Consider the following 144,179-nt stretch of genomic DNA (forward strand, 5'->3'; position numbering starts at 1 on the left):
ACGCGCCGTCCAGCCATTCGCCGCCGGAAACTGCAGCCCTTGGCCCCGCCCCCCGCAGTGGGTGGAGCGTTAGCTCGTAACGGCTTCCCACTGAGACCCGTGCCCTGGCTTTAACTTTGAGGCTTCCTGGGGTCCGCAGGCTTGAGTGGGTCTGAAGCAGAGGGTCCGCCTCAGGGACGTTAGCCTCTTAAGCAAGCGTCAAGTGATGGCTCCATTTTAGTTCTCACGCATCCCAGAAGAAACAAAGCCCACCCGAGAGGGGAATTTATTTGTCTAAAGTCAGTAGCGCATGCAAAACTTGAAAATTGATCAGAATCCGCGATGGGCACACCAGCCTCAGAACTGTAATTTCCCAGAGTTGCAAGGCGATTGCTCGCTCCTGTGAAACAGAATAGGGAAAAGCCAAAGGAGCTCAAGATAAGGAAAGCAAGTCCAATGTGTCCAGATTACCTGCTTGTAATAAGTACATTTAATCTTAAAGTTCAGGATTCACCGCCTTGAGTTACCGACTTAGACGAAAGATATCAGTGTCAGCAAATTGACTTCTTGGTCTTGGTGTATGTTCACAAAGACTGGGTTCCATCCCCTGTACCTCACTACCAGGCAAGCCTGCTACCAATTGAACAACAATCCCAGTCCTCAAACCTGTTTATCATGCTCTCTTCAGTCCGATCAGCTATCTCATTGCTGAGGGAAGATGACCCCAAACCCAAGAAATAGGTGCAGAGGCACTCTTGCAAACCACACATCTAGTACAGCAGTATTGTAATCTGGGCCTCGAACACGAGCTTTAGCAAAATTACATAGGGCTACATGTCCTGAGTTCTAGGATTAGACTTGAATTACCAGAATCACAATATTAAGTTTGTGGTAGCTTCTGGACTTCTGTGTAAATGGCTGGCTTAACATCGATGACTTTGTCTGAATGTAGTTTTATCATTCAGTTCTATAACACCAGATGTTATAGAATGATGGGAGACAAAGGGCTTTTTCCACAGGCTGGATGAATAGTTATGGGTCTCTACCACTAAATCTTTGCAAATCTAAATCTCAATAGCTTTTCTAAATCCTGCTTGCTCCTTGCTACAGCCAGTTCTGCAGTGATATCCTATGCCCCCACAATAGAATATGCTAAGCATAAAAAAACAGTTGATAGGGTTGAAGAGTGCCACAGACGTGGGGATAATGGGAACATGCTATCTTATGGTTGAAGGTCACACAAATGAAGTAAAATTTTACCTCCTTAGGATCCTATTTTTTGGCATGTTTTTTCCTCATGCCAAACCTCACAGCAAACCCAAAAAGGACTAGATTCTATACTCAAGTGACTGCTTCCCAAATGGTCATCTGTGACAGCAAATGTGGCCTTTCTAAGTCCTAACGGCCTGAACCAATTCTCTGATCTAGCCAGGCGGAGGAGAGTGGAGACGTAGGCAGGAGTAACTTGCCCAAGGAGTGGAGGACTTAACTAGGAAGCGTGGGAACAGGGACTATCATTTTAATTTAAAACTCAAAAAAGATTTATGTCTGCTTGTGAGATTTAGAACCAAGAGGAATTAAAAGAACACTTATTTTTCTCATTGCTGGGAGAAAACAACTGGAGAAGGGACTTTAGCATTTTATTTTGGGTCATAGCTGGAGGCTACAGTCTATCAGGGCAGGCTTACCTAACGAGGCAGCTGGTCACATATCATCTACTAGAAACAGATGAATGACGGTACTCACCCAGCCTTTCTTCATTTACTCTGGCAGTTAGGGTGGGTCTTCCCACTTGAATTAACCAGATAAAGACGCTCCCTCACACGCTCCCTCACAGACTGCCCAGACATTTTCCTCTTAGGTGATTCTAGATCCTGTCCAGTTGACTATCAGTATAAACCACCATCATGAGCACTGATTCTAAATTCAATCACCAGTTCATGGGATCAAGTGATCTCCCTGCTCCTTCCTCCCTAGTACCTACAACTATAGGCACGGACCGTGGCACCTAGTTTCAAATACAGCAATCAGAATGTCTTTATTTCCCAAATATGTTTTTTGTTTTAATTTAGTTTAGCTAGAGCTTCACCATCTGGTCCTAGCTGACCTGGAACATGCCACATAGAAGCAACCTGACTTCCAACTCCCAGAGCTGGGCTTGCTTCTACCCCCCACTAGGGCTAAGACTGAAGAAAGACATGTGCCACAATACCCAGTTTTATGTTTTGTTTACATTATTTTGTGTGTAGAAGTTCTCACAATGTGTGTCCTCGGGATCAAACTCACTGTCACGCTCAGTGGTAGAAGTCTTTACCTGGGGTTGGGGATTTAGCTCAGTGGTAGAGAGCTTGCCTAGGAAGCGCAAGGCCCTGGGTTCGGTCCCCAGCTCCGAAAAAAAAAAAAAAAAAACAAAAACAAAAAAACCAAAAAAGAAGTCTTTACCAGTGGAGTCCTCTTGCTGACCCTATTTTCCAAATAAGTTAAAAAGAGTTATTAATAATACCCTGAAACGTTAGATATTGTATTATTTTTCTGCTATTCTCTTATCAAAGGTTCTATTTTTAAAATTCCCTGTCTTCAATCTTAGATTATTAAATTCTGAGTTTTAAAATATAAAAATTAAGATGTAAAATGAAGGCACTATTTCTAAACTTGCCTTTCTGGTTATTTCCAAAATAGTTCATTTCTTCAGATCATAGAAAGTGGAAGGCAAAGAGCTATCGAGAGCCATCTAGCACTTTTGAAGGCGAATGTGAAACTTTTACAGCAAAACATGAAGCATTTTGATATGGGGGAAAAAGGGGAAGGCATTTATAAATTGGTGGAGACAGTGAGGACAGACATTGCATGTTGAGGATGCTGAGGAAAACAGAATGAGAGGGTAGAGGCCGTATGACCGTAACCACTTTTCCTTTAAAAACCATTGTTAGCCAAGCCGGGACACTAAGCAGGAAAACTGGATTAGCAAACACAACATCACTAAGTACAGCAACGAGGTCCAGCAGTACTCACACTGATTGGAAGATGAATGAGTGCTGCTGCTGGTTTTGGCTTTTCCAGACAGGTCTCAAGTTGCCCAGGCTGACCTTGAACTCACTATGAAGCTGAAGTTTACCCTAAAATCCCTACCTGTGCCTTTGCCTTCTCTGCTGGAATTAAACCTGTGTGCCACCATGCCCGGCTCCACTGTGTGTTTAGTAAATAGTTGAGTGTTTTTATATACGGGGGTATGGGAGGCACTGTGGCAGCAAGAAGAGGCTATCGGATCCCTTGGGAAATCACTGTAGTTCTCTGCAAGGGCAGTACACGTTTCTGATCATTGAGCTTTCTCCCCAGCACTGCTTTTACTTGTGTTTTGAATTGGGCTGTAGAAACGAGGGTCAACATGAGCTACCCAGGAGAGGGCACCATCACCCAGTACTGTGAAGGGAAAACAGATACGATGGTAAGGCTTCAGGAGAAGCCACAGGACAGGCTGGCATCTGTCCATGGCACCCCCATTCTTCTTGTTTATATCATCCTTATCCCTGGAAGGCAACACCCACTTTCCTGTTTCCTGGAGCTTCAGACAGGTTCTCAAAAAAACAAACACCACGAAAAAACAAAAAAAAAAAAAAACAGCACTGGGCTCATAGTTTGCTTAAAAAGCACACTGGTAATAGGTTTGTGGTCTAAGAACATACATAGGTACTTTAATGGCATACCGACATGGGAATGTATTACTGAGCTGGTGGGATGTCAATTACTATCAAATTGGAATTAAAAAATACAAGAGGTGGTGCTGGAGAGATGGCTTGGCTGTTAAGGATGTATGTTGTTGCAGAGGACAACAATTTGATTCCCAGCACTCACGTTTGTACTCAACAGTCTTTAGCTCCCTCCAGTCCCGGATCTAATGGCCTCTCCTGACCTCTGAGGACACCAGGCGTGCACATGCTACACAAAGTATGGGCAAAACACTCTAACGTTTTAAATCTACAAAAAATGTTTACAAATGCGTGTATACGTGTGCTGTGGAGGTCTGTGTGCACCCGCTGTAGTGTGTCCATGAAAATAGGACAACTCGGTAGAGAACCCAGTGACACAGTCTTAAAATCATTGAGAAGGTCCTAAGTTTACAATCACCAAACATATAAGTAACAAAATTACTAATATGTAATAAAACTCCATTGATTTTTCTTTAAAAATTACCTTTATTATTTATACAGAGAGGTCAGAGGACAATAGTAAGTTCTTTCCTTCTATTCAAGTCATCAGGCTTAGAGAGGCCTTGCTTAACCCACTGACTATTATATAAAAAAAAATCTGTTACTATAAAAGAAAGAAGACAGTAAGAAATGAGACATTTGACTGTTTAGTGGTGTGTTTGTGTGACCAGAGGCCAGTATCTGGAGTTGGTTCACTCCCATGTAGGTCCCAGGGATTGAGCTCAGGTCACCAGGCTTGTCAGTCAGTGCCCAGTGCCGTTAGCCACTGAGCCATTTCACTGGTCCCTTATTTTTGATACTATAAACTACCTAATGTCAAAAAATCACAAAACCTTTTCAACATCTGGCCTCCACTTAGCCATCCTACCACCCAAAAGCCAATGTCAACGAACATCAACACTTAAAAAAAAAAAGTCCTGGAATCGGGTGACTCGAATGGCCTCTGTCTTGTGAAATCCCGTCTTGGCGACAGACGATGCATTTGACAATTTTTCAAATGAATTTTCTCAATGTACTATGCAATGACGGCTCAGTAGGTGTGAGTCCGTGGGTGGTAATTACGTGATATTTTTCAAGTTTCTCTCACCTACCATCACAGGGCACCATTCAGGTACATTGGCGATGGAAAAAGGAAATTGTTTGAACATATTTATTACTTGGTACAGATCTATTTAGTGTGTTTTAATGGCATTAAAAGAGCCATTTCTTTTTACAGTGACATTGTCATGGGCACCAAGAAAAACAGTTGAGGTATAACTGGAGTACCAGCGCCAAAGCTTGGCAGTTTGATGAATTTCCTTCCTTCCCGTTGAGACAGGACCTCATGTAGCCCAGGCTGACCTCATGTAACCCAGGCTGGCCTCGACCTTGGCATAGCAAAGGATGACCTTGAACTTCTAGGCCTCCTGTCTCCCACTTCCAGAGGGGGAAGACCTCAAGGCAGGTGTTGCCCACCCATTCATGCAGTGCTGGGAACTGAACCCAGGACCTCGTATGCTAGGCAAGCACTCATCCATTTGAGCTACGTCCCACCTCCCCCGAATTTCTTTCCATTTTTCAGTTTCGTCAATTCACTTGGCTGTAGTCCAGCAAGACAAACTGATTAAAAATATCATCTTTCCCCCACCCCACCCCCTGGGACCTTATATCTGCTACACTCTCTGCCATAGATCAACAGACTTGATATCAGTAAAGGATTTTGTTGCTATTAAATATGCTGCTATCCTTTTACAACAGAATCCGAGTTTGGTTTTTAAAAAAAAAAATGTTTTCTGAGGCAATAGCCATTTAAAAAAACATTCATTTCCACGGTGTTTTCCCTCCGGCATAATCCCTAACACACACCCAATTTGGCAGCACATATTTTTCTTGTATAATGGCTTTAAAAACTAGAATCGTTGAAAATGTGACAAGTTCTCTACAAATTAAACAGAATGTCTTACTACTACAGAGCAAAAAAAAAAACACTCAGACATCTGCCAACTTTTCACTTGAGGGAGTTTTTTCCTTTCTGGATGTGAGATTATTAGTAAATATGGCTGAAGAAATGGGCAGAGTAGGAGACTCAGCATGGCAGAGGCCAGCTGCTTGCCTAGGGGGCCACGACAGGGATATATGTGACTGCACGGCCATCAGGGACGACTTGCTTCTCAGTTACCACATCTTCATATTCATCTGAGATGTGGTGGCTGAGGGACTGGGGCCACAGGCTCAGGCCCCTGTTCCTCCTCCTACAACTTGATTTGACTGAACAGGATGAGCTGGCCATTGTATTCTCTGGCTTCCCAAAGGCCACATACATACCTGCCTAGACCTTAATTCGGGGGACAGCATCAAATCAGAAGCATGAATAGTCACCAGAAAATTGTAGTGAGATTTATTTATTTTTTTTTTTGTGCCTGGTCCTTTTTTTTTTTTTTTTTTTTTTTCCTTTTTCTTTTTTTCGGAGCTGGGGACCGAACCCAGGGCCTTGCGCTTCCTAGGTAAGCGCTCTACCACTGAGCTAAATCCCCAACCCCCTGGTCCTTTTTTTTTTTAAAGGATCTCCAGTTTCGAGTCAGCTGGCCCTTTAAGAATGCTTAACTGTTAGAACTGCTTGACCCTATGGCCTTTGGCATTGGGTTGCCTCTTGGATTTCTGGGAACCAGATAGGTTATTAAAAGGCCAGCAGAGGCTGAAAAAGTGAATTGGGTTAGCAGAGAGAAGGGAGTTGGTGCAGAAGTTGAGCTGGGAGAAGCTGAGGTGAACAGACAGGCTAGAACAATACTTAGGGCTTAGAGCTTCTGGTGTTGGGAAACTGGGAGACAGAACTATTTAATAAGCAGACAGTTGGGGAACTAAGAGAGGAAGGGTTGGGAGGAAATGTTTGAAGGGGCTGGCCTGGAGTTGAGAACCGGTTACTGAAAATAGCTAGCCATTTTTCAGAAAATTGTCTCAAATACTTCTAAAAGCGACACATACAAGCAACGGGCTCCATACATTTCCAAGATGGCAGCTGTTAGTAGTCACTGCGCACAAGGTCCCGTGCTGTAGAGAGCTTGGATGCAAGGAGGAACCTCAGGTGTACCGACACGGGAGTTTCTTTTTTTTTTTTTTTGGGTTCTTTTTTCCGGAGCTGGGGACCGAACCCAGGGCCTTAGCAAGCGCTCTACCACTGAGCTAAATACTCAACCCCTTGTTTTTTTTTTTTTTTTAAAGATTTATTTATTATATGTGAATACACTGTAGCTGTCTTCAGACACACCAGAAGAGGGCATCGGATCCCATTACAGATGGTTGTGAGCCACCATGTGGTTGCTGGGATTTGAACTCAGGACCTTTAGGATAGCAGTCAGTGCTCTTAACCACTGAGCCATCTCTCCAGCCCTCATGTTTTGTATTGGAAACTATAAGTTTCTAGTAAAAGGCACTAGGACTTGCTTCTAAAATGGTAAAAAGGGGAAGGAGTAATTAGAATACAATATGGTGAGGTTAATAACAGCATATACGCTTGGCTTCCAAGGACTCTCACAAATCCAAGTTTTAGGAGTCAGTTAAAATTTTAATCCTGACATGGTGGCTTATGTCTATAATCCTAGCATACCAGAAACAGGGGATTGCTGTGGAGTTCCAGGCCAGCCCGAACTACAGTGTAAAATAATACCACATCTCAAAACGTTTTACGTTAGACATTTATAGCTGGAGTTAGTCGCAACAAGGAATTCGATGCAAGTTTTTGGCTCTTCTGAACGCTTTCCCCAGTCTGAAGAAAATTCTGTCTTTTAAATCCATCCAACATGGCTGAATTAGTAGACACCAGGCTCTGCGTCCTAAAGACAAGGAAAAGGATGGAATTACTGCCTTCAGAAGGGTCTGGAATGCCCCTGAGGACACTGTTCTCATTTGCTATACTAGCACTAAGGCCTTAACAGACCTAAAGCAACCTTTCAGAGACTTAGTCTGTGTTTACAGGAGCTCGCACTAGCCACAATCAACTACCTCCCTAACAGAATCAGTTATCCGCATCTTTTTTTTTATTATTGATTTATTTTATGAGTCCACTGTCACTGTCTTCAGACACCAGAAGAGGGCATCAGATCTCTTTACAGATGGTTGTGAGCCACCAGGTAGTTGTTGGGAATTGAACTCAGGACCTCTGGAAGAGCAGTCAGTGCTCTTAACCACTGAGCCATCTCTCCAGTCCCCCGTATTTATATCTTCTATAACTTGTGTTTTGAAGTCACCGGAAAGGAAAATCAATTCTTTTTATATTGATAATATCCTTGTCCTGGGAACTCTGAGTTACGTCCTCACCTAAGCACATCTGTCTTGCTAGCATGTACCCCACCAGTAAGCTCCACCCTCACCTACACCAGTAATTTGATGTTGGGTTTTGGGTCTGGCGTTTGTTTTTGTGATACTAGGGATTGAACTCTGTCTCATGCATACCAGGCAAGTCCGCTGCCCTCGAGAACCTTACCCACCTCCCTAGCTCACCCCTCACTCTGAATGCACACCTTTGACAGCCGAGAAGAATGCAGAATCGAGCGTTCTTCCGGTCAGCCCGTCTGCATTCATTTTGTCTGAAGTTCTCTTTGAATGAGGTACCAACTATGTCCTGCTCATCTGGTCCTGATACGAACGAACCATCAGAACCACAAGATAGAGTTGATGTTCAAATGCTATTTCCCTTTTCTTATCTGCCTCGAGAGAGAACCATATTACAATTAAAAAAAAAAAAAACAACTTGGGACTGAAGAAATAGCTCTCTTCTCTTTCAAGGGGGACCCATGTCAGGCAGCTCACAGATACCTGTAACTTCCTCTCCAAGTGTATCTGAGGCCTCTGGTCTCTGATAGCCCCTGCTCTCATGTGTGTGTGTGCGCGCGCACACACACACAATATACATAATTTAAAATGTTTAAATATATATCCATCTTAAACAAGAGGTTAGGCCAACTAGAGAGCTAAGCGTTTACAAGCATGTGCTATGCACTAAGACCTGAGTTTGATATCCAGAACCCACATAAAAAAGCCTAAGGCTCTCAAAAGACTGTACACGGCAGATGCCTAGGGTAAGATGGGAGGTTGCGACAGAATTGGTCAGAAGCTTGGGACTGAGAGAAGGGGCAGAAACAAGGGGACCATACCTCACGGTGGAAGGAAAGAATGTGACTCCCCACAAGTAGTTTTCTTATTTCCACATGAACATGGGACACGCATGTATGGACGAACATGCACACGGGGCAAAGTAATTAAAAGAAATAACTTCTATATGGCATCGGATAGAGCAGTAGTCCTCAACTGTCCTAATGCTGTGACCCTCTGATACAGTTCCTCACGATGTGTTGAGCCCCCAGCCATAAAATAATTTTTGCTGCTACTTCATAACTGTAATATTGCTACTGTTATGAATTATAATGTAAATGTGTGTTTTTCCGGCGGTCTTAGACAACCCCTGTGAAAGGCATTTGACAGTCCTGCCCCCAAGGGGGGGGTCTCGACCCACAGATTGAGAACCAATGAGATAGATGGATCAGCTTGTTAAGAGCACTGGCTCCAGCTGGGTGATGCTGATGGAGGCAGATCTCCAAGTTTGAAGGCAGTGTGGTCTCCAGTGAGTTCCAGGGCTGCCCAGAAAAACCTTGTCTTGAAAAAACCAAAAACCAAAAAAAGCACTGGCTCCCCTTGCAGAGGACCTGATTTTGGTTCTAGCACCCACAGGACAGCTCACAACCATTTATAATTTAAGGGGATCTGATGGCCTCTTGTGGCTTCTTCGGGCACCAGGCACACATTGTGGCACACAGACATATATACAATGAAGCATCCACATGTATAATTTTCCCCTTAATTAAAAAAAAAAAAGAGGAAACCATAACAAGAAAAACTCTTTAAAAATTAAAAATAGCCAGGTGTGGTGGCTCACACCTTAATCCCAGCACACTGGAGGCAAAGTTTGAGGCCAGCCTGGTCTACAGAGTGAATCCCAGGACAGACTGAGCTGCATAGTTGATTCTCAGTCAATCAACCAATCAATCAATCAATCAATCAATCAATCAGCAAGCAAGCAAATAAAAATGAAAAGTTTCGAGATAGCCAGGTGCTGCTCTGGCTCAAGCTAGAAATCTCAACGCTGAGGTAGTTACTGAGGGGGGCGGGGTCGTTACTGAGGGGGCGTGGTCATTACCGAGGGGCGTGGTCGTTACTGAGGGGTGTGGTGCTCGAGTGGCAGAACAAAAAAACAAAAACCTGGTGAAAACAACTTAGGGGAGAAAGTACTGTGTCAGAGGTCAAGGGCACAGACCTTCAAGTGGAGGTCATCCCCTGGTGACAGTCGAGAAGATCATGCTCAGCTTACTCTTTTTTTATGGTGCTGCCCACACAGTTGGGATGGGCTTTCCTATCTCAATTCACCTCATCTGGCTAATGTCTCCTAGGTGATAATGTCTCCTAGGTGATAATGTCTCCTAGGTGATAACCATCACACTCTGAGCTACACAGAAGAATCTGGAGTTTAAGGCAGCTTAGATACAAAGAAGTCTCAAAAATTGAAACAGCGCCTCATCCCACCTCGTCCCTCCCCCCTAAAAAAGATCTTGGAAGAGTAAAGCAAGAAAGTCACAAGTTGGAGACTAGCGTGGTCTACATAGTAAGACCTTGTCTCAAAATCGAAAGGCAGGGAGGGTCTGGAGAGCTGCCTCAGCAGCTCAGAGCTCGTGTTGCTCCGGTATGGGGTGCGGGTTCCGTCCCAAGCAATCTCACTGGGTGGCTCTATCGCCTGCAACATCAGCTCCAGGGGATCTGCACATGGATGTACCTAGGTCGTGCACACAGAAGCAAAAAAAAAAAAAAAAAATCTGACAAAACAAAGAACCAAACTCCAACATTGTTGTGATAATAGCTGCAGGATAAACCGTGATAAATTGGGCGGAAAAGGACACAGGGGCTGCGAATGACTCCTTAGAACATTTATGTCCCTGGGTGGGCCTTTTGTCTGCACACTTTTTGCACTCCAAAGGAGGGCATGAGATCCTGTGGCGATGCAGTAATAGACAATTGTAAGCTGTAATTATAATATATAATACATAATTATAATATAGTAATTGTAATTATAGATAATTGTAGGTGGTGGGAATTGAACCTGGGGCCTCTGAAGAGCAGCCAGTACTCTTACCTACTAAGCCATCTCTCTAGCCCAGTATTCTTGTTAAAAACCTTGTGTTTATGCTGAGGGGTGGTGCCACATGCCTCTCAGTTAAAAGGAGGCAGAGGCAGGCAGATCTCTGAGTTCAAGGCCAGCCTGGTGTACAGAGCAAGTTCCAAGACAGCCAGGGCTACACAGAGAAGCCCTGTCTCAAAAATAAATAATAAAAATACATCTTAAGAAAACAAAAGACAATAGTAGAATCATTAGTTTTAAAAATCCTTTGTGGGGATAGGAAGATTGCTCAGTGGGTAGGCACTTGTTACCAAGCTTGATAACCTGAGGTTCTAGGCCCAGGAACTACAAAGTAGAAGGAGAGAAGCAACTCCTTCAAGTTGACCTGTAACCCCCACATTTTTTGTAGCACACACAGTTATTTACAATGTTTTAATATTTAGTTTTTGTGCAGTGGGGGGGGGGGGAGTGTTGAACCCAGGCTGGCTTTGAACATGCTATGTAGCCAAGGGCAATCTTGAACTCCTATTTCCCATTCTCAAGTGCAGGAATTAGATTGATGCTACCAGGTCCCATCTATGCGGGAATCAAGCCCAGGGGCTTTTCGAATGCTAGGCAAGTGCTCTACCAGCTGGGCTACAACCCTGAATACTAAATAGCTTAAGTCCATATTACATTTATCATATGAGCAATGTTATTTAAGCAAGCTGAGTGAGGGAGAAGCAGTCACGTTCTTTTCTTAACATATAATGATCCAGCGACTGACGAGAAACCCTACATTTCTTAAGTTCTGAAAGTGGGTTGGGGATTTAGCTCAGCGGTAGAGTGCTTGCCTAGGAAGCGCAAGGCCCTGGGTTCGGTCCCCAGGTCCGAAAAAAAAAAAAAAAAAAAAGAACCAAAGTTCTGAAAGTGCCTTGTTCTTAATATCTCTTTTCTAGTTTTAAAAATAACTCCTGGGCTGGAGAGATGGCTCAGTGGTTAAGAGCACTGACTGCTCTTCCAGAGGTCCTGAGTTCAATTCCCAGCAACCACATGGTGACTCTCAACCATCTGTAACGGGGTCTGATGCCCTCTTCTGGTGTGTCTGAAGACAGCTGCAGTGTACTCATATGAATAAAAATAAATCTTTAAAAAAGTAATTCCCAGGAAAAATTTGGTTTCAATTAAAAAGGAACTCTATAGAGTTAGTTTTCTTTATGATGATGTAACCCCTGTGGGTCAACCAGCCTCCTGGTCCGGCTCCACTCTAGGCTAGCTGGGCAACACTAAGTTGATAAGAGGAGGAGGAGGAATAGAAGAAGAGGAAGAAGAGGCAGAGGAGGACACTGGGAGACAGAGACAGGCAGTTCTTTAAGAGTTCAAGGCCAGCCTGGTCTACAAAGTGAGTTCCAGGACAGCCAGGGCTACATAGAGAGACCCTGTCCCAAAAAAGAAAACAAAACAAAACAAAACAAAAAGTTGGGTAGTTTGAGAACAAGAGGAATTGTGGGAAGGAGGGTGGGCATAATCAAAACACACTATGTGGGGCTGGAGAGATGCTTCAAGAGCACTGGGTGCTCCTGCAGGGAACCTGAGTTCAGCTCTCAGCCCCTCCAGAGTGGCTTACAACCAAAACTTCATTTCTACAGGGTCTGATGCACTTGTTCAGTCCTCAGTGGGCCACAAGCGCGCATGCGACACAAGCACAAATATACACCCAGGCACAACATCATACACACACAAATAAACCTTAAGATATATATTGTCTGAAATTCTCAAAGAAAATATTTTTTAAAAGTGACCTCCGTCCTACCACATGTTACCCCATTGTAATTTGATAAGATTTGCTCTCCCAACGCCATTGGAATTGTTACACTTTTATTTCTGGATTCCCTCACTGGGGCGGCTCCACACCAACTCCTGATGAGTCGCTGACACATCACGCCCTCTGCACCCTTACCTGGGGGAATCAATCCCACTGTCTCCCGCCATGCTGGAATTCTCCGTGCCTTCCAGGTGAGCCAACGCTGGCACGTGTGAGGTCTTGACAAGCTGTAACTTGTCTGTGAAATGCTTTTTCATTTCCTGACTTGGAAGGCTCTGTCTCCAGACAGCTGGATTCTCCCCCCTATCACCAGGAGAATCTTGCAGGATCTCAACCGGGAGACTGGCCTCCCTTACAATAGAACGCTCAAGTAAACTTTGGCCAGCAGCTGCTGGGGTCTGGACATGGGCAACAACGGGCTCTCCTTCGTAGTTGAAACCCGGAGGAATCTCTGAATTTAGGCCAGGGTTGTCAGCGAGATCAGGGTTTGGGCTTTCCCTGGCATTTGAAAACGACCCTGTGGCCTTGTACCAGTGATTCCTTTCAATCCCTAGAGGCTCAAGCCTATGGGTTTTGCTATTACAGTCAGTCAGAGATCTTCCAGTCATGGTTGGTCTTCCCAAATGATTCCACGAGTTTCCAGCGGCAAAGGAGTACTGGGTGTATCCAGGCAGTGTGTGACAGAAATCATCTGTCTCAGAGAAGTCATCCTCTAAACACAGAGAACTGCAGCCCCCATCATCCCCAGCCCCGGGGTCACTCTGACTCAAGGCCACCTCGTCCTGCTCACTGTCAGAAAGCCCCTCCTCTTCCATATTCACAATCTCCGCCTCTGGGATTTGAAACGCCTTCCTACTTAGTTTTTCTGAGTCGCCATCTTGTCTTTCATGAGTCCTCAAACGGTTTGCACCAACTGGGCAATCTAAGAGGCCGAGGTTTTGGAACTGGTGTACTGTCTTATCCACTGTCTTATCCTCTGCATACACAGAGGAGTCTGGGTCTAAAGAGCTACGTTGTGCAGGCAGGACCTGCTTCTTTTCCTTGGTCCCTAAGAACATGTCACAGTCGGACCAACTTTTCCTCAAGACTTCAGGGAGGACCTTGTTTTCCTCGTGATACACAGCAGCTCGCAGCGTACTTTCCCTGAAGGAACAGCACCGAGAGTGGCTTGTCAAAACTCTATGTGGAGGATAATTTCCTGGGCCACCTCTGAAATCGTCGCTGACTGGATGGATAGGAGCCTTCGCCACATGCGTGGTTTCTGCTTCCAGTTTATCACGGCAATGTTCCAGACATGGAGGTTGGGCTTCACCATCAAAGACTCTGGAAGGACCAGAAAAGCCTGCCCTCCGGAAAGGCTTTTCCTCTGGCCCGATGCAACTAGGTTTGTGGGTCTTCTGAACGATGTACCCTTTGGATGCGGGGTGCCCTCGGAGATGCATGCCCTGAAACGGATTGTTGATCTGCTTTTTATAAATCAAGTGGGAACCTAGCACAGCTGGATTCCTACCATGCAAGTGATGAACTCGTTCACTGGGGCTCTTTGTGCTCGCAGCAGGCTGGGCTGCAGGGACCTTGGGGTTCTTTTCCTTTTCCTGTTCAGGGCTTCCAGGCTCAAGCTCACGTGTCTGGCTCCATGCTTTCTGTCTACCCTTATGAGAACAGCTCCGCTTGTGGGGCTTGGCTGCCTGGCCCTGCCTTCTCCGAGTTGCCTCTTTCGAGGAATACTTATGCCTGCTTGGCAGTACATCCGTTGACGTGCCCTGGCTGTTATGTTTTTTCTGTTCTTCATATTTTTGCATTAGGGCGGTGTGCCTGGTTAAGTTGTCAACAGTCAGTACAGGGTTAATCCTTTTGATTATTGCATGTTCCACGTCTCGGGGGATGTTGTTGGAACTGTCCTCGTCTCGGACAGGCCACTCTTCGGGTGGGAACTGTGCAGAGAAACTGTGATACCCCGCCTTGGGCTTCTCTTTTCTAGATAAGCTGCGCCACAAGAAACCGAAACCAAATCTTTTGCCTTTGTCCTTGGTGTATGATGATGGTTTGGGGCTCACACAGATGTGGGTGTCTTCAGATGCTGAAACTACCTGATTCTTAGTCAAGACTGTGGGCTTGTCAAGACCGTTCTGTCTTTTTCTAGAGACTTCTGCAGTAGTCATTAGGTCCTTAGAGCCATGCTTGCTTGTATCAGGGTAACACTGGCATGATGGGCAGTGGGAAACAGGAACCTCGTTCTCCTGGGTGGGCTCTGCACAGCTATCCACGCTCACCAGATAGGTCCCTGACGTGGACCCTGAGCACCCTTCATCTGACAGGAGGGCTCTCTTATTTCCTTGCATGGTTGTATTTGTGATGAAGTACGTGTTTGGGGTAACTATGAAGTAGCCTTCTCCAGTGTGGTAAATCTTCCTCTGTTGAATTAGAGTCCCCAGTGTGCTGTAGAGAATGTCTGGGGAGGGAACAGCAATACCTAAAAATAAATAAATAAATAAATAAATAAATAAATAAATAAAAGTGAAATCAGAAATTCAGAATGAGTGCTATTTGATTAATAAACTTGGGGCTGATTGAATACAATACACACAATTAAAATGCTGATCAGACGGCCCATCAGGTAATGGTGCAGACAGGTCATGTATACAGGCCTGACAGCCTGAGTCCGAAGCTCAAGCTTACAAAGTGTCAGGATTCCCAAGAGTGGTCCTCTGACCTCTGCATGTGAGCTGTGACACACACACACACACACACACACACACACACACACACACACACACACACATTTTTAGAAAGAGTTGAGTTGCTGGGGAGGAGGACACAGGAGAATCGTTGAAATTTCAAGGCCACCTTGCACTAATCTTGAGAATTGGGCCAGCCTGAGCTACAGTGAGACCCTATAAGCAAAACCAAACAACCCGGGGCTGGAGAGATGGCTTAGTGGTTAAGAACACTGACTGCTCTTCCAGAGGTTCTGAGTTCAAATCCCAGCAACCACATGGTGGCTCACAACCATCTGTAATGGGATCTGATCCCTCTTCTGGTGTGTCTGAAGACAGCTACAGTGTTTATATATAATAAATAAATCTTTAAAAAAAACCCAAACAACCCCAGGAGAAATGTGTAATTAAACTACAGAATACTATGTATGAGTTGGTTCCCATAAAGACACACCCTAGGTGAATGGCTAAGCAGAGAAAACAGAAGCTTGACTATCACTGGATAGAAATCAACTTAAAATTTGAAGACACAGCAGGAAAGTGACGCCCAGTAGGTGTGGAGCCCTGGGTTCCACCTCCAACACTGAAACCAAAAAACAAAACAAAAACTTACACGTGGAGGAAGCATTCTTGATGAACAAACATGGAGATAGAAGCCTACAAGAGTCATATAACACGAGGAAGAAACCCTTACGTCATAAAGGGTGAAGTAAACTCCACTCACAGATGAGGTTTGTGAGAGCAGGACTAAGAGCTTCAAACACCAGTGGTTCCATTACTGGGACACCATCATGGAGAAGTGGGAGGTGGGAGAGGGAGACAAATTTCCCTTTTCCATCATCCCTCACTATGGAATCTGATTATAGCATAGGATTTACATATGAAAAGAGCAGCAGACCTTTAGGAAATGTTGGTGCTGAGCCTGCTGAGATGACTCGTCATCCTGCTGAGCCCGAGGACCCGAGTTCAAAAAAGATCCACTTGGAGAGAGGCTGACTCTTCAGTAAATTGTCCTCTGACCTCACAGGTGCACTGCCATGGCATACATGAGTCATCACACACACACACACACACACACACACACACACACACGTGCACACACACACACACACGTGCACACCACACACCATGTAGCTTTTAAAGTGTCGAACTTATTAATTTTTTTCCCCTGTATGGCCAGGCTTTTGTACATGCTAGGCTTCAGTCACAACTATGTTCCCAACCCCATTTTTACTTTTCGAGGCAGGGACAAGCTGCCAAAGCTGGCCTTGTAGCTTAAGACTGCATGCCTGTGCCACTGAGCCGGGTAACTCATGGTACTATGACAAAAGACTCTACAGGGAGAGAAAAAAAGACACCATACTCTTTATATGTTTAAGATTGTTTATACATAGAAACCGACCATATTCGAACGAATACAAATAAAAATGGTGGAAACTGGTTACCTGGATAATGTTTCATCAAGTGCTCCAAGAGAGCCTCCTGTGTCACAGCCACCTGACCTGCGTTCATATCGGCTATAACACAGCAGAGAACTTCAGCCAAGGGCACAAAGCGACGCTGGGCTATGAGACTCATTTGCACTGGGAAGACATCGCCTGCATTGGAGGTCAAAAGGAGAGTAGGCGATAAATTATAGCATGAACCATTCAGGATTAGTGAACTGAGAACAGCTTAAAAGACTGACAGGGCTGGAGAGATGGCTCAGCGGTTAAGAGCACTGACTGCTCTTCCTGAGTTCAATTCCCAGTAACCACATGATGGCTCACAACCATCTGTAATGGGATCTGATGCCCTCTTCTGGTGTGTCTGAGGACAGCTACAGTGTACATTATATGTATAATAAATCTAAAAGAAGACTGACAGGACCTGCTCAGACTCTGTTAACCTAGCATGCTAGGTTGAAACTAGCAGAAGACAAAGGTTGACGTCTGTCCTAGTCTTCTCATGTGTCATCGGAGCTCAGACATTGCTATCCCGCAGTTCACATTTAAAAGCAGACTTCCATATCAACTGGGAAGCCCTGGTTCAGAGTACAGCATCATTTGCAGCACAGGTGCAGATCAACTAGGCTTGCCCTAGGAAACGAGTTATTGATTGATATGGAGTTTAGTGCACCGAAGAGACCAATAGATGATAAAACTTGGGTGGGGGCAGAACTCAGTGTGTAAAGGGCTTGCCTAGCAACAAGAAGACCCCAGCAAGGCATAAGGAGCATGGTGGCACGCACACACCTGTAATCCTAGCACTTGAGACAGACAGTGGAGAATCAGGAGTTCAAGGTCACCCTTGACTACATAGTGAGGCCGAGGCCAGCCAGGGCAACTTGAGACTCAAAACTGAAAAGTAGACAATACAGTTCAGTGGGAGGGCACTGGCCTAGCATGTTCATCTCCTTGCGTGAGGCCTCAGGTTCAACTCAGGGTACCTCGTACACACACTAATAAACTAATCTACTACTGCCCTACAATCTCAGAAATCAGGAATGGAGGCAGAAGGATCCTAAGTTCTTGGTCATCTTCTGCTACATAGTAAGCTTGAGACCAGTGTTGGCTACATTAAGGAACCTTTTCTAAAGTAAACGAAAACAGCAAAGAAATCTACCACTAGAAGTACCGTCCTCGTTAAAATCTATATGTGATTTTACATGGCTTTCCGTGAGAGATGCTCTGGAGAACATTTGGAATTGCTTTACTTCCCTCTAAGGAGCCCCTTTCCACTGTGTGTGTGTGTCTAACCCTTTGACACTACAAGACAAAGTTGTCATCTCCAAGTTTCTCATGCTGAGGATCCCCCAACAAGTGAGTTATGACAATCACTAAACCTCGTGTTTCCAGTGTGTTTCCAACGATGTGGGGGTGGGTTCCGCCCCAGGCTGCTGGCAGCCCACCGGACCAGGCACATTCCCTCACAGCCATTGCTGCAGGTGCATAAATCAAGTTTTGTGTTCAGGAAAGCGAGGTGAACTCTAGCCCTGGGATCTTTGTGAGGAGTGCCAGGAGGGCTTACGTTGTCCGTCCTGCCGTGCTCTTGGCTTCTGGGATATAAAGTGAACTTCCTGTGTAGAAGGTCCCATGTGCTGATCCAATCAGATGTCACAATCCCAGAAAAACTCCTACTGTGCCGGAAGTAAAGAGTACCTTTAAGGACCGGCTTGTTCCACACTTTTAATCCCAGACCTTGTCAAAGCATTGGGCTAAAGAGAAACCACAGGAGGGTTGTGCGGGTGGTGGGAACAGTGTCTGAAGACGTAGTGGATTCACAGGGACACACTGTGAGACCTTGATGCCTCTTTGTTGGTCAAAGCCTTGTCACAATGATACAACATGTGATGGCACTGCTGACAGCCATGCTTGTCACTGCTAGGTGTCCTGTGTGAGACAGATCTGTACGGACAGACATACTGCTGGCCTACCTTCCTCCTTCAACTTCCTTGGAGCCTCAGCCTATGATGTTTGTGTCTGTCAGCCTGGATTCACAGGCAGGAGCCTAGCATGACTGTCCTCTGAGAGGCTCCACTCAGCGGCTGACCGGAAGTCTTGTGGAAGAGTTGGGGGGAAGGGAGGATTGAGGAACCAAAAGGGATAGGACTCCTATCCATCAGAGTCAACTAACCTGGACCCTGGCAGGCTCCAGAGTCTGAACTACCAACCGCAGAGCGTACACGGGCTGTACCTGGGCTCCACACACGTGGCAGATGTGCAGCTTGGTCTTTATGTGGGACCCCCAACAACTGGAGCAGGGGCTGTCCCTGACTCTATTGCCTGTCTTGTTTCCTAATTGGGCCGCCTTGTCTGGTCTGTGGGAGAGGATGTGCCTAGTCCTGCAGTGAGTGACGTGAGGTGCCAGGATAGGGTGATTCCTTGGGAGGGACCTCCTGCTTCTCAGAGCTGAAGGGGTGGGGGAGTGGCCTATGAGGGGGTACTGGGATGAGAGGGGGGACTTCGATCTGGATCTAAAATGAATAAATAAATGGGAAAAGATTAAGAAAAATGGTTAGGGGGTTGGGGATTTAGCTCAGCGGTAGAGCGCTTGCCTAGCGAGCACAAGGCCCTGGGTTCGGTCCCCAGCTCCGAAAAAGAACCAAAAAAAAAAAAAAAAGAAAGAAAAATGGTTAGATTAAGAAAAACCATCAAGATAGAACAGAATAGACAGCAGGATCCATGTCTGATATATTTTCTACAACCACTCAGTTAAGAGATAGACAGACAGACAAACTAGAAAGGATTTTTAAAGACAGGGCCTCAGCTATGTTTCACTGGCTAGCCTGGAACCCACTATGTGCACCAGATTGGCCTAGACTTCAGAGAATCACCTGCCTCACCTCTGAAGTGCTAGGATTAATGGTGTACGTCACCACTACCAAACCACTGGTTGATTTATTTACTCTCTTTTGATTTTTAAGTCAGAATGAAAAAAAAAGAACATGTTTCAAAAGAAACTTGAAAGTCCGTTTTGAGGGGAAATGAAGAGAGACCATCGTAAGCAAAGTAGATGTACCCCACACCCCACACCCCACACGTACATAGATGGATGTCAACCAGCAAGCGGCAGGAGCCCGCTCTTCACTCGCCAAGGCTGACAGCATCCAGTAAGGCAGATCCTTGGAGCTGGCAACCTTCAAATGCTGACTGGACAGCAGGCAGTGGTGGGACACGCCCTTAATCCCAGCACTCAGGAAGCAAAGGAAAGTTCAAGGGCAGCCTGGTCTACAGAGTGAGTTCCAGGACAGCTAGGGCTACACAGAGAAACCCTGCCTCAAAAAACAAACGACAAAAAATGTTGACTAGCTCTTATTACTTGCGGCAGGCGTGGGGTGGTAGGGTGTCAAACGACCGTTCCACGGGTTGAATATCAGATATTTACATTACGATTCATACCAGTAGCAAAATTACAGTTATGAATTATTAATGGAAATAATTTTACGGTTGGGGGGGGGTCACCACAGCATGAGGCACTGTATTGAAGAGTTGCAGCACTAGGAAGGTTGAGAATCCCTGCTTTACATGAAGGCAATCAGTCCTTGCCTCCTCAGATTGGGCGAGGGCAGAGGCTGAGAAAGTGTGACTTGCTCTTGGAGTTAAGTGACAAGGGCTTAACAATCCAACTCAAGGGGCTGGGGTAGCAGCAAGTGTTACTCTTGTGAAAGACCAGGTTTGGTTCCCAGCACTCATATGGTAGCTCACAAGCACCTGTGTCAACCCCAGTTCCAGGGGATCCAAGACCTTCTGACTCCATGGGCACCAGGCACGCATGTGGTGCACATATACATACATGCAGACAAAACATTCATACGCTTGAAGTCTCCAAAAACTAAAAACAATGTAGTGCAGGGTAAGAACTCATCATGGAGGAAAAACTGAGGTTTCTTATATGAGGATGTAAAGTCCTGTCCCCATCTACCTCGGGGCAAGCCATCAAGAAAAATCGTCACAGGAGAATCAATGAAGTCCTCGTCAAAAATAATGGTTAAAATCCTAGAATTAGATGACTCAGTGCTCAAGAGTACCGGCTGGATGTACATTGAGAGGTCCCGACTCCCGGAGCCATGGAGAGCCTTGCAAACGTATAGCTCAGCTCCAGGGAGGAGGCTCCCTCTTCTAGCCTTTGTAGGTGGGAGTCACGTATGAGGTGCAGGCACAACACTTCATGTACATAAAACTAAAATTAAAAACCCCAAATTCATATGAAAGCATGAAACTGGCAAGTAGCCAAAGCGGCCCTAAGGAACAAGCAACATAGAGCCAGGTTTGGAAACACCTGGGCTCCTTGTAATCTACCTGGGAGGCTGAGGCAGGAGGATCACGAATTTGAGTCTAGCCTAGGCCCCAAAACAACGACTTCCAGGTCAGTCTTGGTGCCATACACACACACCACACACACACCACACACACACCACACACACACCACACACACACCACACACACACCACACACACACCACACACACACCACACACACACCACACACACACCACACACACACCACACACACACCACACACACACCACACACACACCACACACACACCACACACACACACATACCACACACACATACCACACACACACACACACACATACTTTTAAAGATTTGTTTATGAGTACACTGTTGCTGTCTTCAGACACACCAGAAGAGGGCATCGGATCCCATTACAGATGGTTGTGAGCCACCATGTGGTTGCTGGGAATTGAACTCAGGACCTCTGGAAGAGCAGTCAGTGCTCTTAGCCACTGAGCCATCTCTCCAACCCTTGGTGCTATACCTTAAAAACAAGACAAAACAGGGTTGGGGATTTAGCTCAGCGGTAGAGCGCTTGCCTAGCAAGCGCAAGGCCCTGGGTTCAGTCCCAAGCTCCGGAAAAAAAAGAAAAAAAACAAAACAAAACAAAACATCCCTGGTGAAAGTAGATAGGAAAGAAAAAGGGTGAGGGTGGAAGGAGGAGGGCGAGGTGTTTGAGGTGGGAGGAGGGTAGGTAGGGATGAGGAGAGAGATGGGGATGAGGAAGAGACATGGGGATGTCAACCAAAACTGAAAATTCCACAAAGAAATCTAATACATGAGCTAATTTACTAGCGCTCTACCACTGAGCTAAATCCCCAACCCCACATGAGCTAATTTAAACAGAACTTTGGCATGCTGGAGAGCTGGGTCTTCAGTTAATACTTGCTTCTCTCCCAGAGGACCCAGGTTCAGTTCCCAGCACCCACGAGGCGGCTCCCAACTTTCTATAACTCTAGCTCCAAGTCATCCAACACCCCCTTTTAGCCTCCTGGGCATCTGTACATAATCCACACACAAAACACACAACTACGCAACTTAAACTGAAAAATATAACTCAAGGGCCTAGAAAGATGGCTTAGCAGTTTAGAGCACTGGCTACCCCCCCAGAGGACCCAGGTTCAATCCCCAGCAGCCACGTGGCGGCTCACAAGCACCAGTTATTCCAGCCTCCAGAGGTTCTGACAGTCTTCTGGCATGTATGTGTTGTGCATTACATGCAAGCAAAAATTCATACATATGAAATAAGTAAACCTTTAAAAAAATGTTCTAATTAACTCAAAATGAACCAAAGACTTTAAAAGAAACCCCCCTCCTCCCAAAAAACAACAAAACAAAACAAAACAAAACAAAACAAAACAAAACAAAACAAAACAAAAACCTGCTAATGGGGTTGGGGATTTAGCTTAGTGGTAGAGCGCTTGCCTAGCAAGCGCAAGGCCCTGAGTTCGGTCCCCAGCTCCGAAAAAAAGAAAAGAAAAAAAAAAGAAAGAAAAGAAAACCCAAACTATTCCCCCGCCTCTGGAGTGCTGGGACTACACAAATGAACCACCAAGGCCCAACCTGTCGTGGTTTAATCTGGGGCATTTCAACTTGATTTTTAAGGCTCACAAGAGACTGTTAGCAAAAAATTCAAAACAGAAATAGTTCTCAAGAATTTTGAGAGCATTCATACGTACGTATGAATTTACGTACAAACTTTTCTGTGTCATACATGTAAGAACTTGTCATGCCATTAAACTCTATGGCACACTAATTCTAACATTTCATGTTTAAAACGCAAACCTTGGGGCTGGAGAGATGGCTCAGCGGTTAAGAGCACCGACTGCTCTTCCAGAGGTCCCAAGTTCAAATCCCAGCAACCACATGGTGGCTCACAACCATCTGTAATGGGATCTCATGCCCTCTTCTGGTGTGTCTGAAGACAGCTACAGTGTACTCATATGAATAAATTCTAAAAAACCCCTAAAACACAAGCCTCCCTCAAGAGCGCTTGGACCCGTACACAGGTGTGCTTGTGGATAACAGTGCCAGGCAAGCCGCCAAGAATCCATGCATTATTGACCTTCAGGTGGTTTTAGCGGAGCCACTGGACCTTGGCTAATTATGGGATTCAGGAAATCTGAGACCAACTCTCTGAGGCCTGGTACCGAATCCCACGGTGGGAAAGTCATCTTCCAAGTGCAGACAAAAGAGCCTACAGAAGCACTTGGGCTTTAATAAAAGAGGATGCTAGCCCAGAGTAATCCAAGAAATCCCCTGATTTCAAGCTGCCCTTTTATCTGCCAACTTTTTTTTTTTTTTAATCTTAAAATTAATCCTGGCCTGGTTTTAAAAGGAAAGAAAGCCAAAGCGGCCTTTTTGTGAGAACATGCTCCTCGCTGGTCGGAGATAACGGATTATGCACAAAACCCAGTGGCTCTAAATGATTAGGTCTGCTGTGTTACAGCTTCAAATAGGTTGGGGGGAGGAGGGGAAATCAATCAGAATGGAAGTAAGATCAAGAAATATTTCAGAACCACAGAGCCAAGTCCCCTTTCTGTCTCCCTTTCAGCTGAGTGAGAAAGAAGAGAGAGAACACACTTTACATCTACATCTACAGACCAAATAACACCAGGATTCAGAGCGGGCTACAGATCTAAGGCAGCTGGGCATCTGCCATGAAAGAGAAATTACTTTTTTTTTTCTTTTCTTTTTTTCGGAGCTGGGGACCGAACCCAGGGCCTTGTGCTTCCTAGGCAAGCGCTCTACCACTGAGCTAAATCCCCAACCCCAAAAGAGAAATTTCTTAAGCACAGTAGATACGGGATATGGCAGTGCTCTGCCCTAGTGGTTTTAGAACAACTGGAGGTTGGGGGTGTACCTTGCCTGGCATGCAGGAAGTCCTCAGTTGGGGTCCCAGCACTACCAAGAACAGGCTAAGATGATCCATATCTATAATGTCAGCATCAGGGGTTCAAGGTCATCCTCTGCTACACTGCAAATTCGAGGAAAGCTTGGCATACAAGAAATCAAGTCTCAAAACGAGAGGACCTGAGGCCAGAATGTGAACCATTAGGCAAGCGCTCTAACTGGAAAGAAAGCGGGTCAGCATTGAATCAGGGAGGGTCAAGTTCATGATGACAGACAACAGAATTTGTGGTGCTTTCCAGCCATGGCAGTAAGTGTGTGACTGCAGCCTTTCTGGAGCCTTCAGAGTTGACAGCACGCACCCATGTTCTTTTGCTATAACCTTCCATGTCCCATGTCCCAGTGGCAGTAGAAGATATTTTAAGATGTATGGGCTGAATAGTCTGCAATAGATCACAGAACGAATTAGCTTCTGGTATTCATGAGGGCTTGTCTGCAAAGCTCAAGTTTGACTAGAGAATCCGTTTAACTTCTGTTTTGAACAACCGGTTTTCAGAATCTGACTGGTTCAGTTCACTGAGCCTTCTTTACCAGCACCTCTATCTGGGAGCACCCAGGAGGACTGAGCTCAACGGATCTGCTCCATGACAGACCTGCCCGTGGACACCTCCTTGACTGTTTCTAGCCCACACTTAGTCCATCTCATAAAGTAAAATATGTCAATGGTCCTGTATGAATTGGCTCACCATCAAACTCAAGAGTCAAATCTGCTCCTGCAGGATCGATTTCCTTCATAGCCAGCTCTGACATGGTGCCTTGGAATTGCAAGCAAATCACTTATGTAGTGTACCCATGAAAGAAAGGATAGCCAGGCAGTGGTGGTGCACGCCTTTAATCCCAGTACTGGGAAGTTTGAGGCCAGCCCTGAGGGGAGGGGGCAGACGGGGGTTTCATACATCCCAGGCTGGTTTCAGTCTTGATATGTGGCCGAGGATGACCCTGAATTTCTGATCCTTCTGCCTCTGTCTCCCAAATGCTAGGATCACAGGTGAGCACCACCACGCCCAAGAGTTCATACATGAACATACATGCTAAGTAATCGTTCTCCCAACTGAACAGCATCCTCAGCCTCACTCATCTGCTTCCCCTTAAGCAAGTGTTCTCTGGCCATAGATTTGACCAGAGTGACTCCAACATGGCAGTCCTGCTCATGCTGCTGGAGGATTTCTGCACTGGTTGACTGTAGGCAGACGTTGATACTTTGAGGTGGTTCTTTTCCCCACCCCTAGTCTCACCCCTATCCCTAGATAGGAGAGAGGGGAGGGAGGGGAGAGACAGAGATCCTTGAACTTGTGACTACTAACTGCAACCAGCACCCCTAAAACAACCCGTCTGGCAGAGCCCTAGCATGTATACACCCTCTGGGAAATTCCCAGAATTCCAAGCATCACACACATACAGAAACTATCTGCAGCTGGCAGAATTTCCCATGCCTCTCTCTACTGAAGCACGAGGCAAATCATAGTCAACTCCTGCAACGCTGCCCCACAGCCCCAACACTCAGGATTAAAATAAAAACATACTCTTGTAATTTTTCAGTGTTTTCTAAAGAAACCAGAATTCCAGAATTATCAAAAACTGTCGATACAGCCTGGGCAGCAGCTGCCCACGGGTCCATGCCCAATCCTTGGCCCCATGATGTACCAGTGTGGCAGCTGACTAGGGGATAAGCTACAGCAGGACTCACCAGCCTGGGGTGCGCCAAACAGAGTGTGGGACATGGGTCACCAGTGTCCAGTTGAGTGACAGATGGCAGATGCCTTAGGCCAATGACAGATACTCCACAGTTTGGTTGTCACAGAGGTAGATACAGAGGAAAGACAGGCAGCCTTACACAGGACTGTCTCCTGAGCTCCTAGCTTCATCCCCTGTGACCACCCTCTTATTTTTCACAGGTCTCACCTCCCCACTTTCCTCATGCCATTCTCATTTCTGACAGACACACAGAGAGGTCTCTGCTGGCAGGGAAAGAGCTAGTGGCTCAAACAAGCTGGCTCTCAGAAGTAGCCATGCTCACCGCCTTACCATCAAGGCTGGTGCCAGCTGGTCCTTAACAAGCCTGGTATAAGAGCTGAAGCAACCAAGGAAGTAGAGGTCAAGGTCAGACTGAATTACATAGTCAGGCCTGTATCTAAAAACAATACAAAACCGAAACCCTCAAGGGTTCAGGCAATAATTTAGAGGCAGAGCATTTCCAGAACATTCACAAGACCCTGGGTTGTATCCCAAAGACCTTGAGTGCATGCCAGAGAGCCCACAAATAGGGGTTTTAAGAATAAATTTAACACCAGGCAGTGGAGGCACACACCTTTAATCCCAGCACTAGGGAAGCAGAAGCAGGTGGATCTCTGTGAGTTCGAGACCAGCCTGGTCTACCAAGTGAGTTCCAGGACAACCAAAGCAACACAGAGGAAGAACCCTGTCCAGGGGTCGGGAGCCCATCATCACACGTTCTAGAGAATTCTGAGTCTCTGAATCTCAAAGCCATACTCAAAGGGTTGGTTAGCCTAGATTCTTGTTTTGAACTTGAGAAAAGGTCTTACATAGGCCGTACTGCCCTCAAACTTGCTACATAGCCAAGGCTGGCCTAGAACTCTGATCTTGCTGTCTCTCCATCTCTCAAGTCCTAGGATTCTAAGTATGTGCTGCCATGCACAGCTCCCAGCCTGGTCTCTTACCTAAACAGGTGCTGGGTACATTTGGGCTTGGGGCAGATTCCCTTGAATTATAAAGCTGATGACTAAGGTCCCTTATATCACCAAGTGTGGTCCAAACTGAGCTGTTCCCGCAAGTTCAAAGGCCCCTGCAGGTCTCTTCCTCATGGTGGATCCTCCTCAAGCTTCTACTCACTGATTTGATTTCAGTTTGCTTTTGCTACTATAGTCAGACACATTTCTCTTGTTTCTGAGAAGTTTTATAGACCATGCTTGTCTCTGCAACACAGAGAACCCTCCCAAGTGGAGAGTCCATGGGTCCATGGCATTTGTCCTCTGCCATGTAAGGGTTTGATATTGATAGGTTCCAGGGAATTATTGGATGTAGGTGTGGTGGGTCACTCTCCCCAGCACCTCTGGTACAGACAACTAATAGCTAAGGGGGGGGGGGAGAGAGAGAGAGAGAGAGAGAGAGAGAGAGAGAGAGAGAGAGAGAAGCTATGCTCTCTATGGGCTGTAGAGATGGCTCGGCAGTGTTTGCTGTTCTTCCAGAGGACCCAGGTTCAATTTCCAGCACCCACAGCAGCTCATGGCTGTCTGTCACTCAACTTCCAGAAGATCTGATGCCCTCTTCTGGCTCCTGGGGTCACCAGGCATGCAAGCGATACACAGACATACATATAGGCAAAACATACATATACATCTACAATTTTAAAACAAGTTCAAGAATAAAGCTCTTTAAATTATAAATTGGCCTGGTTCCCACATTTCCTCCACACCCCCAACCCCGGCACAAAAGTGTGTGCAACCTTCTTGGCTTTCTAGGCGAACCTGGGACAGATTTGAGGTGACACTTTTCCCCCAAGAGATCTTGGAGGCCACACAGGGTCAGCTCTCATTGTTATGCGTCATAACAATCAATATAAACTATTACCGGGGCTGGTAAGATGGCTCAGCAGGTAAAGGTGCCTGCCACCAAGCCTGAAAACCTGAGTTTGATCCCTCAGAGCCACATAGTAGAAAGGAAGAACCGACTTGTCGTCTGACCTTTCATACATGTGTGGCTCATTCACACTCATGCACACTCGCAATAAAGGCACCTTTAAAAACACAATGCTGTCTCAAAACCTACCACTGTATATCACTGTGAGAGACAATCTAGTGCCAAATTGTTATCTGAATAATATTTCTATATATCTTTTTATTAAATGCTGTTTTTTTCTATCTTCCTAGCTCTCACATTTAAAATGAGCCCCACTGGCGAACAGAGTGTCACACATTCCCACCAGGGTTTCAGGGTTCTCATGGGGGTCTGCTGTGTGGCCCCAAGTCACCACCACAGCTTCTCTCTGGTCTGTTCCCTTCCCCTGTCTGTATGTGAGGCTTGGATAGATAAGCACTTTTCAAACTCTGTAGAACATTCACTACATGACTGTAAGAAAAAGGTCCTTGGGGCTGGAGAGAGTTAGCGCAACAATTAAGAGCTTTGGTTGTTCTCCCAGAAGACCTGGAAGACCTGGGTTTTTTTGATCCTTGGCAAAGAAGTACAGAGAACTAGTTTGGTTCCCAGCATACACATGGTAGCTCACAACCATTTGCAACTAAAGTTTCAAGGGATCTGCTGCCCTCTTCTGGCAACTGAATGCACTGCATGTATGCGGTGCAGAGATACCCAACAGGCAAAAGGCCCATATGCATAAAATAAACACGAAGGTCAAGGGGCTGGAGAGATGGCTCAGTGGTTAAGAGCACTGGCTGCTCGTCCAGAGGACTGGGGTTCACTTCCTAGCACCTCCATGCCTGCTCACAACTGTAACTCCAGTTCCAGGGGATCTGACATCCTTACACCAATACACATAAAATAAATACAAATTTTAAAAAGGTTAATTTCTTTTTTTGAGACAAGGTCTCTATGTAGCCTTGGATGTCTTGGAACTCACTATGTAGACTAAGCTGGCTCAGAGTTCCTCTTGGGATTAAAAGTGTGTACTACCAAGCCCACCAGGCTAAACAACACTAACAACAAAAAAGAAAACCACCAAAAACAAAAACAAAAAAGTAAGAAAAAAAAAAGGTTTTAAAGAAAAAGGGCTCTGGTTCAGAAAGATGGCTCACTGGATAAAGGCATTTGATGCTCAAATATATCCAATGAGTTGAGAGCAAGCCCCGGAAGTTCTGCATATATCCAATGAGTTGAGAGCAAGCCCTGGAAGTTCTGCATATATCCAATGAGTTGAGAGCAAGCCCTGGAAGTTCTGCATATATCCAATGAGTTGAGAGCAAGCCCCAGAAGTTCTGCATAAAGCTGGAAGTGGAGAAGAGGCTCCACAGAGTTGTTCTCTGACCTCCACGCATACAGCAGGGCACGCACCCCTCCCTCCCAATAGTATTAAGAAAAGGAAAATAGCGCCCCATGGCCAAATGTCTGAAAAGGTGCTTCTCTCGAAGTCTCAATGACAAGGTTAAAGGGCATCTGTAAAGAATAGTTTAGCACAACAGCCCCCGGCCATAATTAGGAGCTGTGGTACTGTGTCAGTGGGAGGGTTCGATGTGCCTTCCTTTTGTAAAGAAATGACCAGCTGCAAGCCCCTCCATTACACTGCATTCTGTTTATGATCCTCTGCCAAAGCCTGGACCTTTCTCCTCTATTCTTTCCTACAAAGGACAGTCTTTGTGCGCTGTCCTTTAAGTCTAGTTAAATGCTATTCACTAGTTTGAATACTCCTGGAAACCAGGAGCTGGGAACACTTTCTTCTTGTACATATTTGTGATACAGGGAGGAGCCGCTGCAGTGCCACGCCCGGGCGCCCAGACCGCTCCTTACCCAGCAGATATTTATTGAGTCTCTTATTATATGCCAGTTGTCTGGGAACTACAGCAAATGGGACACAGTACTTGCCCTCAAGGGGAGGAGCAGTGGGTGGAAGCAATTCTAACCCAATGTGAAGACTACAGCACTCCACTGAATGCTCTTCTTGGGACATTTGGAGATGCTCGAGCAGGACTATCATGAATGGGAAAAAAAAGGAAAGGATCAGACGCATCTCTGTGGGGTCTTGGGTCCCAAAGGCAGCATGGGGAAGCAGGCACAGTCCTGGAATGGTTGAGCAGCCATGGGCTTACATCCTTCATTTCATTTATGGGGTGTCTAGTGATTAGTGGCTGCCTCAACTGTTCAAAGAAGGGGCAGAGTGTGCTTGAAGGCACGCCCCAGGGCCAGCACTTGGAATAAGACTTCCTAGAATCTTTATCTTTTCCTCCCAGACCAAAGCCATCATACCTGATGAGCCCAGGTCTCCCCACATCACCAGCACCTTGAGATTTTTTTTTTTCCTATAGCACGTTCCTTCGGTACATAAATGAGGTTTCTTGATCAGTCCTGACTTTTTCCCGGTTCCCATAGCCTTTTGACTAGACACCAATCCTGACAGGTGGTCCTCTCACTTGAAAGGACTGACCTCAGGGCTGGGCAAACTACTTTTGAGAGATAAGTTTCTGAAGTCCAGTCTATTATTCGATTGGTCCATTGGAGACCTACTGTGGCTCTACTATGTGGAGGCAGGAAACATTGATACTCCTATCTTTAGCTTCTCGTAAGACTGGCACACAGGCGACATGACCTCCACCAAGACTTACATCCTTCTTTCTTCCTGCTTGGATTTTTGTTTTGTTTTCAGACAGGGTCTCATGTTGTAGCCTAGGATGGTCTGAACCCCTGATCTTTCTGCCTCTGCCTCCTGAGTGCTGTGATTACAGGTGTGTGCTACCACACCTCCCTGCTTGGATCTTAGATCGATGCAGCCATTGTATGACCAGGAGAAAATAAATTGGAGGTCGAACAACCACCCGGGTATTCAAGAAGGTAAAGCAGAGAGCGGACGAGAACACCCAGGTTTGGGCCAGCCATGCTGAGCCATGCCTGGGTCAGCCTTCTCTAAGCCTCTTGTTACAGGAGGCAAATCTATCCTTTCTTTGTACAAGTCTTTTGTTTTTTTTTAAGTCTCTTTTAAAATACCATCAACACTTCTTTAACCCAAATCTCCCCACATGAGTTGCCTCTTCATGGTTTCTGCTGTAAGCTCTGTGTCCCGAGGACTTGACTCCAACCTCTGGGCTTGACATCACAAGATACTTCATTAACCCCTTCACTGCTGCCACACAAGAATGCCACACAGCTGGCCATCTTCAGAAGAGGTCCTATGCTATTTATGTACAAGTTGAGCTACAAATGTTAAGAGAAGCAGAAAAAGCTACACCTTCAACTCACACTGAAAGTTGTTAAGTATTGGTGAATAGTCTATCTTAAAACTTACAGGAGACCCACTTCTGGAAGGAAATTTCCTTACTGAATGTGGAAATCATGGGAAATGGGCCTCTAGAATTATAGACCTGAGAGACGATGTATTACCCCGGGAAACATGCAAAGAGATCTAACTCCACCTGTATGTTAGGAGAGAGGTGATCCCTGATGTTTATCAAAGGAAGTTGCCTTGGTCCTGAATGAGCTGGATTCTCACTCCTTAAGTCTCCGTGATGAGTTTGCCCAGAAGTAGGCGAAGTGACCAGGAAGGAGGCAATCTGCTGCAAGGAGGCCTGGGCTCTGTGGTGATGGGAGCTGGGGAGGCTGCACTTTGACTCGTGAGATAAGCACAACACTGCCTCTCCCACCACACTGCACACACAAGGTCCACCAAAGCCTTGCACAGAGCACCGTGCCTGCTCTAAGTGGTTACCCAGGACAATAAAGAATCGGGGGGGGGGGGGCGCGGGGGCTGTCCCTGCTCACAGGTGCCATGTCCCTTCTCCCTTCTGTGGGGCAGCTCCATCTGCTGGCCACCTCCTTTTTGCTCTCACACCATGGTGGCTGAATCTGGAAAGCACCACTGGGTTTTGTAGCAATGGTCATACACCCACTGTCCAGACTGTCCGCCCGACTCCAGCTGCTTTCAAGCTGGTTACAGACCCTTCTGGCCTCAGGGTTTTAAAAGATCGAAGCCAAGCCAGGCATGGTGGTACAGCATTTGGGTGGCAGAGGCAGGCAGATCTCTGTAAGTTCGAGGCCAGCCTGGTCAACACAGAACAGCCAGGGCTGTACAGAGAAACCCTGCCTTGGAAAAAAAACTCAGTAAGTAAATAAGGCCGCTCTGGGGGAACAATTCCCATGAACGTAATCTCACTGAGAAGTATTTCTAGATTGTTAAAACTTCAAAGAACGGAGGCTGGAGGTAGCTCAGTGGCTAAAAGCACCGGCTGCTCCTGCAGAGGACCCAGGTTTGGCTCCTAGCACATGTCTGCTCACAACTATCTGTCAGTCAGTTCCAAGGGATCTGATACTCATTTTTTGCCCTCAGCTAGCACTATGCACATGTGGTACACAGACATACATGCAGGCAAAACAGCCATACACATACAATACTAATTTTTGATTTAATATTTTTTTATTAAATTATATGAGTCAGTGTTGTGCCTTCAGCACAGCAGGCAGAGTTTAAGGGCGACCAACTTCTGGGGATGTCATGTCTAAAACAGCCTGGAGGTTCTGGCCGGGCAGATGACTATCTCCGTGAGTCCATCAGAATTTTGTCCTGACGTTCCTTTCTTCTACAGCTACTATGTCTCCCTATGCCCTTGTCAGAGAGTGACTCCTGATTAGACCTGTAATCTTTAAAAGTGCTATCCATCCATCTTCCTCTTCCTCAAAATTAGTTACTGTAAGCTTGGCAAATGGCCCTCTACAAGACTGAGTGGATAAGGGAGGGGAAGTCTGATCCGTGATGCCCCGCGTGCTGGGAGGTAGTAGCCTTAACCTCCAACCCCAGGCAGCATGGCTGTTTTCAATAATCCATCCGTGCTGAAGGGTCTGCATGACTGCAGGATCACCTCAGCGTACACGGCAAGTAGACAAAGCTGACCGATGGTCCCACGGCATATCTAACCCTCTACCGCCAGGAGTAGGGCTGGAATCTGGGTGTCCAGGCTGTGGAAAGCTAGACGCTGTGCTGTGTGGTGGACCCCCTCCATGAGGGGGGCGAGAGAGAGTCGGCAGAGTCTGAGGTTGCATTTAGCACGCTGAACCTCCGAGCAAACTGCTGAGGGTTTTGCTAAGGGCTGCTAGGATGACTCCGGGGTGCCATCTTGGTTAGGACTTTTGTGTCCACCTAAAAAGTGAGCAGTTTTTCAAGACCGCAGGTTCCCTGGGACTCAGGCTAAGAGTGTTCTGTGTTCCACTTTCATGAAAGCAGACACGCCGAGAACACCCACCTGCCTGGAACCTGTCGCCCTGGGAGGAAAGTTACACTATACTCGTTCACTCAGCCACCTCAACACACTTCAGCCTGTTCCCTCAAGATCATCGCTTCAAAAGCATCAAGTTGGATGAGCAACGTTGGTAAGGAACATGGTCAGTGGCTCTGATGGCGGCTCCTAAGAGCTGACCTACTAAGCCCCCTAAATGACTACACCTCCACTCGTAGGCACCCACAGCTTCCTCAGAGTGTGTGTCTATGTCCCGGCAGAACCGCTAAGGTCCATCAGCAGCTTTCACAACCTTTCTTGGCCTTGCTCAGACATGGTTCCCTAACCAGAATAAATTCTCTTTCTGCCTTTCTTGCTGAGTCCTGGTCCAGAGGAGGGGTTGGACATCTTTAAAAGTCCCCTTACCACACCAGTTCTCTGCGTCCCCTCTTGTCCTGTCGTGGCACCCACATGTACTTATTAAACTCTTCCCCAGGACTCCACACACAGACAGATCCTCTCTTTACACATGTCTGGGGCCCTCCACGTCTTCCTCAGGCCTCAGCCTGCCACCCCAGCTCAGGCACACAGTGCTGTCTGAGGGGACCCACGCCAGAGCTCTGAGTCAAGCTAGACGCAGTCATGACTCTTGCTTTGGTTCTGCTTTCCACTCGGCCCTGATGGCACATTTGATCTTTGAAGAGTTGCCCTTTCCAGAATGTTCCAGAAAGCGTAGGATGCTCTCAGCTTTTTACAACATCTAGTGAGAATTTCTGGTGAGATTTCTGAACTCAAAAACGTGTTCACATGTCAAGGAAAAGTGAGTCTCAGGACTTTTAGGGTCACCAAAGCAGATGTGGCTCCTGGAGAGATACGTTTATATTCCAAAAGGTTAGAGAGGAGAAGGCAGGGCTTTTCCATCCTGTCTCCAAAAAGCAAAGGTTTTCTCTCCTCTACCCCTTTCCCTCCTGTTAGAACTCAAAGCAGTGGCCTCTTTCTCCTACATACGATCAGAGAAAATCCACTTTTCTCCATCCCTCGATGTAGGCCTGACTCCCCAAACTGGAGAGTTTTCTATCTGGGTTTTATCCAGTTGCCCCATGAGTAGTAAGCCCTAGGGCAAGAGGGCCTACTCAAGCATGATTACTTACATACTATTTTATCTCAGGACATAAACCATAAGAAACCTGCCTCTGACCCTGAATACCTCGTATGCATTCAGATCCAAATGAATAAAGGTGGGGTAAGCCTGTGCAATGGGGTAGGGGGGGGAGGAGGAGGGGGAGGAAGAGGAGGAGAAGGAGGGAGAGGAAGAGGAGGAGGAGGAAGAGGAGGAGGAGGAGGAGGAGGTCTTGTTTTGCCCAGTGGTTTATGGGAAAGGAGACAAAGCCCTATGGTAGCTTAGGGAGACCTGGGCAATACTCATCAAACTGGTTCGGTCCTGTGGAAGGTCCGGAAATGCTGCTGACCAGGCCTCTGTACCTCTTAACACGGCTCTCTCCTTCCAGAGGGAGGCAAAGGGGTGCAGAGGCCCTTCAAGGCCAGCTCCAGGTGGGACGAGAGTGCTCAGACGAGAGTACTGCCCTCCCTCACAGTCCAGAGAGAACTCAGGTTAACCAGTAGCCCCAGCTAGCGTCGGGACAAGATGGATGCCCAGCACCTCAGACAAGGTCTCTGGCTTACTCGCTGCCTTGAGCAGCTCCTTGCTCCTCTCGGCTCCTTCATTTTCTTTCTGTGTTGTCTGATTGTCACCCCCAACTGGCTCCCGTGTCGAGAGAACCTTCTAGTCGTTCTCAAAGGGAAAACAGGTGTGTGGAGGCTCTGTTGATGCACAGAGGGGACACGAAGTCACAGGGCAAACGAAGAAGCTGAGGGCTATGTAGAGAAGCCTCCATGAGCACCAGAATGGGGTGGGGTGGGTTTTGAAGAGCCGCTGAGATGGCTGGGCATGAGGGCCATGTCTGCATTTCTTAGCAGGGAGGAAAGTCCCCCCTCAGCTGTGATTGATCCCTCTAAATGCTGAACTTAACTGCTGGGGGGGGTGTGTGTGCAAAACTTCACAATGGCAAAGTGAAGTTCACTCCCCACCCCCACCCCCGGGACAATGTCTCAACCATGCTAGCCTAGAATCCACACTCTTGGCTTGGGGGCGCTGCAATTAGAGGGGCGCACCACCACACCCCTCTGGAAGAACAGTTCTTTACAAGTGTTTTGTAGTCTTCTCGATGTCCCCGTTTCTCCGTTGTGACAATGCATGGTGTCTTGCTAGTTCTTGTCATAACTGCCAGAGGGCAGCTTCTGATGCAGAAAAGGCAAGAGGACAATTTCAGAGGCTGCAAGACTCTATGAGGCGCCCTTGCTTTTGCTGATCTGGGATGGCATGGGCGCTTCCTAAGGCTGGGGCTTAAAACTGCTGGTTTCTTACCCGTAGATGGGGCCTGGGATCTCTAGATTCCAGAACATATTTGGTTTAGAGTTTATTTCTGGCCCCGGAAATGCAATATGGAAGAGCACGAAAACGAGGGGGTGGGGGACCTCCCAGGTCTGGGAGGGAATACTACTGACCTTTCTGAAGAGCCATCTTTAGGTTTGCTAATGAGCTCAGCTCCAGTGTCCATGCTAGGGGAGACTCAATTACTGTGACTGACAGGTGAATGGAGCGCCTAGAGGCCCCATTTTCAAAGCTTTGCCTGAGACAGGGCTGTCCCCTCTGTTGCAAGGAGAAATCTTGGAGAGGGGGCTCGGAGCTCTGTGCGTGTGTGTGTGTGTGCGTGCGTGCGTGTGTGTGTTAGGTTTACAAGGTTTCATTCAACTGCTGGTCCGAGCATATGGGTGCCTGTGTGGGTTTTAGCCCTGCAAAGTTAAAATAGGCAAAGGTTTCCATTCAGTGAGTGGGACTTAGACTTAGTTGGGAGAAAGGTGAGGGGCTGCGGGCGGTGCGAGCTGTGGCGGTGGGAGCTGCGGGCCGTGGGAGCTGCGGGCGGTGGGAGCTAGTTACACTGGGAACCTGTCCGGGTGGCACACAGCTGCCCACTGAAAGAGCGGTCGTTACATAAGGCCTGAGGATGGGGCCTGCTGGGGATTTTAGTGGAAGCTGCCAGGCAAGGAAGGCAGAATGGGCAAGAGTGTGGCTTCTCTATCCTTTGGGTAGATTAAGATGGGACTAGGGTCTCCTCTGGGAGAGATGCCATGGCTCTTGACTCTCTGGGTTTGGACTCTAAGTTGTGTGGTTTGGTAATTTATGCCTTTTTTGGTTCTGGCATAGGTCACGACAGTCAGGTGCCATTATGACTCTGAGCACTTGCCTTCTCCCTCAGTAGGTGCCCCCCAGGAAGGTATTTATTGTCATCAGTGTCCCTATCACTGGATCATGGATGGGGATTGATGACTGTGGGTGGCCAGAGGGAACAAAACACTTCAAAGAGTAGTTTGAAACTCAGAATTCTGCCTTGATGTTTCAGAGTGTGAAGTAGTGTTCTCTCTCGGAGAAAACGTTACCTGTGAGAACTCTTTGATCCACAAAATCATGCAAATGAAGAGGCTCAAGTCCTTGTGTTCTTTTATTAGCACTAAGGAAACAGCCTATATTAGTGGGGCTATGCATGTCCGGGTATCTGAGAGCTGCTACTCTACAGAGCAACGGGGTCATTTGGACACAACAGGGGTGGGGTTGGTAGATGTTTCCAAAGGCATCTGTATCACCGGGCCATGTCAGTGGCCCGAAAAAGTGACATTCTGCTGCACATTTTAAAAACACAGAGACTGGGACAGGAGAGATAGGTCTGCTGTTAAGGGCACTGGCTGCTCTTCTAGCGGACCTGGGTTGAAGTCCCAGCACCCATGTAGTTCTCAACTGTGTTTAAATCCAGGGGCTCCAACCCTCTTTTGTGGCCTCTGTGGACACCAGGAATGCAAGTGTTGTGTGTAAACATACATGAAGGCAAAAATACTCATACATATAGAAAAAAATTTTAACTGAAAATACGAAGTATGGGCTAAAGAGCTCACTGACTGCACTGGGGGAGCGGTGGCCCACGCTAGGGAGACTGAGGCAGGTGATCTCAGTGAGTTCGAGACCAGCCTGGTCTACAGAGTGAGTTCCAGGACAGCCAGGACTACACAGGGACATCCTGTCTTGAAAAACAAACGAAAGAAAGAGAGAGAGAGAGAGAGAGAGGAGGAGGAGGGAGGGAGAGAAGGACGGGGGAAGGGAGGGAGGGAAGAAGGAAGGAAGGAAGGAAGGAAGGAAGGAAGGAAGGAAGATAAAAAGCACTGGCTGTCCTTCTAGGGGACCTGGGTTCAATTCCCAGAATCCACATAGTGGCTCCCTGGAGTTTATAACTCCAATCCCAGAGGACTCTGCACCCTCACACAACATACATGCAGGCAAAACATCAATGCACATAAAATTTAAAAATAAAAACCACAAGAGTAATGCTGATCTCAAGGCTTTGAAAACCTTTAACCCGAGCGCTTACCTAGGAAGCGCAAGGCCCTGGGTTCGGTCCCCAGCTCCAAAAAAAAAGAACCAAAAAAAAAAAAAAAAAGAATGAAAACCTTTAACCCCAGCACTTGGGAGGCAGAGGCAAGCAGATCTCAGTGAGTTCGAGGCCAGCCAGGTCTACATAGTGAGTTCCAGAATAGTCAAGCCTATAGTAACCCTGTCTCAAAAAAAAAACAAAATTAAAAACTACTAAAAAGAAAAAAAACACCAAACAAACAAAAAATAAAAACAAAGAAAAAACAACCCCCACCACCACCATAAAGCTTTGAAGGTAGGTTCTCCGGCAAGGGCCCTTCTTTCCCTAGGCAGAAGCGAAGACAAAGGAAAAGTAAGGGATTGTGGGAAAGGAGAGCCCTTCAGCTTGGGTCTTTTTGCTGATAGTAGAGAGTACGTCGAAATATATTGGGATGAGCAATATATCTCTCATAACTCCTGCCATGCCGAAAAGATGATCTCCACAGGAAAGCCAGAAGAGGGTTCACAGGACAAGAGGGCAACCCAGAAGAGATGGGGATGCAAAAACTTCAGGTATGGGGATAGGCTGCTCATAAAATGAATACAAATAAAAAAATCAAAATGTTGTGAAAATGTTCTGAAAACCAGCAGCTCACAAGCAACCCTTCTAGGGTCCGGAGAGTGTCATGGGAAACGACAAGGCTGTAATGATGTCACACGCTGACCTGGAGCCAGTGTAAAGAGCCAGGCTTGACAGAAGGGGAAACTGTGGGTTTCTCTCGGTGGGGAGGGGTCACTGGGCTGTCTTCAGAGTCTGCTCCTAGAGCCCCTTCCCAGCGGAGCATACAGGACCAGGCCTCTGTAGCACACTGCCCTTCTTCCCTACACAGAAGCAAAGACAAAGGAAAATCAAGGGACTGTGGGAAAGGAAAGCCCTTCAGCTTGGATCTTTTGTCTGCTCCAGTAGAGAGTCAAATAGCTCCCATATGGCTACTACCCATAGAGATCGTTTCCGAAGAGATGACTCAGCAGGGCCCACGACTGCTTGGAGCTAGAACCCATGTGACCCCTTGAGTTGAACTGGTATCAGCGGTCTAGCCCTCTCTCATTCCTAAACCACCTGGCAGCATCACCACCTGGCAGCATCACTTCCAAAAGGAAATTCCTTAGAGAAAGAAATAGCTAGACATAGTGTAATGTTGGTCCTTGGGAGGTTGAGGCAGGGGAACTGCCATGAGTCGTACTTTGGGAAGACTTTCAACTATAGTAGAGATTTGTGGCTTAGTATTTCTTAGGTTTGTTGTGGCTTGAGATAGGGTCTCATGTAGCTAGCCCAGGCTGCCCTTGAATTCAGTATGTAGTCAAGGATGACCTTGAACTCCCCCATCCTCCTGCCTTTACCTCCCTTGTGCTGGGATTACAGATGGGCACCACCTCACCTGGTTTATGAACTCAGAGCTTCATTCATGCTAAGCAAGTGTTCTTCCAAACAAGCCACACCCGGGACAACTCATAGGCGTTTTTTAAAACTTTGCTTAATCTGATTCTAAATTACATCGTTTGAATAAGGCATCGTCAAAGGCCTCAAATCCTGTATTTAGTTCCAACCATACACTTGAATCTCACTTCTATCTCTGCTTCATAAACCCAACTTTGCTTCATAGTCACTAATCCTAAAATCCTTTTTGAGGCAAAGTCAAGTTGAGGCAGCAGGATTACTGGGAGTAAGGGATGCTCCTCCAAGTGGCTGACCTGCCTCTGTGGGCAGACATTCTGGCCCCTGCCCCTAGTCCTGCTACAGACGCCCTCACTATTGAAACGTCCTGGTTAGATCACATGCTCTGGCCCAAGGGAACTAAAAGACATCCGGGATACCTCAACAGTAATCAGAAACACGGAAGCATTTATGAAAACTCCAAAACTTTAGCAGCTTGGGGGCTTGGGGTGTGCTCTGTGGGCAGCTTCATGCGGTGAAGAACATTCTGCTTAGAATGGTTAAAAACAAACTGTTCTTATTGCTGCCATTCCTCATTGCTGCCATTCACGACTGCTGAGCCTAGAAGGCATTGAGGTTGGCTTCAACTCACGAGCCGATTATGTGGAAGAATTTGCTGCATATTTTTCCTTTGTGAAGCCCCAGCAGAATCTGTTGACGTTATTAACACACCATCTCACTATGAAGAGTATGTCTTGAACTAGGTTAACCCAGTAGCTGGGGGAGCCACAGGCTTTAGTCTTGAGGCAGGCTCTAAGTACCCTTAGCTGCACTGGGGCTCATTGTGCAGCCCAGGCTACCCTGGACTGCAAGAGATCCCCCTGCCTCTGCCTCTTGTGTGCCGAGATTAAAGGCAGGCAGCAACACATTGTTCGCATAGTAACTAACAGGGTTCCTATTGCTGCAACAAAGCACTGTGATCAAAAAGCAGGCTGGGGAGGAAAGGGTTTATTTGGCTTGTACTTCTGCGTTGCACTCTGTCACTGAAGAGCTAGAGCAGGGACAAGACGGGATCCTGGAGGCAGGAGCTGAAGTGCAGACCATGGAGGGTGCTGCTTGCTGGCTTGCTCCCCATGGCTTGCTCAGCCTGCTCATAGTACTCAGGACCACCAGCCCAGGGATGGCACCACCACCAAGAGCTGCCCATCCCCCAATCAATCACTAATTAAGAAAATGCCTTAATTTTCAAAGTATAATCACTGGATCCTATGTTCCTCTTTAGCATGTCAGGTTGACATAGAAATGTCCGAAACAGTTCTTCTACAGGTTTTTTTCTTTTAAGATTTATATTTTATTTTGTATGAGTACACTGTCGCTGTCTTCAGACACACCAGAAGAGGGCATCGGATCCCATTACAGATGGTTGTGAGCCACCTTGCGGTGACTGGGAATTGAACTCAGGACCTCTGGAAGGGCAGTCAGTGCTCTTAACCACTAAGCCATCTCCAGCCCTACTGCAAGGCTTTAAAGGTAGATCTAGGTTGGGGATTTGGCTCAGCGGTAGAGCGCTTGCCTAGCGAGCGCAAGGCCCTGGGTTCGGTCCCCAGCTCCGAAAAAAAAAAAAAAAAAAAAAAAAAAAAAAAAAAAAAAAAAAAAAAAAAGGTAGATCTATATAGCAAATGAGATTTGCTCAAATGACCAGAATTGGAAGTCTTGGAGAGTGAAGCTGATATAACAGTAGAATTAAAATTAACATCATCCTGCCTCTGGAGTTTCACAGGCACTAGCTGGGTGGGTGCCATTTAAGACAAACCCACAATGGATTAGGTCCTAATATCTGCTGATCAGATTGGAACAAAGCAGCCCATGTGGGAGAGACCTCTGTAAATTCAAAGCTAGTCTAGTCAATAATAGGGAATTCAGGGCTACATCGTGAGACCCTGGTTCAAAAAAGAAAGAAGTCCACAGAGTGATCTAAACAGCAGTCAACCGTGGAGAACCCAAGGGACACGATTGTGTGCCACAGACAAAAAGTTTTGTGTTTCTGCAAGGTTAGACCACTCTGAATACATCATGTCAGAAACCCGAGTTCCTAGAGCCTTGGAAAACTCAGGCGTGTAGAGGGAGAACGCCATTTGACTCTGAACCGTAAAGGCGAGCGTTTACGTTGCCAGGAAAAAGGAGGCTCAGGCCCATCTATAAGTCAAAAAGCTGGAGGCACCAGTGCTGGTCTGACCTCTGGAGAGGTGTGTTTACATCCCAAAACGGGTAGAGAAGCAATCCAGAGCCTTCTCCTCTAGTCCCCCGCCCAGCCCTGTTGGGAAGAAAAGAAGCAGTTGCCAGTGTCCCGTGTGTAAGCTGAGGACACTTTAGTGGAGCTGCCTCCAGCCGTCCACTATTATCCATTCCTCACAGCGTCACCCTGGGGCATGTGTACAGTAACTAACGTGGTTCTCCTTTCAGAGAGTCAGTACCAGAATGCTAGCACAGAAAATCTGGTGGAAACCCCATAAAACACACACAACCGTTAAGTACATCGGTGTAAGCTGGGGCGTTGGGAGGTTCAGCAGGTGACTTGGCAGGAGCAGGCGCTGGCCACCAAGCCTGCTGACCTGAGTGAATGCCCAGAACCCACATGGTGGAAATGAAAGATCCTCAGATAGAGGAGACTCTCGCTCCAGTCCTGAGGACACCCACCACCCCACAAACACACGGGACTCAGTCTTGATGTACAAACAAGAGGTTTACTCGGGATACCAGTGCACTGGGGCTCGACACGGTCCTCACGCAGGAGGGAGGTGAAGAGCCCGGATCAGCAGGAACATACAGTCTATATAGTCACCACAAGGTCACACAGCCTCATTAGCTCAGCCATTCCAGTACCAAGGACGTCTGACTAGGCAGATGTTTCTCGTCCTGGAGTTCCTGGGACAAGGCCGCAATCACATCCGCGCAGCCATTCCAGTACCAAGGACATCTGACTTGACAAATGTTTTCCCGTCCTGGGGTTCCCAGGACAAGGCCACAGCGATATCATCTGTTCTTGTGCCCGGGTAGCTTCCTGGAGAGTGGGTGGGACTGTGCTTTCTGTACTTTCTGGTCTAACATTAGGGGCTAAGCAGAGGCCAACTTAAAAGTTTTCATTTTTAAGAAATGGCTGCACTAACGTCAAGCGGGGATCTTTCAGAAAGAACCGACTACCGCAAATTGTCTGCTGACTTCACATGTTCAAACGCCTTGCTGGCACACTCTCCTCGCTCCAAAGTAAACAGAGTAATATCTGGAAATTGTTCCGTAGGTACAGGCCGAAACGAAAGCCTGCTGGAAGAAGCTTGCGAGCCCGGTGGCAGTAGAGCACCTTTAACCCCAGCACTCGGGAGGCAGGGGCAGAGGCAGGGGCAAGGCAGCCTGGGCTACAGACTGAGCTCCAGGTCAGTCAAGGCTACAGAGAAACTCTTGTCTCTGTCTTGAAAAAACAAAACAAAACAAAACCTAAACCTTGGTAAGAAGCGTATGTTGCACACACTCTGCTCCAGCTCTGCCTGACGAGGCTTCCTCTGGCCAACCCTACGTACAGATTTGTCTCTTTGCTGTAACTGAGACCAAAAGTGCTTAACACAAAGGGAGGGGTTCATTCCAGGTCAGAGTTTCTCAGCCATTGGCTGGGGACACAGCTGCTGGAAATCCAAATTTGCATACACCAGAGGATTCTGCACCTCTTCCACCAAACTCCTCCACACTCAGACTTCCCACACTCTCTCTCCTCCAGGGTGTAGCCTAGCCTGTACCCCTGACATCTTCAAGCCTTTGCCACAACCTACCAGCTTTAGCCTGGGCACTTCAGTGAGTTCTCCAGCGCAGCCTGGCCTCCTCCCTACCTATCCACCATAGTACAGAACACCTACAACATCATATCCAAACTTCCCCCTCATACAGACCCATCTTGCTCTGTCCACTACAAACTAAAAACGAATAAAAGAAGTCCACAGGCCAGATAGATCTCTTTGTAGGAACACCAACAATATGAAAGATCAAGCCAGTATATCTCTCCCGAAGCTACCAGTCCTGTAGAAATGTTTGCCGATCAGAATTACCTAGTTGAACTCCGGAATACAGAAATTAGAAAAACAAGCATGAATCTCTTCAAAGAATTCAAGAAATGTAAAGAAGACGGGAGAAGCAGCTCAATGAATTCAAGGGGAAAGCCCTTACAAAGTGAGGAGTGACACCCAAGACTGGACGGGAGCAACAAGGATACGCCAGAACCTGAAAATGTCACTCAGAACAGAGACAGACTCTGAAGAGGACTTGAGCTGAAATGAAGACGGAATTGAAAAACCCAATAGCCCAACTGGAAGACACAGAAGAAAGCCTTACAAGTAGTGGATCAAGCAGAAAGCACAATATGGGGTCTCAAAGATAAAGTAGATGATCTAGACGAAAAAAGCAAGTGACGTGAAAAACAAAAAAACCCTAAAACTAAAAAGCAAAGGGGAAAGGAATACCCCAGAAATGTAAGGCAATGAGAAAAGCAAACTTTCAGATTATAGTGATAGATGAGGGAGAAGAATGTAAGGCAATGGCAGAGACCAGATCATCAACAAGATCAGAGAAGAGGGCTGGCCACATCCCTAAGAAAAAGACACATCCATATAGATGCAAGAAGCACACGAAAGCTGAGGGTGGTGTGCACACCTTTGATGCCAGCAGTCATGAGGCAGAGACCTGGATCTCTGTGAATCTGAGGCTAGCCTAGTCTACATAGTGAGTTTGAGGACAGCTGGTGTTAATGTAAAAAGACCCTGTCTCATAAAACAAAACAAAACAAAAAGTACATAGTACATCAAGCAGACAGGACCAGAAAAGAAAATTCCCTTGGCATATCACAGTAAAACACCAAGAGTACATTAAAGAGAGAGGGGAGAGAAGGATGTAAAGAGGAAGGGAAGGAGGAAGGGAAGAAGGGAGGGAGGAAGGGAGACAGAGAGAAAGAGAGAGAGAGGGGAAAACCCATCAGAGTAACAGTGGATTTCTCAATGGAAACTTTGAAAGCCAGAAGACCATGGAGCAATGCATTCCACTACCTAAAAGACTACAACAACCAGCATATAATATACCCAGCAAAACTATCTGCCATGACTGAAGGAGAAAGGAAACATATCCACAACATAGCCTTTAAAAACATATATCCATGAATAGAATCCAAGAACACGTCAATAATCCACCATGATTATCCCAGAGATGCAGGGATGTTTCAACATTAAAAACAAAAAATCTGTCTAGTCCACCTCCATCATATAAACAAACTGAAAGGAAAAAAAAAACACATGATCATCTCATTAGATGCTGAAAAGTCCTTTGACAAAATTCCAACATGATAAAAGTCTTGGAGCAATCTGGGATTCAAGGGACACACCTAAACATAATAATAAAGACAATTTACAGCAAGCTGACAGCCAACATCAAAATAAATGGCAAGAAACTCAAAGCAATGCCACTAAAAACCAGGGACAAGGCTGCCCGTGCTCTCCAGAACTATTCAATGAGTGCTTGATGTTCTATCTAAAGTAATAAGGAAACTAAAGGAGATACAAATTTGAAAGGAAGAAGTCAGAATTATTGCCCTTTGTGGATGATATAGTATCATAGCATGATGTATAAAGCTGTACCAGGGACGTCCCACGGCTGCTGAACACCTTCAGCCAGAGGCTGGATACAAAACTGACCCAGTCAGTGGTCCTCCTTTATACAAACGAAATGGGCAGAGAAAGAACTCAGGGTCACAACAGCCTTCATGATAACCCCAAATAACATAAAATATCTGGAGTTAACTCTAACCAAGCAAGCGAAGGACATATGATAAAAGAGACCTGTATGGTAAAAAGCCTTGGAAGAAGGAAATTGAAGAAGGTATCAGAAGATGGAAAGCTCTCCTAGGCTCGTGAATCGGCAGGGTTAACATAGTGAAAATGGCCATCTTACCAAAAGCAATCTACAGATTCAGTGCAATCCCCATCAAAATTCCAACTCAATTATTCACAGAGAAAGAAAGAGCAATTCTCAACTTTACATAGCAAAAAAAAAGAAAGAAAGAAAGAAAGAAAGAAAAGAAAAAGAAAAAAGCCAGGATAGCTAAAACAATCTTGTACAGTAAAAGAACTTCCAGAGATGCCATCCTCCCTGTTCTCAAGCTGTACTACAGACCAATAGCAATTAAAAAAAAAAAAACACATAAAAGCAGACATGTTGGTTAACTGAATTGAATGGATGGGAGACCCAGAAGTAAAGTCACACAACTATGGATTCCTGACTTTATTTTGGACCTGAACGCAGTAGTTTGGTCTGAAGAAACAAATGCAAAAAGCCATTAATTATTAAAATACCGAACACCACTGACAACACAATAACAGCAAAACTCAGGGGCACAGGGACCACAACATACACATTTCAATAGTAACTTTACATATCAACCACCTCAGGCCTCGAATGGAAAGACTCAAGCACCTGGGTCAAGAAACAGAATCCATCTGCCAGGCACCTACGAGAAACACCAGTTTTAAAAATAGGCACTCCGTGGCAGGGAATAGAAAGGCAAAGATTAAAACAGACACAGAAGGAACACCCATTCAGAGCCTGCCCCACATGTGGCCCATACATATACAGCCATCCAATTAGACAAGATGGATGAAGCAAAGAAGTGCAGGCCGACAGGAGCCGGATGTAGATCGCTCCTGAGAGACACAGCCAGAATACAGCAAATACAGAGGCGAATGCCAGCAGCAAACCACTGAACTGAGAATAGGACCCCCGTTGAAGGAATCAGAGAAAGAACTGGAAGAGCTTGAAGGGGCTCGAGACCCCATATGAACAACAATGCCAAGCAACCAGAGCTTCCAGGGACTAAGCCACTACCTAAAGACTATACATGGGCTGACCCTGGACTCTGACCTCATAGGTAGCAATGAATAGCCTAGTAAGAGCACCAGTGGAAGGGGAAGCCCTTGGTCCTGCTAAGACTGAACCCCCAGTGAACTAGACTGGTGGGGGGAGGGCGGCAATGGCAATGGGGGGAGGATGGGGAGGGGAACACCCATAAAGAAGGGGAGGGGAGGGATTAGGGGGATGTTTGCCCGGAAACCGGGAAAGGGAATAACACTCAAAATGTATATAAGAAATACTCAAGGGGTTGGGGATTTAGCTCAGTGGTAGAGCGCTTGCCTAGCAAGCGGAAGGCCCTGGGTTCGGTCCCCAGCTCCGAAAAAAAGAAAAAAGAAAAAAAAAAAAAAAAAGAAATACTCAAGTTAATAAAAAAAAAAAAGGAAAAAAAAAAAGATAGGCACTAGTTTAGAGAGAGGGACAGACTAAAGGCCTCCAGTCAGATGGGACCAGGAAGTATCGGACCAAATGAACCTCAGATGAAACTAATCAGAGGTGATAAAGAGAGACAATTCGGTCTAAGCGAGGGAAATGTACATCTAGAAGACATTGCTGACGTAAACATATATGCACCAAACTCTGGGGCGCCCAATTTCATATAAAAAGATTTCTACTGGAATTAAAGACACAGAATAACATCAATCCATTAATAGTAGGTGATTTCAATACCCCAATAGACAGTTCATGTGAGCAAAACAATTGGCAGAAAAACATCCGAATTAATTGACCGCATACATCAAATGGACCTAGCGGACAACTGATATCTATGGAATATTCTATGCATTCAGCAGAAGCTTTTCTAAGAGAGACCACTTATGAAGCACCTAACAAATCCTTACAGACTCAAAGAGACTGAAAACACTCTTTGTATCCTAAGTACAGTGCAATAAAACTTAAAATTGACAGAAAAACAAAACCTCTACCAAATATGAAGACCCAAACAGATGAAATGATTCATGGTAAATAATGAATGGCTCAGAGAAAAAATTGGGGCAGAAAGACACTTCCTAGCGCCAAATGAAAGAAAAACAACCCAGCATTGAGGGATGCACTTGGCGCAGTCCTGAGGGGCACATACAGCTCTGAGTGCCTTCCCTAGAAAACCAGAAAAGATGGGCATGGTGGTGCTCGCCTTTAAACTCTTGGGTGGCACAGGCAGATCTCTATGAATGTGCGGCCAGCCTGCTCCACAGAGAGTTCCAGGACAGCCAAAACTGTTACACAGGGAAACGTGTCTGGAAAAAACAAAAGAAATAAAAACAAAAGCAAACAAAAAAATCAGAAAGCACAAATTAATGCCTTAATAAAGATGCAAATAAAAAAAAGTTGAAAAAAATACAAGAACAAACCAAATCCAAACCCAGTTGAAGGCAAAGAATCAACTACTTTATGAGACTGACAGACCCTTGGTTCAAGTGACCAAAAGAAAGAGAAGACAGAGACGAAGAGACATGAACAGAGACGCAGCAAGGCAGGCACCACAGAAATTCAGAATACTGTGCAGGAACATTAAAAACCCGTACTCCATAAAGCCAGGAAATGAAAAAGAAATGGCTTTTTTTTTTTTTCCAGAGCTGGGGACCGAACCCAGGGCCTTGTGCTTCCTAGGCAAGTGCTCTACCACTGAGCTAAATCCCCAACCCCCAGAAATGACTTTTCTAGGTTCAGCCAAACTGCCAAAACCACACCAAGAAGTCAATAAAGCTTAACAGACCCATGCAAACAAGGAGACTGAAACAGTAATAAAGCCTTCCGGCTTCAAAAAAAAGTCCAGGACCTGATGGCTTCACAGCAGAATTCTACCAGACTTACAAAGAAGGTTGACAGCCAGTCCTTAAAGTCGTCAGAGAAGGAGCACTCCCCAGGGGAGGAGCACTCTGGACCTCTATGAAGCCAGTATCACTCCAATATCCAAACTGTGTAAAAGACCGACTAAAGGAAACTACAGACCTACAGCCCCAATGAAGATGCTCAAAATTGCTTAGTAAAATACTTGCAAAGAGAGTACACACATCAAGATCACACAGCAGGATCAATCTGGCTTTATCCCTGAAATACAGGGATGGTTCATCATATCCAAGGCAAAAAATAAAGTAATAAACCACATTAAAGGACTTACCAATAAAATCATGTTATCATCTCATTGGATGCAGAAAAAGCCTTAGACAAAAACTAGCATGCCTTCTGATAAAAAAATGTTAGAATGTAGGGCTATAGGGAACTTAACCCAGCATATATACATGCGGAACCACAGCCAACAGCATCAGCCTGCAAGGGGAATGTCCATGCTCCCCACTCCTTTGCAATATTGTGCCGGAAGCACTAGTTGGAACAAGGCAAGAGAAGGAAATAAGTCGACCTGTCCTTATTTGTATGATGGTATACAGAAGAGAGCCCAAAAGTTCTACCAGAAAACCCAGAAATGTGGCAGATACAGAATCAACCTGTGCAAGTCAATAGCCTTTCTCTCCCATACACCAACCAGAAACATCCTGCTCCTGGAACACTCCCTCCCATTCAGTATAACCTCAGAGAGAACATAACTAAGAAGGAGTCTACAGTGGAGGGGAAGGACCTGGTCCCTGAAAACTTAGTCTCCTCATAGAGATAAAGACACCAGAAAACAACAGACACCCATGCTCCTGGATTAGTAGATGTGATATGAAGGTGACCATAAGCTATTTACAGATTGAATGCAATCCCAATCAAAATCCACATCTCATTCTTTACAGGAAAAAAAAAACTATGCTAAAACTTCATATGAACTACAATAGACCTCGTGGTTAGCCAAGCCAATCCTAAGCAAAGACAGACAAAGGTTTACAATTCCAGATCACGATATATTAGAGAGCCATAAAAACAACATGGTTTGGGCACAAAAATAGACGTGTGGACCAATAGAACAAAACTGAAGACCTAGACACAAGCACATACAACTTAGCTGACGAATATTTGACAGAGATGCGAAAAACATGTTCTGGCAAAAAGAAAGCATCTTCAACAAACGGTGCTGGAAAAACCGGATGTCCACATGCAGAAGGGTGGAATGAGGCTCACATCCACGGCCTTGTGCAGAAACGACGTCCAAATGGATCGAAGACCTAAGCAGGAAACTCCAAAGCTGTCAGAAGAAAACATCAGTGGTAGCCTGCATGATGCGGCTGTAGGAGAGGACTTCCTACGTAAGACTCTGCCTACCCAATCACAGGCCAACACCGGACAAGCAGAACGCTCGAAACTAAACAGCTTCTGCACGGCCACAAAAGCAACCAACTGCGTGAAGAGGAAGCTGAGAGAGTGGAGGAGTTTGCCAGTTGTACTTCTGACAGAGGGTTAGTATCCAGAATACATAAAGAACTCTAAAAGAGGCAAAAAAAAAAAAAAAAATGACCCATTACAAAGATGAGCCTGGGACCCAAATAGAGTTCTCAAAAGAGAAGGAGACAACAACAAAGAAGGATCTTTAAAAACATTTCATTATCCCTAGCAATTAGGGAGATAGAAATGAAAGCAACTTTGAAGTTCCATTTTACCCGTCAGAAAGGCAAAGATCAATGGAACCACCGATAAGAGCGCTAGAAGGGATGTGGGGAAAAAAGAACGCTCGTTCACCGTTAATGGATTCCACGCAGCCACTACGTACATCAACATAATCCTCAAAGAGCTAAGAATAAATCTATGATATGACCCAGCTAGACCTCTCCCTGGCACATGCCCAAAGGACCCTACACGCCCACGGCTGTGTGAACATGGTCAGTGATGCTCTAGTCACAGCAGCCAGGGAATGGAACAACCGAAGTGTCCTAGGACTGAAGAGTGGATCACGGAAATGTGGCGTGTATGTACACTGGAGAATACTGTTCAGAGGTAAAGAAAAAGTCAACCATGAACTCTGCAGGTAAATGGATGGGACTAGAAAAGATCATATTGGGGCTGGAGAGATGGCTCCATTGTTAAGAGCACTGGCTGCTCTTCCGGAGGACCCGGGTTCAATTCCCCGTACTCACAAGACAGTTTACAACTGTAAGTCTAGTTTCAGGGAATCGGACACACTCACACATACATACACATGGGCAAGACAATAGTGCACATAAAACAAAAGTAAATTATTAAAAAATTACAATCTCAAAAAATTACAAAAGAAAAAAAATACGATGACAGGAATGTAGAACCCAGGCTTGAGAAGTTTTGTAGCCTCCTCTATCCTGTTGAAATACTATGACCGTATCTTAACAGAGCAATTACAGGCTTTGGGGGCCCTGAAAATCTGTCGTCTTCTTCAAAAAACAAAATGGCAGTTTTGACACTGTGTACCTCATTTTCCTCAAACACAGATTTGGATGATCCTGTCTCCCACCAATTTCTCTTCCCGGGTTTTTCTATACAGTGGCAGGTAGGAAATTCTCCCCGTCTGGCTATAACCCTGGCAATGCTGGCCAGGAAATGACGTAGGTGCTCTCAGCTGCCACCAGGAGATCATGATCATGGAGAGAGCTACTCAAGAAAGAGTCCATCTCATAGACGAGATGGGCACAGCCAGCAGCTGCCAGCCCGCATACCCTGACGTGTCCTCTTCCTTGCTCATGGCTTCAGCCATGAGGCACATCTCACCGCTGGCAGGAGAGCTCATAACCTTTGCTGTTGGTGCGTGTTCCTTTTGTCTGGGGTATATATGTCTTTAGCTTTGCTTGGCCTTTGTCTTTAGGTTTTAGGTTTTTGGGGTTGTGTTTTATTTTTTCTAAGATGGGTTTTTCTGTGTAACTCTGGTTGTCCCGGAACTCATTGTAGACCAGGTTGCCCTTGAACTCACAGATCTGACGGCCTTTGCCTCCTGTGTGCTGGGCTTAAAGGATTGAGCCACCATGGGCAGCTGGGTTTTGGTTGGTTTGAGAGCTGATGGCCTCCTAAAGCCTGGGAAATAAGTACCTATCTCTGTGTTTGGACATCAGCAGCCCTTGGGACTGCCCTTGAGCTGTGCTGCTCCAGCTGGTGCAGGGTGGCTCAGGTCCTCTGTCTGGAAGCTGGGATAGCTGTCCAGGTTGGTATAGCTTTACTGTGGAATAAAGACTCAAGAGGGCTGAAGAAACCAAGAAAGAAGCTTACTTGTCTGAAGAATATTTGCTGGCCTGGCTTAACTGTTATCAGTCTCTTAGGATTTTTTTTCTGCGTGGTTCAGTGTTGATATCAACCCAGAGTTCTGGACCACATTCTAGCTAACTGGGTACACACAAAGCTAAGCTCCAGGCTAAGAAAGAGGTGTTAGATCACTAGTGACTATCGGAGGGGGATTAAAACTAGCATACAGCACCTCCCAACACAGCTTCTGCACGTTAGATCTTGCTGACCACCACAGTCCTTTTTATTGTTTCATAACGGATTTTTATTTTTTTATATGTATGAGTGTTTTACCTGCATGAATGTCTAGGTACCAGTGTGTGTCTGGTACCCAGGGAAGTCAGAACGGGGCATCTGATCCTCTTAGAACTGGAGTTACAGGAGGTGGTGAGCCACCATGTGGGCTTTGGGAATTGACAGTGCTCTTAACCACTAAGCCATCTCTCTAGCCCAAAAAGTATAGCTAAGAAGTGAGCTTTTCACGAACTACCTGCAGATTGAACATAATCCCAATAGGAATGTGAGAGGATATTTTCAGAAATGGCTGATTTGATTCTAAAGTTAAAATGACAAAGTAAGAAACTCGTGAAGGAAGAAAAACAAAGACCTAGAGGTGGGGGGTGGGGGCTCAGCAGTTTCGAGCACTGGCTACTCTTCCAGAGGACCTGAGTTCAGTTCCCAGCACATGGCTCCCAGCCATCTGTAATGGGATGTGCTGCCCTCTGCTGGCAGGCAGGCATACATGCAGGTGGAGCTCTCACATCCATAGTAGTACAGCGTGGGTGAGAAGGAAAAGAACGGGACCAGAGCTTTAGCTCTGGTCAACCGGTACAAAGCAAAGCGAAGGTCGTTGTTCAAGGGGAACAGTGTATGCGCATGTGCACGTGTGTGCTGGGGATTGAACCCAGGGCCTCTCACCAATGTTAAGCAAATGATCTACCACTGAGCTATACAGCCAAAACCAAGAAATAATATTTTTCATTTTTAATGTTTACATGTATAAATTTTTTGCTTGAGTGAATGTCTGGGCACCAAATACACGCTTTGTGCCCGCAGGGAACATATGGCTGTGAGTCGCCGTTTGGATTGTAGGACCTGAGTCCTCTAGAAGTTGGTACAGTTACCTGCCAAGTCATCTCTCCAGCCTTAGGAAATGATTCTTGGGCTGCAGAGATGGCTCAGCAGTTAAGAGTGCTGACTGCGGGGTTGGGGATTTAGCTCAGTGGAGAGCGCTTGCCTAGCAAGTGCAAGGCCCTGGGCTCCGTCCCCAGCTCCGAAAAAAAAGAAAAAAAAAAAAAAAAAAGAGCACTGACTGCTCTTCCAGGGGTCCTGAGTTCAATTCCCAGCAACCACATGGTGGCTCACAACCATCTGTAATGGGATCCGATGCCCTCTTCTGGTGTGTCTGAAGACAGTGACTGTGTACTTGTCATATACATAAAATAAATAGACCTTTTTTTAAAAAAAAAAAGGAAATGATTATTGAACAAGTAGACATATTCAGAGGAGAAAAAGAACTCCATGACCTGGAATCATACAAAATTGGACATAAAACACTGGATTAGAGATCTAAACAGTAAAGTCCCAGGTGAGGTGGCTTCTATAGTCCCAGCACATAGGAGGCTGAGAGAGAATCTTAAGTCTGTGGCCAGACTAAGCTACAGAGCAAGACGCGTCTTCCCTGTCCTCCCACTTCCCACCCTCCGAGGCAGTCTCGTTATGTAGCCCTGGCTGTCCTTGAACTCATTATGGAGACCAGGCTGGTCTTGAACTCATGTAGAATGTAGATGAGTCTGTCTCTGCCTCCTAAGTACTGGGCTCTAAGGAGTGTGGTGCAATGCCTGCCAAGACTCTGATTCACTGCATAAAACAGAGTGTAAAGAATTGTAAAACCCAGGGCAAAGGCTGATGTGCAGCTTCGTGCCTAGGGCATCTGCCTGCAGTGGGCAGAGTCCTGCGTCATCTACACAAAATGCCCAAGTCTTAGGTCTCAGGTGAGGCCAGCGTCTCTCTCCTCTACCTTATGTTCTCTCTTGGGGGAAGATGGGATCTCATGGAGACCTGGCTGCTCTTGAACTCTGATGTATTTGAGGAGGGCCTTGAACTTCTAATCCTCTGGTGTCCACCATGTCAGGGATTACAGGCGTGTGCCAGCCACCACAGCTGGTTTATGTGGTGCTGGGATGGAATCTAAGGCTGAGAGAACGCTAGGCAAGCTACATGCCTGGCTTCTTGTTCTTGCTTTTCTGTTTTTTCTTTATGGGTAACCCAGGCTGCCCTTAAACACTCTGTGTAGCCAAGGATGGTCTTGAACTCTTTTTTAAAAATATGCATTTTATGTATATGAGTACACTGTAGCTGTCCTCAGACACACCAGAAGAGAGCAACAGATCCCATTACAGATGGTTGTGAGCCACCATGTGGTTGCTGGGATTTGAACTCAGGACCTCTGGAAGAGCAGTCAGTGCTCTTAACCACTGAGCCATCTCTCCAGCCCGCGGTCAGAGTTCTTAATAATTGAGCCATCTCTCCAGCCTGGTCTTAACCTCGTGATCCTCCTGCCTCTACTTCTATTATGCTAGGATTACAGGGGTGCATTGCCCACGCCTAGCTGCTTATTATCCTGTCCCTGTTCCCCAGGGGCAGGGACAGCCATACTGAAGGTGGATCTTTCCTCTCTGGGACTATCCTCAGACATGCCCAGAAGTGACACCAGAGACTAACCATGACATAAATACCAGTAAACACGGCGACAAGGCTCAGAAACACCATCTTAAGCAAGGGAAGTGAACACAGAGGCTGTAGAGTGGACTCGCTAGTGACATTCTGAAAAAGGGAGGACTAAGGACGGGGCTGGGGTGGTGATGACTGGTTGTGAAGGGTGACGAGAAAATACGGTTTGACAAACAGGTTCTGCACTTTAATTATAGCGGTAGTTACTCATCTCGTTTATTCAAAACTCAGAACTGGGGTCTGGCAGGGTGGCTCAGCGGTCACAGCACTAGTTCTTGCTGAGGATCAGAGTAGGCGCTCAGCTCCCACAATGGACGGCTTTACAACTCTTAGTAATTCTAGTCCCACTGCTGATGTCCTCTCAGGCACCAGGCACACACATTGTACACATGCCTACACGAAGGCAAAAACACTCACACACATTAAAAAATATCCTAAAAGGAAAACAACAGTGTAGCTCAGAACTGGGCTGAGATGGCTCAGTGGGTAGCTACGGTGCTAGCCATCAAGGCTTAGTTCCCTCTCCAGGAAACCACTGGTGGACAGAGAGAGCCAACTCCCCTGAGATGGCCACCGACCTCCACACCGTGCTCGGCACATTCCTGCTCTCAGGCACACAAAATAAATGTAATTTTAAAAATTGAAAAGAAAACTGAGAGCTGTAAATCCAAACGTGCAAGTAAATTATACTTCGCTAAATTTCTAAAAGAGAAGCCCAAATATTTCACATTAAAAACATGATTTATGGGGCTGGAGAGATGGCTCAGTGGTTAAGAGCACTGGTTGCTCTTCCCAGAGGTCCTGAGTTCAACTCCCAGCAACCACATGGTGGCTCACAACCATCTGTGATGGGATCTGGTGCCCTCTTCTGGCCTGCAGGCATACATGCAGGCAGGATGCTATATACATAATAAAAAAAAAACATAATTTATGAGATCAAAAATAAAGTTTATTAGAATTCCAATGAAGTTTTTGCCTTTTGTTTTTGTTTTTTTTTTCATTTTTATGTTGGTTTCTCAAGACAGGGTTTCTCTGTGTAGCCCTGGCTGTCCTGGAACTCACTCTGTAGACCGAGTGCTGGGATTAAAGGCGTTGCTCCACCACTGCCCCAGTATATTTTGCTTTTTCGTTTTTTAAATACAGTCTGTAAACTTGTGTAATGAGCTTGGTAAAAATGCCTTTTAGACATTAAATACAGCTTAGTTAAGAACCTCCCTCCACCCGAGGCTGCACCTGATAACCACAACCAGTGACGTCACTCACTCAGGATAACCACAGTTCTAGAGGCCCAGGACGCCCACCGCACAGTACACAAGCAGAGACCAAGAGCAATGTCTAATCTGCACATCTGGAGAGAGACCATCTTGATCTGCCTGTGGCGGGAGAGTCTCCCCTAGGATCCTGACACCTGAATCAGAGACCTCTGTTAGAGGCCGGACCCGACCTTCAGCTAGGATACATCACCCGGTCAGCAGCCTTGAGGAGATCGCTTAGGACCTTAGTTAGGAGCTTAGGGCATGGACATCCTGTGATGACCCCAGCAGAATAAGACAACTCCTTACACCCACCATGTGCATCGACCTTCTTGCAGCCGTTGGCACAGTCAGCAGGATCTCAGCTGACCCTTAGAAAGGTGGAACCAGGGGACTGGGGATTTAGCTCAGTGGTAGAGCGCTTACCTAGGAAGCGCAAGGCCCTGGGTTCGGTCCCCAGCTCCGAAAAAAAGAACCAAAAAAAAAAAAAAAAAAAAAAAAAAAAAAAAAAAAGGTGGAACCAGGCTGCAGAGATGGCTCAGTGGTTAAGAGCAGTGACTGCACTTCCAGAGGTCCTGAGTTCAAATCCCAGCAACCACATGGTGGCTCACAGCCATCTGTAATGGGATCCGATGCTCTCTTCTGCTGTGTCTGAAGACAGATACGGTATACTCCTATATAATAAATCTTAAAAAAAAAAAAAGGTGAAACTTGGCTGGAGGGATAGCAGTTTAGAGCACTGACTGCTCTTCCAGAGGTACTGAACTTAATACCCACAACCACATGGCGGCTCACAACCATCTATGATGAGATCTTGTGCCTCTTCTGGTGTGACTGAAGACAGTTACAGTGTACTTACAATAAATCTTTATAAAATTAAAAAAAAAACTGGGTAATGGGAACAGAGTTCACAGTTACACCAGGGCTGCGTACCAAGAGAATAGCAAGAAGGGCAAACCTTAAATCCAAAAGCTGATAAATGCCTACTTTACCACCTATCTAATCTGGTAGGTACCTCAGAAAATGAAATCAGATTCCTCTCTCATTTGGCAAACAAATTGACAAAATGCAGAAGCTTAGGGATTGAGAAAATGTACGTAGAAGACAAGAACCATCCCAAGGGTAGATGGGACAGAACATGTCACTTGGTTCAACAAAAGTTCCATAAGCTCAAGAAGGAACCTAAGGTTGATATTCTACTGTCCACCCCAGTGGTCACTGAGTCATTGCTAAAGAGGGCAGACCCCTCAGAGATCCCTGCGTCCTCATGCTAAATAATACAAGACATTTGCTCTGACAGAATGAGAATTAAACAGCTAGCTGGCCACTTGACAAAGATGGACAAAGAACCCATTCAGACAGGACTTAGAGGTAGCTGATTAGGGTCCAGTCAGATGTCTCGATGACACAAGATCTACCAGTAACTGCCAATAAGGTTAAGGCTACTCATTACTTTAAGCAATCGTGATCACGTGACCACACAAGTAGAATCCAGACCATTTACAAGGACAGAGACGCAGCAAATAAGACAAGATTTTGCACAGAGAGGAGGTAAGGACGCATCCTATGTAGTCTGCTTAGGGGAGGGGCGCTGACACAGCAAGGGGGCGGGGCTGACACAGCAGTGTTAACCTCAGAAGAGTCAGAGAGATCCTAGAAAACCCCCACGTATTTGAAGGTTTGGAACAAATTTTCGATAAGTTTTGCCAGCGGAGAAACTTAATTGGATTGGGTAACAGCTTTTTGCAGGCAGGCTTTCCCCACACTTGATCAATTCGAGGTAGAAGGACGGTTGAAAAACATGAGGGAAGGGGTTGGGGATTTAGCTCAGTGGTAGAGCGCTTGCCTAGCAAGCGCAAGGCCCTGGGTTCAGTCCCCAGCTCCGAAAAAAAAAGAAAGAAAAAAAGAAAAACATGAGGGAAGCAATTGAACCAGCTAGGGAGGTGGGTATAACTTAATTTACCATAACAGCCCAACAGCACAGGCATGGTCCCTGCTCCCAGCACAAGGAAAATTCTACTTAAGGGCACCCCTCCGCATTTGAGAATGACAATGTCCTCAACTCTAGCCAACTGCCAAACTGTTGGGGAAGCTATCAACTTCTTCAGGCAGAGAAGACAGTATCCCTTCAGTTCAATGTAGAGAATCAAACCCACATCAGGGGCTTTTAGGAAAATTCACCTAAAAGGTAGCCTTTTTCAGGCAAAGGTGGGGCAAGACTGCTACCCAGACCCAACCCTCCATTCAGAAAATCAGAGATAGACAACCATTTGAAAGGTGAGGTCAGATGTCAAAAGGCCCCAAGGAGGAGAATTCAGAAGCAGATTTCTAGGTAGAACAAAGAATGTATGGAATTGAAATCCCAGCACTGAGGAAGGACCCCAGTGCCTTCATACAGAACCCAGCCAAGATCAGGGGAGGAGGCTGATAGGGTTAGGGAGTGAGGTGACAATTTGCAACCTCTGTCCACTGCAACCAACCCCCCAAAATTATGTAATCATTAATCTAGAGAGCAGGAAAACCACTTAAAGCAGGCATAGAAAGTATATCATTATTAGTCTGTAAGTTGTCTCTAAATATTCCCATATTTACACCTGCACCTAACTATGCGCTGTGGATGGATGTCATGCCCTAATTACTCCCTCAGTGACATACAGTAAAAAACTTACATATCGTCCAAGTGCAAATCCTCCCATAGAACTCCCCAAAACTAAGGGATCACTTACTAAGCAATACCCTATCGAGGGCTGTGATAAAACTGTGACACTGTAAATTATTGAAGATATTACCGAACCCACACAATCCTTCAATAGTCTTGTAAGACAATGAAGAGTCAATGGAGATTCTCAGTAGCCTATAGGAACATTAATCAGCTTTCTCCACAAATGTCATGAGATGAAGAAGATATATTCCTAGGATTAAGAATTATAACCCCAGGGGCTGGGGATTTAGCTCAGTGGTAGAGCGCTTACCTAGGAAGCGCAAAGCCCTGGGTTCAGTCCCCAGCTCAAAAAAAAAAAAATTATAACCCCAAATTCTTTGGCACTGTAGTCTATCAGACATCGTCTTTAGCACACCATGCCCTGTGGACAATCGGTCTGGCAGAAGACTCAGATGTGACAGACATACGAAGGACCCAAGGTCCTAGATGGCATCCTGCACAAGATTTTAAATGTCCCCCACCCCAGGGACAAAGTCAGATGCAACGCCTAATTGGTATGCTTGCATACTGGAGGAATCACGTGCCGTATTTACAGATTATGAAACCCCTCTATAAGGTTACCGGGATGGAGCTGATTTCCAATAGTGACAAGAACAAAGAGAAGCTTCTGAGACAGCCTGTAAGGTCACCTCTGAGCATGTGACCCTGACCAGTATTGAACCAGATGATACCTTAATTAGGGATATATTTATTGGTGGATATGGCAGCTGGGGACTCTTCATAAGGCAAAAGGACCACAAACATTTGTGGAGAATAAATATTGTCACTTTGAGGAACAAATCTGGATATTTTATGAGACATGCAGAACACTATACCTCAGGGCCAACCACCCTGTAGTTATAAGGACACTACTTCCAGCGATGAACTGGATCCGCTCCAAGGCGGAGCCCCTCACAGGCTTAGCCGCAGAAGGAAAGGTATTACTGTGGAAATAGTACCTATCTGAATTCCTTCCCAAACTGAGGAAATAGTTCAGTTGCCTATAATCCCCACCCCTAAATCCCTCCCCCTCCCCCAACAGAGGCATCTGGTGGACTGTGGGGACCAAGCGAATGGTACATTTGGCTAATTAATGCACGGTTTACTGATGACCCATTAGCCACTGATGGCACCAAAACTAGATGGAAAGTTTCAGCCTATAGTCCGGGGGATGGAATGGCTGTCACCAAGGAAGGAACCACCAAATCAGCATGACAGCTAAGGAAGAAAAAGATATTGACTACTCACAGGGGTCTATGTGTCTGCACCCTTTTAGATGCTTGGATTAGCTAGCAAAAGCCAGAGACCAGAATGGCTGGCCACAATACACACGCTCTGATACTGGAGAGCCAGATGGGGCTACCCAATAATTACTGAGTCAAATGAAGTATTACAGTTTACAGGATCTAAAGTCCAGAGGTGGTCCCAGGCTAGAACCCAACTGTAGCTGGTATGGTGCTTTGAATATGCTTAGCCCACAGGGAGTGGTAGTATTAAGTGTGGCCTTGTCAGAGGAAGTGTGTCACTGTGAGGGTGGGCTTTAAAGGTCTCCTCCTATGCTCAGGCTCTACCCACTGTGGAAGAGAGCTACCTCCTATCTGCCTGAGGATTCTAGGCTCTCCTGGTTGCCTTTGAATCAAGATGTAGAAGTCTCAGCTCCGGGGTTGGGGGTTTAGCTCAGTGGTAGAGCGCTTGCCTAGCAAGCGCAAGGCCCTGGGTTCGGTCCCCAGCTCCGGAAAAAGAAAAAAAGTCTCAGCTCCTTCTCCAGCACCATGCCTGCCTGGATGCGGCCATGCTTCCTGCTATGATGATGATGGACCAAATCTCTGAGACTGTAAGCCAGCCCCAATGAAATGTTTGCCTTTATACGAGTTGCCTTGGCTATGGTGTCTGCTCACAGCAGTAAGACGCCGAGACACTGGTAAACTGGAAGATGGAGTGCACTGTTTAAGATTAAGCTCTTACAACTCAAAGAGAAGCCTCTCGAAAAGGGTTATTGAAATCTCATGCTATGAATTTAATACCAGACCATGACTGAATAGAGCTTCTCCCTTAGAAGAAGCTATTAAGTCAGACTTAGAGCTAGATCAACCACGAGACGTTTCCAGACCACGCAGAAGAAGGCCCCCTAAATGTGTTTACAGGAACGATAATACTCAGGACTTAAAGGAGAAAGAAGTCACGGCACCCAGAATACAATCTGGACCACAGACAAGAAGGAAAATCCAAACCTTAGGAAAATCAGATGATTCACAGGAAGCGTAATGTGTCTAGGGCCTAGCCCCATACATTGGATTTCCACTTTCATAAGGTTAGTAATAATAGTCCTAGGATTAATTTACTCAGTACTGGTGCTAACCAGGCAGGCAGAGAGGAAAATAGCCCATGACAAGGCAGAACCATAACAAATTACACCCTATGCCTCATAGAAATTTAACAAGCCAATAGAAAGGACAAGATGGAACCATACCACAGTATCCATCTGCGGGGCCGGGGCCCCCAGAGCACGGTTCCTGGGACTCCTCCTGCTGAATTCTGTAAGTTTAACATGGCCCAGCGAGTCAAGCTCCAGCTCTCTGACAGCACCATTGTTTGATTCACCATCACCAACACCACCGAGCTTGTCACAGTCAGAGACACCACCTTCATCAACAACCACATCCACAGCAGCAGAGCATCATCACCTTCATCGACAACTGTATCCATAGCAACAGAGCATCATCACCTTCATAACTGTATCCATAGCAACAGAGCATCACCACCATCATAACTGTATCCACAGCAGCAGAGCATCACCACCTTCATAACTGTATCCATAGCAACAGAGCATCACCACCATCATAACTGTATCCACAGTAGCAGAGCATCACCACCATCATAACTGTATCCACAGCAGCAGAGCATCACCACCATCATAACTGTATCCACAGCAGCAGAGCATCACCACCTTCATCATAACTGTATCCATAGCAACAGAGCATCACCACCTTCATCATAACTGTATCCACAGTAGCAGAGCATCATCACCTTCATCATAACTGTATCCATAGCAACAGAGCATCACCACCTTCATCATAACTGTATCCATAGCAACAGAGCATCACCACCTTCATCATAACTGTATCCACAGTAGCAGAGCATCACCACCATCATAACTGTATCCACAGCAGCAGAGCATCACCACCTTCATCATAACTGTATCCATAGCAACAGAGCATCACCACCTTCATCATAACTGTATCCACAGTAGCAGAGCATCACCACCATCATAACTGTATCCACAGCAGCAGAGCATCACCACCTTCATCATAACTGTATCCATAGCAACAGAGCATCACCACCTTCATCATAACTGTATCCACAGCAGCAGAGCATCATCACCTTCATCATAACTGTATCCATAGCAACAGAGCATCACCACCTTCATCATAACTGTATCCATAGCAACAGAGCATCACCACCCTCATAACTGTATCCATAGCAACAGTACCAACAAGTGAAACAACCATTGCTCCAACAGCTACAACAACCAATAAACCAAGGATAAAGTATGATATTGGCGACTTACCCTACAACACCTTGAATGGAATCCTGGGACCATGAATGAACACTTCATCCTCACATGTGCTAGGAACACATCTATGTTCAGCAAGCTCTCTGTGAAGCTATTGGGAACATTGTTTGGTGCAGCTGTTGGGACAATGGAGAGAGGTTGGTGCCTATTTTGCACCAATTTTAAGAGCTTTGGTCACCAATGGCCAAGCAGAAACTGAAAACACCAATTTAAAGAAAAGAAACCCTCAGAAATGCCATTTAACACAGATTTGGAGAAATACAGCAGCATCTGCCATCAACTTCCACTGGAGAGAAGTTATCACCTAAATTATTCTTCCGCCCTACAACGAAGATGTGAGATGCTAGCCCTGGAAGACTCTACCGCTGAGTGTGAGAGAGCAGCAAACACAGGCATTCTCGGCATTCTGTGCCCCATTCATGCAGCAGATGAACCATCTGCCATGTCAGATCATGTGTGGCCACCTGTGCAATGAAGCTCCTGGGATCGCAGATGACAATGTATCCGATTACCCGGGTCCAGACCAGAACGAGGAGCCAGGTTACCTGACTGTGGCGACATCGACCACAACCACAGCCACAGCCACCCGTGTGAAGCCATGATCCAGACACACTGATGGGAGAACACCACCATGCAAGCATTTTCTCTCTCAGAATAAGAGAGATCTCACCACCATACGGAATCAAATACCTAAATTCATCTTTTTGGACTATACCTACAACTGAACAGGCCAAATGTAACCGTTGTGTAGAGCCGAATTTCCCAAGCTACCCTACTAGGGTAACACGGACATAAGAAATAACCTGATATGGAAAGCAGAAAATGACTAATTTCCACCTACGTACTGGCTGGACTCTGCAGCCCTGGGGACACAACGTTACGGATTTCCGTTGATCTTGACTGACCGGCTGCCACACACCTTCACATCTTAGGATACAGAAGCCCCCCACCTGAGGAGAGCCCATGCAGATGCATAGACACTCTGCATGGCAGACACACGTGGCATTCCACAGATCTCAGATTATACCAAAGCACGGGCAGCCATATTTTATACAAACACGACCATATATATAGATATAGATATCGATGATATAGATAGATAGATATAGAGATAGAGATATAGAGATAGAGATAGATAGATAGATATAGATATAGATGATATAGATAGATATAGATAGATATAGATAGAGAGATAGAGAGATACAGATAGATATAGATAGATATAGATGTAGATATAGATGTAGATGTAGATATAGATGTAGATAGATATAGATATAGATATAGATATAGATATAGATATAGATATAGGTATAGATATAGATATAGATAGATATAGATATAGATATAGATATATAATATAGATGTAGATATAGATATAGATAAGATAGATATACATATAGATATAAATATAGATATAGATATAGATGTAGATATAGATATGACCATTGCGATGCTTGTTGCACGAGGCCTCAACCACCATAACACAGTCAACACAATCACCCAGTCCACACGGGACTCACAAGAGCAAAGCCATTCACATTGCCTGGCATCCATGTCCATCAATGGCTCCAATTTCACCACGATGCAATTTCACCCTATGTACTTCACCAGCATGTGAGGTTTAACATCACCAACAAGCCAAGTCCAAATGGCGGAAGAGACAAGGGCCACCCTAACTGACCTACCAGCCTCTGTCATACCCCACCCTCAGAAGATTTACAACTTGACAACTACATTGTCTTTAAGGAAAATTATGAAACCAAATGGACAATGGACTCCACTCTAATTATCTTATTTAATTATTTATTATGTATATAGTGTTCTGTACTGCATGTATGCCTGCAGGCCAGAAGAGGGCACCAGATTTCACTATAGGTGGCTGTGAGCCACCATGTGGTTGCTGGGAATTGAACTCAGGACCTCTGGAAGAGTAGCCAGTGCTCTTAACCGCTGAGCCATCTTTCCTCCTGGAGCCCATTGTCATCAAAACAGCAGCAGCAGCAGCAGCAGCAGCAGCAGCAGCAGCAGCAGCAGCAGCAAGAACAACGGCATCTGCTTGCCTAGTGAGGGGAATCTTTGGAGCTGTGGTAACATGCACACATCCACAACAGTGAAATGACAGACTTCCCAATTCCTCTGGATAGAGGCGCCAGGAACATCACACACTTGTTTCCTCCCAGAACATGGGACATTGTTTCCCATCTGTTGACATTCCAGCCTGGACTTACACCAGCTACCAAACTGATTCCATCAGCCCCAGAGTGGGCATGATACCATTTGCAACCAGGGGCAGCCCTAGATCCTATGACTCCTTTGTGCCAAGGTACCACAGAAACAAAGCCGAGCACAGAAACCTCTATTGCTGGGAAGCAGCATGTGTGGATCTCTCCAAACTGGAGCCTTGGAAACATACACCCAGGACTTCCCTACTATTTCTACTACATGATTCTTCCACTACAACAGCTCATGGGATGGGCATTGGAGACTACTCCACCCATCACATGCAGGAATCGTGCATGAGGGACTCCAATTGGATGGGGCATATGTCTGCCCCATATCGTGGAAATCCTGTGGCATCACAGGAGGCAGCCTGCCACCATGCATCACTGACAGAAGAGGATGGGACAAGGGACATCACATTCTTCACAGTCCACTACAAAGCAGCATTTGTCAACCCCTCTACCTCTCCACCACTGGTTACCACAGCATCCATGATGGTGCCTGACCTTACTACCTGCAAGCCTTACAATTACACTGAGGATCCGACAGCCTCACTCACCTTCGACCTCCGATCACAGCTCCCACCTCAAGAGCTCTGCCTGAGCCTGAATTTAGGAGGACATCAGTCTTCTCTAACATCTCAGGAAATAGATTTGCTGCAAGAAAACCTTTGTAACTGTGGTTGCGGGAGCTATGCTGGGCTGCTCTTGGAGCTGGCATAGCCTCTTCAGTTCCTCGGGACATCAGTGCAGATCTAGCAGACATCAGAAATCTTCCTGAACAACAAACTGGTTATTAGACACCTTGTCTGATGGACTAGCTACTACCCACAAACTGATTACAGGCCTTCGTTTGGGACTAAAGTTATTAGGGCAATCATTGGGAGACACTAACAAGCAGCTGAGAATTTGAAGAGACTAGTCATAGCCAGCCCTCAGAATTATCTGCTACAACTTAGTTAGAGAAAAAGACAAAGAGGAGAATGTGTCCAACCAAGACTCGCTGTTCAAAGAAGAGCGACAAGCCTGCCTTGGCTCTTTCTACCGGATTTGGAACGGAAACAGAGGTCTACAGGCCTCTACTGGACCCAAGGCAAACCTCTTGGTGTGCGTGGATTCTGTAAAATACATTTATTCTTAGTTTATACAGACACCAGCTTCACACACACACACACACACACACACACACACACACACACACACACACACACACACACACCCTGTTGCCACCTAGGGTGGATTGGTTACACTCCATGATTCTTTCCTGTGGACCAGTTGGTCTACTACCCAAAGGAACACGCCACCTCATGTGTGGTCAACACCCTTGTGGCACCCACCCTCTGAGCTCCAAAGAGAAGAACTGACCCCTTGAGCCTTTGCAAACCAAACCCACAGACCCTGGCAATGGAGTCTTTCCTGAATGCTGCTCCATGAAGGATTTCAACCCACAGTTGAATCTATGACATCACCACTTTTTTGTTCTCCACTTTTTATTCTGCAGACCCTGGCTGTGTGGCTATACACAATGCGACCAGAGTGACGGCTCATTTCTCAGGATGGGTCAACATGTCTGAGATCTCCACACTGAACAGAGACGCAGTTTTGATGCAGGTATATTAATTAGATCCATCATTTGGTTTTTCATAACATTAGAATATGCAAAACTGGGAAACGACATTGAAAGCTAACAGCGAAGGTTACTGGACTCTTGGTCACTCTTTTCATTAATAAAAGAAGAAGCCCCGCACCAGATGCTCTACTGGGACTGGCTTGGCTCTGAAGCCTACAGCTGCGACCTGGCTATGCCCTCTCTACTCTTACAGTTTTGCTCAAGAGGATTGCGTTACCTTTTAATGTCTTTTAATTTGGTGAACACCAAACCTGGTGAAAATAAAAACTTGGGAAAATATTTATATACCATAGCAATCATGTGATCTGTAATCTACATGGTTTTGACCACTTTGCTTAATAATTGTATATTTAAAAAAATAATAATTGGGCTGGAGAGATGGCTCAGTGGTTAAGAGCACTGACTGCTCTTCCTAGAGGTCCTGAGTTCAAATCCCAGCAACCACATGGTGGCTCACAACCATCTGTAATGGGATCTGAAGCCCTCTTCTGGTGTGTCTGAAGACAGCTACAGCATACTTATATAGAATAAATAAATACATCTTTAAAAAATAATTGTATAATTTTAGTGCCTAGGATGTATTTTCCTGAATTTATTTGTCCATTTTCGATTGGAATACTGACTGTATTAACGCTGGGGTAACTCTGACCTGGCTAGCCTGACATTTTGTACTGTTACTAGTATTATTGGGAAATTTCCTTATATGTTGTTTCTGCTATTACTAGGATGCTTTCTCACGCCCAAGTTAATTATGTGTCCTTTTATATTCTGTGCCCTTGGACACCAATGACAACAGGAGTCAGAATTGCTTTGTAGTTAGCCACAATAAGCTTGGACTAGAACTGACCACCCAGCAGCACTTCCTGCACCTCTGTGTACGCTTTTATGGTATTGGCCTTTATAAGCTGCCTCTGGGAATGAACCCCAACGTAAGAGAGACACCTACATCTATTTGGAATAAGACCTCCTTTTTTTTTTTTTTTTTTTTTTTTTGGAGCTGGGGACCGAACCCAGGGCCTTGCACTTGCTAGGCAAGTGCTCTACCACTGAGCTAAGCCCCCAACCCCAAGACTTCCATTTTTAAGTGGGTGTTTAAGTTCCCAAGACCTCCCTGGGAATTGACATCCTATTTGGCAGAAAGGACATGAACACGGACATGAATGTTAGACATGGCAAGTCCCCTGCCACAATTGAGTACCTCAACCAATGGGAGCAGGATATGTGTACAACAAAGACGTGTTCCTAAAGGAGTCTCCTATCCTCACTCCTGATTGGTAGAGTAACTTGGCACAGATGTTCGTAGATCTCAGGTTTAAAAAACCCCGTAAGACCTGAAGTCATAGTCATGGTTCAGCTCCTGAGTCTGAACTGTGGTCCTGATAGACCAGTCCTGGGGCGTGTGTGTGCTCAAGAAACTCTCCCTGTCTGACTGAGATCGGTGTTTGTGTGGTTTGTGAGGCGGTTTCTGCATCCCAACAGTCGTTTGTCTTCTCTTCCTGTTACGGCCCAGATTTGCAAGGCACTGTGAAACTGTTAACAATTCTTTTTTTTTATTTAAAGAAGTATTTATTCACTTTAATGTGTATGAGTCCACTGTCGCTGTCTTCAGACACACCAGAAGAGGGCATCGGATCCCATTACAGATGGTTGTGAGCCACCATGTGGTTGCTGGGAATTGAACTCAGGACCTCTGGAAGAGCAGTCACTGCTCTTAACTGCTGAGCCATCTCTCCATGCCTCCCTCCCCCATTAATAATTCTTATCTGTGGTCCTCACTGGCACTGTGTATGCTTCAAGGACAATGGAATGGAATGAGCTTAGTAAAAATGCCTTTTAGACATTAAATACAGCTTAGTCAAGAACATCATTCCACCCGAGGCTGCACCTGATAACCAGAACCAGTGACGTCACTCAGGATAACCACAGTTCTAGAGGCCCAGGACGCCCACCGCACAGCACACAGAGAAAGAGCAATGTCTAATCTGCACATCTGGAGAGAGACCATCTTGATCTGCCTGTTGCGGAGAGTCTCCCCTAGGATCCTGATGCTTGAATCAGAGACCTCTGTTAGAGGCCGGACCCGACCTTCAGCTAGGATACATCACCAGGTCAGCAGCCTTGAGATCGCTTAGGACCTTAGTTAGGAGCTTAGGGCTTGAACATCATGTGATGACCCTCAGCAGAATAAAATACCACGCATGTGTGTGTATCTACCTTCTCGCTCGAGACACCATGGATCTCATGGGACTGGCTGTATAAACTGAGTTGACCTCAAAGTCTCAGAGATCTGCCTGCTTCTGCCTCTCCAGTGGTTGAAGGAGTGCACCACCACGCCCAGCCCTCTCCTGAGGCTTAATGAACTGCTAAGGGCTGTGAGCCATGGAAGGGTGACTTTGACAACACAAAGGACCCTACACCATGTACGGACCAACATCTGTAGTCCCAGGTCCTGGGAGGCAGAGGCAAGAAGAACAGTGAGGGTCAGCTTCAACCACAGTTCACAGTGAGTATGAGTCAGCCTCAAGAGACACAGAAAAAAGTTCACTTTTTGCGTATTTTCTCCCTGAAATGAAAACCTTTTCAAAAAAGATTAGCAGGGCTTGAGCATTGGCCCAGTGGTTAATAGCACTGGATGCACGCCCTTCCCGAGGGACCTAATGCCTTCTTCTGGCCTCTGCAGACGCAGGCCCACAGGTGGAGGTGCACAGACATAGAAGCAGGCAAAGCATCCACGCGCATAAAATAATCTTTTTTTAAGGCTGTCCTCAAATGAGCTGAGCACTGCAATGCTCTCTGGCAAGCAGCTTCCTTCTCCCTCTCTGAGAATGCTGGCTGTTTTAGTCAGCACGATGGAGAACACTGAGTCTCACGTCCTCCGATAACACGGAATTTTGCTGGACACCATCAGCTACCAGATGCTGCATTCAGTTCCTGTAGTCTGACGACCAGAAGGAGCAGGTGACACCCTACTGAGAGGCCTGCAGGTGCCCCTAAGCCCAAAGCAGTACACCGGGTAAAAGAACTCAGAGCTGGTTTTGTCATTATTGCCCCAGGGGGAAAAAGGCTCCAAAGCCCGTGTGACTCCAACAGTCTCCCAGGGAGGGAAAGGTCCTGACCCCTGAGGAGGGCTGAGGAAGAGGCAAGAGACCCAAGCATTCACCAGGTCAGAAAAATAACCAAGCTGGAGATGACATCCATGCGGAAAGAGGACAAGCTACCACAGTGGCTGTCACCCATCAGTCGCTCGGCCACAGCTGGACATTTCTCACCAAGAGGGTACATGCTGATTTTCTTATTTGTTTATTTACTTATTTATGTATGTATTTATGTATTTATTTATTTTGGTTTTCTGAAAGAGTCTCTCGTGTAGCCCAGGCCTTGAACTCCCTGTGTGTGACTTACACGACTTCAGCAACTTCTCTGACGAGGCCTCACTTTGCAGCCCTAACTGCATCAGAGACCCTCCTGTCTCCACCTCCTGACCTCCCTGGTGCTGGGCTTAGGAGACCAAGCCACCACAGGCAGTTTACACAGTAAGGAGGATCAGACCCAGGGCGCCTGCGTGCTACACAAACACTTCACCTCCTAAGCTACACCGTCCACCCCAGGAACATTTTGTTGTTGCTGTTCTGTGGTTTTTTTTTTTTTATCTTTATTTATTATATACATTGTAGCTATCTTCAGACACACCAGAAAAGGGCATCAGATCTCAGTACAGATGGTTGTAAGCCACCATGTGGTTGCTGGGATTTGAACTCAGGACCTCAGGAAGAGCAGTCGGTGCTCTTAACCACTGAGCCATCTCTCCAGCCCTGGTTTTTTTTTTTTTTTTTTTTTTTTTTTTTTTTTTTTTTTTTTTTTTTTTGAGACAAGGTCTTACCTAGCCCAGACTGGCTTCCACCTCCTTATGTGGCTGAGTGTGGGTCTTGAATTCCTGATCCTTCTGCCTCTGCCTCTTGTGTGCTAAAATTAGTTTACTGTGTTGTTTATTTTTGAACAGGGTCTTACAATTCACTGTACAGCCCAGGGTGGTCTTGATGCGGCAACCCTGCCTCTGTCTCCCCAGTGAGAGTATAAACAGACACCCTGACACCCAGCTCATCTTCATCGACTTGAAAGTCCTTTGAGTTTCTAACTCAGGGCCTCCTACACGGCAGGTAAGTGTCATGAGGCTACAACCCCCGGCTCAACTGAGAGGCTGTGTTCGGAGCTCCTGGGACACGTCATTCACTCACACTCGCCTTCCTTCATGTGTAGGAACAGGCTGACTTGGCCTCTTCTGAAGCACGTAAGTTAAAACACCAGAACCCAGGAGTCCTCCATTCCTACAGTCACAGCTAATCAGGAGGCTGAGGCAGGAGGATTACAAACTCAAGGCCTGCCTAGGCAGCTGAGCCGACCACTGAGACAGCTCCTTGGTAAATGTGCTGGCAGCTTGGCCTGAAGACCTGACTTCAGTCCCCAGGACCTACAGGGTAGGGAGACGGAACAGACTCCTTCCAGTTATCCTCCGGCCTCCACATGCTCACTAGAGCACACACCACCCACACCCACATCCTTTACACCTGGGGAATTTATTCCGAAGTATGTGTGCTGTATACAGACACGCAGGTGTATACAGACGTGCGTGTATGTGTATGGGAGTGTCAAGGTCAGTAGTCAACACTGGGTGACTTCCTCAATCACCATTCAGTCAGTCAGTTTTGTTTGTTTTGTTTTGTATTTTGAGACAGGGTTTTTCTGTGTAGCACTGGCTGTTCTGGAACTCACTCTGTAGACCAGGCTGGCCTTGAACTCAGAGATCCACCTGCCTCTGCCTCCTGTCTGCTGGGATTTAAGGTGTGCACCACCCCACCTGGCCCAGGTTATTTATTTATTGATACTCCCTTCTGGCTGACCAACAAACTCCAGGGACCTGCCTACCTCCGCCTACCCTCAGCCTTGGGATCACAGGCCCACCCCAACACACCTGGCTTCTCAATGGGGATGACAGGGATCCACACTCAGGTCCCCGTGTTTGTGCAACAAGTACTTTACTCACTGAGCCATGTCCTCAGCTTCAGGACGGTTGTATTTAAAAATAGCCATGGGGTGCTGTCACATGCTTTGGGTCCCAGAATTTAGGAGGCAAAAGCAGGAGGATTTATGTCGGCCCGCCAGGTCTACTTAGCAAGTTCCTGGACAGCCAAGACTACATAGAGAGATCCTGTCTCAAAAAATACATATATGCATGCATATATACACACACATACATACATGCATGGGTTGGAGTTGGATTCCCAGCATAGCTTACAATCATCCTAACTCAGTTCAGGGGACCTGTTGCTGTCTTTTGACATCCATAGACACCACCAATACACATGGTACACATACATTCATATGGGGCGAGGAACCCATACACATGAATTAATAGGAAAAAAAAAAAAAAAGAATAGCCATTCAGGACATCTTCACTCAATGTGAGAAGATGCTGGGGGCCGAGATGGTTCTGTCAAGTGCTTGTGAGGGCGGATTCCTGGAACTTGGCGGCACCGGGTGTCGGGAGAGGATCCTGGGGTTCACTGGTAGCCAGGTTAGCAGTTGGTAAGCTCCGGGTTCAATGAGAGGTCACAGAGAGGGGAGGGAGGAGAGAGTGCAAAGCTCCCAAGCCCTGCTTAGGGTGAGAGCAAATCCAGAAGAGGGCTACCCCACCATTTGCCAGCCTTTCCTACCTGTCGCCTTTTGTTTGGAGCTGTGGGAACAAAAGGCCATGCCCCTACCCCCCACCGCATACACACGTGGTGGCTCAGCTAGGAAAGCAGACCAGCTGTCTCCAATTGCTACTAAAAACAAACAACCTCGGCCCCCAACAAAACACTTGAAGCCCCGGGCTCTGAAGGAGCGGCCACCTGCTGTCCTCTGGCTGAAGTTTCAGCGCCCCTTTCTCAGGAAAATACTCTGCCGCCTCCCCCTGACCTTCCCTCCAGTGAGAAAAATGATCTCCAAGCAAAGAGGGGCAGAAACAGCACAGGCCTCTGAAGAAACACAGCCTCTGCACCCCTCCCCCCAATTCAGCTGTGCCCTGGGACCCAAGTCCCGCCTTACAACAGGCTCACGGTGCTGTCTGTCTTCTCGTTTGTCTTGTTTGCCCATTTAATTATTACTGTGTTGGGGTGCCAAAGGGCATGTGCGGAGGTCAGAGGCACACTCCCCAATCCTGTTCTCCTCCTCCACCTTTACATGGGTTTCAGGGATTAAACTCAAGTCCCCAGGTTTACCCAGCAAATGTCATGTCCCGAAGAGCAATCTCAGTGGCACTTGGTTTTTGAGACAAAGTCCTACACAGCTGGCTATGAATTGTCACTAGGTAGCTGAGGACAACTGTCACCATACCAGTTCTTTCCCTCAGGGTTTGAGAGACCCTGAAAGCTCCAGTAGCCTAAAAGGGGCCCTGGGAGCACAGCTGGGTTGATGAAGATGGCCTTCCACACTTCGTGTGTGCACATGACTTTTATGTAAGAATTACAAGCCTTCCCAAAGAACCAAGTCAACAGCAGAGACCAAACCGGCCTCCACATTCCTTTTTAGTATTTTTACTCTAAGAAGAGAGCCGAGACCTGTGCCTGTCCCCGGCAGCTCTTCCTTTGGGTCCCCAAGAGCCTGTTTTGGCTTCTGGAAGCCCATTGCTGCCAGAGGTGGAAGAACAGACTGAGACCAGCTCTTTTGACAGAAAGCGCCTTCTCCCACCAGCACTGCCTTCTGAGGTCTAAGGCAGCGCAGGGGCTGACGACTGTGGACTATTCTGTTCCTGTGACTCTGACATCATCAAGCTAGATGGTAATTACCATCTTAATCAAAACAAAAGCACCCCTAACCACCCCATGGGCATCTGCCCCTAGCTCACACAGCTCTTCCCCAGGCTGACACTGTGACTAACTGGGCATGGCATGAAGCTCCATAAAGAAGGCCTAAGAGGCAGATGAAGAAAGACCTGTTCAAGGCAGCCTGGTCTACACAGCCGACCCGAGGCCAGCCTGTGCTGCATCAGACCCCATCTCAAATAAATAAGTAAATAAATAAATAAATAAATATCTCGATGATTAAGGGCACCAGCTACTCTTAGGACTTTTAGTCCTCGTACCAACATGGTGGCTCACTACCAGCTCCAGTTCTGGGGCATCTGACCCCTCTTATGGCCTCCGTGAGTATCCTCATGCACAAGGACGCATATGCATACCCTCAGGTTCACATGCACACACACAAAGTAATACACCTTTAAAATAGAAACAAAACCCACTAAGGAAACATCCCCATTCCAGAGGAATCCTGCCTAAGCGCAGAAGGAAGATGCGCACAGAGACAAAATGAAGAACGTGATCAGATAGGGCTATCCTTCTTCCAGTTCTTCCTGGCCATCCGTCCTTCATCAAAGATAGGAACAGAAGCAGGCCACTCCTCCTGAGTCTTTGGGTCATTTCCGAAGGTGCCCACATCACGGTAAAGAGAGCCAGTGAGACAGCTCAGTGGATACAGGTGCCACCCCCAAGCTTGGCAACCCGTTCAGTCCCCCAGACCCACCCCAAGAAAGGAGACACGGGACCCCTCCAAACTGTCCCCTGGATTCTCATACACATGTCGTAGGACATGTGTGCCCCTCCCCCACCAAGTAAACATAGATTTCTTTTCTTTAAATGAAACCTTTAGGTTATGTTTCAAATTTTAAAATAAACCCGTTACACTTTTCTCTTGTTAATAAAACCCAAGTTCAATCCCTGAGCTCCGCATGGTGGCAGAAGGGAACTAATTCCCAAAAGTTGTCAGTTAACCTTCACATATGTACGAAGGCACGCACACAAACATAAATAAAGGGAAAACTTGGGGCAAGCCTTTTTGTGTCAGCCGGCGCTGCTCAGGTGTAGCGTAATTAAATGGACTGAAAGCCAGCTAACCTTTCTACAACCAGCATTCCCCACAGCCACCCGGGGCCCAGCCGCCTGCATGAAGCCTCTCTAATTTCATCCCCGCCCCCATCTAGACCCCTCCCAACACACACGCTGCATCCAATCCCCTCTCTGTGGCACACAGTGCACTCACCCTTTGGAAGAAGGCAGGGTACAGAAGAAAGTAACCACGAATTCAAACCAGAGAAGCCCGGGACACACCGAAAGCCTTTCCCAAACCCAGCCTGTCTGCAGAAGACACTGACTTTCTGTGCTTGGCACCCTGTTCCAGAACCAGAAAACCATTCTTTTGACATTCCTACATGGAAAAGGAGAGGAGGTCCTGTCTATGTAGTTTTGCAGCCTTCTCTCTTCTTAAGCAAAGAAATGTGGGGCTGGGCTAGGAGGTCGGATGGCATGAAGGTTAGAAGCGCTCCCAGGTTCTGGCCAGAGGAGGTCACCATTCCTGGACACCACACACAGCATCAGGTGTCTCCAGTCCCCCTGTCCCCTTACCCCAGGGAGTAAAACGAATGTTTATTTGCTGCTGCTTCGCTGGGGATGGGAGGAGGAGGGGGAGGAGAGGGGAAGAGGAGGAAGAGGAAGAGGAGGAGGAAGAGGAGGAGGGAGAGGAGGAGGGGAGGAGGAAGAAGAAGGAGAGGAGGAGGAGGGGAGGAGGAAGAGGAAGGAGAGGAGGAGGAGAAAGGAGAGGAGGAAGCGGAGGAGGGGAGGAGGAGGAGGGAGGAGAGGAGGAGGAGAAAGGAGAGGAGGAGGAAGAGGAGGAGGGGAGGAGGAGGAAGGAGAGGAGGAGGAGAAAGGAGAGGAGGAGGAGGGCCACTAGTTGACTAAGGTGGAGAGGTTTCTTGGTAGGAGTCACAACTCAGGGCTTGAAAACAACTGGCTACTTGTCACCACCATACCATCAAATGGCCCCACAGCCCCCCACAGACAGAATGAGGGCAGAACCGGCTGTCACTGGGAGTTGACACAGTTGCCAGAGGTTAGTGGGCTGTGTCAGTGACCACCCACCGGGGCAGCGATTCGGTTTCTCAACCGAGAAACAAATGGGTTGGTCGGAAAACACTGGGGAGGTGGAAGTTTATTTGGTGAATGATGTGGTAACCTGTCCACAGCACCATCTGTTTCTTTTCCCCACAGTTAAGGATGATCCCTAAACTTCTGAAAGTTGAGTGACTTAAGACCACGCCGCCATCATCGCCACCCAAGACAAGCTGGACGTGAACACCAGGTACAGGAAACGGAAGGGGAGAGGGGAAAGGGAGAGAAGAGAGGAGAGAGGTTGAAGGAAAGAAAAAAGAAAGGGGAAGGGAAGGAAAAAGGAGAGGAAAGGAAAGGAAAAGAAGAAAAAGTGAAAGGAAGCTAAGAAGGAAAAAGGAGAGGAAAGGGAAGGGAAAGAAAGGAGAAAGGAAAGGAAAGAAGGGAAAGAGAAAGGCAGCTAGGAAGGAAGGAAGGAAGGAAGGAAGGAAGGAAGGAAGGAAGGAAGGAAGGAAGGAGCAATAGGATCCCTTCTCCGCCGAGCCTCACTTTTCCTAAAGTGTCCCCTCCCCTAACACCAGGAACCCGCGCTCCCGGGACCTGTCCCTGTGACCCGCGCCACTGGCGGCATCCACCCCGCACTCACCCACCGCGGTGATGCGGAAACCTCGGGGCGGCCTCAGAGCTCGGCGACGCCACGCATCCCGCAGCACCTGCACGCAGGGCTGGGGCGCGCGCACCAGCAGCACCCCGCGCCGCAGCCAGCCGAGAAAGGCCAGCCGCGAGGCGGCGCGCGCCAGCCGTGCGTTCCAGAAGCAGCGCGCGTTGGCGCGGCGGAAGGCGCGGAAGAGCGCGCGGCCGCCCGGCTCCCCGGCCGCCTGCCCGGCCTCCCGCGGGCTCAGCACCAGCGCCAGCGAGCCCGGCGCCAGCTGCACCGGCCGTGCCATACCGCCCGCCCGAGGGACTCGCGCTTAGTGTGCCCAACTCTGCTGTCCCGGGAGCCCGGTGCAGGGGTGGGGCGGGGCCAGGGCGGGGCTTCCCAGAGCGTCCCTGTCACTCCGGGTTACCCCAGCAACCAGAAAAGCCGGTGGCATCGCCCAAGGGTAAGACCCGGAGGACCCAGGTCGCCCTTGGGAGGTGACCCAGGTTTGAACCTCTGCTCCGTCCCTGACATATCAGGCCAGTTCTCTGGCGTCTCTGGTCTTGGACCTGGCCAGACTCCTCATCTCGCAGCAGAGGACTCTGAGGACCTTCTCAGCCTTGGTTTTCTGAAGTTCTAGGGCCCCTCCCCTAGTGTATCCCATTCTTTTGAGAATTTTGAGGAAAGCAGGGTTAGCGAGCAAGAGGCGGTAGCTAAACCTTGGGACCCCACCCTGATAAGGATCTGGGTTCTGACTCTGCATTCGATCACGCCCCAGGAGCCCCAAAGGAAAGACTGAGATCTGCCCCTGCAGACTGTAGCCGGCGGCGGTGGCGGCGTCTCAGAGCGATAAGAACAAACACGCTGGGCCTAAACAAACTTAAACAGGAATTAAGTCCCTGGGTCTCTGAGGATAAAGATCTATTGAAATAGGCAACATTGGAAAAGGACAGGATAGGCGTTGGATTTTCTATGAACTCGGTACTATGAAGAGGAACTTTGGCAAGAACGAGGCTCATTTCAGACTTCCCATTCCCTCATCAATCATCCACAATATCCATATAATAATCGGGGGTGGGCACAGAGAGAGACAGAGGCTCCCTATGTCCCCAAGGCTGGCCTCAAACTCATGATCCACTTGTTTATTTTTAACTACACTGACGTTATAATTACCATGCGATAACCCATACCTCTGTCCATAGTGAGCACACCATCAAGCACAACTGCTATTAATAATAGCCCAATCTCACAAGTCTGTTAACTACTGCAGATACCTCTAGTTCTAAAATGCCAGATGTTCTAAGACCTGATCTTTTTTCTTTTTAAAAAGAACTTGGGGCTGGGGATTTAGCTCAGTGGTAGAGCGCTTACCTAGGAAGCACAAGGCCCTGGGTTCGGTCCCCAGCTCCGAAAAAAAAAAAAGAAAAAAGAAAAAAAAAATAAAAAGAACTAACGGGTGCTCACTTCGGCAGCACATATACTAAAATTGGAACGATACAGAGAAGATTAGCATGGCCCTTGCGCAAGGATGACACGCAAATTCGTGAAGCGTTCCATATTTTTGAACCGGATGTAGATCTCTCCTGAGAGACATAGCAAGAATACAGCAAATACATAGGCGAATGCCAGCAGCAAACCACTGAACTGAGAACAGGACCCCCGTTGAAGACATCAGAGAAAGGACTGGAAGAGCTTGAAGGGGCTCGAGACCCCATATGTACAACAATGCCAACCAACCAGAGCTTCTAGGGACTAAGCCACTACCCAAAGGCTATACATGGACTGACCCTGGACTCTGACCTCATAGGTAGCAATGAATATCCTAGTAAGAGCACCAGTGGAAAGGGAAGCCCTGGGTCCTGCCAAGACTGAACCCCAAGTGAACGTAATTGTTGGGGTAAGGGCGGTAATGGGGGGAGGATGGGAAGGGGAACACCCATATAGAGGGGGAGGGGGAGGGGCTAGGGGGATGTTTGCCCGGAAACCGGGAAAGGGAATAACATTCGAAATGTAAATAAGAAATATTCAAGTTAATAATAATAATAAAAAAAAACGAACTAACATGGTTTCACATTGGAAAACTACCACACTTGACTCCAGGGTGTGCATAAAAGGAATGTCTGTGAGTCAAGGGAATTGTGTGGGACCCACCTCCAACATGGCTCCAAGTATGCCAGCATAAAAAAAGGGGGGAAATCTTGCCCCAAGCATCTTAATACAATTGTATCTATAACATGCATGTGTACCTGCCTGCCTGTGAATGCTCTCTCTTGAGTGCAGAGGTGTGTGTGTGTGTGTGTGTGTGTGTGTGTGTGTGTGCGTGATGGTACGGATCTAAGAGCTTCCAGGGAGTCTCCTGTCTCCACCTCCTGTCTCACCATAGGACCACTGGGATTACAGACTATTACAGATTATATACATACTATATACATGTATATACATAGTATGTATATACAATGTATATACATTGGCTTTCCGAGATTTAAACTCAGGCTCTCTTGCTTTTACCAGCTGAGCCACCTCCCCAGCCCGGCCCTCCTCCTATATTTACAACTTTATTTTTTTTTTCCCAAATGACAAAAACTACAGTCAGTTAGATTAAGAAGTATTCCCACCTTCACTCAGGCAAACGGAAGTTTTAGCTCCAGACCAATGGTCAGGCAATGAGCTACTTTGTCTGGTGCTGCTGCCCCTGACACCCTCTAGGCCACAGCCCTGGACCTTGCCACCTTCTCTTTCGTGTTGGGAGAAGATTCATAAGGCATGTTCCCAAGTTCTGGCTTCTCTATTGCCAAGGTCACTGCCATTTCTTACATGCTGTGGAGGGAGTGAAAAAGGCTTTTGATTTGTAGAAGAGGAGGAGGAGGAGAGGGAGGAGGAGGAGCAGGAGGGAGACTTTCTTAGTCACATGGGGGTACGACATGGAATCAAACAATTACCGAGTCAGGCTTCTGACTTAAGATAAATGACTTAATCTTCAGTTCAAATGCACACGTGAAGTTGATATAAGTGTTTCCCATCTGAATTCTGGGGTGGGTGGGTAGATCCTGCAGAGAGGAGAGGTGCTAGCTCAGCCTGAGCTGTCGAACACAGAGAGAACAATTTCTCCTTTGACCGGATCAAAGCATTCACCTGTTGGACCAAAGACCTGTTCCTGCATATCTGGCTTCCACCCTGTCCCGAGTGCTGAGCTTAAAGGCCATCATGAACAGCCCTAGAATCCTCTGGGTTTGAAATCTCCACACTCCAGCATCGCCTGTGGTATCCTCCTTCCCTGTAATCAGGATGATGACCAATTCTATTCCAGTTTGTTTTGTGCTTAGAACCATGTTATTTTTCTTATTCTGTGACGTCACTTTATCTGTGAAATGAACCCTCTGATAGGAGTATTCAGTCATCTCACAGATAAACGAAGCCTCGGATTAGGCAGATTGTCTATGAGGACAGAGATCATAGATGGTGGTGGAGTTCCCAGCATCTGACATACACCCGAGCTCATGCAGCCTACACACAGACAAGCATGCATACACATAATTAAAATAATAAAAACAAACCTAAAAGAGATAAGTGGGGATCCAGCACAAATGGTAGGGTGCCTGCCTCCTGTTCACAAACCCAGAGTTCAATCTCCAGCACCGTATTAACAGGTATAGGTGGGCACACCTGGAGTCTTTGCATGCAGGGGGTAGAAGCAGGAAGGTCAGGGGGTCAGAAGTCAAAGTTCATCCTCGGTTGCATTGTAAGTTTGAAGGCAGCCTGAGAAACATGAGAAGTTGTCTCAAAAAGGCAACCAAAGCAAAGCCAAACAAAACTATTCAACTGGTTAACCGACGACGAAGAACCTGAAAGATTTATACATTCTATGGGGAAACTAAGACTCAGGGTTGGAACTTCTCTAGGGCCGTTCCACAAACAGCAGTATTCTAGAGAAAGGAGCCTCTTTGCGTCTCTTCCGCCTGCCAGACACGTGACTTTGTTTGCTTGCCAGTCTCGTGAGACCACGTGACTCTGTGTCGCTCTGGCTGCCCTGGAACTCACTCTGGAAACCAGGCCTCAAACTCTGAGATCTGCCTGCCTCTGCCTCCCAGGAGCTGGGATTAAAGGCGTGCACCGCGGCCATAGCAGCCTCAGCCAGGTGAGACTCCGTCTTTTTTCTCCAACAAAAAATGGTCACTGAAGACTTGAGTTTGGCAGAGATGGGAGGATCACCCCTGGCATCGGTACCACACGGCAGCAGGTACCCAGGAAAAAGCACCAGACTTTTTCTCCCCACTTCCTAGGCACCGTGTAAGCCCCAATCTCTACGCAGAGAGTCTTGACCAACAGAGAGTGACCCTATCCCTGAACTAAACAAGACTCCATTTCTAAAGTATGACAGGTCAAGTTCAGGGTTGGATTGTGCCTGACTCAGAAAACTCAACCGAAGAGAAATATTTATATGTGCTGCACAATGATTACTGCGAGTGGACTTGGTTTTCAATGCTCACGTCTGCCTCGGTTGAAAGAGGACACTCGGTGTTCTTCACACTGTGACCCCATCATCCTTCCCCTCCTAAAAGCCACCAAAGACACTGGGCTCTGGCCACTCAGCATCTCCCAGTTCCGAGGACAAATACTCCCATCTGCCTAGGTTCTTCTGCCTAGAAAACCTCCCCACTTCTGGTTATTTTTTTTAATGTGTATTATGTGTGCCTGCATCCAGGCATGTATGTGCACCATGTGCATTCCGGTGCCTGAGGAGCCCCAAAGAGGACACTGGATCCCCGACACCGGAGTTACAACCGTTGTGAACTGTGTACATTGGAAACTGAACCTGGTTCCTCTGTGAGAGCAGCAAGCGCTGACCACTGTGCAGTCCTCCAGCTCTCTTTCCACTCTGCTGCCAGCATCCGGGAAGGTTTCATCTACTCTCAAGCACATTGTTTTTTTGTTTTTTTGTTGTTTCTTTTTCTTTTTCTTTTTTTTCAGAGCTGGGGACCGAACCCAGGGCCTTGCATTTGCTAGGCAAGCACTCTACCACTGAGCTAAATCCCCAACCCTCTCAAGCACATTGTTAACCCTTTCATAACACTCATGTGCTGAAGGATATAAGCTACAGCTACCCGTGATCAGCAGCTCCCAGTTCATCCCCGAATCTGGAACCAGGAGCCGCTGCCCAGAGCTCCATGGCCTCTCAGAAGTTAAACTGAAAGAAGAGGTTTCAGACTCTGGCTGACCTGAAAGCTAAGACTGATTGTGTGTTTTACTTAATTTTTCATTATGAGTCTATGCACGTGAATGTTTGCTTGCCCACACATATGTAAGTGCACGTATACATGTGTGCCTGGTGGTGAGTCCAGAAGAGGAGAGCTTGATGGGACTGGAGTTATAGGCAACTGTGACTCATCCATCGTGAAAGCTGAGAACTGAACCCAGTCTCTCTGGGTGAGCAGCAACCACTAAACTGTCGAGCCCTTCAGTATCCTGTCCTTTTTTCTTTTTACATTTTCGAAAGACAAGAACAGAGGCTCTTGACATGAGGAATTGTATTATATTCAGAGTTTCGGTCTGTAAATACAATTTTATTGGCAAAGAGTCACATTAATTTATCTTCACGCTCCCCAGGGTTGCTTTTGTAGGCTGAAGTGAACAAATGCAACAGACTGCAAGTCTCAGATGTTTCCTCTCTACAGTAAAGGTTTGCAGGACCCTAGTCTAAGGCCCTGTCAATGTTCGAGCTCCTGCTCAATACATTGGACACTGCGGGAAGAGAGACCTGGTAGCTACCAAGTGTCTCCCAGCCAGCAGGTTAGCTCTGATTGCCCATTCAATCCTGTGCGGGCAGCAGGAAGACACATTAGTGCCATTTTCAATGTGAAGGGCGTTTCCTTACTGTAGGCTAAGACAAGCATCTCACCTCACACCAATTTGAGGTCACAAGGGTTACCTGGGTTAGATTCAAATCAGAATTTAAACGTTTTTTATAATGCACATTGGTATTTGGACTGCATGTACATCTGTGTGAGGGTGTCAGATCCCCTGGAACAAGAGTTACAGCAACAAGTATCAGAGAGCCTCCCTCGTTTGCCAGGCACAGATTAGCGAATAGGGATAAACATCCAGTTACACTAGAAAATGTAACATCCTTCTGAGGTTTACTCTGAGTCCCCACATTTGCTTACAGCATGACATAACCATCAGCCTCCCTGGGACTCAAAAGCGCCAGTTACTGAGAATTCTCTACACGCACCTTAGTCAGGGCTCTACTTCCAAGGGACAGTGAATCCTCAAACAATGATTCTCATAAAGTTTTCTCTTGCTAGAGGTGGGAGATGGCATTTGTAATTTCATGTTAGAGTAATTGAAAATGTACAGAAAGTAATTTTACACGCAAATTAGACAGGGACAGAGAACTTGAATAAAACAAATCTTTTTTTTTAAGATTTACTTATTTTATGTATTTGAGTCCACTGTCACTGTCTTCAGACACACCAGAAGAGGGCATCGGATCACATTACAGATGGTTGTGAGCCACCATGTGGTTGCTGGGAATTGAACTCAGGACCTCTGGAAGAACAGTCAGTATTCTTAACTGTTTGAGCCATCTCTCAAGCCCCAAATAAATCTTTTTTAAAAAATTTGAAGAATGTGGTGGTTTGAATACAAAGAGACCCCATAGGCTCATGTCCTTGAATGCTCAGTCACCAGGGAGTGAAACTGCTGAAAAGGATTAGAAGGATTGGGGGTGTGGCCTTGTGGGAGTGGGTGTGGCTTGTTAGAGGAAGTGTGTCACTGGGGGTGGGTTTTGAGGTTTCAGGCCCAACCTCTCTGTAGTTTTCTGCTTGAAGATCAGGATGTAGCTCTCAGCTATTTTTTCCCGCCTGTTGCTAGGCTCCCTGCTGCCATGTTCCTGCCCTGGTGATAATGGACTAAATCTCTGAAACTATAAGCCAGCCCCAATTAAATGCTTTCTTTCATTAGAGTTGCTTTGGTTGTGGTGTCTCTTCACAGCCACAGAACAGTGACTAAGATGGGGCCGGAGAAATGGCTCAGCAGTTGCGAACTGGGATAGTTGTTTGTGTATATGAGTGTTGGTCACATGTCTGTGTTGCCCTCTGAGGCTAGAAAAGGACATTGGAGGGGCTGGGGATTTAGCTCAGTGGTAGAGCGCTTACCTAGGAAGCGCAAGGCCCTGGGTTCGATCCCCAGCTCCGAAAAAAAAAAAACCACAAAAAAAAAAAAAAAAAAAAAAAAGGATATTGGAGTCCAGGTGCTGAGCTGACTGATTGGGTTCTGGATCCAAACTCGGGTCCTTTGGAAGAGTGTAGCCACCACTCTTAACTGCAGGTCTCAGTTGAGAGTTCCACAGCCATAATCACACAGACATTCTTGTAGGTCACAAAATGAAAACACATAAACGCAGGGAAGGGTAGAGAGGTTGGTAGGAAGTCAGGGTGTGGATGAGAGGCCCTGCTCTGCCCCTCCCTGCCCCGCCCCGCCCCACCCCGCCCCTTGCCATATCTCCAGCCCTGTCATGCATTTCTTTTCTTTCTTTTCCCCCTGGAGCTGAGGACCGAACCCAGGGCCTTGCGCTTGCTAGGCAAGCGCTCTACCACTGAGCTAAATCCCCAACCCCACCATCATGCATTTCTTTTTTTTTTTTTTTCTTTTTGGGTTCTTTTTTTCGGAGCTGGGGACCGAACCTGTCACACGCCCAATGTCCCACCAGCCAGAACGACTCGCGGCAACAGGATTCTTCTGCGAACAAGCCTTTACTGTGTTACAGCTCTTCTTAGTGTTACAGCTCTCTTAGTGTTACAGCTCTCTTGAACAGGGACCCCGAGCAGCAAAGTCGCTCGCCTTATATACACAACAGTATGCTAATTATCTCTCAGGGATTGGTGGGGCATGGATCACCCCACTATCACCCCACTACTTGTCCTCCAGGGATTGGCGGAGAATGAATCACCCCATTAGCATGGTACCGCCCCTCATTAGCATATTAACGGTCAATTGACACCTGGTGCAAAAACCGCACATGTGCAGTACTGTTGTTCACCACTGGAGGGCGCCCTACATCTCATTATCGTATGGCTGCCCTAGCAAGGGGACAAGCCTGCACATGCGCAGTAAGTTGTCGATATCCAGACAAGGCTGGATGTCGGCGCCATCTTTGTTTCGCCACGCTGCTCTCTACATCTCACCCTTTTTTGTTTAATAAAATGACTGGTCTAGATCTGGGTGTCACGTCAATCTTGTCATTGCTCCTGTCTTAGGTCGTTCTCATCCAAACTCGGCCTTACCCGTCATAGAGTTACCCTATCGCCACCGGGCCCCATGTCTTAGGTTGGTCCGAGCTCGAGGAAAGTTGCCCGTCTCTGGATACAATGACTCCACGTGACAGTGACAAAAACGATCTAGGGCGAACTCTTAATCTTTCAAAGAGGCCAGCCATATGTTGGGAGAAGCACTTTTTGATGGCGGTCATAGCCTGGTAAACAACCACTTTGTATCTGGCATGTTCTTTTTTTAAACGGCCAATAAGCCAGAGATCTATTCCGCATCCCAGGAGGACAATAGCTCCCCAGGCAAACATGCCCGCCCACTCCTTAACAAGGGAGAAAGCATTGGTAATCCATGAGGTAAAGTCTTCAACTGTGATGGGGTCCAGCCTAGTGCTGTTGAGGACAGCAATCTGCATCAGCAATTGTCTTGATAGTTGCTCTGCTTTCATGGACCAGTTTCCTTTTAGATAACTCGAGATTTCTTTGCTCTGTTGAAAATGCTGAGAAAAGTTAGCTCGCAAAGGAATAATGCATAAAACTCTAAGGGAGGAAACACAAGACAGCTGTGTCATATGATACAGTGCTTCAATTTGTTCTTGAACTAAATCTATCCTTTGATTGGCTAATAGAAGGCCAGATGCCAAATGGGTATTAAATTCTTCTTGTATCTCTAGCGCCACTGCAGTTCTTTATACAATCTGATTGACAGTCTCAGCCATCTGTATTTGATTGGTCATAGCGATTGCAGCTGTGGTAGCTGCGGCAGCAGACAGCACAATGGCTGAAATTATGACTGCCGTAATTCCAAAATCTCTTTTGGCTCTCAGTAAATTAAGAATAGGAAAGCTATCTGGGTTTGCCTCCACTGGGATTGGCACAAAGGAGGGAATCTTAACCATCACTGCGGTGTCATTGGTGCCATCCCAGCATTCAGCTAAATAGCAGACTACATCAGAGCTATTACAATTTAAAACACCATTGCTGACATTAGTGCTTATCAGAAAGAAAAAAGGTGATCTAACACATTACTGAAGTACTAGTGGCAATATTATTTGCCAAGAGGTTATTATATTGAATATTGGTCAACCTGGTATCATTTTTTCTGGTAGCTGAAACATTATACAGCACGAAATTCTCACCCATCAACCTAGCAAAGGGGGTCAGGGATATATATGCCCCTTGCTCATTAGACAGCATCCATTGAAACCAAGGCCAGAGATTATGTTTGCCAGTCTTATTCTCAAAACAGTAGAATTGCTATGAACTGGCATGGGTACTGGCCAGGATCTGGCAATAGCCCACAGGGTGATCGAATTAACCTGTATTATCATTCCCAGTAGCAATAGTAGGGTTCGTAGTCTCATCTTCAGGAAGAGCAGAAGGCAATTTTTGAGTCAAGCGCTCGGGTACCCAAATTGGATTTTCTTGATTCTGCAGAAAAACACAAATCGCTCCCCTAGATCTCGAAATCACAGGATCTGGGCCACGCCATTCATCAGTTAAGACATCCTTCCACTTTACTTCTGCATTAGTTATAGTTGTAGTAGTAGCATGGCGATCCGCGGCAGAGCGGCCATGCACATCCAAAATTAAGAAATTTAGAGTAAAAAGAGCTAAAGAAAGTTGTTCTTTTGGTGTTCGGCCGCTGGCAATTCCCTCTTTTTGTTTTTTTTTTTTTTATAAGCTCTTTTAAGGTACGATGTACTCTTTCCACAATTCCTTGACCTTGGGGATTATATGGCAATCCTGTAGTATGTTTGACCTGCATTGTCTGGCAAAATGCCTGAAAGGACTTTGCAGTGTAGGCAGGCCCGTTGTCTGTCTTGAGACTATCAGGCTTTCCCCAGGCTGCCCATGCCTCTAAGCAATGACTAATGGCATTACGAGCTTTTTCACCAGTCATCAGAGTAGCATGTATAATACCGGAACAGGTATCAACAGAAACATGAGCATATTTTAAATTTCCAAATTGAGATATGTGTGTGACATCCATCTGCCAAAGTTTTAGCCGGATCAGACCACGAGGGTTAATCCCAACATGAGGAGGGTGGTGAAATTGAACACAATTTTGGCAACGTAACACCACATCACAAGCTGCAGCTCTAGAGATTTTTAAATTTTTGTTGAAGAGTAAAAGCAGGTACATGAAACTTTTGATGAAATCCTCTAGCAAGATCAACCGGAGTGGCATGAAAAATAAACTCTCTACGAATACTAGCATCCACCAGGGTGTTATTACTGGTCATGGGACCAGGCAAATTAGTATGGGCTCGAATATGTTGTATAAAAATTTTATTTTTTCTGGCCCAAATCAAATTTTGTAATTCTAAAAGAATTTGACATACAGTACTAGTCGACCGAATTGGCCCTGCAATTTCAAGTGAGCGCACCGCATTAACTACATAAGCAGAGTCAGAAATTAAAAAAATCATGAAATCTTTTGAAAACTTCCAATACAATTTTACGTTCTGTAATTTGGGGGGTGCCTGGACTATATTGAATTAATACTGGTTCTTGAGAATCAACCATATAGGCACCTACACCTGTTTTGGAGCCATCTGTATAAATATTTAACGCTCCAGACAAAGGCTCTGAGGCAGTGACCTTTGGAAAAATCACTGGATGTTCAGTAAAAAATTGTAGCAAAGGCATCCCAATTTAGACCTGTTTCCCTAGATTGGCTCATGCCACATGTTATCTAGAATGACTCCATCCAAATTTTCCAGTTTTATGTCAACTTTCTGTTACCAATGTTACATTTTTTTAACCATATCCAATAACTTAAAAGCCAATAGTCCATAACCAAGGCATGTAGAGAATATTTATACATTTAAAACCAATCAGAAAACAAAATTGAAGTGGCTACACATATCTTAGCTACAGGTGCAAGGCTCCAAGGGCCGATTGAAACTGCTTTTTTAAGAGAAGCACCTTGTCACTTGCTAAATCTCCTTGAGACCAGGAATCCAAGTAGGCACACTCAAGTTTATCTTTTTGTTTGATTCTCCTGAATAAATTTTCAGGCGATCTACCTCTATCAAATCTGATCAGTATGACTCTGTGAGGTTTCCAGAGCCTAATCAAATACCTAGCAATAGCCTCAACTTGAGCCACAACAAAAGCTGCACTGACCCCATTTTTTATCTCTGCCTTCTCTCTGTTCCTTTTATTTCCTTTTCTTTTCTTTTTTTCTTTCGAGACCTTTTCTCCCTCTGACATACTTTCTTGTTGTTCTGCAAGGACCCTCTGACCTGTCCTAACGGCTTCCTCACATCGTTTATCCTCTAAGCAGGCAGGGACCATTCGCCAAAGAGGTTTTGGTCCGGGCTTAAGCTTGCCCTCTGTGGCCCCTCTATCCCACACAAAGAAGAAAAGAAACAAAATTACAAGCCTTGCCCACAAAGGATCCATAACTTTAGGTTTCTTCACAGTGGCTCTCCACCTAGGCCCATATCTTTCTTCCTCATATATGGCTGCCTCTTCCTCTAATTCCTCCTCCTCCGACTCTGACAACTCTTGCTCAGAGTCACTGCCAGCCAGTTCTAAGGCTTCTAATTCTTTTAATGGATACAAAGTATCCTCTCCGGATGACTTGTACTTCGTCCTCCGGGGCACACCTATTTTTTCCTCCAGCGGCATTTCTTCCACCTTTTGTATCTTTCATTTTTGTTTTAGTAACCTTTTCCTTTTTTGCGCGCTCCTAATTTCTCACTCCACTCTGTTTCTGACATGCTCTCTTAAATCCAAAAAGGGGCATGCCTCTCGGAAGCCTAATTTCTCACTCTGCTCCGTTTCTGACATGCTCTCTTAAATCCAAAAAGGGGCATGCCTCTCGGAAGCCTAATTTCTCACTCTGCTCCGTTTCTGACATGCTCTCTTCCAAAAAGGGGCATGCCTCTCGAAGCTTACCTTTTAATTTACCTTCTCACAGTTCTGAATCCTCTTCAGCACACTGAAGGGTCCCCTCGGCACCGGCAATGTTGGTTTCCGGGTTTCGGCACCACTTATCGCGCGCCCAATGTCCCGCCAGCAAGAACGACTCGCGGCAACAGGATTCTTCTGCGAACAAGCCTTTAGTGTGTTACAGCTCTTCTTAGTGTTACAGCTCTCTTAGTGTTACAGTTCTCTTGAACAGGGACCCCGAGCAGCAAAGTCGCTCTCCTTATATACACAACAGTATGCTAATTATCTCTCAGGGATTGGTGGGGCATGGATCACCCCACTATCACCCCACTACTTGTCCTCCAGGGATTGGCGGAGAATGAATCACCCCATTAGCATGGTACCGCCCCTCATTAGCATATTAACGGTCAATTGACACCTGGTGCAAAAACCGCACATGTGCAGTACTGTTGTTCACCACTGGAGGGCGCCCTACATCTCATTATCGTATGGCTGCCCTAGCAAGGGGACAAGCCTGCACATGCGCAGTAAGTTGTCGATATCCAGACAAGGCTGGATGTCGGCGCCATCTTTGTTTCGCCACACTGCTCTCTACACGAACCCAGGGCCTTGAGCTTCCTAGGCAAGCGCTCTACCACTGAGCTAAATCCCCAACCCCCCATCATGCACTTCTTAACGTCCTTCTTAATGTCCTCCATCATTATCATAAAATGTGATTTTAAATCTAAATCTTGCTTTTCCGGTGTGTTTGGATATCCAATATTTTCTTTGGTGGGAGAAGTGGGCTCTGATGTTGTCACGTAGTCTTGGTTTCTGTTTGCTTAGGTTCCTGTGCTTGTCTCTCACCATCAGGTTGTCTCTGGTGTTAGCTTGTCTTGCTGTTTCTGGCAGTGGCTTGACCGTCCTGTGGGTATGTGTCAGCACTCCTGTAAAACTGTTTTCCTGTTTTCTTTCAGCCATTTCTGGGTACAGGTGCCCTGCTCTCAGGTGTGTAGGCGCTCTTGGTGACTGTCTTTCAGCTCTTGGCACAGGCAGGAATCAGAAGTGTGCTGTCCCTGACTGCTCTTAGGTCCTTGCACCCAGGGGGCACAGCTGGCGCTAGGCCATTCCCTCTCGGGTTGGGAATGTGGGCAGAGGGTAGTCTCGTCTGATTTCTCAGGAGTGTCTGCACTTCTTAGGGTCCAGCTCTCCTCCCCCACGGGATTTGGGGTGCAGGGAGCTGTTTGACCAGTTCATTTGGTTTGGGTATAGACCAGAACCACAGATACCTGCAGCTGATTGTTTCTATGTTCCTGTGTCAGAGGCATTATGCAGTTTCCTCTCAGATCCGGGATGTAGGTAAAGGTGGGCAGAAGTGGCAGTCAGTGGCTTCGATTTCAACCTGGGGCCTTTGCAAGAGTGACATGTGCTCAAAGCTTAACCAGGGAACCAATCCTACAAGCCTCGATCCCTTTTCAAATCCTACCAGTAAGGGTGTTCTGTATGCCTTTGCACGACAAGCATGCTTGGTGCTCAGTATGGGCAAACAAGGGAGATGTGTGTGGCCATGTAAGTACTGGGAATGAAACCTGGTTCTCTGGAACCAAAGCCCACTGCACCTCTCCAGCCCTTCAGAGCTACACACTATGTTCTAATCTCAGCACTCAAGAATTAGTGGCAAGAAGTCAAGCTTGAGGTCAACTTGGGCTCCAGAGACCCTGTCCACGGATACTTGTTAATAAGCAGACTGATGATACGCCACTGAAGCAACACTGAATGCAAACTATCTGAGGACACTTGGGGTTCCAGGCAATTGAGACTGAAACTGACCAAGCCTCGGAACAGAGGTTCAGGGTTGAGGGAGGAAGCTCATTGTATAGCAAACTTAAGCTCTTGAAGTGATGACTGGTCTGCTGGTTTTGTTCAGAAATAGCAACTCCCAAGATTAAAACACTCATCTGGCAGCAGTTGATGTCAGGCAAGTGAATGACTACCTCTCACTCAGTGTTTTGAAACTGGTCCAAAGCCTCAGGGTAAAGTAACAGATGGTTTCAGTAGATGGCACACGCAGGTGAGGCTTGGTCTAGTGTTTTTTGTCTCCTGTGAAGGATGGTTCAAAGTAGGTTTTCCTCTAATTAAATATTTATGTTAAGCCAGAAACAGCAAGTGGTGTTTTCTTTTTTTTTTATTTTGTGTGTATATGTATGTAGCCCGGCTTATAGTTGTTTTTTGCATCTAAGAAACAAAATGAATGGCCATTAAATATTAACCTCACATGTTAGAAGTAGATTGTTCTTTTCCTGACTGAAAAAACAAAGGCCAACAACTAAAGTGTTCCCAGATCTAATAACAGGAGTGGGAAGCCAGGCTCAACAAAGGACTGCCCTTACAGTATACAAACATTAGGTGATGTGAGTGCCATTTATCCTGTGTCTATTAAGGAATATATTTGAGGGTTAATTTTAAAACAATCCAGAAAAATACGGGGAAAGAGCACAGAAAAAGCTGAATTCAGCTCTATCGCACCTTCATGTGCTCTCCTTAATCAGAGACCTAAACAATTATAATTCCTTGAAAGCATTCCCCAACCCCTGAATTAGCAGAAGTCGAAAGAAACATCATAGGACCTTAAACCAAATCAACTAGCTTAAGTTACACTGGAATACAAAGGGAATTTAAAATTATAAACATTGCTCAGCACAAATAGAATAAAAAAATAAGCATGATAGGGGCTGGGGATTTAGCTCAGTGGTAGAGCGCTTGCCTAGGAAGCGCAAGGCCCTGGGTTCGGTCCCCAGCTCTGAAAAACAGAACCAAAAAAAAAAAAAAAATAAGCATGATACAAAGAATTTTTACATGCTTCATCATGTTTTTTTGATGGTTATGGGAGCATGGTTTCAAGACGGGGATTCTCTGTTTAGCCCTTGCTATCCCAGAAACGTCACTCTGTAGACCAGAGATCTACACTCAAGAGATCCACCTGCCTTTGTCTCCTGAGTGGTGGAGTTAAAGGTTTCCATTTTTAAGATAAACCAATAATGAATCCTTGAATAGTATTTCATGACAAGTTCTCATTTGCAAGGTCGTATATTCAAACGGCCAGTTCTAGAAACATACATATGAGTAACATACTACAGACGGCGCAGGCTGCGTTTATTTATTTAGGGATGCGTATGTAGAATAGTTAAGGAAGAGATCCTGTGTCTTGATAATCGGCTTTGGCTGGGACTGAACTTACATTGTACAAGCAAACCGCCAGCGAACATAATGGAGTTCTGCCCTCCTCTGCTTCCCACCTGCTGGCATTTACAGGTGTACACCGTGCCCAGCTAGAACACCACTTTCTTTTTAATATTGATCTTAATTTTATGTGCAGTAGTGATTTGACTGTAGTCTTGAGCTACCATGTGGGTGCTGGGAACTGACCCCTGGTCCTGAAGAACAGTGATTTTTTTTTTTTTTTTTTTTTGACTTTGCAGTCCAGGTCCTTTATTTCCTTTGTATACATTAGGCCATGAATCCGTATGGAATGGGCCCCAGCAGCTCAGGCCCCTTTCCGTTAGTCCTCACAAAGGGGGCTTCTCTGGGTGGCGCAGGCTGGCGCTTCAGCTGAACCCAGGTGCCCTTCTCTTTGGCTTCCTTTTTCTTCTGATCGTTCTCCACCCGCTTCAGGAAGCTGTCTCTGCTCTTCCAGTGCTTGATGTGCTCAATCCGCACATTGATCGTCTTGGCCAGAATCTTGCCTTTAACTTGCTTGTTTACAATGATGCCCACGGCATGCTGGGTGACATTGTAGACTTCTGGTTTTGCCGTGGTAACTTATGGGGCATTCCTTTTTGAACAGTGCCCATTCCCTTGATGTCTACAATGTCACCCTTCTTGTAGATTCCCATGTATGTGGCCAAAGGAACGACTCCATGTTTCCTAAAAGGTCTAGAGAACATATACCTAGTGCCTCTCTTCTTTCCTTTTGTGTTCGTCATTTTGGCGAGTTACTGGAAGATGGCTGCCCTGACGGAAAGACAGTGAGTGATCTTAACCACTGAACCATCTTTCCAGCTCCAAGTTAACCTGTTTCTAAAATGTATGGATCCTCTGGAAGAGGTTCAATTCTAAGCACCTATAGGGCAGCTTACAACTACTTAATCTCAGTTCCAGAGGATCCAACATCTCTTCTGGTCTCTATGGGCACCAGGTACACATGTTGTACCCAGATATACAAGCAGGCAGAACATCCATACACATACATAAATACATAAAAATTCAAAAGAGCATCTTCACAGATAGATTCAGGTACTAGGCTTAGAAATTAAATATTATCAATAACAAAAAAGGGTGGAGCTGAACATGTGGAACACACTTCAATTCAAGCCCTGATCAGGTAAGCCAATTTCCAAAGCTATTAAATATAGTTATCAGGCCAGTCAGGGTTATATCTCAGCAGTTTCTTTGTATGAAGGAGGTCCTGTTCTGTCAGTTGTTAATTTCATTCACAGAGCCACACTCTCTTCTATGAGACTGCAGCTCTTGGCTACTTAAGGATGATGGATGTAACACATTCTTGCTTTGGATGCTGGGGATTTAACCTAGGCCTTCACTCATGTGCCCCCAGTCATACTCATCCTCAGAGTGCCTCAAATTTAAGAGTTATACACACTTGACAACAATTCTAGTTTTTGAATAAACATCCATAAATTAGTTGAAGAAATATAGTGTGTGTGTGCTGGTGTTCACGTGGACACCTCAGTATGCATGTGGAGGTCGGACGAACTGTAGGAAAAGGTTCTCTTTTTCACCACAGCAGGGTGAAAACTTGGTCAGGCTTGGTGACTAGCCCGTACATCTGACCCACCTTACAACAGTCTTTTTTTTTTTTTTGAAATAGGGCTTTGGGTAGCCCAGATTGGCCTTGAATTCCTATTCTTCTGGTCACAATTTCCTATATGCTGGGATTATAGACACATGCCACTATGCCTGGTACTGCTTGTCATTTTCGTTGTCTGTTTTTGTTTTTCCACACAGGATTTCTTTTGTGTAGCTCTGGCCGTCCTGGAACTCCCTATGTAGACCAAGTTGGCCTTGAACTCAGAGATCTACCTACCTGTTTCCCCTACTCCCTCCAATGCTGGGATTAGAGACACGCAGCCCGGCCACTACCGCCACCACCTAGCTCAGTCGTCTCTGTGCCAAGTAGATCTAGAACAGGTCCTGAGTAGCGCCCAGGTTCCTATCAAAAAGCATGCTGGATATTGCCAAACATTTCCAGAGAAATAAAAAAAAAATAGGTGTATGTACATGTCTAAATGCACTCCGTGTGACTTTTTTCCCTTGGGTGGGGGTGACCAGGAAGGTCTCTCTCTCTCTCTCTCTCTCTCTCTCTCTCTCTCTCTCTCTCTCTCTCTCTCTCTCTCTCTCTCTCTCTCTCTCTCTCTCTCTCTCTCTCTCTCCAGTCCAGGCTGCCAGGAACTCTTGATCCTCCCTGCCTCAGCCTCCTGAATGCTGGGAGCACAGGCTGTGCAAGCACATCTGATCAACAGCTCTTAACTATATTTAGGGATGTTTGCTTGTGTGCACTCAGCCCTGAGGTAATCTCCAACACCAGCCTTCCAATAAGCAAGACCAAGAGTCACCGCATCAGAGCAGAAGTCCACACATGCATGCTAACGAAGCAGGCTGGCCTTAAGCTTCGTGACCGTCCACCTTAGCTTTCAGAATGGTGGCATTACAGTTGTGAGCTACTATACTTTATGCCTACCTACCGAGAAGCCTGCCCCCATACCTCGCCTCACATCCAACCATGGGCTTTCTATAAAATGATGGAAATAACTTTTATAGTAATTTAAAGGAGATGCCCCCATACATTTCAAGCATTTGAAAACTTGGGACACCAGCTGGTGTGGCTTTACTGAAGGAAGCATGTGACTGAAAAGTAAGCTTTGAGGTTTCAAAAAGCCATCCCGAGGGCACTGTTTCCTGCTTGCAGTTCCGGATGTGAGCTCTGCGGCTCCTGCTGCCATGCCTATCATGCACCGCCACATTTCCGAGCCTCGACGCTGTAACTCTTATCCCTCTAGAACTGTAAGTTACATTAACCCTTCTTTCTGAGTTGCTTTGGTCATAGTGTTTTACCACAACAGAAGAGGCCATCAGATCTCCTAGAACTGGAGTTACAGATGACTGTAAGCCATTATGTGGGTGCTGGGAACTGAGCCCAGGTTCTTTGCAACACCAAATGCTCTTGTCTCTTTTAAAGATTTCCCTCTATTTATTTTTCTATGAGTGTTTTACTTACATGAATGTCTTTTGCACTGAATGTATACAGTGCCTGAGGGGCCCAGAAGAGTCCACTGGAATTACATATGGCTGTTGGGTATCATCTAATGCTGGTATCTAATGCTGGAAATTAAACCTAGGTCCTTTCGAAGACTAGCCAGTGCTCTTAACCACCCAGTCATGCCCCAACCCTTCAGTGCCCCTTTCCCCCAGACACATCTCTACAGGTCTATGTGAGGTCAGGTTGTCCGGCATGGCAACAGGCATATCTATGCCTCCTTGAGTAATTTCAAAGTCTATCCTGCAATATTTTAAGGAAATTAATGTCCTTTTGTTTTTGAAAGAGGGTCTTATTTGCCCAGAGCTGCCCTGAATTTCTAATTTCTGGCTTCCACCTCCTGAGAAATAAGATTACAGGTATATACTACTACACTTGTTATAGGAGACTCTGTCTCAAAACAAAACCCAACAGTATCACATAAGATACATACCTTACTATAGAATTATAGTTTGTTACATAAAAATACAGTTTTGAGAACCAGGAGGCAGAGGCAAGCAGCTTCTGTAAATTCAATGTCAGGTTGGTCTGCAGAGTGTTTTAGGACAGCCAAGAATACACAGAGAAATGGGGGCGGGGCATATGTTTATTAGGGGACATGTCGGACTGGAGGGATGGGACACTAATAGAGGACTAGAGAAATGGCTTAGCACTGGCTGCTCTTCTAGAGGAGTGGAGCTCAATTCCCAGCACCCACACAGCAGCTCATAACCACCTGTATCTCCAGTTCCAGGGGACCCAACACCCACTTTTGGCCTTTGTCGGCACCATATGTTAATGCGTTGCAGAGAGATACATGCAGACAAACATCTACATGTGTAAAATATAAATTAAACAAATAACACGTGTAAAATATAAATTAAACAAATAACACCCCCACTCCCCAGAAAACAAGAAGAAGCATCATTTTGAAATAAAAAGTGGCATGAAAACATGAGGTCCTTTAAGGATCCCCCTTCTGAGAGCCACACTATCTACTTAGCTTAGATAAATGGCTAATGTGGTACTTTACATAATCATATTCATCTACAGAGAATATTTACCATTATTCTAGCAAAATAAATCCAAACAAAATACAAATATCTTTTTATGACAGTGAAGCATTCTTCTAGCTTTTTAGATAGAAAACTGTAATTACCTCGAACAAAAAAAAAAAAAAAATGTTTTTTAAAGGCAGGGTCTCTACGTAGACCAGGCTGTTCTAGTAGTCACTATGTAGACTAGGTTGGTCTTGAACTCAAGAGAGCCAACTGCCTCTGGCCCCCAAGTACTGGGATCAAAGACTGTGTTAGCACACGTGGCAGTCTGGTGTAGAGTGTAACTGATAACACAATCCACCTACCCTCTCTTCCCCTGTGGTGTTCCTACAGCCGTGCACGATCGCCACATGGGCCTGCCTACAAAATCAGAGGATGCCAAGCCACGTGCGTAGCCTCTGCCAGCTGGAGTGAGCAGCATCCATTAGAGAATACTTTACTTTTCATTATCAAATGTGCTCTGAAATTTACCCGAGTAGAAACCTGATTTACAGTAAATTATATGTCCTATCTTTTTAAGTCTCGAAACATCCACCAAGATTCTGAAGGAACTACACAGATTAATTAAAAAAATATTTTTTAATGACTTAACTTAAGGCATCAATCAAACTGACGATGTACTGGCTTGTCACTAAGCTGTGCATTTGATGTCCACTGCCTCCTTTTTAACTTCTGAAAATTAAAATAGAAGTATCCAGGGCAAGTAAAACAATTAACTGAGTACAGTAACTACTGTCAAGACGGTTACTTTGTGTAAACTCTAAGCACAATGCTAGCTCGATCGCTTTCTCAGTTGTAGGCTTTTACACAGCGTCTTTTGGATTAATTGCATTGTTCCTGAGACAGTGTCTCACTGGGGTTAATGGGATGTGCCACCATGAGCAGACGGCTTAACAACTACATTTAAACACTGAAAATACTAGTCCAAAAAGGTTGCAAATATTAAGGAGCATGCTATTTTATGATACATACTGACACTAAAAAAAGTGAACTATAAAACTATAAAACAATAGTTCTATAAATAAAAGCAAAATGTCTAGATATTTCAATAAAAGACATTTAGTAATTACAAGTTATTGTCAATTAAACTGATGAACTTTATTGGGGTTAAAACTATAACAAAGTTCATCCTAAAAGATTTTGCAATGCAAAATTCTTCACTCAGTGAGTATTTAATTTGAATGCTAGAAATTACAGGCAATTTTCAAAAGCAAACTCACATTCATAAAACTTTATACATCATTTGAACTAACATATGTTTATACTACTAAAATCAAACATGCATTGCCCTCAAACATTCCTGTGTCATGATTTTTATATAGTACATTATTTAACACCACTCCTCATCACCAAATGTATTTTATCATACACTTGAACCATTCTCCTTGGATTTCTGATCTCTGTCTTCATTCTTTACGTTATCCTGTAAAATAGAAACAAAGTACACTTTAATTAGTTTCTTGTTACTCTGAAGTTAGCTTAAAATAGTCCTTACTGAGTGGTAAATATTAACAAATTAATTTTAATATGTTGCTGCCCAATTTTTCTTCAATTTTAGTGGTTTGGGACACTAAACTTAGGGCTTGGCCATTAAGCAATAAATCTAGCCAAATATTTGGTCTAATAAATATTAGACATGAATACATAAATCAAATTTGCATATTGTATGTAATTTCTAGGAAAAAACTATAAGATCACAATACTAAATTACATTAAAATGCGAGAAATAGATTTTAAACTTTAAACCATGAAGACAGAAAAGACAAATCGCCTCACCTTTTTTAGGACAGTGTGGATATCATCCATGACTGTGGATAAGTTTCTGAGTGTTTTATTCAATTGGTTTTCAAATTGCAAATTCATGTTTTCTGAAACCTTCAAGTTTTCTTGTAATTGACCAAGGTCTTTTTTGACCTCTCTAAGTTCACCAGAGAGGCTTTTGTTAGAATTCTCCAAGTTTAATATAGTTTTTCCGTCTTCATCTGTTAAAAAAAACAAAACAAAACCATATTGAGCCCACATGGGAGAAAGAAAACTCGCTGTTGTAAGCTGTCCTCTGACCTCCCAGGTATGCCACGGTCTATTCCCCCCTCTCCCCTTAGTGAAAAAATAAAAACTGAAGTATAAGAAGCAAAAGAAGCTGGCAGGATCCCTGTAACTCCAGCTACTCAGGAGGACGAGCTTCCTTTAGCTGTGTCTCAAAGTTGAAATACCAATAGACTTAGGGATACAGCCCAATGGCAGCCATGGACCTAAGGCACACGAGGCCCTGCCTCTGTCTTCAATACTGCAACAGACAGACAACCACACGACCTCCCACGACATCAAACTTCTGTGAAATGTTTATGAAAGTTAAATTCTTTTAACTAGTTATAAAGTACAACATGATCCAGTGTGCTGGCATCAAGTCCTCCTGAGGCTGAGAATAAAGGACTGCTGTGAGTCTGAGCCCAACCTGGGCTACACAGTGAGTTCCGTGACAGCCGGCTATGAAGTAAGAGAGAGAGAAAAGAAGCAAACGACCAAGGGTTTTACATAGGGTTACTTTTAGCTGTAGGTTCCTCTTGTTTTGTTTTGTGACATAAAAATCACTGTGTAGCTGGCTGGCTCGTCTGGAACTTGTTATGTAGACTAAGTTTCTCAAAATCACAGAAAGCCACCTTCCTCTCTCTCCGAGTGCCAGATTCAACTTTCCATTTTTGTGACTATTTAGAGCAAACAGAAAGTGGTACTAGAGGGGGTTGGGGATTTAGCTCAGTGGTAGAGCACTTGCCTAGCAAGCGCAAGGCCCTGGGTTTGGTCCCCAGCTCCGAAAAAAAGAAAAAAAGAAAAAAAAGAAAGTGGTACTGGTAGAGGTTAGAAAATATCAAAAGTCACGTCTCAAGCCTACAATGCTAGCACTGGGGCACACAGTAAGAGCCTGTCCCAACATCTGACACATAAGCTATGGTTCTTATAAAGCTAAGCAGTTTTCTAACTAGCAGCAGAGATAACGAAACATAAAGTCGGGAGCTTCTGAGACGGCTCAGCCATAAGAGCACATCCTGTTCTAGCACCCTCTCCAGCGCCTGTAACTAACTCCAGCTCCTAGGGCTCTCCATCGCTCTCCCTCTCCCTCAGGCCCGATGCCACGACTCCTTAGAAGTCCTAGCATACTGCCAGCAGCCTCACCTGTTTTCTCCTCTAGTAACTGGAGCTTCTGTTCTACCTCAGCTCTTACTTTTTCACTCTTTTCCAGCTTTTGTAAGAGACTCCCAACATCCACCATTGCACCGTTGTACACAATAAGCCCTACGTTTTCTTCTCCATCCTTCGATTCCTGCTTCACTGTTGGTGTGGGAAGTAGTAACCTGTTTCCCAGCGTCGTGTCCCCCTGCAGCGACTCTGGCTCGTCATGGCTCTCGCCGTCTTTTGAGGTGTCTGTTAATTTCCGATAGAAGCACGATTCTCGGAGCACTACTTTATTGAGCAGTTTCTTTACCTATTATGCAAGCAAATAAAGAGTAAGATGAAAACACAAGTATTTTACCTATTATACAAGCAAGTAAACAAATGGCTGAGATGCAAATACTCTTCCTCACTGCAGAACTGAACAGGAGCCTTATTCAGACTGGGCAATGGCTGTCGCTGAGTTAGATCTGCCTACCTCTGCCTTCAGAGTGCTGGGATTACAGGTGTGTGCTGTAATGCACATTGGCTGTAGCAAATTTTTCTTTTTAAAATCTTTTAGAAGAGAATTTTTGGTGTGCTTCATCTCCATGTATTTGTACTCGCATGTGTTCTGGGTACCCTCAGGGGTCAGGGGAAGGGAACCCCTGGACCTGGAGTTACAACAGTTGTGTAGCACCGCCTGAGGTGGCTGCTGGGAAAAGGACCCCAGCCCTAAGTAGTCTTTTTTTTTTTCCCCCCTTGGTTCTTTTTTTCCAGAGCTGGGGACTGAACCCAGGGCCTTGCGCTTCCTAGGCAAGCGCTCTACCACTGAGCTAAATCCCCAACCCCCTAAGTAGTCTTAAGAGCCTCCTCCAACTCATGATCCTCCTCCAACTGTGTTGTAAACTTCAAAAACACTAAGCATCCATCGTGATCCTTTTCTCAGTGTCTACTACTAATCAGTTGGCAGTATTTAGAATTTTAAGTATTTTCTCTATAAATTGAATATTTAAGTTATTTGAAAAACACGTTGAGAATATTTATTTTCTATTGTGTATGTGGGTGCCCATGTGCTGTGAAACTCATGTACAAGTCAGAGGGCATCTTGTAGGAATCAGTTCTCTGCTTCTGCTATGGGGTTCCCAGGATCTAACTCACATCGACAGCCTTGGGGACAGGGATCTTCCTTAACCCAATGAGCTATTCCACAAGCCCAGTGCTCTGTTTTTGTTTTGGGGTTTTTGTTTTTTGTTTGTTTGTTTGCTTTTGAGCAGGGTTTCTCAGTGTAGCCTTGGCTGTCCTGGAACTATAGACCATGCTAGCTGAAAACTCAGATCCCCCTGCCTCTGCCTCTCAGGAGCTGGAATTAAAGGCATGCACCACCACTGCCTGGCCAGGGTTTTGTTCTCCAAGATACAGTCTTGCTATGCATTTATAATACCTCAGGCTGGCCTTGAACTCACAATACTCTAGCCTCTGCCTCTCAAGTGCTGTAAGATTACAGGTGTGATAGAAACACTAACTCGAACTTTTTAAGTAAATGTTTAGTTCCAAATAATAAAAACCAGAAAGTGGGCATGGTGGTACATGCCTATAATCCTAGCACTTGGGAGGCAGAAGAAGGTAAATTTCTTTGCGTTTGAGGCTGGCCTGGTCTAAATAGTAAAGTCCATGACAGCCAGGGCAGTATAGAAAAACCCGGTCTCAACCACTCCCAACTCACAAACAACCACCCCCACCCCAGCAATAGGACGACTGCTAAGTTAGGAAACATGCATAGAGTAGAATGTGAAGCAGATGTACAAAGGATGATGCAGGTCTATGCTCTCCTCTTGTATTTTAAATCTAGTCAGCTTGGGAGTGATCCTCTTGCCTCAGATATGCAAGTACAAGATTTTAGATGTGAGTCACTCCACTTTTATGAAAAGAAACTAATAAGTAAAAAAGGGGCTCATCATATACACCAAACAGTTTCACCTTCTGGAACAATCATGTCGTATGATTTAAAAAGCTCTAGAAATAGGTATAGATGATACTGGTCCTGAGGAAGAGGACTAGAGGAAAGGGTAAACAAACTTTCTTTTTCTTTCTATGGAGAGAAGAGTCTTCTGTATCATGGGAGGAGGAGGAGCAGGGAAGGGAGGGAGTCAGCTAAGTGAAAGCGATTTTTCAAAAACGGAGGGTGGAGGAAGGCGATTCTGGGATGGGGTGGTGTATGCCTTTAATCCCAGCATTAGGAAGCCAGAGGTAGTTCAATCTCTTCAAATTCAAGAATAGCCAGATCTACAAAGAGATCCAGGCCAGCCAGGAAAACTGCCTCAAAACAAAACAAAACAGCCAAAACCCACTAACCAACATTTTATGTGTGTGTTAGTGCACACACATGTATGGAGGGAAACTGAATATGAATAGGACACAAAGTGGGTACTGGAGCTAGAGGTCCAGGCGACTGTCAGCCACCTGATCTGGGTGCGAGAAACTGTGGGTTCTCTGCAAGTGCAGTGCAGTCCTGACCACTGAGCCACCTTCCAGCCCCAAGGTAACTTTAAAAAGAGAAGTGTTGGGGGTTGGGGATTTAGCTCAGTGGTAGAGCGCTTGCCTAGGAAGCGCAAGGCCCTGGGTTCAGTCCCCAGCTCCGAAAAAAAGAACCAAAAAAAAAAAAAAAAAAAAAAAAAGAGAAGTGTTTGTCTGAGCAACAGACCAAATGTAACCTTTTGTAAGCTGGGTTTCTTCTGGGCTCCAGGATCAAACTGGTACTATCAGGTTTAGTAACAAGTACACTACCCGCATTCTGGCCCTAAAGACGGCTTCTTTAATAGCAGAGACGACAGAGCTAGTTCTGGGACAGCCAGGGCTACAGAGAGATACCCTATCTTGAAAAACAAAAACAAACAAAAAAGATAATTTCTTTTAAAAAGTTAACAGTTGAGAAGGTTTAAAGAGAGGGGTAAAAGGGCAATTCGATGGCTTATATCTATAAACACAATATTTAAGAGGCTACGGCAAAACTGTCACAAGGGAAGCCTGAAACCCACAGAAAAGGTTAAGTAGCAACTTCTGACACTGGATAAGTGAATTTATTCTGTCTCACCTGTAGGAAGGGTAACCTGACAGAAAGCTTCAAGCAGAATGTAACTCAGTGAAGGAGAACTGTCCAGCCACGACTAAGGCCCCAGTTTCCCACCATAAAGGAAAAAATGATAATGATAAAAATTCCCTTTATTTTAAATTCACAACATCGATTGATTACCTGAGCCCGAGAAAGATGCAGTCCAAGAGTATAAAGTATTTCTTCCAAATCCTTTTCAAGAAGGTAACCACAATGACTTTGATCAAAATAAACAAAGGCCATTAGCAGATCCCTGTTAACTGTGACCATTTGAGGCTTCTCTTTTTCCTAAAACACACAGATGATATGGTAAATAGTTTTACCACCACAAAAAGAAAAAAAAAATGAGGCTCTGTTTATATGAAAGCGCTAATCTTAGAAAGATCTTTATCTCACTTTGGCTAAAATGAGTGGATTTTGTACATGAATATGAAAACCAAAACAAAATTAAAAACGGTGTGACAGACACAAATCCTCTCATAGCAGTAAGTGTAAGGTAAGGAAGTGTTAAGGTATGGAATTCAAGAATGCCATTATCCCAAGCAGACAGAGGAAAGCCCACCTTGTCCTTTGAGGGTCTGTCCTTGCAGTATCGGCTGACGTCCCTTTTGTCGTCTCGTTTGTTCACTTCCTCCTCCTCCCTGTCTGTAAAGCAAAGGGGAGACAGGTCCGCTGCGCGCCCCCATGATTACAGCAACGTTAATCACCACTTCAGACACTAACTGAAAACAAATTTTTATTTGCTAAAGCTATCGTTTCGGGTTAGAGATGGCTCAGTGGTTAAGAGCACTGTCTTGCTCTTCCAGAGGTCCTGAGTTCAATTCCCAGCAACCATGTAGTGGCTCACAACCATCTGTAATGGGATCCGATGCCCCCTTAGGGTGTGTCTGAAGACAGCTACAGTGTGCTCGTATACATATAATAGATAATTCTTCAAAAAAAAAAAAAAAAAAGCTATCATTTCCTGGGACTGAAGAAATGAGCCAACATTTTTTGAAAGCACTTGTTGCTGTTGCAGAGGACCCTGGTTCAATTCCCAGCACCCACATGGTGGTTCAAAACCATCTATAACTCCAGTTTCAGGAGATCCAATGCCCTCTTCTAATTGCCAATTGTGGTTGACTCCTTTCACACGAGCCACAGTAAATGCCCCCGAAGGAACTACAGTGCCACCAACACTGATGGACACAGGAGGCAAGCACTAGCAAGTGTTCAATTATTCCTTAGAGTACAACAGCTGGGGGTGGTGGTCTGAGCGAGTAACCACAGTGCTCACTAGGAGACTGAGGCAGAATAGTGCTAGCTAAAGTCAACCTGGGCTATAGGCCAGTGTCGGGAACAAAGCAAGACAAGAAAAAATGTCAAAAACTCGAAAAAAAGAAAGTATATGGTCCATTCTATAGCACTGAGGGTGTCTGATGCACACATACCGTCCTCCTCCTCCTCCGCCTCCTCTGCCTCCATGGGGTCATACTCATCCTGATTGTTATCTTCTTCAGTTTCATCATCATCCTTAGAATCATCTTTTCTTTTCTCTTCTTTCTGTAATTTAAGAGGACTTAAAATTAAGCAGTATTTCATGAAAAAGACAAGTAAATGTCAAGCCCAGTAAATGGATGTATTATTTCTAACAATTCCAATTAGACTTCTCATAACAATAATAATCTATTCAAATGTGGCACGATGGGGCACAGCAGTAATCTTAGCACTTGGAGGTGAAGGCAGGAGAACGTGGAGGTCACAGCCAGCTGACAGAAAGAAAGGGAAGGGAGAAGAGAAAACAATAGAAACAAAAAAAAAAGGGAAGTTGGCTAGAGAGATGGCTCAGACATAAAGAGCTCCCAGCATCCACAGGACAGCTCCACAACCGTATGTAACTTAACTTCAGTCTTGGGATCCACACGCTCTTCTGGTGTCAGAGGTCAGCAACCACACACACAGAGCATAGATACACATATATGCAAAACAAATACATTAAAATAAGGAAGGAAGGTAGGAAGGGTAGAAAGAAATAAAAGCACGGGAAAAGAAAAGAAAAGGAGGATCAGGGAGGAGAGTAACATCAGAAACTGGCTCTATATATTAAGCTTTGTTACAGGGCTCAGGCTGGACCTGAACTCCTCATCCTCCTCTTTCCACCTCTGAGGTCCAGGATTACAGGGTACGTGGGCCTATACCCAGCTCTAATTTTCTGAGACAGCCTCATATGGTCTGTGTCCAACACGACATTCAACACTTTGGAGCTTGGCCTTTGTTACCATCTATAGGTGGTAACCAGAACTTTCTTAAGTTCTCTTGACTATCTTGGAAATTACAGACCTTCCTCTCATCTCTGTCTTCTTTTTTGTCTTTATCATCGCCCGATTTTCTCCGTTTTGGTTTTGGTTCATCAATATCATCTTCTCTCTCTTCTTTTTTATCTTTTCTCTCTTCTTTTTTGCTTTTCTTTTCCTTATCTTTTTTGTCCTCTTTCTCAGGAAGAGAGAGTAATGATTTGTATATTCTGACCCCAAAATCTCTTTGAAGCATTTCATTGAAAAGTTCTGCAAACAATGAAACCTATAAAAAGACAACGACATTAATACAAATACTGAATAAATCCAGCTATAAGTCATTTAACAAGCACTGTCTTACCATACTTATTATCTATACCTAAAACTGAGCCATGATATTTTATGAGGGAGATTGTATGCCACCATGTCTAGCGCAAAAAGTTTTTCAAAGACAAAATCTTTTTATGGTAGTCAGGCTGGCTTTGAACTCATGGTCTGACTGCTGGATTATAAACTCATGTCATCATACCCTGTGCAAAAGATGTTTTAAAGACAAATATACTGCTAGCCATGCTAGTACATTCCTGTAATCTCAACATTTGAGAGAGAAGGCAGGAAGAACAGTTTACCATCATCCTTGGGCATTTGAGACCTGTCTCAAAAATTGAGCGTGGGATACAGTGCAGCATACCTGTAATCCCAAATATCAACAGTTGGAAGAGGAGAATCAGGAATTCAGGTCCAGTGGGAGCCATACATCAAGCATGAGACTAGACTGGGTTACATGAGATACGTAGAACCATATAAAGAGAATAAACATAAAAAACAGAATATAGAGTTATGCTTACTGATGCAGTATGTAATTGCAGCCCCTAAGGATACTGAAGCAGAATAATCATGAGTTGAAGGCTTCACTGAACTACAAATTGAGTTTAAGGCCAGCCTAGAAACTCTGTAAGATTATTAAGAAGTAAAAAGAAGATAGGAGATGTAGTTCAGTGGTAGAGGCCTTGCATAGCACACATAAGGTCCTGAGTTTAATCACCTCACTGACAAGAGAGGAGCTGAGGAAGGTGGTGCAAGCTTGGGAATCAGAGGAAAGTGGATCTTTGTGTATTCATGGTCAGACAGACATATGTACTAAAGACCTCGTTAAGAGATTTAGAGAGAGATACAGACAGACAAGACAGAACACAAAATTTAGGTTAAAAGATAACCACTCATTTTCTTTTATAATCTAACCAGTCACAAATTTTTCAATTCCATTAAATGGTACTTTAATTCTAAAGAAACAATAAAGCATTACAGCATCACCAAGAAAGGTGGTTTAAAGAGAGGGGTAAAAGGCCAATCCGATGGCTTATATCTGTCAACACAACACTTATCAAGGAGGCTGAAGCAAGACTGTCCCAAGGGAAGTCAGCCTGAAGCCCACACAAACGATGGGCAGCAACGTGACACTGAATAATACAACTGATCGTCTCACCTTTTGGAAGGGTGACCTGAGAAAAAGTTCTGAGCTACGAGAGTAACTCAGTGAAAGAGCAACTGTCCAGCCATGACTAAGGCCCTAGCTTCTACCCAACTAGTGGTGTATGTGGAGATGCCCGGTGGTTAAGGACAATGGCTACTCTTTCAAGGGCAGCTTGCTTGGTTCTTTGCACCCACATGGTGATTTACAAACAGCCGTAACTCAAGATCCAGGAGACTGGACCCCCGCTCTTCTGGCTTCCACAGGAACCAGGCACACACGTCAAGCAGACACAAACAGAGACAAAATAACCACACAGACATGAAATAAAAAACAACAACTAGATATCTATCTTCTGATGAAAGAACACATTCCCTCTCTCAAAATGCCTTAGAACAGGCATAGGAACACAGGGTTGTAACTGCAGCACAAAGAGGAGAGCGGCAAAGAACCAGGAATTCAAGAGTCTCACTACAAAGCAACTTCAAGGTCAGCAAAAGCTACTAGAGACAGCCTTGAAAAAACAAAACAGAACGAAAAGCAAGAGTAGCTGAGATCTAATTTGTTAATGTACAGGAAGTGAAGATGACTAATGCACACCACAGAGAGAGAGAGAGAGAGAGAGCAGTCAGTGTAGTGCGCCTCTAAGAGACCCCAGAGAGGAAAGCTGCCTCTTCCCAGTGCACAGTGAGGAGCAAACGCATGCTGCCTACAGCACTGGGAGGACTTAGGACAGCATTCCACGTCACAACTGTGCAGAGTATCTGGATCCTCACCCAAACTTTAACATTACCTCAAACGAATGTTCTTTATTATCTTCCAATCTGTAGTCTAAAAGGACACTCAAAGACATGATGCTGCAATCAAACTTCCCACTTTTTGCAGCCCAGTTTGGATGGACAATTATGGCAGGCTCATCAGGCAAAATGTATCTTCTTTCTTGGCGTTGGCGTTCCACTTCTTCTTGACGTTTTCTTTCTTCTTCCTAGACATTTGAAAATTTAAGTTATGGCAAAACTTTCTGTAAAAAGTGCGTGTGTATCAAAATATACTCTAAGTCTAATATGCGCGCGCGCACACACACACACACACACACACACACACACACACACACACACACACACGCACACAGACACACACATGCGCGCGCGGATGCGTGTGCTGGTTCATGACTACAATCCCCACACTTGGTGGCACAGACGGAAAGAAGGATGACCCCGAGTTCCAGGTGACCCAGCCACATATGAAATGAGCATCAGGCTAGCTTCTGCTACAGGGTGAGATCTTGTTCCAAACCAAAACTCGAAGTCTGACTTCTTACAGACTACTTAGCCATAATAATTAGAAACAGAGACAGTGCCTTTATGGCTCCTAGTTCTTCCTTACATTCCCTTTACTGCATTTGTTTATTTAAGGGGACAACAGCACACAACTGGGGGTCAGAGGGCAGGCAATTGTCTTCTGCCACCATGGGTCCTAGAGACTGGACTGCTTTTGTCAAGTGTCAATGAACACATCTGGCTTCTAAAAACATAACTTCACTGGAGGATGTCCAATCATCCTGGGCAAACACAGTCTGTCCCTGAGTAGTGAGATAAGCTGAAACAGACTCAGGCCCTTGCCAGCTCAGTAACAGTATCATCATTCAAAATGTAACACAGGGAAGAGAACAAGAAACCACACACTCATGGACTGCCTAGTAACACAGGAAGTGCCCTGCTGTTCCCAAGGGAAAGCTTCATCCCAAGAAATGTCCTCAGAAGTTCCGGGGTCAGCATGCCCAGTTTATGGTTGGTCTGCCAAAGTGGAGTCCTCTTCCCTTCAAAACTACTCTTTCCCGGGGTTGGGGATTTAGCTCAGAGGTAGAGCGCTTGCCTAGCGAGCGCAAGGCCCTGGGTTCGGTCCCCAGCTCTGAAAAAAAAAGAAAAAAAAAAAAAAAAAAAAAAAAGAAAAAAAAAAAAAAAAAAAAAAAAGAAAAAAAAAAAAACCCTACTCTTTCCCTTGGTGCTACTGAGAAGAAACTAACAAGTTCCCTAGCTTTCCTTTCCTTTTAACTGAGTTTCTAAAATAACAAAGCAACCAAGCAGTACCAAGGAGGCAAAGGCAGACACATCTCTGACTCCAAGGCCACCCTGGTCTACGTTCAGAGTGAGTTCTAAAGACAGTAAGAGCTACAGACAGATCTGTTTACAAAGAAACAAAACAAAACAAAACATCAACAACAACAACAACCCCAGTAAGCACCCATGTTAATACATGCTTGTGATCTCAGCACAGAAACGGTCAGATTGTAAGGATGGTCTGGTTTATGGAGAGACTTCCAGGTCAGTCAGAGTCACATCAGTTATACCGTCTATCAAAAAGTAAATTAAAAGTGGAGCAGGGCAGAGACAGCCTAAGTGAGTAAGGAACCTTGCTGCCAAACATGATGACCTAAGTTTGATTCCCCCAAAGAAAATCATCTCCAGTAATTATCCTCTGACCCCTGGATAAGTCCAATGGCATTTTCAATCCCACACAGAATAAATACAAATGAGTTTTTATAATAAAAAGAAAAATCACTAATTTTGGAGGGCACTTAAACACGGTACAGGGAGTGAACATTAATTTCAGCAGGTATCACCTCTGCGGTCTAACATCTAACAATTGTCTGTAACTCTTTAAAAAGACTTCAAAAGCCAGTAAAAACCCATGGGGAAAAGCACTTGCCATAGAAGCCAAGTTAATGACCCCTGCCCATGGCTTACCACTTAAAAGAACCAAATTGTGACACTTCCACACACACACACACACACACACACACACACACACACACACACACACACACACACACACACCCCACTTTGGCTGGAGACTGCTCAGCAGTTAAAAACACTTGTTGCTTTTAAAGAGGACCCAGATTTGTTTTCCCCCTCCCCACCCCTACATGATGGCTCACAACTAACTGTAATTTCAGTTCCAGGAGATCATTGTTCTTTTCTGACCTCTGGGGTACCAAACATACATAGATGCAACAAAACCACTCATCTGAGTACAAATGTATCTTGCAGGGGGCCGCGGGTGCAGAGTTTCAAGGCCACCGACTCTTGTCTAGTTTTATACTATGACAGCATCTACATTCCTTTCGCATTTCATTAACTACATGGACTTTTTTTTTTTTTTTTTTTTGGTTCTTTTTTTTGGAGCTGGGGACCGAACCCAGGGCCTTGCGCTTCCTAGGTAAGCGCTCTACCACTGAGCTAAATCCCCAGCCCCAGACTTTTTTTTTTTTAAACACAGGCTACTTTTTTTTTTTTTTTTTCCTTCTAATTTTATGTGCACCAGTGTTTGGCCTGTATGTACAACAGTTAACTACATGTCCAGTGCCCTCTATGGTCGAGAGGACAGTAGATCCTATAATGAGTAAAGGAAGCCCTAGATGAGTATATATTTTTGACATGAGCAAGGCCTGTCAAGGACTCAGACCAATTGGCCCATGGTAAATAAGACAAACTGTTACTCATATGGGCCCTGCTCAAGAGGGGTGCAAAGCTTTCTTTCCTCGGGAATTCTTGGTGTTTAGAGATGACTGACCAGTATGTACAGACTAGCAACTGTGGTTTCCTTCTTCTGGGTGCCTGAGACTCTAACCTACCAGATTAGCCAGATTCTCTTCCTATGCTGCAATTAACAAGGTTCCGGGTTTCGGTGATATTAGTTAGAAAACCCCATGTGATTACAGTTTCTTTTGGATAAGTATCTGTCCTTTATTCACTCGCCACTGATAACCAGGGTTCCAGACTGAAGCCAAAGAATGGGCAGCAGGATCCCCTGGAACTGGAGTTAGGGATAATCGTGCTGGGAATTGAGCCCAGGTTCTATGCTAACACAGAAAATCATCTTAATCACTGAGCTATCCCTCCAGCCCCCCCCCCCTCTGCCCACTTTTTGATGAGGAAAGGTTATATAGTAGCCCAGGTTGGTCTCGGCTTTAAGGTCCTGTACCTCATAAGTACCAGTACTCAGTTCAGACTAGCCTGAGCTTATAAAACAAGCCATAATCTTAAACTATAATTCAAGGGGCTAGAAATAGAAAGATGGCTCAGTGGTTAGGAGCACTGGCTGCTCTTCCAGAGGTCCTGAGTTCAATTCCTAGCAACCACATGGTGGCTCACAACCATCTGTAGTGGGATCTGATGCCCTCTTCTGGTGCACTCACGTATACCTAAATACATAAATCCTGTTCGAGTCACATGTTCCAAGAACTCCCTCTAAACCATCACTGATGTGCCAGTATGCGAATGGACTACATACCTCTTTATCATCCTCAGACTTCTTATCATCCTCATCTTCCTCTTCCTTTTCAGACTTCTCTAATTCCTTCTGCTCTTCTTTCTGTTCTTCTATTTTAAGCTGCTTTGTCAGGCGAGCTATTAACTGCGATTTTAGTCCTTTGGAACTAAGAGCTCGACTTTCTAATTCTTTTCGGAGATCGTTTACCTAAATATATGGAGCATAAAAACACAGAAGAAAAAAGTAGGATATTAAAAAAATATTTTTTGTCTGTTTCTCAAAGGTTGCAAATTCAGGGCTGGAGAGATGGCTCAGTAGTTAAGAGCACTGACTGCTCTTCCAGAGGTCCTGAGTTCAATTCCCAGCAACCACATGGTGGCTCACAACCATTTGTAAGGGGATGCGATGCCCTCTTCTGGTGTGTCTGAAGACAGCCAAAGTGTACTCAGAAATAAATAATAAATCTTTTAAAAGAAGTTGCAGATTCAAGTGTGGCCTACATAGGGAGTTTCAGGCAATCCAGGGCTACATGCAGCGAGATTCTATTTTAAAAAGTCAAATTCAGTGGAATAGACACTATCCAGGGCTTTTGAGAATGCAAAATGATAAATGTTTTTAGAAGATAATGTAAAACCTGTTCTTGAGTGTGTGTACAAATGTACATTTGCCATGGCACTGGAAATGGTGAGAGGACACAAGCTAGTTCCTGCCTTCAGCATGCTGTGGCAGGTCCGTTGTTTCTGGAGGCAGCCTCTACACGTGAGGCTTGAACAGCAGCAGCTTTACCCACTGAGCCATCCCCCTGCCCCTTATTTTTACTAAGACAGCCTGTGGCCTTAACTGGATAAACTTGCTTATGTAGCAGGACCAGATCTTGAACTCCAGATCTTCCTGTTTCCACCTCCCAAGTATTTCGATTACAAACCAAATCAGCAAATCTGGCTGTGAAACATGTTTTACTTTATTCTTATTTCTGAATATATGTATATGCCTGTACACATTTGCCCATTAAGCACAGAGGTATTGTGTCTACCTGGAACTAAAGTTACAAGTAGTTGTGAGCTTCCCAATGTGAATGCTGGGAACTCTAAAAAGGCAGTATCTACTCTTAAGGACCTCGCCATCTTTCAAAGTCAAGGTCCCTAAACAAGTTTCAAAATGCTTAAGATCATTTTAAGCCAGGTAAGATAGTAAGGATCCCAGTTTGAGGCCAACCCCCTCAATATTGTGAGACTTTGTCTTAAAGGGAATATATGTATTTTATATACGTATTTTGAAAGGTGCTACTACCACCCACCAAAAAAGTAAAATAACTTAATGTTAATAAAGAATAAATATTTTAACAAAACACAGAATCTATACTAACTAGAATGTGATGTCTAAAAATAATTAGACTGGACTGGATGTGGTGGCATATGCCTCTAATCCTAGTAGTGGGAAGGCAGAGGCAGGTAGTTCTCTGATTTCAAAGCCAGACTAGATTGGTCTACAAAGAGAAACCAGTTGTCCTTGGATACCCAAATGCTTTTTGTTTTGTTTTTTTAAAAAAAAAGCATCAAAATTTAAAACCAAGCAATGAGATCTGATGTCCTGGGATGCACATTTAATGGAAACACTCGGAAGACAAAGGCAGGTAGATTTCTTTAAGACTAATCTGGTCTACATAGCTAGACCAGCCAGAGTTACTTGGGGAGACCCTTTCTCAAAACCACAGCCTTCATATAAATAAGCAAGTACTAGTCCAAATCTTCTGCACAGACACACTCCCCTAGCTACCTGAATCAAAAAATTACACTTTTCTTTCTTTCCCAGTTTAGTAGTACGCTTACATAACATTTTACTTTCAAATTATAAAAATCAGATTCACCACTGAGTGTAGTGAGCGGCCCACAACTTTAATCCCAGCAATGGGGAGGCAAAGGCAGATGGATCTCTGTGAATTTGAGGCTGGCCTGGTCTACAAAGCAAGTACCAGAACAGCAAGGACCGCTACAGAGAAACCTTGTCCTAAAAAAACAAAAAATATAAAAATACATGAGATTTACCTTCTGTCTGCTTGTTTGTTTGAAGACAGGATTTCTTCTGAGTAGTGCTGGCTGTCCTGGAGCTAGCTTTGTTCACTAGGTTGGCCTAGAATTCAGAGATCTGCCTGCCTCTGCATCCTAAGTGCTGGGGTGAAAGGTGTGCACCACTAATGCCTACGTTTTTCCTGGGATTCTTCTAGTCTCCTTAAGTTTAGGCCATTTCCCAAACAAGAAAACAGCGCTATCAACGTAGTTCTACTGGAGGCACTGAGACACCTGAACTACACAGCCTCTTTAATTTACCTATGTACAAACATAAGACGTCAGAGTTAAAGACAACCCAAAAACTTGACTTTGAATGCCTGAAGCCTTTTTTATTGTGTTTTATATTTATTCACTCTTTTGTTTGATTTTTTGAGACAAGGTTTTTTTTTTTTTTTTTTGGTTTGTTTGCCCCTGAATAGCTCCCCCATCTGTCTTAAAACTAGCTCTGTAGACCTGAAACTCAAGAGATAATCTGTTTCTGTTTCATGTCATGCTACCATGCCCTGCACTGCAGACCTTTTAAAGACAGGGTCTCACTCTACATGCTAGGACAGCCTAGAACTCACTCTCCTGAAATGCACGCTAATCCTCCTGCTGTTGCCCCTTAAATCCTGACATGATGGTTACAAGCCACCATACCTGGGCTGAACGTCCCCACTTCAAACAATTATTCTTAGTCTCACCAAGTTTACTCATTTCGCTTCGGAAGTTTACAATGTGTAGTTACAGTTACTGTTTGCGCACTCGCCGTGTATGTCTACATTTCCAGTTACCTTCATTGCCTTTGGATCAAGTTTAGACCAATGGGTAGGAGTAGCAATTTCTTTAACTTCACCATCATCCTTCTCTTCTTCATCCTAACATACAAAGTTGAGAACAACATTACTATTCTGAAACCTAAAAGTATATAAGTAATTTATTTTAAAGTCTGTTGCTGATCTGTGCAAGGTCACAATGTCTCAGATTGTCTTCTCCTAAAGTTATTATTTAGGCAAGTCCACATACATACATTCTACCACTTTTAACTGATCACAAAGACATCAGCCAATCAAAGCCAGATCTGTGAAACACAAAAGGGTGATAAATTACAACACAAAGGATGTCGGGATACACAGACACTGCCGGTCTCCACTAACCACACAGTGTGTGATCTTGCCCCAATTTTCAAACCACCCAAAGACTGATTTAGTCAGACCTTTGAAATGTACCCAAGACGTTGCCACATAGCCTGAAATTTCAAAGCTCTCAGACTTGTGGTTGTCCAATTTCAAATATCCATGACTAGAATTGATGACCGTGAAAGAGAAAATTTTAAAAATTTGAGAAAATGGCAAAATGCTTAAAATGGCTTAATACTGAATCTTGCTCAACAACTGGTCCCAGGTTCCAGCAAATAGACCTATGATAAAAACAAAATTCTGTGCAATATAAGCACAACTTTTTGAGGTCTCAGCACTCTTAAATTTATGTTACCATAATAGACAGATTTTTATGAGAAAAGGAAATGAACTATACTGCTGAAAGCTGGATTACCAGTCGCTGCCAGCAGTTATGTTCCTCCATGTGTGTGTGTTATGTAGTGTGTGGTGTGCATTTGTGCCTGTGTTCCTGTGCCTGTGAGAAGCGGAAATGGAAAAAGGGATTAGCGTTCAGTGCCTGTTCTCCATCAGCCTTCTTGCGTTCACCCTGAAGCTTCTCGACCAGCTGCTGCTTGTATCCTCGGGAGAGGGTTTCCCACTCTGAGCGGGTGGGAAGGCAATGCCAAACATCCGGGAAAAATAAAACCACTGTCTCCACATGAGCTGGAACTGTACGCCCCTTGTGGGTCTCCTCAGGGCGATGGTAGCGAATCTCTGCAAAACGGTACCTGTTGCAAGGGAAGAAGCATGTTGGAAAAAAAATTCTACAATACATTTTAAAGACCCTAGTTCACTTGTAGCACATCAAGTAAAGAAATTTTGCTGCAAGAACTTGAGGTTGGTCTAAAGAAAAAAAAATTATAGAAGCCATAGTTCCTCTTTGGGTACATTTGGATAATAGTTTATTGGTTAAAAGAATACATTTCCAACAGGAATTTTCTGATTTGATTACAGAGCTACCCATATTTTATAGAATACCTGAAGAAGCTGGAAAGCTGTTCAGATTTCATGTGCTAAAAAAAGAATATTCTCAATTAAATTGTAAGAAATACACTAAAATACAAAGGACAAGTAAGCCTCAAGAGAAAATATGGCTGAACAAAAATAATCAGCAACTACATCACTTATAGCAGAGGGATTATAATGAAATGAAGTTCTCTCTGGACGGTCTTCTCCAGCTATACATGAAACGAAAAGTATTTTCAACACACATCCAATTTCCAAAGTACAGCGTAACGAAACATTTAAAATTTCAGTGTATTTTGATTAGTTCTTAAAGTCCCTTCCCCCAAACATTTTGGCACCAAACAAACTTTTGCTACCAATGGGGATTTTCCTTTGAGATTACCTGCATGACGGGGTGATAAGGAAAGGGGAGAGGCTGATTGGCAAGAACAGCTACATGAACTATTAGAAGAACATTCCTAATCAAGAAATGGACCGGTACTTACCATTGTGTGCACACACTTAGATCAATGCCTGTCAGGGCCTTACAACAACGAATGGCAGTCTTAATCAACACAGAGGGGTCTTTTTCTGGGTTTGGTCCATCCAGCGAAGGAGACCAGTGGCCTCCAATGGCCATGGCTTCATCCTTGCCTTTCATTCCCACTAGAAACTAATTCAAAACAAAGAATCATTTACATCTATAACACAGCCCATCAAATTACAATAGATACTTAGGAAATCGGAAAGGTACAAACCTTCCCAATACCACTTTTACTACCTCTGGTCAGTCAAGGAGAGTTCAGTTCATCATGTTCCACACTGCATTTCAGCAATGGAATAGGATTTACACATCATAACTCATCCTCTAAAATACTTCATCAGAGTTCTTTTAAGGAAACAAGCTATGTAAATACAAACTTCAAAAGTATCCAAGAGATTTTACTAGGCTGTAAGTATACACATAATCAAATTCATAGCTGAACTAGAAACACAAAAATTACAGCCATATTCTGTAACAGGAAAAGTATCTCTAATTAAATAAAAGTAGACTTAATATTATGCAACTAACAAGATTTCAAATGTCCTTGTTTTTATTATTTTGTAAATACATTGAAAACTATGATAAGTAAATATACAACTAAAATCAAAATAAACATTTCATTTTACCTTAACAAGTCTAGCAGGATGCTGAAAACCATCACGAAGGTCTTGTGGGTCTTCAGCAAGAGCACATGACTTATGATACAAATCTTCCATACTAGGGCTAGCCATCAGCATTACCTATTATAGTCAAATAATTCAATCCTGTCAAAAGTCTAAAGTAATGTGAAAAAAATGAGAAGTACTACTAATTAACATTACATAAGATATTTTTTTCCAAAAAATGGAATATAAAATGCTACAGAAAAAAAAATAGTATTTGATGCCTCATCAGCCAATTGCAAGAAGCAATTTTCAGATCAATCTTTTTTTAAAAATTTATTTATTATATATAAGTACACTGTAGTTGTCTTCAGACACACCAGAAGAGGGCATCAGATCTCATTACAGATGGTTGTGAGCCACCATGTGGTTGCTGGGATTTGAACTCAGGACCTCTGGAAGAGCAGTCAGTGCTCTTAACCACTGAGCCATCTCTCCAGCCCAGATCAATCTTTTAAAACAGAAGCAAACTCATTAAGCAGTATACCGAAAGATACCCTGAGGACTACTGTCTAGCACACTGACCGGCATCAAGTTTTACCCAGTTCTATAGGAAGTCACATGACTCACAACATTAACTTGTTAATATTTTTTAAGTTTAAATGACAAAAAATAGCCCTTGTTTTATAGCTTAAGAATTAAGACAGGTGTTAAAATAAAACTGTTAAATAGCTAAGACAAAAATCAGGCAATTTGAGTCTTTTAACTAACAACCATTTCCAAAGGATAGCTCTAAATGCTATGATATTCAAAACGTGGGTCACAATGGGATACAAACCTTTGCACTGTACAGGTGGTCAGCATCAGGTGGGTCAAGAACAGCCACATTTTTTTCTAAGGACTCCACTTCTCGGTGCATCACATAAAAATTGCAGTAATTTCCCAGTTGAAATGGTCTTGACAAAGGGAAAGCATCCACCCATGTAAACTGAGCATCAAAAAAGTCACTAGGAATATATAAGTTCTGATAACGGCGCCTTAATTCCATCATGTCACAACTGGGACTGAAAAGCAGACACAGACAGTGAATAAAAAGCCTTCAGGCCAAAGGTTATACACATGTATTCATGCACTTCCAAAGCTACATACAAGTTGACAGAGTAAAAATGAACAGATTCAAGATGAGCAGCTCATAATCACATTAGTGTAAGGAAGTTTTGAGTTCTACAATTACAGATGAAGAGCTTTAAAACCTATTTGTAATCGGTTCATTTGGTGTTCTGTAAATTTATATAAATTTTAACAATAGAGAATAAAGAAGGCTTCTCCATATAGTATATTTTGAAGGCTGAGAAAGTGCTTTTAGTTTCCTTCAGGTTTCTCTGAAATATTCGAACTATATACTTAAATGTAGGAGTAAACAAAGTCTGTACTGCTGAATAAATGATATTTAAATGTCATGCTTACTTCTCTATTTTTTGTGTATAGGTTCTCATTCCTTAGAGAAGACCCTTTGAAATTTAACTCCAAACACAATCCCAGAGAACACCTGAACAAGTGTTCTTTTCTCCCTTAGCTGCAAGCATAGATACTTGAAAACCCTGTATACAAAGTGATGACAGGAACTAAATATCTGATTGCTTTCCCACATTTATGCTACACAGAAAGACACAATTTTATTATATGGGAAGAGCCTAGATTAAACATACTTAAATTTAAAAATTCCCATGAGTCAGGCGTGACGGCACATGACTCCAAGCAGTCCAGATACAGAGGCAAGCAGAAGTCTTTGAGTGCAAGGCAAATTCACAGGAAAGCAAAATCCAAAGCAGCTCTAGGTGATCTGTAATTTCAACACTTCAGTGTGGAGACTTAGATCTATGCCACATTACACTGCAAACAGGGACAAGTTACTTGCTGTTCACATCTAACAATAACTTTTCAAAAAATGTGCATGTATGTATGTCTATATGTGTTGTGCTCCAGGATGAACTTGCAGTTCCCATGGGGGAGATCAAAAGAGGGTGTCAATTCTCTGAAGCGGAGTAGTTGCAGTGGTTCGAATGAGAATCGTTCCTATTGGCACACAGATTTGAATGCCCAGAGTGCAGCCAGTGGGACTGTCTGGACAGTATTAGAAGGTGTGGACTTGTTGGAGGAGCTGTGTCACTGGGGTTGGGCTTTGAGGCTCCAAAGGCACATGTCACTTCCAGTTAAGTCTATCTCTGTCTTATTCTTGTAGAGAAGGTCTACAGAGCCATGCCTGCCTGCCGGCTGCCATGATCATGGATCTACTTAATATCCTCTGGAATTATAAGCCCCAAATTAAATGCATTCTTTATAAATTACCTAGGCTGTGATGTGTCGTCACAGCAGTAGAAAAATAACTAAGACCCGGTGGGAGTAGCACATACTTTTAACTCCAGCACCCAGGAGGCTGAGGCAGGCAGATCTGAGTTTGAGGCCAGCCTGGTCTACAGAGCGAGTTCCAGGACAGCCAGGGCTACACAGAGAGACCCTGTCTTGAAATACCAAAGAGAGAGAAATACCACCATCACTTCTCTACCAAATAAGAACAGAGGGTATGTACAAGTCAGCCGTTTATTGATGCTGATCTAATACCACTGCTGTATGAGTCCACTGTGAGAAGAGAAATGTAGAAACTATATCACAAAGTTTCTTTGTTTTTGAGATTTAATTTTCTGTACATATCTGTAAGTCTTATCTATCTGTGCAACCCCCTTCACCTTTATTTTTAAGTAAGAAAGTACAAAAATTTTCCAACACTAGATATATCTTGCACCAAAGCAGTAACATCTATAATTAAACAGTGGCTAAGTACAAATAATTTTCCTTCACTCTAGCTCATAATCACATTAGTGTAAGGAAGTTTTGAGTTCTACAATTACAGATGAAGAGCTTTAAAACCTATTTGTAATCGGTTCATTTGATGTTCTGTAAATTTATATAAATTTTAACAACAGAGAGAATAAAGAAGGCTTCTTCATTAGGTATATCTTGACAGCTGGGAAAGTGCTTTTGGTTCCCTTCAGGTTTCTCTGAAATATTCTAACTATATACTTAAATGTAGGAGTAAACAAAGATAAAATACACTAATAATACATTTTATATGGCTTAGAAAATGTGGCTTGTGTGAGTTTACTATTTTTAGTTTATAATGTGTTCATATATAGGCAGCTATACAGAAATAATTTTTTGTCTCAATTTTTGAAATATAGTTTTTAACCTAGTGTTAATAAATAAAACCCCAGTTACGGGTCCCCCTGCCCAGTTTAACATAGCTATCCAGTTATCCTGTTCATATTAAAAAAACAAAAACAAAAAAACCCCACTAATGTAGCCTAGGAATACTTGCTAACTGATCAAAACTATAAAAAACGTATCATCACAAGATAAAGTTTTCTGTTAAGTAGCAAATACTAGTTTTTTAATGAGACCTTAATATAGAGAAAATACAGCCATCTGGTCTGACTCACAGACATACCTGTCTGTGCCTCCCCAGTCCTTTTATTGAAGGTGTGCACCAGCACATCTGTCTCCATTTCTCTTTTTCCTCCCTGTTAGTCTATGATCAGTGTGCTACACTGCTCACTGCCACCATGAATTACAGAGGATCTGTAGTTCTCATACAGTAGGTTAGGTGCTGTAGATATTTAACTTCATAGTGATTCTGTAAGTTTATATGAGTTTTGTATGAAGCTAAGAAATTTACTAATCTCCTTCTGACTCCAGATTCTAAGAGTTAATTCACCAAGGACACAAACAGGTAAATCAACTAAGTATAATAAGTATGTAGAGAAGAAGAGGTCAGTGTTTCTGTATCGCACCACCCTGCCACAGCTAATCTTGAAACAAGAGTATTGCTGCCTTAATACACAATTAGCAAATTTAAAGTTATCAGTAAATCCTGATTCTAAGACTCTAACTTTAAAACTTTCATTACAAAGGAAGATTCTCTAGAAGTTTGCTTCTTTGCTTCTTGGTCAGTTGTTTTTGATACAGGGATTGAACCTAGAGCTTCCGTATTAGGCAAGCGCTCTTGTCCAGGGCTATATCCTAAACCAAAAGGTGCTTAAGAAGCTGCTATCCTAAATGTGTACTCAAAAATAACTGTCCTTATTTAAGGAACAAAATTCCAAATTCAAATTGCATTTCTGCCCTCAGATAAATAACACAAAGTGTTACTAAGTAACTTTACAAGAAAAAGACATATTCTGTACCAAACTATATAAAACTCTAACACTAATAATGAAATTTAAAAGAAGCAAACAAACCACAGACGGAAAAACTTACCAATCTAAAGAAAACTTTGAAAACTGCACTGTGTACCGTGGAACGACACGGCGGACTCTCCGAGGGGATCGCTCTCTTTCTCTCCGGGGCGACCTCTCCCGGGAACGTTTCCTCTGAGGTGATCTTTCTCTGGATCTGCGTCTTTCTCTGTCCCTTTCACGACTTAAAGCAAGGATTTCTAAAATTACTCTGGGGCCACCAGGATGGCTCAACAGGCACAGGCGCTGCGACCAAGGGTGAGAACCTGAGTTTCATTCCCAGAACCCACAGAGTAGGAGAGAACAGACTCCTCCAAGTTTGCCTCTGGTCTTCACATACACACCATGGCATGGATACAGACACAGATTAAATAAATGAGTAAAACCTTGCTAATATTTATTGGTATTATCAAATGGTTCTTGCCAGGCACAGTGGTGTACACCATGAATCACAGCACTCGGAAGGCAGAGGCAAGTACATCTAGTACAGATTCAAGGCCATCCATGTCTATGGAGTTAGGCACAAGGAAGTAAATAGTTTTTAATTTTTTCATTCTTTGTTTGACAGTCTTTGTTATATACACATATATACATACATACAGCAGGCTGGCTCAGGGCAACTTCTAATTTACTTTTTATTTTATGTATCTGAGTGTTTTGTCTGTGCAGCTCACGCGTACCTAAGCAAGGCCAAAGAGAGCACTGGAAGTCCCAGAACTGGTGTTACAGAGGGTCCTCTGCTACCTTATGGGTGCTGGGAAGCAAACGTGGGTCCCCAGAGGACCAGACAGTGCTCTTACCTCTAAGCTGTTTTTCCAGCCCACCATGTTACCTTCAAACATACCTTCGGTCATCTTTTCTATTAGGTACTTGATCCCCTCTGTCATTTCTTCCTGAAAATCTAGATGGCGGATCTAATCTCCGTGCGGGTTGTGGCTGTGATACTATTCGGACAGGAGGCTGCAATAAGCCAGCTTCAAAAAAGGTAAAAGAAAAGAGAAGAAAATTTGTTAAATTAAGCTCAAAAAACTTTACACAACAATGATAAATATGAATAATCAAGTAGGATTCTCCAAAGTTGTCTTTTTCCAAGTTAACAAAATACAGTTAAAAAAAAAAAAGTATTGTTTGGTTTCTTCCTGGTAATGAAAACTAAAATTTTCATTTTAAAATAGTATATCTATTTTTCCACAGGACAGTAAAAGTACACCTCTTTGGTACAATGGAAGCAGTGAAGAGATAAATCTGTGTTAAAAAGTACAGTGTATATCGAAGTTCTTTGCCAGTTTGATGGCTCATGCCTTTAATCGCAGAAAGACAGAAGTAGGCAGATCTCTGTAAATTCAAATCCATAATAGTAAGTTACAGGATAGTTAGCCAGGGCTCCAAGGTAAGATTCCATCTCAAAAAAAAAAAAAAAAAAAAAACAAAACCAAAAAAACAACAAAGAAACAGTAGAATTCTAATGGAATCTCTTAAAAACAAAACTGCCTTTGGCTGCTAAGTCTAGAATCAACAATAATGTTCTTTTTAAATGCCTTGCTGGTCTTATGTCATTACAACTTGTGTGTGTGTGTGTGTGTGTGTGTGTGTGTGTGTGTGTGTGTGTGTGTACACACACAGGTGCCCACGGAAGCCAGAGAGGGTACGTTGGATCCCTTTGGAACCAGCATATAAATGCTAGGAACCAAGCCCAGGTCCTCTGCAAGAACAATTGCTTTTAACTGCTGAATCATCTCTCTAGCCCTGTATTTTTGTTTCTTTTTAGATGAGGTCTTACTATGCACCCCTGGCTAATGTGAGGTCACTATGCACACTACGCTAGCCTCAATGTCATGAAGATCTGCCAGCCTGTTTCCTGAGTGCTGGGATTAAATATGCGTACCACCACCCAGCTCCTACTTTCTTTCTAGAAACAGTGGCACCCCAGGAACATATAGGAAGATATAGCCAAGTTTTAACTTCATCACTCTATGGGGTAGCTTGTGTAAGGAAGAAGCACACAAAGGGCTGAGCATACAGTTCCGTGGTACAGTGCTTGTCTAGTACTCATACCCAGCACTACCCTTCTCTACCCTATCCCCTACCGTTGCAAACATCAATTGAGTATAAAACAATCAATCCCTTAAAACCCAAGAGGCCACCACGGTAAGAAAAAAGGACAGGAAGGAAAACGAATCTTATTGCCAAACTGGAGAAGACTACCATAGAAACTCCTTATTCTGGAATAAGTAACAAAAATCCATACTCTAAAAAACAGCAATAGGAATTTGTTGAAAGAGAAAATGTACGTAATTTTTTAATAGAATAGAATCACCTAAAAGAAGTTGGCAAGCATGTTTGCAAATGACCAAGTCACAGACACTCAAAGTGTGTGTGTGTGTGTGTGTGTGTGTGTGTGTGTGTGTGTGTGTGAAAGAGAGAGAGAGAGAATGGGGGGGGGGAGAGAAAGAGAGAGAGACCTTTTAAAATGTAAACTATTTTTAGCTTAAGCAAACTACAGGCTCAAATTCAAGGCCTACAGTTTGCCAGTACCTGATGTATACACACGAAATCAATGAGTACTATGGAATAAGATAGGTAGAGAATGTTAAAATACCATTGGGGTATTATTCATTTACAAAAGAAAAATTCAGTTAATCCAGAAAAATCTATGGCTACTGATAGCTACAAATATTCAAATCCAGCATCAGTAACACTGGGAGAACTGAAAGCATATAAAATAATGCAGTATAAATTACAAAGCATTGGTTATAACCAATTCTTGCCAAATCATATAGACTTACCCCCTGATTTCTTTTTTTTTTTTCTTTTTTTTTTGTTCTTTTTTTCGGAGCTGGGGACCGAACCCAAGGCCTTGCGCTTCCTAGGCAAGCGCTCTACCACTGAGCTAAATCCCCAACCCCTACCCCCCCCCCATTTCTAAGACAAAGGAACAAAGTAAAAAACAAAACAAAACAAACACAAGGAATCAAAACAAATCCAAAAAAGGAACATTACAAAAGAATACATAAGAGGTAATGAAGAAATCTAAAATAAATAAATATCAATTTAGAAAAACAGGTGTGGTAGCACATGCCCATAATCCTAGGCATTTGAGACATACAGGCAGAAAGACCTGGAATTCAGAATTATGCATGGCTACAGAGTGAATTCAAGGTCAGTCTGGGCCATTTGAAACCCTATCTTATATAACAAAAAGTAAACGACAATAAAAACCAAAGGACATCATAGGGCAAGTGAGATGACTCAACGAGTGGGTGGCCCACTAACCACACAAGCCTCAGTTCTAGAGAAAAATAAAAACTCTTCTGCAAAGTTACTCTCTGATCTCTACATGTGTGCTATTGGCACACATGTCTACACTCAGTACAAACAGTACACTCAGTACACACAAACATACTAATTAAAAACAGCCAGCAGGAGCTGGAGAGATGGCTCATGGTTAAGAGAACTAGCTGCTCTTCCAGAGGTCCTGAATTCAATTCCCAGCAACCATATAGTTGCTCACGACCATCTATACAGGGATCTGATGCCCTCTTCTGGCATGCAGGTGTACATACATACAAAGCACTCATGCATCTTTTAAAAACTTAACTAAAATAAATAATAACCAGGGAGCTGGGGAGTTTAGCAATAAGAGCACCATGGGCTTCCAGGACTCCATTTCAGTTCCCAGCACTCATGTGGCAGCTCACCCCTGTAACTCCAGTTCTAGGAGATCCAATGCCTTCCTCTGGCCTCCAAGGTAAGCACATGGTGCAGACAGTAAATAAATCTAATAAACTTCCATATGACCCACTCATACCACTCTATGTACACCTATGTTTATAGTTATGCTACTCACAAGACACAGGAAATAGCACTCACCAACAAAGGTAGCGTGTGCACGTGTGTGTGTGTGTGTGTGTGTGTGTGTGTGTGTGCGTGCAAAATGCACTTTTATGCAACCATAAGGGAAAAATGAAATCGTGGTATGTGCAATAAAACTGATTCAATCAAAAATCATAATGCTACATGTAAAGATTCAAAACAACACATACTGTATGGTTTTTCTCATATGCAGAAGCTCAATTTAAATGTGTGCTTATTTATATTGTATATAACAAAAGTATAAGAGAGATTGAGAGAAAAAGGGCACACTAGTGAAGATCAGACGGTACAAAACATGCAGTAGGACATCAGCAAAGGGGACTGAAAGGAAAAAGGTCATCTATAGACTGGGGGAGCTCCCAGAGAGAGCAGCTGGAAGAACATGGGACAATGTATGGCACTCAGTATGTGCTGAGGCAGTGATGATGCCCATGCTATGTTTATTTACTGCAAACATTAGAAAGCAAAAACAAAAACATTCCATTTCACACTCGTCAGCTTTATTGTCAACTTGAAACAAACTAAAATCATCTTGAAAGAGGGAACTGGGGCTGGAGAGATGGCTCAGTGGTTAAGAGCACTGACTGCTCTTCCAGAGGTCCTGAGTTCAATTCCCAGCAACCACATGGTGGTTCACAACCATCTGTAATGGGATCTGAAGCCCTCTTCTGTGTGTCTGAAGACAGCTACAGTGCACTTATATATAATAAATGAATAAATAAATCTTTAAAAAAAAAGAAAAAAGAAAAAAAGAGGGAACTGCAGCTAAGAAACCATCCCCATCAGACCAAACCAACCAACCAACTAAAGATACATCACATTTTCTTGACTAATGACTGATGTGGGGAAGGAGCAGCCCACTGTGGGTGAAGCCACCACTGGGTCGATGGTGCTGGGCAGTGTGGGAAAACAGTGGGCAAGTGTGGAGAGCAAGTCAGAAAGCAGCGTTCCTCCCCAGTCTCTGCTTCAGATCCTGTCCTGACAGTCCTCAATGATGGAATATAAAGTGTAAGCCAAGTAACCCTTTCCTCAAGTTGGTTTTAGATCGTATTTTATCACAGCTAAAAGGGAAAATTCAAGAGTAGAAAATGTTCTGTTCATGTTTTCCTGAAGTCCATGATACCTTTGTAATTAGAAACATGTTCTTATTATGTTAGCAGTTTAAACATCTACGCATTCAGTAGAAACAAGAAGTGAAGATTTACATCACGTTTAATACCTTTTTGCTGTGGCTGCTGTAGTAAGGGCTGTGGCTGCGTCTGCAATAGGGGTGTAATAGAAGCAGCTGAGATCTGGGCTTGCAATAATGACTGGGGTTGGGGCTGTGCCTGAACACCAAATGTTGTCTGTGGCACAATCGGCTGGATAACAGCAGTAGGAGTCTTCAGTAAAGGTTGGGTTTGTGACTGATTCTAAAAACAAACCAAACCAAACAAACAAATAAATAAAGTTCTTTAAAAAGATATTACAGTGCAAAACAGAAATGTCAAGTACCAAGTGTCCACAGTAGCAAACTCAGTAACTACGTACCTGATTTGGTAGTGTTTGAATTCTTTGTGCATTCCATTTAAAAGGCATATTAGGATTATAGGTTGCTTCAACCAAGACTCTATCACCCACTTGGGGGGTTTTCCCTTTAACAGCACTGGAAAAAAGTAAACACAGGCATAAGACAAATTCTTTCAAATTGATTTATATATAACTGGAGGGCTCTTCCCACATAAAGATTTATACACTTATTTCTTTGTTTTGCTTCTTTTCTTTTGGAAACAGGGTCTATTTATGGAGCCTTGGCAGGCCCAGAAATCACTATGTATATCAGGCTGGCATCACAGAGATCTGACAAACTCTGCCTCAAAGACTACAGTGATTTTTTTTTTTTCTTTTTTTTTTTTCGGAGCTGGGGACCGAACCCAGGGCCTTGCGCTTCCTAGGCAAGCGCTCTACCGCTGAGCGCTTAAATCCCCAACCCCTACAGTGATTTTTTAAAGCATAATGACAACTAAAATGGAGTCTGGATGGCATGTTCATGTTTGCTTATTTATCTTTTAAAGGTGTTTTTGTTATTTGTTTGTGTATAAATATTCGCCTGCATATAAATATACAGACCACATTTGTGCCAGGACCACGGAGATCAGAAGATGGGCTCTGATCCCTGGCACTATAATAACAGATGAATGGGAACCACAGTACAGGTGACGGGAGCTAGCCACGGGTCTTCTGCAGGAATAACGAGTGCTTTAAACGGCTGAGCCATCTTGCAGTCATGAAGATTTACTCCTTATGATGTGAGGGGTCTGTTATGGACATGCTCACGTGAACTGGTGCCCTAGAAATCAGAGGAATCAAATGCCTTGGGGCTAGAGTTACAGGTAGCTGTGATCCACCTCACATGCATGCTGGGAACTGAACAACAGTCTTTTGCAGGAGCTTGAAGCACCCTTAACTGAAAAGCCAGCTCTCCAAGACTCATTTTTCAGCTGAATACATTTTCCCTTCTCATCTATGTAAACAGAAGGATTCAAGTACAGGAACAATTTGCCTTGTATTTTCTCAGTGCTCCTCTATGTACAAAACCATCTTGCTGTAATACCGTAAGAATAAGATTTTAGAGAGAAAATGGAAAAAAGGCGGCCCAACAACAGGAAAATATTGATCAGTAAGTAGTTTTCTCTAGTACAGTACTTTTTTAGTTCAATAAAAAATCACCCGAGGTGAGATGGTTAAGTGGGCACAGCCTTATGCTGGGCAAGCATGTGGACCTGAGTCATCATGTCAGAATCATGTAAGAAGCTGAGCATGGTTCCTCATGCCCACACGCAGTGCTCTAAGAGGAGAGCTAGAGGGGTCACTGGGTTTTGGTGGCCTAGCCTAGCTCCAGATTCAGTGATAAAGCCTGTTTCAAAAGCAGGGCGGAGTGGAAGTGGCAGCACATGTCTTTAATCTCAGAACTCAGAAAACAGCGGCAGGCAGATCTCTTCTATGAATTCACTCTGATCTCTTCCATGAATTCAAGTCCAGTCTGATGTCTGGTCACATACAGAGTTCCAGAACACCAAGGCTACAAGTGAAACCCTGCCACACCAAAAGGGGGGGGGGACTGAGCAGGACACCCCAATGTCTTCCTTTCTCCTCTGTTCATGCACTTCTCTAACAACTCCCTCATGTACACACAAAAAAATAATCTTAAAAGAAAAAAAATCCTATTTCCTGCAACTGCTATCACAAAAATGAGGAAGATAATAGAGACATTAGAAGAAAAACAGAACACTAAATTTTGTTTCAATTGAAAACCTATTTGTCAGACAGGGTGGTCCACACCTTTAATCCTAGCATCTAGAAGGCAAAGACAGAGTATCTGTGAGTTCAAGGCCAGTCTGGGCCTGGTCTACACAGCAAGTTTTAAGTCAGTCAAGACTGCATAGTAAAACCCTTTGGAAAAAAAAAAAAAAGGAGGGGGGGGAGGCAACTAAACAAGATAACAAAACCTTAATTAATGTCCTTTGACCAGGCAAGGTAGCAAACACTTAAATCTCAGCACTCAGGAGGCAAAGGCAGATGGATTTCTGTGCGTTCACTGTGAGCCTGTACACAGTATATACAGTAAATTCCAAGCCAGCTAGGGCTGCACAATGAGATCCTATCTCAAAACAACCACCACTGCCAACAACTTATTTTTTAGAAGCAGGAAAGGATTCATTGTCAAGTCTAGCAAGTAGAAAGTGAAATACTTGCTATACAAGCATGAAGAGCCAAGACTGAATCCAAAAACCCACATAAAACTGGGCATGGTGACATAAACCTGTAACCATGGGATTAGGAGGGCAGTGACAGACCCCAGGGACCTGAAGGACAGCCAGTCTCTCAGAGATGCTGAATTCCAAGTTAAGTGGGAGATCTTGTCATAAAATAAATATATGATGGAGAAAAATAAAGAACAAAGCCAACCTCTGGCCTGCATATACAGAAACATATACAGAAACACACACACACACACACACACACACACACACACACACACACACACACAAATTTAGAAAAAAATTATTAGTCAGAATTAAATATGTAAAAACCAATTTCAATTTTTTAAATTCAACCTATATCTTATTCCATTTGTTTGTTTTGAGGCCAAGGTCTTTCTATAAAGCCCAACTGTTCTGGAACTATGCAGCTCAGGCTAGTCTAGAAATCAGAGGTCCACCTGCCTCTGCCATCCAAGTGCTGGGATTAAAGGTGTAAAACACCTTAATTTACCTTAATCTCTAATTTAATTCTAAGCTTGGACTTGAGTGTTATCAGAGCTGTTGCCTAACTGACATTTATAAAGAATCAGAAAGAAATTAGCACTTATTCCCAAGCGTGGGGACTGAGCCTGATCCCTGAAATCCACATGACAGGAGAGAACCAACTCCCACCTTCAACCTCCCAAAGTGTGTAAACCCCACATTCCCAAACACATTGCAATTTTATCAAAAAGGGCGTAAGTACAAACATACTGATTTAAAAATAAAATTATAAACTATAATTTTTGCCATGATTAAGAAAATGTTACTACTCCATATATATATCAATCGACATCTAATGAAGTTTTTACCCAAGCTGAAAGAATACATCTTCATCCACAAATCCAAACGTATCATGTAGTTTTGTAACCACTCCTGTGAAAACACGCTGCTTCTGAGGTTGAGTCTGCTGTTGACTGGACCTTGGTGTTGGATAGGACACAGTAATCTGTGCTGCAGGCTGAGGAGTAGACAGGCTAAGGCTTGTGGGCAATGCAACAGCTGGCTATCAAACAAAGCAACATCACATTAAGTCTTGCAAATAACCGCACACTCGGGCATTACACTAGTCAATGGCCCAAACCAACAGGAAATTCCCGAAACAGGGAAACAAACAACTAGGCAAGTTATGGATTATTTATAGTGCTGGAGAGGTAGAAGCTTGATGACCAGTCCAGCCTGCACTGATATCCTATCTCAAAGTAAAACAGTAGATGGTCCCCAAGGAATACTTAAGGTTGTCTCTTGCCCTCTCAAACACGTATATGTGTTTGCACACAAACTTATGCACAAATCTCAGATCCCGAGTATGGAGGCTAATGCCCACAAACCCAGCATATAGGAAGCTGAGCCATGAGGCTCAAGTAACACAGGCTTGAGCAAGGGAAAATAATGTGATATGCTAACTCAAAAAAGACCAGCCAACTAAACAATCTTTCTAGTAAAGGCTTATTAAAGCCCTAAACACTGTTTAACAACTGAGCATATTTTTTAAATTTGACCAAAGTTACTGTCTCAGGACACTTTAATTTCCTACAGTGCCAATGCTCTCAGTCATAGTCTGGGAGAAACTGGTTCTCAGGAAAGACACTACTATAGCTTTCACACTTGGAAAATTTTGTTAGGAATTGAAAATGAGTCAGAGCTCAGCCTGTCGACCTGAGTTCACGTCCTAGAACTGACATAGGAGAAAACTGACCTGCAAATTATCCTCTGATCTTGACATGCATCCAAATATACACCACCACATACTTAAGAGTAACTTTAATTTTTAAATAGAAAATAATTAAACATTTGTCAACTTATATTCTTGTTCTGTGGTGTATGTTCAAATGTGTGTCAGTCCTGATAATCAAACCTGGGGCCTCAAACACACTAAGTGAGCACCCAGAGTAATTTAGTTTTTGTTTGTTTGCTTTATAAAGAAAGAACTATGTAACCCAAACTGCCATCTAATCTGGGGTCCCTTGCCCGCTGCTGGGACTACAGGCGTGTATCACTAAGCTTGGCCCAATTGTAATGCTGTAGTTAAGGAAGATGACTTCTCAATACAAGTGTTCTTGGTGGTCGGCTTGTTTGTTTTAGACAGGGTCTCACTTTGTAGCTTGGGCTGCCTGAAATTGTTAGGCCTTAAACTTACAGAGATTGACCATGTCGCTGCCTCTCTAAATGCTAGGATTGAAGGCATCAGCATCCTAGTATATTATGAGATCTTTAGATTTTTATTAATGTATATGGGTGTGTATCTGTATGTGTATGTGTGTCCAATGTAGTCAAAAAGGGCAATAGGTAGTTCCTGGAGCTAGAGCCAGTTACAGGCAGCTGTGAGACGGAAACTGACATGGGTCAGTCCCCTGAACAGCAGCAAGCTCCTCTTAATTGCATGTTCAGCCATCTCTCTAGTCCCGTATTTAAAAAAAGAAAAAAAAAATTAACAGGGTCTGGGGGAATAACTTAGCTGCTAGAGTGCTTGCCAAACGAGTGCTAGGAGAAAATGGTATGCTATGTATATATCACATGCACTTGGCTATGACGGAAGACAGAATAAGACATGAAATGCCTTTCTATATGTCCTCTAGCTAACTGACACAGATTTCCAGCACTTTATAAACCAAACACTGTAGAACATGGCACCAGGGAATTGGAAGCAGGAGGACAAGAAATGCAAGGTCATCTCTGGCAATACAGCCAATTGAGGCCAGCCTGGGATATAAGAGACCCATCTCAGAAAAACAAAAACGAAGTAACAGATTCATAACTTAAAACTGTACAAAGAATTAGAAGGTAAAAAGCTTCTATTTTATCTGAGAAGTTTCATATACCCAGTTTTGTACTGAAAAAACTACCTCCTATTGATTGTTAAAGTTCTGTCTATCCATCCGTCCATGCATCCCTGATCCATTCATCCATCTCTCATTCCTTCCTTTAAAATAAACGGAAGCAACCTGGAGGTGGTTGCACATGCCTTTGATCCCAGCACTGAGGAGGCAGAGACAGGCAGATCTCTGTGAGTTCAAGGCTAGCCTGGTTTACAGAGCAAGTTCCAGGACAGCCAGGACAACACAGAGAAACCCTGTCTCGAAAAACCCTAAGTAAGCAAATAAATAAATAAATAAATAGGAAGCCTATTCATTTCATATCCATAACACAGAATACAGTAGCATACTTTCCATCTTTATCCAACAATAAATATTACATGTGGTTATACAACTCAAACAAATTATCTTTTAATCCTTATTGAAAAACTACAATGGAAATAACTCAGATGCTCGAAAGAAATTCACATCAAACTAACCTGTGTTAAAATGGTCTGCTGGGGTTGCTGTAACTGAAAGTAAAAAAAGAAACAAGGTCAATCGGTATGTGTATTTCAGAGATTTGTAGAGGTGTTCTTGCTTTGTCAATTTTATCTTTAATCTTATGTGCATGGGTGTTTTGCCTGGGATGTATAACGGCATCAAGTGCATGCCTTGTGGTGGCAGAGGACAAAAGAGCATATCAAGATCCCTGGGAATTGGGATTCACAGATGTTTGTGAACCACCAGACACGCGTATTGGGAATCCAACTCTGGAACTAAAGTTACAGTTGTGAGCCACCATATGGGTGCTGAGAACTGAACCAGTCCCTCTGAGGACCAGCAAGTGCTCGTAAACACTGAGCCATGTCTCCAGAGCCCTGGTCTTGGTCTTACACACTAGCCTATTTATTTAAAAACTGTGAAAAGCAACCCATAACTAGCAGGACTCGCCGACAACTACTTCAAAACACGTACCTGACATTTCTTTCTTTCTTTTTTTTTCTTTTCTCTTTCTCTTTTCTTTTTTTGGGAGCTGGGGACCGAACCCAGGGCCTTGGGCTAAATCCCCACTGAGCTAAATCCCCAACCCCGTACCTAACATTTCTAACTCACTCACTCAGTAACTAAGTACTAAGCTACATTAATAGAAATAAAGAAGTTGGAGCCCGTTGTAATGGTGCATATCTATAATCCCAGCATCTGCCTGGTCTGCAGAAGAGTCTCAGGCCATGGTTATACAGTGACTGTCTCAAAATAACTATATTAATTTAAATTTAAAAAGCTGATTTGTCTGGGGGTGAGGGGAAAAAGTGTATTGTGGAATTAGCTGTTTGCTATCCCACCCAAAGGATTTGAAACTATATTTTAAGGTGGATAGAAAGAAGGAATTTAAACAGTGTGTCACTTAAATGTGGGGGAAGTAGGAAATTGTTGTTTTTAAATCATTTTTTAACCAAAAAAGTATACAAACCTGCTGTTGCACACTATACAAGGCCTGCTGAGGTTGTGAATATTGCTGAAAAAGATAATTAAAGGAGGCAAGGTTAAGATTACTCATTCTCAAAATAATGTACATATAGATAAAAAGTACACTGAATTTTTCTAAACCAGCTACATTTCAAGTAAAAATTAAGTAAGTGAGCTATTGCAGTTGGGATTTTCATAAAATGGTTAAGTATATATGTCCAATTTAAGAAGATTCTGCCACAAAGTGGTGACACATGCCTTTAATCCCAGTGCTCAAGAGGCAGGGGCAGGTATATTTCTGTGAGTTTGAGGCCAGCCTGATCTAGAGAGCGAATTCCAGGACACTGTCTCAAAAAACAAACAAACAAACAAACAAACAAACACCCAAAACCAACTGAACAAAATCCAAACAAACAAACAAACAAAAGAATTTAAAATTTCTGATGATAAAACTATACTTTGTAAAAAACAGAAACTTTCTGTTTTTAATTCATTTTGTCTTCAGATAGCTTCCTGCTATGTATTCCAGGAATGGCTCAAATTCAATATTCTCCTCCTCGCCTGTCCCACGTGCTGAGATTACAGGTATGTACCACCAGGTAAAGTTGTTCTGGCTGACTTGGAACTCAATTTGTAGGCCAGGTTGGCCACGACCTTAGGGAGATCGGCCTCCCTCTGCCTGCAGAGAGCTTGCAGAGATTGACGGTGTGTCCTGTGACAATAGCTTTTTTTAGTCTACAATTGTTCACTGTTGAAATACAGAGGTAGCAGACAATCATACTAGTAAACCCTTGGGATGCTAAGTAGGAGCATCATGTGTTCAAGATAAACATAAACAATACAGACAACCTGTCTCAAAAACAAAAGAATGAACAAATAAGAGAACAAAACAGACAGCAACTCTAGGTAGACTATCACTGTATCACCTCAGACATCACTTTAAGACTCACCTGCTGTAAGACAGCTGCAGCTTGCTGCTGCAGTGCCGCAGTTTGTGTTAACTGATAGTTTGCTGGCGTCTGCGTGGTAAGGCCTGCGGCCGCCAATGCAGTCTGCTGCGTATAGATGGTAGGGGATGCTCCCAGAAGTGATGGCTGCTGAACACCTAGTGCAGCTACAATGAGATTAAAAGAGAGAAGAGTGACCAAGATTACGTGTTTCCGGACCAAGTAATCTCCCATGACTTCCATAGCAAATATAAGGAAAATTGGCTCTACTCACCTACACTTCAGTAACATAACCAACTTCATCTAGACTCAGAGTCTAAACAGAAGTGACTGTCAGAGTTGGAAGTGGTGGCACACACCTTTAATCCTAGGACTAGAATGCAGTCAGATTCTCTAAGTCTGAATCCACCTGGGTCTATATATCAAGTTCCAGGACGGCTAAGGATACATAGAAAGATCTAGTCTCAAAAAATAAAAATTATTTTCAATCAAGCATGGTGTGGTAGTTTGAATATGCTTAGCCCATGGGAAGTGGCACTATAAGGAAGTGTGAGCTTGTTGGAGAAGTATTTCACTGTGAAACTGTAAGCCAGCCCCATTAAATGTTTGCCTTTATAAGAGTTACTTCGTTATAGTGTCTCTTCACAGCAATGAAACCCTAACTAATACACATGGCAACAAATGGCTGTAACCCCTGCATTAGGAGGTTGTAGACAGGACAACCAAGAGTTTGCCGAAGCTAACAAGATCCAGGTCAGAGAAGGCCATATCAGACTTTCTCAAAAGAAAACAAAAGATAGACAAGACCTTTAAAAAATTTCCATTTTACTAACCTACAATTTACTCTTGAGCAGAAAACTAGCTAAATGACAGAACAATTGCTTGGTAAGTAGAAGCCTGATCTTCAACATTGTAAAAGAATAGAGTGACTGTTTTACCTACAAGCAGATGAGAAAGTAAGAGGAGGTGCTGGGAGGACCTGACTTTGACAGATTTCCAGTGGAAAATATTTCCAGGGTACCTCTTCTGACCTCCAAAAGACACCAGGCATACAAGTCCCACATATACATAGATGCAGGCAGCACTCATACATTTGCTGTTCTTCCAGAAAGGCAAGTGTTGGGTTCACAACACTCGTACTGGGTGGCTTACAACTGTCTGTAACTACTCCAGCTCTAAGGGAGCTGACACCCTCTTCTGGCCTACACAGGCATTCACACATGTGGGTGGCATTCACTAACACTGATATATACACACAAATAAAAAATAATCTCAAGGAAAAAACAAACAAACAAACCCAAAAAACCAGGGTGCAGTAGTACATACCTAGAATCCCAGCTCTTAAGAAATGGAGGGGGGTTGGGGATTTAGCTCAGTGGTAGAGCGCTTGCCTAGCAAGTGCAAGGCCCTGGGTTCGGTTCCCAGCTCCGAAAAAAAGAAAAAGAAAAAGAAAAAAAAAAAAAAAAAAAAAAAGAAAGAAATGGAGGCAGTAGTTAAAGGCTAGAAAAGTAATACCAGGATAACCTAGACTACAAGAAAGATACACATGCGCAAAGGCAAAAGCCTCTAATCTTAGCACTTGGGCAGTACTTGGGAGTCAGAGGAAGGTGGATCTCTGCGTCCAAGCTCCAGTCTACTCTACATAGTAAATTGCAAGCCAAGACTATATAGTATGGCACTAAATTGAAGGTCCTTGCTCTGTCAGGGGTGTTCCTGTGCTGTTTTGTATTAAGAATCTGTAGTTCTGGTCAGTGGGGCTGAAGGATAGATTGTGATTAATAAGACATCAGAACCAGTAAGTGAAACCTTTGTTTTGCTTTGCCTCTCAATACTTGTCATCTGGGGCTGAAGACTGTACTGTACTTAGAAAACTATAAACCAGGCAGGGTAGCACACACCCAAAGGCAGAGGCAAATGGATCTCTAATCTGAGGCTAGTCTGGTTTACAAAGTTCCAAGACAGTCACAGATACATGTATGTAGACAAAACATTCTCTCATAAATACATAACACATATATACATACATACATACATACATACATACATACATACATACATACATACATAGGCCACACAGAGAAACCATCTTGGAAAAAGTTTCAAGTGTGTTTTATAGTGAGCTATTGCTATCAATAAGATATCACAGAGATAAACAAGAAGAAAAAGTTATAACTGATTTATAATATATCTGCTGGGGCTGGAGAGATGGCTCAGCCGTTAAAGGCTAGGCTCACAACCAAATATAATATATCTGCTGGCTAGTTTTATTACAATTTGACAAGAGTTCTCTGGAGTGGAAGCCTCAATTTAGAAAATGCCACCATAAGATTGGACTGTAGGCAAGCCTGTAGGGCATCTTCTTAATTAGTGGATGAGGGGAAAGGGCTTGGCCAACTGTGGATAGAGCCCCCCCTGGGCTGATAGTCCTGGGTTCTTTAAGAAAGCAAACTGAGCAAGTCATGTGGAATAAAGCAGTAAGCTACACTCCTCTGGGGTCTCTGCATCAACCTCTGCCTCCAAGTTCCAGCCCAGTTTGAGTTCTGAGTTCTGTTCTGACTTCCTTCAAGGATGAGCACTGTAAGCCAATAAACCCTTCCCTCCCAAGTTGCTCTTGGTCAGTGTTTCATCACAGCAATGCTAACCATAATTAGAACAATGTGTTTGTGCTTCCAGTTGACAAGAGGCTAATTATCCTGGCATTTTCTCCCTGTCAACCTGACTAGAGTTATCTTAGAGGGAGCTACAATTGAGAAAATTCCTCCATGACAGGCCTATAGTCAAACCTGTGGAACATTAGGTTCCTAACTTGACTTCCTGCCTTGACTTCTCTGAGGGATGGAGTGACCTGATAGTTAAAATAAACTCCACAGCCAAGTTGTTTTTTGGTTACAGTCTTTATCAAAGCAGTAGGAATTGTACGAGGACAACCACGGGTGGACAGGTACGGTTGGACCTGCAATCTACAGGGTGCATGTATAGAACTGCTGCAAACTGTGCTTGGCCCTGCACATGTAAAAAAAGCCCTGGGGGGGGGGACAAAAACAAAACGAAACCCCACCATAAGTAACAAATAACTTTTTACTTACTTATTTTTTAATTTATGCCTCTGGAAAACTGCAGTAATTTTTTTGACTTTATTTTGAAACTAAGTGTTCCTTTGATGCTTACATTTTTTTCCCTTAAACTATTAGTAATTGGGTTTTTGTTTGTTTGTTTGTTTGTTTTTGGTTGAGACAGGATCTCATTATTTAGCCCTGAAACTTGCTATGTAGACCATGCTGGGCTGAACTGACACTGATAGAAATCCACCTCCTAAATGCCTCTAAACGTTCTGGCGTTAAAGGACTGAACACCAGCCACCAACCCATCTCACCCACCCCCTACCCCCAGGCTACACACACGATCGACACACACACACACACACACACACACACACAGAGAGAGAGAGAGAGAGAGAGAGAGAGAGAGAGAGACAGACAGAGACAGACAGAGACAGACAGACAGACAGAGAACACTTTCAGTCAAGGGTAGCCTGAAACTCAATAAAGTATGACTTGAACTTCTGATCCTCCTGCCTCTACCACAGGAGTGAGTGCTTGATTTCAGATCTGTGGCACCACACCTGCTTTGAGGTGCTAGAAATCAAATCCAAGGCTTTGTGGGTACTGTGTAAGCACTTTACTACCAAAACATGTCTTATAAGGTCCCTGGCACTAAATTCTCATAGTCAGTATTTCTACATAAATGTAAACAATTGAAACTATAAATGTAGCAGCAATATTACTCAATGGGGTAAATCACTTGCCATACAAGTCTGACAACCTGGGTTCAATTCTCAGAGCCCATTGTGGAAGGAGAGAACCTACTCCCAAAAGTTGGCCACTAACCTCCACACACACTTACCTGCACTCATATACATTATACATACACAACAAGGCGGCGAGAAGGATCACTGGGTAAATGTACTTGTCATCAAGACTGGCAACCTAAATTCATTTCACTTATCTCTGATTTCCTGTGTGTGTGTGTACCCAGCTCTCCCATCCTCTAGATAAGGTCTCTCTGTGTAGACCTGGCTGTCCCGGAACTCAGAGATACACCCGCCTGTGCCTCCCAAATGTCAGAATGAAAGGCATGTATGACTATGACCAGGAAAAAAATAAAGAAAAATTAGATATACTTACTTTATAATATTTTGGCTTTTTTCTTTTGCTGCTGTTTTAAGTTTTGTTTTTTTGCTTTTTGTTGTTTTGAGATGTGTGCCACCATACCTGGCCTAAAATGTATCTTCTTAAAACTGAAAACATGCTAAACAAAATGCATTCTATTTGAAGCTCACTACGATCAAATCCCCAGCACCACAGAGAAGGAAGGACAGAAGCAAGGAAGGAGGACCAGCTAGTTGGCTCATTCTCTCTAATAAATTCATGATCTATAAAACACAGCTAAATCAACTTTAATTATGTTCCAGCATTTGGGAGGCAGAGGCAGGCGGATCTCTGAGTTCGAGGCCAGCCTGGTCCTCAGAGTGAGTTCCAGGACAGCCAAGTCTACTGGTTACACAGACAAACCTGTCTAAAAACCAAAAACCCGAAAGAAAAAAAAGAGAAACTTCAGGCATTTGAAAACTATAAGCTGGGTGTGGTGGCTCATACGAAAGGACTACTGCTAATGAAGACTGTGTATCAAAGGCCAACGAAAATGATAAAGTACAGTGGAAGACAAAGAACGGCAAGACTCAAATGGCAAAGTCCCTCCGTAAATTAAAAACGTTAAGACACAAATAACAAAAAAGGAAATTAAGACTATAAAAGCGCTCAAACTGCTGGATAAACGGTTTTGTTTTTGTTCCTGTGTTAATTTTCAAAAGTTTCTTTAAAAATAAAGGGTAAATCATTTCCAATCATTTTACTGTCCTCTGCATTAGACTAAATCACAACTGAGACAGCCCTCACAGACTCAGTTGCCTGACCTGGTTGTGACACCGCCGTGGCTGTAAACTGAGTAGCCCATGGAGGATTCTTCTGTCCTCCAAACTGAGCCATGATGCAAGGGGGGGAAACCTTCACTTGCTTCTCTTCTACAGCAGATATCTATAAAGAAAGGAAACAACAAAAGGCTAGTTTAGAGAAACTGATATATTAAAGACATGTTCCAAATGAGAACCAGAAGTAGAATGAGTGCCAACTGAACATTTGAAAGAAAACGCACTAAACGCACTATCAACCCAGCAACAGATCGCTATGAATACTCTATTTAAATGATAAATCCTTAGCGGTGGACTTAAAGGAACTTCCTTCAGTAACTACACTGACATTTCCTAAAAAGGCGTGGGGTGGCTTGGTGGCGCTGCCTTTAAACCCAGCACTCCGGAGGCAGAGGCAGGCGGATCTCTGTAAACCCCAGGCCGGCGTGGTTTATATGACGTTACAGACCAGCTAGGGCTATATGCCGAAACTCTACATGGACAAACGAAATCAGCAACTTTATAGATACAGAAAGCCTTAGTGTTTCTTTGGGCGATGAACGGAGGTCCTGAACTGGGGTTAAATCAGTAACGGAAACTGCGTCGAGACCCCCCTCCCCCATAAAGGCGAGGCACTGACCAATACCATCCCAATAACGAACATTACTTTAAGGACTGGGAAGTCACTATGGCCTTTGTCACCCTAGTCTCCACTCCGGGGGTGGAGAGGCAGTTGGGAGAACGCGCATCTCAAAAAGAACCACTGCGAAGACCCCTCCCGGAAGGATCTAAGAGAAAAGGAAAAGATGGGCCTGGCATCCCGGGCTGGGGACACCCATCTTCCTTCCGCGCCAGCCTCCGTAGAGCACGGGCAGCGGAAGATGGAACCCACGCCTCAGGCCACGGCCACAGCTCCCTCAGGGGCCTGCGGGTCGTCGCAGTCCCTGAGGCCCTCAGGCCGGTCTGAGAGAGCTTCCAAGTCCTGAAAACACTCCCCGCCGCCCTGGGCTGGGCCGGGGCTCAGCACCGCGCCAGCGCAGGCCCGAGAACGCACGGCCTCCGGCCGGTTCAGACCAAGGGGCGCAGGCCGCACCTGAGGGGCCTGGAGCCGCCGCGCTGGGGGAAGGGCGCGGCGCGCGGGGCCTGCTCCGACCCGCACAAAAGGGACCGCGTCCCTCGCTCGCCGGCCCCGCCGCGGCCGCCATCACCCACCCGCCCGCGGCCGCCACATCACGCGCTCCCTACTCCTCCGCCGACCCGCCGCGAACAAGCGGAGTCAGCCCGCCTCGGCCTCCCACCGCTCCAGAGCAAAACACTGACCAGACCTTCACCTGAGTCGGGCCGGGGTTAACAGAGAAGCCATTTCAAAACCCGTCAAGCTCAGGCGCATGCGCACACTGCTCCCCTCCTCCACGCCGCACCTCCTCCGGTCTCGAGGAGGAACGGGCGCGTGCGGCTGGACGTTCGGCCGGCGCGCTCCCCGCGTGCGCGTTCACTAGGCAGCCAGAGCTAGAGCGCGCCCTCAGCCGGGTTACCTTGGCTTCCCTTAACAATGAGCCGGCTATCTTTGCGCCGGCTCCGAGGTAACGCGGTTCTTCCCTGCAAGAGAGGGAACAGGAGCGGCAGTCACGTGGTCCGGCCGGCGTCGCCGCCATCTTGTGGTTGTTCTTATTCTATTCTTGTGCTCTTTGCTTGGAAGAATGAGGGTGTAAGATCTCAATTGTTTTTGAAATGAAGATATAATTAACATAAAAATCGATATTTGCACATGCCTCCATGTTGTCTGTGTGTTTGACACAGGCGGCCCTGACAGGATTCGATCTTGAGTTCAAAGAAATCCTCCTGCCTCAGCCTTGACGTCCCTCAACTGAAGAATGGATAAGGAAAATGTGGTACATCTATGCAGGTATTAAAAACCAAAGACATCATCAGTTCTGCAGACAAATGAGTGGAGCTTGAGAATATCATTCTGCATAAGTTAACTCAGAGCCGGAAAGACAGGTAAGGTATGTACATACTTACAAGTGGTCATTAGCCACGAAGTTCAGGGTAACCATGCTACAAACCACAAACTATTAATATGTTTTAAATGCCTATATTCATAACTTTGTTGTCTTACAGTAGGTTAAACACCTTTATGATACACATAGTGCCTAGGAACAATGACATTGTCTTCAACAAATCTATTTTACTAGGTCATGGTCATTAATATTGACTCCAGAATTTTTCTTTTTAAATATAAAGTAGCCTCCAGAGATCATGAGTTTGAACACTGGATTCTAACCTAGCAATGCTGCTTTGCATTTATGCAAACTTTATTTTTTTAAAAAAGCTTCATTTATTTATCCCATGTATGTGAGTACACTGTCACTGTCTTTGGACAGACCAGAAGATGGCATCGGATCCCCATTACAGATGGTTGTGAGCCACCATGTGGTTGCTGGGAATGGAATTCAGGTCCTTTGGAAGAGCAGTCAGTGCTCTTAACCACTGAGCCATCTCTCCAGCCCTTGTGCAAACTTTAGAAAATGAAGCTTCCTCTGAAAATTGGATTGTTATGGAGAACTCAAAGTTTAGAAGTGTTGGAAATTCCTATTTGCAATGCAATTCTTGATGTCTATGCCAAATGTTGAGCTGTACTCACAACACTGTTCCCAGTTCTTTCCCACCATAATGGAGTATTTCCCTTCTAAGTGTAAGCTAGTATATATGTTTCTCACCGCACCTTGTAAATGTTCACCCAACTCAGTGCCAGCTATCAGCTTATACCCAACTGTTTAGTTTTATGATTCTGATGAAACTGTAGTTGTAAACAGATGTGAGCTCTTCTGTGGGTGCTAAGAATGGAACCTAGGTTTACAAATGCTGCTATTAACCACAGATTTCTCTCTCCAGCCCCTTGAAATCGTTCTTGGGAGGCAGGCAGCACTGTGTCTTTTCAAAGAAGGCCTCCTGTGCCCCGGGTTTGGGCAGGCCTCCTGGGAGTCAGGCTGTGAATGGAAGAGTACTCTCTCTGAGGCAAAGAGGCCTCTGAGTTGGGGAAGAACTCTGTAATGGGGGATCTGGAGGAGGAGCAACATTTGGGATGTAAATAAATAAAACAATTAATAAAATAAAATAAAGACATCCTAATATAAAATATTTAAACTGGCAAATGTTTTCATATGTTCTCACTAATTGGGTTATTTATTTGCTTTGTTAATTTCATACATTTAGAAATGTTGGAATGTATACACCTATGCTATGGCATCTATGTGGTAGTGAGAGAACAACTTATTGCTGTCTATTATCTATTTTCTCTATGTGAGCTCTAGACATAAAACTCAGGGAGTCCTCTGGTTCCAGTGACCTCATTGGTCCTTGCCCCGTGCTATCTCGCCAGCAAGAACACGCGGGGACACATGAATTCTTCTGCAGCTTAAATGTTTATTGTATCTTAAAGAGAGGGCCGGGGCGCCGGCATGGCGGGGCTTATATACACCCTAGCGCGGCGCATCCACATCTGATTGGTCACTTACCCATGATCTCATTAGGCACGCCCCGGAGTGGGCAAAGACCTGGCACGAAGGCACTCTTGCACATGCGCACACAGTTAACTTCCTGAAAGGAAGTCGGCTGGCGCGGCGGAGGCCAGCGCCATCTTGTAATGGCAAAAGCTATCCCGGCTTTCCACGTGGGGCACAGTGGAAGCCAGCGCCATCTTGTGGTGGTGAATGTTATTGCGGCTCTCCACAGGTCCTTACTTGGGTTTAAAAATCATTTATGTATGTGCTGGTGTGTATTGTGTATATGCCACAGCCCAAGTGTTAAAAGAAGAGAAAAATTTGTAGGAATAAGATGGGCATTTCAGGGATTGAACTCAGATTATTAGGTTTAGCAACAACCAACTTTACCTACGGAGATAATTCTCTGGCATTCATTTGTAGTTCTGAGAAAGTGTTATGAGCAAATGTTTACTCAGAATAAATTAACAAATTAAAAAAAAAACAGTAGTCTGGGTTCGGTCCCCAGCTCCAAAAAAAAAAAAAAAAAAAAGAACCAAAAAAAAAAAAAAACAGTAGTGTTGGTATTCTGTCTAAGCTCCACCCCACAGTTGCCTGGCAACAGCCAGTTGTGCCTGACTATAAAGGGGGCTACTTGCCCTCTCCTCTCCCTCTTGCTCATTGCTTTTCTCTTCTCTGATCTCATGCCTTCTTCCCCTTCATCCCTTCTCTCCCCATCCCCCCTTCCCTCCACGTGCCCATGGCTGGCCTCCTTTACTCCTCCCCTCTTCTACTCTTCTTCTCTCATTAAACTTCTCCACATGGAACCATGTTGGCTTGGTGTGTTCTGTCTGGATGTGAGCCGAGATTTAAATCCCAACAAGTTGTATATTGAAGGATTAAAAATTAATAATAAGCCGCCTAGCTACCCAAAAAGAAGAGGTAGGGTCTGTGAGAACATGAACTTTTCGCCCCTCCCTTGCTGTACAATGGTTCCCGGAACATTCTTGCATGAAAGGTTTCCTGGAACAGCCACAATGACCCATAGCCTCCGGCCACAATGGTCCAATGGCCCTGTAAAATGTCACTACCCCTAATCACAATGTCACAAAGTCCTAAATTGTATGGGCAGTTTATGGTTTTGGAATTCCCCTCCTCCCTCCCTCTTGATCCCCCTGGTTTGTGGTTTTTTCCTTTATAAGCTCTGTGAAAATTCAGGTCGGGGTCGAACTCCTCTACTCCCTGTGTGGCGTATGAGTCTCGACCCCAGCATGCTGGCCTGAGCTCTCGTTTCATCTCGCTCACAATAAATCTTCCTCGTGTGATTACAGCAGGTCGGTGTCTGTGTCCTACTGGGTGCGCGTCTTTCCCGAGACTTGAGTGGGGGGCTCCCTTCGGGGGTCTTTCATTTGGGGGCTCGTCCGGGATCTGCGCGACCACCCAGGGGTCCTAGACCCACTTGGAGGTAAGATTCTCTGTTTTATCTCAGCGCTGTGTCTGGGTCTGTGTCTATGTTCTGTCTGGGAATCTGGTGCGATCGCTGTTTCGGTTTTGCGGACGCTCAGTGAGACCGCGCTCCAGGAAGGAGAGCGGGGTGGATAGGGATAGACGTGTCCAGGTACCCACCGTCCGTTCGCCCTGGGAGACGTCCCAGGAGGACAAGGGGGGACCAGGGACGCCTGGTGAACCCCATCTGATAGGTCCAGAGGAGACTTTACTCCTTGACGACCGGTTTGTTAGGCAAGGTCTGCGACCTGCCGATCAGTTTCAGTGCCTCTGGTCGACACGAAGTCGACGTCGGTTTTGTTTTTGTTTTTTTTTTTCTCTTTTGTTTGTGCTCATGTGTGTGAGTGTGTGTGAATTAAGTCCTGTAGTCTGTGTTTTTCGGTACCGGTTTAAGGTCTTAGTGCACTGTCTGGGCAGATGAAGGATTCCTGCCCTGTGCACGAGAGTCTTAGTGCACTGTCTGGGCAGAAGAAGGTTTCCTGCCCTGTGCACGGGTGGAAGAAGGTTCCCCACCCCGAAATGGCGCCTGTGAGTAGATGAAGGATTCCTACTCCGAATAGTCTTTTTCTTTCTTTTTTTCCTTTTTAGAAAGCGCACCGGGGGACGCCCCAATCGCGCAGGCTCTGGGACTCGTGAGAGACGTTCCACGAGTCAGCCTTTGTTGGGTCCTGGCTCTGGGACGCGTGAGAAACGTTCCTCGAGCCGAATTTTGTCGGGAGGACCCGGCAACGGACAGTCAAAAAGATCTGACTGTGACTTTGGAGGTCGAGTTCGGCTGCCTATTTAAGTATAGGCACGGACAAGTGTGCTTAGATGTGTTAGTGTCTGTTGTCTGTATTCTGTTTCTGTGTTTGGTATCCCAGAAGCAGCTAAGGTTAAGCTGCAGTTTGGGCCAGGTACTGAAGGTACCAGGCATCTGTGGAAATTGGTTATAGGATGCTTTGTCTTGGTCTTGTTTGTCTGGATTGTTTTCTGTGGTATTGTCCAGTGTTTTTTTGACTTTTGTTTCGTGTTTGAATTTGGACTGACGACCGTGTTTAAAATCTTGGACTGACGACTGTGTTTGAAATCATGAAACTGTTTGCTTTGTTCGTCGAAGAGTTTTACTTGGTCCCCTTAATGCTTAGTAAGAAACTTAATCTTATGGACCCCGCTCTAGTGGCGGTGTGTTGGTTGATAGCCAAAGTTAATTTTTAAAATAGTGTTTTATCTGTGCTTGTGCTCGCAGCACACAGTAGAGGGGAGCGAAATTAGCTGCGGAGCTGCTGCAGCGAGCATGGGGACTTCTCAAGTCTCACCCAATTTTTCTGGCTCTTCAGGAGCTGTTTAAAAGGAAAAGGCTTAAGGTAAAAAGAAACACTATAGAGAGATTTCTTAGTGAATTACTACACCTTGGTTCGCGATCTCTGGGAATCTCATGGTGGACAGCTGAGATAAGCTGGAAAAGGATTTAAATTTTGCTTGGGAGCAAAGAATCTTAAAGGTGGAGTTTCAGCCGGTATGACACTTAGTGCGTAGCTGCCTAAAAGATCAGAAATGCTGTTAATAGGCTATAAAAAAGGGACAGGCTGTGTTAGAAATGCTACAGAAGAATAATCTAAAAAGGCTGAGAGCTAGGTGGGGCTATAAGGAAAACAAGAACAGGAAAGGAATTTCTGACATTTGCTCACAGAAGGAGAGTGCTCATTTAGAGAAGTTCTTTAAGGAAGCCTGCCTTATCTGCTGTCTTTATTCCAAGGGAGGAGTCAGTCTCCAGCACTAAATTACTTGGAGGTAGCCAAGGTCAGGATTAATGTTTTCTTTTCCATGGGCCTTTAAACCCAGTGAGACAGTTTGGTAAAGGGCTACTACTGAGGTCCTGATAGCCCCAGGTGAACTGGTTACAATTCTTTTATCAGCCCCCTGGCATCTAGCACCCAGTTTCTAACCATCTCTCCATCCTTTTGTTATTAGTTGTTACTAGAAGCCTAGTGTCATTTGGAGGCTGGTTCTCTTGAGAGGCAAAGCCATGGAGCTGACACTGACAATGGCCTTTTTGTTCCAAGAAAGGCCTCCTGGTTTAGCTGTGTGACTAAATGCTGTTTGCCCTCTTCGGTAGACTCTATTCTCAAGATTCTCTTGTTTTCTCACCATCCCATTTGATATGCTTGTTAGTAACTATTACAGGTCTTCTTTACCACTGAGGAAAGACGGAATCCTACTGGAGACCAGAAAAAAATGTTCCAGACACGCATAGAAGGCCCTCACTTCTGCCTGCTCTCTTCATACCCCTGAAGGTAGGGAGTGCTCCAGGTCTGCCCCCAGGCTCCAAGGGTGGGTCTCCTAGGGGCTGGAAAGTGCCCCACCAATCTGGCTAAGATAAGGAAAAGATATGAAGAGAAAGTTACAGAAACTTGAAGGGTTAAGCTAAGTCGCTGAGAGAGTTATTGTAAGTTGATGCATGGTTCAGGGTCTGTGCAGAAAAGTGGACAGCACCTAATAGCTGTAGAAGAAGATGCAGAGAGACAGAAAAAAAAGAAAGAAAGAAAGAAAGAGGTAAAGAGTGCAGGAAGCTAGGGAAGAAAAGAGACTAAAAGAAGAGGAAGCTAGAGAGCTAAAGAGAGATAAAAGACAAGAGAGGAACATATACTGGCCACAGTAGTTAGGGAACCTAAGAAGATAGTACCTGGCAACAGAAGAGAATTCCTGGCTAAAGATCAGTGTGCCTAATACGAAGAAAAAAAAGGACACTGGGTCAGGGACTGCCCAAGAAAGAACAAAAGGGAGGGGCTGGGGATTTAGCTCAGTGGTAGAGCGCTTACCTAGGAAGCGCAAGGCCCTGGGTTCGATCCCCAGCTCCGAAAAAAAAAGAACCAAAAAAAAAAAAAAAAAAAAAAAAAAAAAAAAAAGAAAGAACAAAAGGGGCCACTGGAGAGCTTCTTGGTCCTAGAGTGCTGGCTATGTACAGAGATAGAAGGGAAGTGTGGATACAGGGACCCAATGCTCTGTGCTCCTATGCTCCAGTGGGCCAGTATCCAAAGACCTTGGGTACAGGGGCCTACTGGCAACAAACAATACTTATGGACTGCCCGAAGAACAGTGGACCTTGGCGTGGGCCGGGTAACCCACTAGTTCATAGTCATCCCTGACTGCCCCTATCCCTTGCTCATGAGAAAATTGCTCTCCAAAATGGCTTGCGTGGGCTGAAATGGCTGGGTGAGGCCATGTGTATGCATATCTACAGACTGTGTATGCGGAGCTTAAGACCTGTCTCAGTGCACCAGTACCTGATGCTGGGAGATGAATGGCTTAGCGCTGTTCTACTTGGAACATATCACTCCTGCCAGCCGGGCACTAACAATTATCACCCAATCCAGGACTTAAACTGTGATAGAGTGGCTGATGTTCTGCCTTTGAATAGAGTGTCCCAAAAGATGGGACCACTGGTCAGCTGCCATGGACTA

At 44.7% G+C, this 144,179-nt stretch overlaps 2 protein-coding genes, 2 long non-coding RNA genes and 2 other non-coding genes across 22 annotated transcripts in view; 3 read left to right on the forward strand and 3 right to left on the reverse strand.

Annotated features, from left to right (window-relative positions):
- Positions 1–6,978: 6,978 nt before the first annotated feature.
- Stox1 (storkhead box 1) lies at positions 6,979–75,112 on the reverse strand. 2 transcript variants are annotated; one of them, NM_001191720.2, is made up of 4 exons: positions 74,542–74,863; positions 16,794–16,946; positions 12,767–15,104; positions 6,979–7,495 (listed from the first exon to the last, which is right to left on the reverse strand). In NM_001191720.2, exons 1-4 carry the CDS (start codon positions 74,840–74,842, stop codon positions 7,351–7,353), a joined length of 2,937 nt encoding a protein of 978 aa, NP_001178649.1. In that variant the 5' UTR covers positions 74,843–74,863; the 3' UTR covers positions 6,979–7,350. The 2 variants fall into 2 exon arrangements, 1 of the variants encoding a protein (NP_001178649.1); XR_005497212.2 differs by having other exon boundaries at positions 7,344–7,495; positions 9,973–15,104; positions 74,542–75,112.
- LOC108349068 (uncharacterized) lies at positions 73,751–76,358 on the forward strand. Its single transcript, XR_001842469.3, has 3 exons — positions 73,751–73,899; positions 74,058–74,148; positions 74,477–76,358. It is a non-coding gene; the product is annotated as an uncharacterized LOC108349068 (long non-coding RNA).
- On the forward strand, positions 75,992–76,098 carry LOC120099042 (U6 spliceosomal RNA). The gene has a single exon (XR_005497865.1). It is a non-coding gene; the product is annotated as a U6 spliceosomal RNA (small nuclear RNA).
- Positions 76,359–94,609: 18,251 nt separating the features above from the next.
- Positions 94,610–137,219, reverse strand: Ccar1 (cell division cycle and apoptosis regulator 1). Of its 16 annotated transcripts, none has more exons than NM_001108535.1 (24): positions 137,074–137,213; positions 135,755–135,875; positions 130,786–130,949; positions 129,840–129,884; positions 128,866–128,898; positions 126,383–126,576; positions 123,319–123,433; positions 123,008–123,200; positions 118,760–118,889; positions 117,938–118,099; positions 114,462–114,687; positions 113,648–113,761; positions 112,984–113,150; positions 112,050–112,260; positions 111,167–111,250; positions 108,346–108,531; positions 104,846–105,037; positions 102,628–102,867; positions 101,739–101,850; positions 100,871–100,953; positions 100,450–100,596; positions 97,221–97,530; positions 95,826–96,031; positions 94,610–95,472 (listed from the first exon to the last, which is right to left on the reverse strand). In NM_001108535.1, the coding sequence occupies exons 2-24, from the start codon at positions 135,825–135,827 to the stop codon at positions 95,413–95,415; spliced, it is 3,447 nt and encodes a 1,148-aa protein (NP_001102005.1). In that variant the 5' UTR covers positions 135,828–135,875; positions 137,074–137,213; the 3' UTR covers positions 94,610–95,412. The 16 variants fall into 16 exon arrangements, with proteins under 16 accessions (NP_001102005.1, XP_063135377.1, XP_063135376.1 ...); XM_063279307.1 differs by having other exon boundaries at positions 95,126–95,472; positions 100,871–100,980; positions 126,383–126,531; positions 137,080–137,219; XM_063279306.1 differs by having other exon boundaries at positions 95,126–95,472; positions 137,080–137,219.
- Positions 113,276–113,340, reverse strand: Snord98 (small nucleolar RNA, C/D box 98). The gene has a single exon (XR_005497860.1). It is a non-coding gene; the product is annotated as a small nucleolar RNA SNORD98 (small nucleolar RNA).
- Positions 137,185–144,179, forward strand: part of LOC120098953 (uncharacterized) — a 9,265-nt gene continuing 2,270 nt past the window's right edge. The window contains exons 1-2 of the long non-coding RNA XR_005497772.2: positions 137,185–137,456; positions 137,549–144,179. The exon at positions 137,549–144,179 is cut by the window's right edge and continues 2,270 nt beyond it. This is a non-coding gene — a long non-coding RNA (uncharacterized LOC120098953). The remainder of the gene's footprint in view (positions 137,457–137,548) is intronic.

Source organism: Rattus norvegicus, chromosome 20 (assembly GCF_036323735.1).
Source record: "Rattus norvegicus strain BN/NHsdMcwi chromosome 20, GRCr8, whole genome shotgun sequence".
Lineage (NCBI taxonomy): Eukaryota > Metazoa > Chordata > Mammalia > Rodentia > Muridae > Rattus > Rattus norvegicus.

What these genes read in the sequence shown, in the direction of transcription:
- Ccar1 (XM_006256463.4), bottom strand. Translation starts at nt 135,827, where the DNA reads ATGGCTCAGTTTGGAGGACAGAAGAATCCTCCATGGGCTACTCAGTTT. An exon ending in ACCACCTGTACAGTGCAAAG is followed by an intron (nt 113,762 to 114,461) that starts GTTTGTATCCCA and finishes TGACTATAATAG; the next exon opens with GTAATGCTGATGGCTAGCCC. An exon ending in GGCGGAGGAGGAGGAGGACG is followed by an intron (nt 100,981 to 101,738) that starts GTATGTGTGCAT and finishes GGGGGCGCGCAG; the next exon opens with CGGACCTGTCTCCCCTTTGC.
- Stox1 (NM_001191720.2), bottom strand. Translation starts at nt 74,842, where the DNA reads ATGGCACGGCCGGTGCAGCTGGCGCCGGGCTCGCTGGCGCTGGTGCTG. An exon ending in TTTCCGCATCACCGCGGTGG is followed by an intron (nt 16,947 to 74,541) that starts GTGAGTGCGGGG and finishes CCTCCAATGCAG; the next exon opens with GCGATGTCTTCCCAGTGCAA. An exon ending in AGTGGGATTGATTCCCCCAG is followed by an intron (nt 7,496 to 12,766) that starts GTAAGGGTGCAG and finishes CCTTGTCTTTAG; the next exon opens with GACGCAGAGCCTGGTGTCTA.